This window comes from Muscardinus avellanarius, assembly GCF_963383645.1.
Source record: "Muscardinus avellanarius genome assembly, chromosome: 11".
Classification (NCBI taxonomy): Eukaryota; Metazoa; Chordata; class Mammalia; order Rodentia; family Gliridae; genus Muscardinus; species Muscardinus avellanarius.
This window is the reverse complement of record NC_137797.1, coordinates 15,632,038-15,767,319: the sequence shown is the minus strand read 5'-3', so window position 1 is coordinate 15,767,319 and position 135,282 is coordinate 15,632,038. Positions and strand designations below refer to the sequence as shown.

Below are 135,282 nucleotides of genomic sequence, written 5' to 3'. Positions count from 1 at the left end.
TCATACTTCCATCCCTTCCTCGAATCCTTTCACTACCTTGGGTACAACTCTCCTCTCTGCTACCCTCTAATCTGTTCTTCATCTGCAGATAGAATGACTTATTTATTTATTTATTTATTTATGGTTCTGGGGATGGAACCCAGAGACATTCTACCTCCAAGCCACACCCCCAGCCCTATTTTATTTTTATTTGGAAACAGGGCCTCACTAAGTTGATGAGAGTCTCACTATTTTACTGAGGCCGTTCTCCTGTCTCAGCCTCCCAAGTATTGGGATTACGAGTGTGTGCCACCATGCCTAGCTTAGAATGATTTTTCAAACATAAATTTCTTCTTTGTCACCTCTCTTCTTAAGACACTTTATTTTGGGGCCAGGCGTGGTGGCACACGCTTGTAATCCCTGCGCTTGGGAGGTGGAGACAGGAGGATCACGCAGGTTCGAAGTCAGCAGTGCTGGATTAAGAGACCCTGTTTCCAAAATTAAAAAAAAATAGGTCTGGGAGTGTGTTGGGAGCCATTAAGGCCTTCCCCTAGATTGGTGTCTCTGACTCGGCTGATTGTCCTTCACCCAGAGTCAACAAGGTTTGGGATTATGGAAAGTTCAAAAAGGTCTGAGTGATCAGGTGGTGATGACATGAGGGTACTGATTGACCTATCTGTAATATGTGTTTTTGTATTGATCTTTATTGTATTCTGGTGGTGGTACCACGAGAATGTTGATTGACCTGTAGCTGTGTATAAATACATCTGGAAAAACAAACCTGGGGTCGGCGTCGGCACAATAAAGATGAGATTGACCCAGAAGTTGCGTTGGCCAGGAGTGTCAGCGCAAAAGAAAATACTGACCCAGGCATAGTCGTCGACCCGTAGGAAATATTGACTCACGAACAGGCGTCGACCAGTAGAGATAGTAAGCTGGCGGCTCCCCCACGTTAGAATTTAACATTCTCCATCCTCATGCCTCACTTCAGAACCCGTACTCCTGCCGGCTGGCTCCGGCAGGAGTGTAGCCCGGAGGTAGACTGGTTTCCAGGAACCCTAGTACCACCAAAAAAACAAACAAACAAAAAAACCACTTCATTTTTCAGCTGGGGAAGGGGGTGGCTCACGCTTGTAATCCCAGTATTTGAGAGGCTGAGACAGGAGAATTGTGGTTCACAAACAGCCTCAGATACTTAGTGCAGTGAGACCCTGTTTCAAAATAAAGAATAAAAAATAGGACTGAAGGTGTAGCTTGGAGGTGGAATGCGCTTGAGTTCCATCCCCAGTACTGGGAAAAGAAAAAAAACCTTCATTTTCTTCTTATCACTCTTAGAATAAAGGTCAATCCCTCTCCTTTCTTTTTTTTTTTTTTTTTTTTGAGTACTGGGAAATAGGACTGGGGGTGTAGCTTGGAGGTAGAATGCACTTGAGTTCCACCCCCAGTACTGGAAAAAAACCCACAAAACTTCATTTTCTTCTTATCACTTTTAGAATAAAGGTCAATCCCTCTCCTTTCTTCCTTTCTTTTTCTCTTTTTTTTCTTTTCTTTCTTTCTTTCTTTTCTTTCTTTTTTTTTTTTTTTTTTTTTTTTTTGAGTACTGGGGATTGAACCCAAGGGCATTCTCTCTCTAAGCTATATCTCCAGTCCTTTTTGAATTTTTGAAACAGGGTCTCACTAAGTTGCTGAGGATGGCCTCACACCTGTGATCCTCCTGTCTCAGTCTTTCAAGTCCTGAGATTACAGGCATGGACCACCATGACCGGCTCAGGTCAGAACCTTTGACATGGCCAAAAAGCACCTCCTGCCCTGGTAGCCTTCCTACCGCTCCAGTGGGCTTTTCTCCTGACAGGAAGAGGTTCCTTGATGCCACTGACAAATCTCAAAGACATACTATGTTGTTTGCCAGTAAAAACCGTGACTTACACCTGAAAGGAATAATTATTTCTATTTTATTTGCCTTGATGGAAGTATTTTTCCAGTTGCTTCAGGCAGATCGTTTAGAGTAAACAGAAAGGCACAAGACTTGTCAAAAAAAAAAAAAAAGAAAAAGAAAAACAAACATGTTAGGACGACACCTTGGCTTCCAAGGGGTAGGCAGAAGGCCTGATCATAAATGTAGGGGGTTTTTGCTTCTCTTGTTTTTAAGTTGGACTTTTAAAGTAGAAGATGCCTTTAATGTGCTGGTTTGCAGAGCAGGAAATCTGATTTTCAACGAGATAACACATTCTTTGACATTAACCGGCACAGTTGGATTTTTAATGACACTTTCATCTTCAAAGCCCTCTGCCAACATGCATGGATTAATTATTCATTTTTGATTGTGTATTACAAAGACAAGTCTTCAAAGCCATCATTCTTTCTCCTTGGGGTTCGGGATCTCCACTCTTCAAATGTTGCTTTCTTGTCCTCAGGGGGGGGGGGATTACATTGTATTTTTTTTTTTAAAAGAATACAATGGAAAAATACTCTGCTATGGGAAGACGATGTTCTTATATCCTGAGTGGATTAGAAGAGGTCGGGGAGCTGTGTTTACAGGAAGCACTGTGAGAAATTACTCGCTAAAACTGCCTGTTACTGTTCAGTCTTTTGATGTTCAAAAGTAGCTTTGGGACAGAAAGCGCCCAACGACAAACAGACCTTGGAACATAATATGCAGACCTTACTATTGTTTGCTAGAGAATTTTTTTTTCTCTTGCTCCTTTTAAGAAGTGTCTAATTGGATTTTTAAAAGATTTGGGTTCTGGAGAAGAAAACCTCGCTCTTCCCCGGGGGTCCTCCTTGATTTGACACATCTTCTAACCACAAGAGAGCAGTGTTCCCTTTGATGAGCGCTTCCCTCCACCTTCCCAGAAATGAAAGAGCAAGTGTACGTTTGCAAACACTCTAAAAGCTCTTTCCATTAGACCTGGACGCCGGAAACCACAAAGGACGGCCAAGTCTGGGTTTGTCCAGGAGAGAGCTTGGCTAAACTTTCGCCCGGCCGCCAGAAGAGCTGTAGGTTCCCGGGAGGGGCGCTTCGAAGACGCAGAGCGGTGCGGACAGCAACAGAAAGGCGCCGGCGGCTCAGGAAGGTCGCTCTGCCCGGTGAGCTCACTTAGCCAGATCACCTCTGTGATCTTCTGAACAAGACCAGAGCGGGAAGCCAGGGTTTCGAGCCTGGATTAGGGAAGTCCTACACCTTTGTCAGACACCCGCGGTCCACATCTTTATAAAGAGATCGAGGGGTGCAAGGAACTTCGGAAACCATGCACCGTCTCCTTGAAGCCTGCTCGGGGACCTAGCTTCGGGACCCAGAAACTTCGCCAAGGACGGCCGACCAGCGGTGCCCGGCAGCCTGCATGGACCGGCATCTCGGCTTCTACTCCTTTCGGTCCCATCTTCTGCTCTCAGCGCGGCCACTCATCTTTGGGTGATCCGAGTCGGCTTTCCAGCTCAGGATGGAGACGCGGGAGCCGGCCGGCCTGCTGGCCCTGGCGTCCCCGCTGCGGCCCGCGCCCCCGGGCGTGCCCCCCGCGCTGCCCCGGGCCCCTCCGCGGGAGCCGTGCGGGGCGTCCCCGCTGCGCGGCGCCCTGGAGCCCGCCTTCCTGCGCCTGCGCAACGAGCGCGAGCGGCAGCGGGTGCGCTGCGTGAACGAGGGCTACGCGCGCCTCCGCGACCACCTGCCGGCCGAGCTGGCGGCGCGGCGCCTGAGCAAGGTGCAGACGCTGCGCGCCGCCGTCGGCTACATCCAGCACCTGCAGGAGCTGCTGCAGGGCCCGGCCGCCCCGCCGCGCAGGCCCGACGGCCACGGCGACGGCGAGCCCAGGCCCCCCTGCGGCCCGCCCGAGGAGGGCGCCCGCTAGCCCGCGCCGCCGCCCGCGCCTCCCCCTGGACCCGGGGAGGGGCGGGGTGAGGACTGCAGGCGGGAAGAGGAATCGGACCTGGAGGGTTCGGTCCACGATAAATGATATGATTGCTTAAGTGCCTGCAACTTAAATGTGCTTTTAAAAAAAATTCGTTTCCTATACTTCTAAAATGCAATTGCAAACTATTCTTTTCCTATACTTTTTTTTTTTTTTTTCGGTACTGGGGATGGAACCCAGGGACATTCTACCTCTGAGCTACACTCCCAGCCCTATTTTTTTTTTTAATTCTTTATTTTGAAACAGGGTCTCCTCACTGAGTTGCAAGGAGCCTCACTAAGTAGCCGAGGCTGTCCGGGAACCGCGATCCTCCTGTCTCAGCCTCCCAAATGCTGGGATTACAGCGTGTATGCCCGGCTCCTATACTTATAAAATGCAATTGCAAAACAGATTATAAAAACTTGGAGGGCAGTACAAGTTGGAATTTTTCAGTGATTGGGATATTATACACACACATATAGTATGTATGATATATATACATATATATCATACATACATATCTATCTATATCTATCCTTACCCAAAGAAGAATTTTAACACACACTATACAGTGATTCCTTAAAATGAGATGAGACATTTTCTGGCATTCCTTCCTCTGGGAATTTTTTGGTTTTGGTTTTTGGTGGTTGGTAGTGGTTTTGATTTTTTAGTCCTGGGGATTGAACCCAAGGGCATTTTGCTTCCAAAATATACCTAGCCCATTTATTTTTTATTTTGAAACAGGGTCTTGATAAAGCTTCTGAGGGTCTCTCTAAATTACCCAAGCTGGCCTGGAACCTGCGATGAGCCTCCACTCTCAGCCTCCCAAGTACTAGGATTACAGGCCTGGTCACGCTACACCTGACTTTCAGTCCCTGGACCTGTAGTGCTATTTCAATGTTTATGATTCTTAATTCTCACCCCTCCCAATTCCAGAATCATCTATCAATCTGGCTTTGATAACTTACTCTCTTTCTTTTAATGTCCTGGGGATTGAGTCCAGGGGCATTCTATCTCCAAGCTTCACACCCCCAGCCCTTTATTTGTGTTTTAATTTGAAACAGGGTCTCACTAAATTGCTGAGGCTGGCCTCAAACCTGAAATTCTCCTATGTCAGCCTCCTGGTTACTGGGATTCCAGGTGTGTGCCACTGCCCTGGCTCCTTTGAGAATTGTTTTGAAAATCGAATCGATACTGCGCTTTGGTTGATGGTGACTCCGACTCACAGCTGATAATTGAGGGCATGTTTTCCAGCGCCCACCATCTGCATGTGCTGCTGACTGTGTGAAAGGGGGAGCTAGGAAGACTTTGTCACATGCATCCTGTTTTATCAAACGGCCACTTGGAAACTTCACAGCACTTAGCAGACAATAAACAGCCTCAGTGTTAATGAGCCCTTTGGAAGAAAACTCGGATTGTATGACCACTTCTTCCCTCTCGGTTGTTTTCAATCAACCACCGCCTTATACTTCTTGCTCCATCAAAAGTTTCAAATGACACTGTGACTTTAAAATAAAAATGAAATAGACTTAGATCCTTTTGGTCATTGCCGTTTGGTATTTTGAATGGGGGAAGGATGTCAGATAAGGGAGATGGACTAAGATTGTTACACAGTCAAACTTTTTATTCTGGAGGCTTTTCAGGCATATCAAAATTATCCAGGGACTAGAGTAATTAAAAAAAGATTTAATCTTGCCAGGCGTGGTGGCGCACGCTTGTGATCCCACGCTTGGGAGGTGGAGACAGGAGGATCGCGCAGGTTCGAAGCCATCCTTGCTGGCTTACGAGACCCTGTTTCCAAATAAAAATATAAAATAGGAGCTGGGTGTGGTGGCGCACGCTTGTAATCCCAGCATTCGGGAGGCTGAGACCGGAGGATCGCGGTTCACGGACAGCCTCAGCTACTTAGTGAGGCCCTCTGCAACTCAGTGAGACCCAGTTTCAAAATAAAGAATAAAAAATAGGGCAGGAGGTGTAGCTCAGAGGTCGAATACCCTGGGTTCTACCCCCAGACCTGCAAAAAAAAAAAAAAAAAAATATATATATATATATATATATATATATATATATATTTAATCTTGGTCATTTTTTTTCTGAGAAACAATGATAAATTCAGCAGATAAATTAGATGCTTGTTAACATATGAAAATGTTTCTCTTTAAACTTGTTTTGTTTTTGTGGTGTTGGGGATTGAACCCAAGGGTATTCTACCTGTGAGCTACTATTTTATTTTTTATTTTGAAACGGGGTCTCAGTTGCCAAGGGCCTTGCTGAGGCCAGTCTCAAACCCACAATCCTCCTATCTCAGTCTCCCCACTGGGATTACAGATGTGTGCCGCCATCCCTAGCTTAAAGTTATATATTCATTCTCCCTGTCCCTCTCCCTGTCTCTCTCTCTCTCTCTCTCTCTCTCTCTCTCTCTCTCTCTCTCTCTCTCTCTCTCTCTCTCTCTCTCTCTCTCTCTCTCTGTCTTTTGAGGTACTTGGGATAGAAGGAACCCAGGGGCATTCTACCTCCGAGCTACACCCCAGCCCTATTTTTTAGTCTTTTTTTTTTTTTTTGGTGGTACTGGGGGTGGAACCCAGAGGCTTTCTACTTCCAAGCTATACTCCCAGACCCAATTTTAAATATATTATTTGGAAACAGGGTCTCACTAAGTTGCTGAGAGCCTCACTAAGTAGCTGAGGCTGGCTTCGAAACTGCGCAATCCTCCTGTCTCAGCCTCCCAAGCACGGGGATTACAAGTGTGCACCACCACACCCGGCTTAGTCTTTATTTTGAAACAGGGTGTCACTGAGTTGTGGCAGGCCTAAGTAGCTGATGCTGGTGGCAAAGCCAGATCCTCCTCTCAGCCTCCCAGTTGATGGGATTACTAGCATGCGCCACCATGCCTGGCTTCTGGATTGTTTTCTACTCAGCCTAAATGTTCTGTGTAAGGAAGCACTCAACTCTTGACACAGTTTGTAGAGTGATCTGGATGTGACTTTTTGATGCTCTTGAGAGGAAACTAATTTTCTTCCACAGAGAGCTACATAACCATGTTTGGCTGAGGTAAAGACTCTGAAACCGTTTATATCAGATGTTCTAATGAATCAACTTTCTGAAAAGTTGGGTGGATCACTGTGGAATAATGGTGTGCGGAGTCTTTTCAGTTTTCTGTTGTCTCCTCTGCCGTTGTTAAGACTGTGATATTGGTTAAAATATGGGACAAAGCAGGAAGGGGAGAGACTGCGATGGAGGGTACTGAGTGCAGGCGTGTGGGGCGGTAGGATGGTGCACAGAATAAAGCATGAGCTTCTGAGTATTCCTCCTTTCCAGTGCTGACTTGCCACTTACTTGCATGACCCTGAGCAAGTTACAGCCAGCTTCTCACCAGTGTCCTCATCCATGGGCCAGGAACACTGCTAGTTCATTCTAGAGGTAATGCTCACAAAGTGATTCCCACTTAGGAGGTATAGAAGAAATATTAGATTTTGGTCTTACTGTTAAAGAAAGTAATGAACTGGGCCTGGGAGTGCATTTAATTTAATTTAATTTTTTTTGCGGGTGTGGAACCCAGAGGCATTCGACCTCTGAGCTACACCCCCTGCCCTATTTTTTATTCTTTATTTTGAAACAGGGTCTCACTGAGTTGCAGAGGGCCTCACTAAGTAGCTGAGGCTGTCTGTGAACTGCGATCCTCCGGTCTCAGACTCCTGAATGCTGGGATTACAAGCGTGAGCCACCATGCCTGGGTGGTGCATGCTTTTTTTTTTTTTTTTTTTTTTTTTGGTGGTACTGGGGTTCCTGGAAACCCTTCTACCTCCGGGCTACACTCCCAGACCCATTTTTATATTTTTATTTGGAAACAGGGTCTCTTAAGCTTCGAACCAGTGTGATCCTCCTGTCTCCGCCTCCCAAGTGCGGGGATTACAAGCATGCGCCACCACGCCCAGCTGGTGCATGCTTTTAATCCCAGTACTTGGGAGACTGAGACAGGAGGATCGCAGATTCGAGGACAGCCTCAGAAAGTAGGGAGACTTCTATTAACCTAGTGAGACCCTGCTTCAAAATAAAAATAAAATGGGGCTAGGGTATAGTTCAGAAAGAGAATCCTGGGTTCAATCCCTAGTAACACACACACACACACACACACACACACACACACACACAGAGAAAGTAATGAAAATGGCAAGTTTGGAGGTAGGTGTGGTTGGAGGTAGGTGTGGTAGCACATGCCTGTAATCCCAGTACTTGGGAGGCTGAGACAGGAGGGTGGCAGGTTCAAGGACAGCCTCAGCAACATAGCAAGAGTTTCAGTAACCTAACAAGACCCTGTTTGAAAAACAAACAAAAATAATAAAATAAAAGGGCTGGGGTATACTTGGAGGTCGAATGCACCTGGGTTCAGTCCCTGTACCCCCCCCCCACACACACATGCGGTAGGCTGGAAGCTGGGTGTGGTGGCACACACTTGTAATCCCAGCATTCGGGAGGCTGAGGCAGGGATCATGGTTTGTAGACAGCCTCAGCTACTTAGTAAGGCCCTTTGCAACTCAGTGAGACCCTGTTTCCAAATAAAGAATAAAACAAGGGCTGGGGGTGTAGCTCAGAGGTAGAATGTCCCTGAGTTCTGTCCCCAGCACCACAAAAAATAAAAAAAATTTAAAAGTGGTAGTCTGGGATATTATAAACCAATGGGCAGGCAGGTATAAAATGAAAATAATGTACCAAGTGGGAATAGTATCAGCTTCATAGGATTGAGGATAAATTGAGTTATTCTGTGCATAAGGTTGAGACCATTGTCTGGTGCCTAGTAAATACTCTGTAATGCTATTATTGTTCTTATTAAAATAACCACTTGCCTGTAATTCCACTACTTGGGAGACTGAGCTAGGAGGATCCTGGGTTCAAGGTCAGGCTCAGCAACTTGGCAGGGCCCTCAGCAACTTAGACTGTTTCAAAATTAAAAATAGAATAAAGCTGGGCGTGGCGGTGCACGCTTGTAATCCTGGAACTTGGGAGGCTGAGGCAGGAGGATCACACAGGTTCGAAGCCAGCCTCAGCTACTTAGGCTCTCAGAAACTCAGTGAGACCCTGTTTCCAAATAAAGTATAAAATAGGTCTGGGAGTACAGCCCGGAGGTAGAAAGCCTGTGGGTTCCACACCCAATACCACCAAATAAATAAACAAACAAACAAACAAACAAACAAACAGGAGTAGGGTATAGTGATGCACACCTATCATTCCAATCCTAAAACAGGGGGAGTGCAGTATTAAGGCCAGCCTCAGCAACTTAGCATGACTCTTAGGAACTTAGCGATATCCTATTTCCAAATAAAAAAATAAAACAGGCTGGGAATATAGCTTAGAGGTGGAATGTTCTTGGGTTCAATCTCTAGCACTACACACAAAATAAATAAAAAGAATGGGGTTGTGCTTCGAAGTAGAGTGTCCCCCCCATTCAATTCCCAATACCCAAATAAAAAATAAGCAGACAAAAAACACTTGCCCAAATATAATGTGGAAACTGTAACCTGCTGGTTACTAAATCCAGTAGTTCTCAGGTCTCCTTTTCTCTGTAGCACTGAATGAAGTGTTTTACTACTTGCTCCCACTTATGACCTTACATGGTTTAATTAATTATTTTGATATTGGGAACTGAACCCAGGGTTGCGCTAACACTGAGCTACATCCCCCAACCTTTCTTATTCTTTGAGACAGGGTTTTGCTAAGTAGCACAGGCTGGTCTTGAACTCGACAATCCTCTAGTCTCAGCCTCCCCAGTAGCTAGAACTAGAGGTGTGTGTCACCATACACGGTTTATAGTGGTTTGTATATCTGTTCCCTTTCAGCCCCACCGTGCTGTGAGCCTAGAGGCTGGGACCATGTCACTAACCCCAGCACCAAAAGAGAACTTGGCTCAAGGTTGTGCTCAAAATTGCTCAATGCCTGAGGGGACCACTGAAGCAGAGATGGTTTGACGTGCTAGTGTGTCCTCACCTGGGCCTCTCCCCCTCTCCTCTCACCCCATAAACAGTTATCCCCTAAGGTTCACTCTCTCCCAGCGGCTCTTCTATCTTTATATTTGCTCTCTTGCAAATCTCCTTTGCTCTTAAATCACATGCTCCATTTAGACTCTCTTCGGACTTCCATAATGCACTTTTATGTGTGCCTAAGCATCTTCAGTTCAACATATCCAACTATAAACTCATGGCCCATTTGGAACAAATGTCCTCAGCACTTCTTGTTTTTGAGAGGGGAGCCATCCTTTCCATAATCCTGGGGCAAGCTGTAGCTTCACTGTTGATTTCTATTTCCACACTTAAAAATTCACCATATTACTGTGTCATCCAGGAAACCTTGAGTGTAAGAAAACAAAATCCAAACATGGCGTAAGCGCAAAGACTTTTCCCTCCTACCCGGGGAGTCGAAGCATCCTGATTGCAGGCAGACAAACCCAGGAGTCCACATCTCATGCCACAGGGACTCCCGACTTTTCTACCCTTCAGCTCTGCTTGTCTTCGTGTGGGCACCGGCGTCAGGTCAGAAGGCTTGGGTGGTGAGATGGTGTGGTCCAGGAACACATCATACCCTCTCAGGAACATAGGAGAAGAGGGCACCATGCTCCCGGGCAAAAGAGAACCTCCAGGATTAGCCCTTTTCTAACTGGATCATTCCTCAGCCACACCTGGAGGAAATGATGCTGAGTGTCCAGGTTTGTGTCTAGATGTGGAGCCGGCCCACCCAATCCACATACACTGAGAAAGGGGTGGGGGTTCTCTTAAGAAACACAGCTTCAGAGCTGGGAACTGTGGTGTATGCCAGTAATCCCAATACTTGGGAGGCTGAGACAGGAGGTCTTCTGCAACTTATTGGGACCTGTTTCAAAATAAAGAATACAAAATAGGGCTGGGGGTGTGGCTTGGAGGTACAATGCTCCTGGTTCAATCCCCAGCACTGCATGCACGTGTGCACACACACGCACAAATACAAAAGACCCTGTTTCAAAATAAAAATGACTAGGGGTGTAGTTCAGAGGTAGAATGCCCCTGGGTTCAACCCCCAATACTAAAAAAAAAAAAAAAAAAAGAAACATGGGTTCCATTACCAAAGGACTTATGTGGAACAGGCTGCCAGTTAAAGAGACATTGTAGTCTGAGAGATGGCAGATAAACATTTGAATAATGGAGTAGGAACTGAAAATGAGAAAGGGTATATGTATGAGTTCGCGCGCGCGTGTGTGTGTGTGTGTGTGTGTGTGTGTGTGTGTGGTTTACTGGGGATTAAACCCAGGAGCATTCTACTTTTGAGCTATATTCCCAATGTATTTTATCTTGAAACGGTCTCACTAAGCTGCACAAACTGGCCACAAACCTGCGATCCTCCTGTCTCAGCCTTCCATGTACTGGGATTACAGGTGTGCGCCACCATGCCTAGCTTGAGGGAAAGGATTTTTAAGAGGAGTTAGAATTGACAAGACCTGGACAAGGGAAGTGAAAGGCAGGAATCAAAGATGACACCACAGCCACTGATGATGGCTGAAGTTATGGGAGTGGGTGAAAATGAGCCTCAAAAGATGTGCACAAGGGCCAAGACCTAGCAGAGGGGTCATGTTTTTAGAGTATTTCAAGAAAGACTTATAGAATCAAATACCATTGAAGGCATATAAAAACTAAAACTGGCCTATCTAACTAGCAACTCTAAGCTCACTGGTAGCTTTGCCTACTAGTTTCTTTGGAACTTCACAGTTGGGATTAAGACCCAAGGATGGCATGGGGGCTAAGAGAATGAAGCTGTCGCTCTGAAGGAACCTGGCTGTGTGCAGAAGAGGGGCTGTAATTCAGGACTATTTCTCTATAGCACACATTCCTCGTGTCTATCACTTCACACTTCACCTGCTTTCATTTGCTTTCATTTGATAAACACATCTGTTCCAGTCCGGACTGGCCTATATGTTCTTGAAGGCAGAATGTAACCTCAAAAGGACCTGTCCACAAAAAGGACATTTGTTGACAAAGCAATGGCTTGGGTTCTGGAGCACAAGTCTCCTTCCTTCAGTAACTCCAGTTTTCCTCCCACTTTGGCAATGAAACTGTAGCAACATAGGAAAAACAAGCTCTCAAGTCAGCACTGAGTGAGGTTAACAATGTGCTATACAGAGCTGGAGTCTGATTTGTGGAAGATGATACAGGGCAAAAGGAGAGGCCTGTTTTACACTCGTGACCAGCGGAATGAAGTCTTTACTTCTCACATGGTGCTCAAGATCTTTGCCTGCCTCATGGAGGCCAAGCTGGGGGACCAATTCCATTCACATAAAAATTCTTTTATGCGTGTGGTACACTAATTAAAAGTTAGCTTCACACTGAAACTGGCTGGTTCTTTCACTGGATAAAAGCGGCACCAAATGGCTGAGCTAGAATAAGAAAAACAGTATTAAACTTGGGGGTCAAGAGTCTGGTTCTCTGTCATGCTATGACTAGTCGGGTACCCATGTGTAAGGTGCTGTATCTTTTTGTGGCTCTGTTCTAATCTGTAATGAGGAGGTAATATCTACCTTCCCAACCTCATTAAGTTCCAGTGAATGGCTCCATAACCCCGACCTCCATTCCTTCATAAGCAATCAAAAACATACATAAAAATGCTTGGTAAACCTCAAGGCACCAACAGTGACTTTCAACATGTGGAGATCTACAATATGCTTGGCACGGCGACTTCATTTACTGTGTGCCACGTACAACTGAAATCACCACTTACTTCTCTGTAACATGCCCCTTATCACATTATCTTCTCCTTGGAGTTATGGTGCTTCAGGTATGAGTTTTAGAGCAAGAACTTTTAAAGATTAGAATTGGAAAGAGCCGAGCGTGGTAGCCCGTTTGTAATCCCAGTACTTGGGAATGCCCTCTAGACAATGCAAATCCCCATAGCCAGGTGCTGGAGCAGATGCAAATAGGAGACAAGTAAAAATAAGGACACACTGAGCTGTGCAAGTTGTGCACCGGAATATCAATTACATATAATGTGAGGGGGCTGTGAGGGCCATCCCCCTTCCCTTATAGAATTAAGATGTTAGAATATAGAATTAAAATATAGAATTAAGTTAGAGTGATGTTAAGAGCTGTTTTGACCTTAAGACTTGTTTTGAAATGTTTTTGAAGTGTTTTTGAGAATGTGCGGATGTGGAAAATATTTTTCTTTGAAAATCATTGGCTGTACTTGTTTACCTTGTAAATCTATTGGCTGTATCTCAGTGTGAACGCCCCTTCTGCGGCTATAAATGTAAAGCCTGAAATGTGGGGTCTTGCTCTGACCACTTGCCTACGTGCTTGTGAAAGAGACCTGACCCTGGCATGCCAGATTCTGCTGCGCTGCAATAAACTCTGCCTGTGATTTGCATCCTCTGGTGAGTTCTCTGTTGTTTGGGGTGGGGGTGTCTCTCGAACCCTACCAATAAGTGTTTCAGCAACAGAGGTGATGCTTACAGGGAATTCTTAGGAACAGGACAAAAACTTTAAAATCAACATGAAGAAAAAATGTCTTAAGCAGAAAGAAAAAAGAAAAACAAAGAATTTTTTGGTTTTTTTGGGGGTAATGGGTATAGAACCTAAGGATGATCTACCACTGGGCTATACCTCTGGTCCTTTTTATTTACTTTTATTTTTACAAAATGGGATTGAACCCAGGGGCATCCTACCTCTGAGCTATAACCCCACTCATTTTATTCTTTACTTTGAAACAAGGTCTAAGTTGTGGAAGGCCTCACTGAGAGTTGGCTGAGACTGGCCATGAACTTGTGATCTTCCCATCAGCCTCCCCAATACTGGGTTATTTGATGTTTTTTTGAAGAAAGCCACTTTTTTCTAACGTACTCATAAAGTATATTACAAGAGCTGATTTAAGGAGGCCACCCAAACATTTGCCCAGCTCCAAATTCTATGCCAGGTTGGTGAACTTTTATAGTTAAGAATATCCTCCTCCACTGACATTCAGAAGGAAGCTATTAATTCTGAGGCTTAATTTATGGATTTACACATTATATATATTTCAAGCTAAAGTGATTTTTCAGAGCCGATTTTCTATTTCTTCAATTTGAGCTTGATTATAGTAATCCATTTGCAATTCTGCACTGTTTCAGCACTTCACTGAAAGGCTCCTAGAGCTTCACATCACTGGTTCTGGGGACACTCCAAACACTCTTTTTTTTAGATACTGGGGATGGAACCCTGGGGTATTCTACCTCCGAGCTACACCCCAGCCCTATTTTTTTTAACTCTTTATTTTGAAATAGGGTCTCACTGAGTTGCAGAGGGCCTCACTAAGTAGCTGAGGCTGTCTGCGAACCGTAATCCTCTCGTCCCAGCCTCCCAAATGCTGTGATTATAAGTGTGCGCCACCACACCTGGCGCTGTTTTATCTTAAAAAAGCAAGGGCCACCAGAGTGCTGCTGCTGCTGTGCCAGCTGAGCCTCCTGTAAGTGACGTCAGGCCTGGGGGCTCACTGCTACCTCCTCTACTAAGCCCCCAGGTGGCATTTCCCAGCATGCACCTGACAGCAGATCCCATGGCTGCGCCAGCTGCTGCGGTTGCCATCTGGGCCCAGACCTGGTTGCGGACGTGCAGCCACAGTGCAGACGGTGGGGCTGCTGCTGGTGCTGGCCTAGGCACAGCTCTCATCTGAGGGACCTGGCTTGCTGGAGGGACCACGCGGGAAGTATGGCTTCAGCTTCCTTGCAGCATCTTTAATTTACCTCCAGTACACAACCTCTTGGTGTCTAGAAATGCTTCCTTTTTATTTTGAAACGGAGTCTTCAGTTACTGTGCGCTGGCCTTGGATCTGAGATTCTGTTTTAGCCTCTCCTATACTGAGATCACAGGTGTGAGTCATCTGCCTGGCTTGTTTCACTAACCTGTATGTAAATTTTGAGGGTTACATGAAAGATAATTTGAAGACCAAAATGGAAGCACCTTAAGATCTTATTTGCTATTAAATCTTCATTTCCTTGCTGCTCCAAGAAATAGTCATATAATTAGAAAATCAGTGAGTATCTGGATTTTGTTCATACCTCATGGTTTTCCCAACCATCTGCTGATACCAGGAGTGATACAGCCCATCAGCAGCGTGGATGTCAGCGCGGCTGGGAATATTGCAAATGACTTTGGAGGCTTTTGCTCAGTGGTAGAGTACTTGCTTGTCAGGTGTGCACAAGGCCAGGGCTTGCTCATACCACAGCCAACAATAGAGAAAGAAAGAAAAAAAAAAAGACCAAGAGGCACACAGTACTACAGTACTAAGACTCAGCCTTCATGTCTGCAGGACGCAAACAGGGCTGCCTCTAGGGGCATTCCTACCTGCCAGCGTGCACGAGCTCTTCCCCACCTCAGGATGAGAACAGCTGGGCACTTCAGCTTCATTTGAAGATGTATTTTTAAGTAGCTTTTCCCCAAATGGGAAAATAATAACTTTAGAATAAGAAAAATAATGGTATCTTCTTTTGAACTCAAAATATTAACCATTACTTCCTATGATCATAAATAGGCTAAGTTTGCCTGAAACTTACACAGGGAAAAGTTATTAATGCAGAAAACCCCACCACATAAACCACCCTCACTTCACTGCCCTTCCTCACCTCACCAAAGAGTAACTTTCAAAGTATCTCATAAAATTCAACTTGGTATTCAAGGTGACCTACAGTATTTCCTGCACTGACATCAGCTAGTTTTGGGTGGAGACCTTGCTTTGAATTCCATTTCAAATAACAGGTCATTAGGCAAGCCCAGTTGCAGGAAGCCTGCATACACCCAAAGCTGCCTGTCTTCAGAGAGCTGCACCCTGCCAGAAGCCTGCTTCGCATCTGTTCCTCTGGCCTTCACTGGTAGATCTGCCCCCTTAAGTCATCTATACAATGGTGGCTGGTCCAGAAAGATATGAGCAGCTTATAATTATCACACTGAGACTTCTAACTTATCAAGAACTTTCAAACTCTACCATGAAAACATTTAAGTTACTGAACATTCAGAGTAAAGGAACATTACTGTTATTTTATGTCTCACATATATTTTAGAGGAAAAATACTTCCTTCCCAACAGAATCCAGAAGAGACCCCTGTGGAAGATTTGGAAAAAATATCTTAGAATGTCTCTATAGGCAAAGTGGGAGGAAAACAGAAAACAGCAACCATGTCCAATGTAAATCAATTTCAAATGCTAATTTTTCTAACCTATAGAATATTACACAAAATGTAAGCAACATATTGTAACTTTATTAGATTTTTCTATTTTACTAGCTGTTTGGACTCAACTTAGGCCTTAGTAACCTATAACAAGGTTCTTCAACAGTTCTGAGCTGTCACCATACACAATATGAAATCTGATGAGGCAGCACAAGATATCAGTAGAGAGCACCAATGTCCCAGCTGTGGGTGTTCAATGCTTCTATAACAACTCAATCACAAAGTGTAAAGATAACTCAGTTCCATGTGAGGCTTCTTTGCTGCTGCGGTGCAAAGCATTACTAAAAAAGCCTGTCAGGTCAGGCCTCATCAATGGCAGACTCCAGCAGAGGCGATGCCAGTTACCAAAACTGCCTGGTGTGTAGAAGGGCACGGGCAGCAGGCCGCGCATTCTCCTTTGGACCCTCAGTCCTAACCTCCTCGCGTGCCTGCCTCCATGTGTCAGCTAGCCTGTCTACGGCCGGTGGGTGCTCTCCAGGAAAGAAGGGTACCACAATAAAAAAAAAAAGGAGGGGGGATTGGGGCTTTGCCCAGTGCAGGGCTGCGTCGAAGACGAGTGGATGAATAAACTGACAAACTGACAAAGCGAGGGAGAAAAGAAAGCCTTCTGATTTAATAGAATGTTCTTCCTGACACCTACCGGGATTAAACAGTAAGGGAGCGGAGTCTGATGATTAAACTTGAAAGACTGAGTAAGGCAGTTTCTTAACCCCTCCCAAACCTAAAAGATTTTCCTAAAAACCTATGGGACAACCGAGGAGCACGTGTATTCATCCCTTTCCCAGGGGGGTGATGTGGCTCCTGGAAGGTTACTTTACAGCCCTGGCTCCAGGAAGCGGCAGCTGCCCTGTCAGCCTCTGACATGGGCAACTTGAGCTGCACCCAGGAACCTCTTAGGTCTCGAGTCTGATGTTTGAAGAGCATTTCAGTCTAAACTACTTGGCTGAGGGTCTGCAGTGTCCAGAGGCCCCGTTGGTCACGTGTCTATCCCTTGATAACAGCAATTGGTCTCAGTTTAATGGCCTTCTTGCTGATTCCAGCATCGTGGCAGGTGTTCACCACATCTGTAACGTTCTTATAGGACTCAGGAGCCTGCGGGGAGGAATCAAACACCATAAACTCTACTGAAAAGGGACTCTTTGTAATGAAAGAAATGTACATTAAAACAATACCGAGATTTTTTGCTGCATATTAAATTAGTGAAAATCAAAAAAATGCCAGGCGTGGTAGCACAGGCTTGTAATCCCAGCATTTGGGAGGCTGAGACAGGAGGATCGCGGTTCGCGGACATCCTCAGCTACTTAGTGAGGCCCTTTGCAGCTCAGTGAGACCCGGTTTCAAAATAAAGAATAAAAAATAGGGCAGGGGGTGTAGCTCGGAGGTCGAATGCCCCTGGGTTCCATCCCCAGACCCACAAAAAAAAAAAAAAAAAAAAAAAAAGCAAGCTCAGTACTGATTAAAGGGTAGTGAGACGAACATTCTCACTTTGTTTTATTTTGGTACTTGGGACTGAACCCAGGGGCATTCTACCTCCGAGCTACAACTTAGCAGGGTCTTGCTAGGTTATGGAGGTTCGCTTCGAACCTGAAGTTTTTCTGTCTTAGCCTCTCAAATACTGGGATTCCAGGTATGCACCACCATGCCTAACCTTGCTCTTTGTTTTATATTCTTTCAGTATTCCTAAAATTTTTTCCAAAGGGCATATATTACTTGTATAATTAAGAAAAGCAGCATATAAAAATTAAATAAAACATATACACCAATACTTGCCTAGAAGGAAAGGTACCGAACCATATGTCAGTAGTCCTATCTCTGGATAGAATTATCAGTAATATAAATTTTTTTTCTTTCTTCTTTTTTATGGTACTGGGGATTGAACTCAGGGGCATTCTACCTCTGACCTATACCCTCAGCCCTATTTTATTTTTTTATTTTGAAACAGGGTCTTTGTAAGTTACTGCATGCTGGCCTCAAACTGTGATCTCCTGTCTCAAACTCCCAAGTAACGGGATTACAGGTGTGTTTTACCAGACCGAGTTTAAATTTTCTTTATATACCTCTACAGTTGTCAATATTTCTAAAATGAACATGTATTAATAACTTTCTTCACAATAAGATAATAGCTTTCTTAAATTCCTATTAAATTCATATATATGACTAAAGCTGTAATGTGTTAGAATGTGTACACACTTAAAATTTGTTTTTCGCAGGTCTCCACCCTTCATTCCTACCCATATCCATAGTCGTATTATCAGAGCTAATCTCACACAGCCCTTTCATCTGTATTTATGTCAACACAAGGTTAGGCTGCCCAGACTGATCCCCAAACGGGCTCTTCTACTGTGTCTCCCACTCCCTTCCTTTTCTGGAACTTCCCCATTGTGGTCTCTGAACTTCTTTCAGTGAATCAAAAGTGAAAATTCCTCTTTCTCTCCTTTGTATAACTCCTTCACCTTGTTCTTACGGAAGCAAGCATCTCCCTAAGGATGTAATCTTCACCTCCAACTCTCTGAAGCAGTAGCTGTTTTCTCTCCTCTGGGCCCAGACGTGGGACAGGAGTCTGCCTTGCTACAGTGTGACTCATTCCTGACACCCCTGGAAGATTTCCAGCTCCTGCCTCACTGTCCCTCCCTCCTGCCTTTTGAAATGTGATCCCATTCTCCAGAGGGAGGATCCTTCTACCTTTGCTTCCTGGTCCCTTGACTTCTGCTCTGCATACCTCCACCATTCACTCCCAGTCACACCCAGGGGCTGCAACTCCAACACACTCTTACTTTCCAGCATTCCAGGTGGTGCTCAGTCTAGGTGTCCTGCTCCCTCCCTCCTGTCCTCCATCTGCAATAATCCTGCAACCCCTACTAGGGTCCTGAGGTCTCTTTGTGACACCCTCAATAACCTGGCTTCTCCTGCACTGTGCTGTAGCTGTGACCCTGGTTAAAGGTAAATCAACACCTATCTCATACCTGCACTTACACAGCCAAATGCAGATAAAAAACACCCAACAGCTGAGCTGGGCGTGGTGGTGCACGCCTTTAATCCCAGCATTCGGGAGGCTGAGACCGGAGGATCATGGTTTGTGGACAGCCTCAGCTACTTAGTGAGGCCCTCCACAACTTAGAGACCCTGTCTCAAAATAAAAGAATAAAAAATAGGGCAGGGGGTGTAGCTCAGAGGTCGAATGTCCCTGGGTTCCAGCTCCAGACCCGTGAAACAAACAAAAACAACAACAAATACCCAACAGCTGACTTACTCAAGTAGACTCTTTCTGAAACCCCGGCACTCGGCTCAGGGCTTCTGCCCCTGCTGTTCTCTCTGCCAGGGAAGCTTCCCTCCAGAGAGCCATGCTGCCGGTGACCTTCCCTGCAGGTCTTCACCCAGTATCACCTCACTGAAGCCTTCCCTGAGTCTGAGTGAAACAGTGCCCTCCCCACCTTCCCCACTCCAGTGTGACCTCTAAGCACTCACAGGGCCATTAACACATACACTTTACTTTATGGTAAGTTTCATGAGGAAGGGATTTACATTAGTTTGTTCATTACATGATCCCTAGCACCTCCATGTCTACTAAGTATGAGCTGAATGAGCAAAGGAAAATAAATTATGGATGCAAGCTGAACACCCACCACAGCAGATGTCAACAGTGATTACCTACGGCTGGCCAGAGTCTAGATGTCTTTGGTTTCTTCTTTGTATTTTCAACATCCTTTTCCTCCCTTGGTGCTGGGGATTAAACTTAGGGCCTTGTACATGCGAGGCAAGCACTCTATCTCTGAGCCACATCTCAGTCCTTTTCATTTTGAGACAAGGTCTCACTAAGTTGTCTAGGTTGGTTTGGAATTTTTAGTTAAGTATGTATTATTCTTAAGAACAGAAAAAAAATTGCATTTATTAGAAAGAAGGCTTTGTCATACTCTGACTTGGTAATTCTGCTTTTGAGACACTGTTCTGATGATTGAAAAGGCAGGCATGATGGCAATGCTTGTAATCCCAGAATTTTGGGAGGCAAGTTCGAAGCTACCCTGGGTGAGACACTATCTCAAAATAAAAACTAAAATGGGCTGGGAACAAAGTTCAGTGGCAGAATACCCCTGGCGTCAATCACATTTAGGAAAAAAATATGGCAATAAGAATTCTAAAAAAAGGATGCCGGGAGTGGTGGTGATGCTTATAATCACCAGCATATGGGAGGCTGAGAAAAAGGACTGAGGTTTGCAGATAGTCTCAGCTACTTAGGCCCTCTGCAACTCAGCGAGATCCTGTTTCAAAATAAAGAATAAAATATAGGGCTTGGGGTGTACCTCAGGGGTAGAATGCCCCTGGGTTCCATCCCCAGTACTGGGAAAAAAAAAAAAAAAAAAAAAAAAAAGAGCACCAAGATGACTATAGTTTTCTCTTAAATTTTTAAGAATAGTTATGTTGCTTCTAATTTAAATGTGTACATACATACACATATAATTTAAACAAAATCTTTTCTATCTGTGCATTAAACCAAACTATGTTTCTTTAATCATTTTTCTCTCCTTTTCAAATTTGGTTTCAAATTGAATAACTTGCAAAATCAAGCTTAGAATGGGTCACTTTAAAAAGCTTATCATGTAAACATTTATAAATGAACAGAAAAGATAATTTTTATGGACTTGGCTTGAAAATAATCTCCAAATGAAAGAAAATATAAAATCAAAATGAGATAAACCACAGAAGATAAACCAAAACTGAAGCCATTAAAAAAAATCCAAAAGCAATTTTCTTTCAATAATACCAAAATTTGCTATCTAGCTCTGCACAGGCATAAAGTATAAATGGATTTATGCTAAACATATGCTAAACAAAATTTCACTTACCTCTTCCATAACCAGTTTTGGTGAGGCAACACGAATTGCAATTCCCATATCTGCCAATTTGTCTAAGACATCCTGGAAGTCTAAATTACGCCGGGATTTTGCTCTAGATAACGCACGGCCCTAGAATGGTGAAGGGGCGGAGAAAGGCATAAATTCTAAGCTAAAGTGTATGGCTGACCTCAGCAATAATATAAACGCTCAGGATGATATGCCTTTTCCTTGATTGTTTTAAAATAAAAGCAAATTTAAAAAAAATCCTTTCCTCCTTATCAACCTAATATTATGTGCCTCTTAAGTCTCACCACATCCTTCTTGAAAATAAATTTCTACCAACATAAAGCATTTTGTATTCAACTATTACTGGCCATTATATTTGTGAATTACTTGTAAACAGTGCATATCATCACAAAAACTTTGTGTTCTCTGTGATCGATTTAGGACAGTTTCTTCATCTCAGCACCACTGACTTTTCAAACCGGTACCTGTGTGGGGCTGTCCTGCAATGCTACGATGTTCAGTGGCATTCTTGGCTTCTACCCTGGGAGATGCTGGTAGTGCCCTCCCTCCCCCTACCCAGTCATGGGAATCAAAAATGCCTCAGACATGCCCAGTGGCCCTAGGGACGCAGGGGGCAGAGTCAAGTGGAGAATCACTTGGTTCAATCTAGGAGTGGAAATGAAAATGATCAGAGAGAAAAAGCAGGGTTAAAATATGTTTGTGAGGGTCTGTCTTATCAGAAGGTATTCTAGACAGCTGCGATTTCCCATCCTAACATTCACTTAATACTGACTGATTAGACCAGGGACCAGCAAACTAGTTTGACCGACTACTTATTTTTGTAAATAGTTTTTATCGGAACACAGACATGCTTATTACACAGTTCTTATGCTGTTCTTACACTAGAATGGTACAGCTGAACAGATGGTACAGGGAACATAGTCCAAAAAATTACTATATGGCCCTTTCTGGTAAAAGTTAACTGATCACTGCCTTAGAAGACTAAGAGGCAATGTGTTGAGATGGGTGAGCAGACTACATGTGGACTCTGATTTGCAAGTAGGGCACGTCCACTAGATCTCGAGTAGACCTACCCAAGAAGAAGGAACAAATGAGGAAAATGGGCAGGTCTAGTGAATCGCTGAGATAAACTGTGATATAAATCTGCATCTGTTGAAGTTTCAATAAGCTCAGATAACAGAGCCGTTTCCCATACTGGGCTTTCCTTACCGCTCCATGACAGGTTGTTCCAAAGGTCTCCGTCATGCCCTGCTCAGTGCCGGTAAGGACATAACTACAGGTTCCCATGGTGCCACCAATGAGCACCGGCTGTCCAGTGAGCTGAGGATGCACACAAATCAAATGTGTTAAAAATTAGAAAAGCACAACGTGTTTATGCCTGAAATTTAATTCCCTCTTGCACTGTAGAATCGTGGGAGAAACTGGGGCCCCTGAACACACTGCTCTTACAGCTATATTAAGATATTATACTTTGATTCTTTGATAGCAGGGGAGAAGGGAGGAAGGGAGTGAAAATGTGAGCACAAGACAGATGAAATATAAGAGCAAAGCAAAATCCCAGCACAGGGAAGTGTTACTAGAACCATCCTGGGCCAGATACCAAAAGGGGAAGAGGAATGAAACAGACTGAGTTAAATTTCTATCCTGTCTTTGGGTAATCCAAAGGCCTTGATTTGTGTTCCTGGAGTACAATATATTTAATATAGCACTTTCTAGTCAGCACATGAAAAGCACAAGAGATTGGGAGAGGGAACAGCCCCAGAGAAGACTGGGAATCACTGCTTTCGTGGGTGACAGGCTATTACTATTATTCTTTTTTTAAACAACTCTTGCTTTCCTGCCTAAATGCATGAATTATTTAATAGTATTCCGATCACGACCCCATGGCTTAAAAACACAAATGAGGCTGTGTACTTGGTAATCGACAGCGATGAGCGGGTGATGCGGAGGGAAGGCGCGGGTGGAGCCCTTCCTGTGCACCAACAGGGTCCGTTCCTTTCCGTCCACCACATGCTGCTCTACTTTGGCGATATTGTGAGAAACGTCGTAGATCACATGCAGGTCCAAGTCGTCAGGGGTTGTGTTGAAGACCTTGGCGAAAGCCTGAGAGAAAAAGCTTAAGTTAACAGCAGCCAGGACCAGCTCTTCAGAACTTATCTGACCGCAGCCAGCCTGCTCCTGAAGGGAGTCAGATTTAACAGTCCAGTAAGAGCAGTATTATTAATCTTCACGTAGAGGACAGAAACTGCTTTCTAGACCACACTCCACTCTCTAAGTTCAACCTCTGCTTGAAAAGCTTCCTTGCTACTCTTGACCCCACTGTTCAGAGACGCCTCCTCCCAGCCTGCTTAGTCTCTTCGAGTGGTAATGGGGCCCAAGGAAAATTCTATACAGTAGGCTTCTCTTCTCTCATTCTCCAGGCCTGCCTGATACTCTGCTCACTTAGTTATAGACACCAAAACCTCGGACATTTCTCCAGTATTTTGAGTATTATAGAGATTTCCAAAAGCAAACCCCACAGGCCTTATTTGAATGCACCATGTTTAAACTTCATCATGAACAAGAAGAGATTTTACTGTACCTGACGGGTTAGGAAGGTCATGGAAGAGCGGTTGACCCAGGCGTAGTTGCCTGCTGCGGCCATTCCCTTTAGGTAATCCTGCCCCTCCACAGAAGAGATTCGAGCACAGGCCAACTGCCGGTCATTGACTATAATCTTGTCTCTCTTCATGGCCTTTTCCATAGCTACCAGTGCATCTGGAACAAGACAGCAGCAAGTCCTAACCAGTTAGGCTTCCTTTCAATAAAGCATGCAGCTGCCAGGCGTGGTGACGCATGCTTGTAATCCCAGCATTTGGGAGGCTGAGGCCGGAGGATCGCGGTTCGCGGACAGCCTCAGCTACTTAGTGAGGCCCTCCGCAACTCAGTGAGACCCGGTTTCAAAATAAAGAATAAAAAATAGGGCAGGGGCTGTAGCTCGGAGGTTGAATGCCCCTGGGTTCCATCCCCAGACCCGCAAAAAAAAAAAAAAAAAAAAAAAAAAAAAAAAAAAAAAAAAAAAAAGCATGCAGCTTCATCGTAGAAAGGTAGGCTACATTAAAATCCATTATACGAGAAAAAAGCATTTTCCTTTAACATGTTTCTGACTTCATCTATTTGCTCAATCAAGACACATATGCTGAGAATCTTAGAGAGAGCGGTGATGCACACTGCAGTATACACAGACAGCTCTCTAGGGACTTGTAACGAGAATGAGGTGTGCACAGGGACAGTGACAACATGGTCTTACACTCCTTTTCCCAACATGTGACGGGCTGAGAAGTAGTAAAATACGTTTTATTACTATCATGGTTTTAAAAAATAATTCTTATTGCTTTGATATAAAAAAGGATTGAAGACAAGATGCTAGATATGTATGAAAATCAAATCCATGATAAAGTACAGGATAACTCAGCAGAAAGTTAGTTCTACCTCTGAGCTACACCCCCAGCCCTGATTTATTTATTTTGAAACAGGATCTCACTAAGTTGTAGAGCACCTAACCAAGTTGCTGAGGCTGGCCCCGCGCCTGCAATCCTACAGCCTCCCGAGTACTGGGATTAGCAGTGTGCCCACCACGCCTGGCTGTCTACATACCTTTCCATGTATTTGTTAACCCTTTCACTTAACATGTAATCCACCAAAGTGACTTATTTTCTGGCTTCCTACTATCTTTTTGTTAGAAATGTCCTCTGTCATTGTCCAAAATGTCATCTCTAAAATAGTTTTATTAAACATATTATTCTTATTTTGTCTTTTTTATGATATTTTATTGATATTACTACTTTCTACCCATTTTTCTTTTTTTTTTTTTGGTGGTACTGTAAATCAAACTCAGGGGCATCCTACCTCTGAGCTACACTCCCAGGCCTATTTTATTTTATATTTTATCTTTTTTGTGGCACTGGAGATTGAACCCAGAGGCATTCTACCTCTGAGCTAAACTCCCAGCCCGATTTTATTTCTTATTTTGAAACAGGGTCTCACCAGGTTGCAGAGGGTCTTGTTAAGTTGACTGGCTTTGAACCTGCAATCCTCCTGTCTCAACTTCTCAAGTACTGGGATTACAAGTGTGTACCACCAAGCCTGGCTTTTTAATTTTGAAACAGGGTTTCACTAAGTTGTGGAAGGCCTCACTAAGTTGCTGGGCTGGCCGTGAAGCTGCAATTCTCCTGTCTCAGCCTCTCAAGTCCTGGGATTATAAGCGCATGCTAACATGCCTGGCTCATTGTTTTTTTTTCTTAAATGAATACAACCTTTCCTTCATGAGACAATTTGAGGGTGAAGTACCTGACTATTCCATCACTGAATCCACCGAAACACCTAATCTTGCAGAGTAGGTATCTAATACAGACATAAGGAATGTCTACTTCATCAGTTCCTTAGTTTAAATATTGTCTTGCTCTTTCTTGGCAAGAAGACAGTTAACTGTAGTTCCTATGACTAAACAATGATAACTGGAACTGCATTGACTGAGTGTTTACTAAGTTGTCAGACACTGATTGAAGTACATTTTTTTTTTGGGGGGTGGTACTGGGGGTGGAACCCAGGGGCTTTCCACCTCTGGGCTATACTCCCCGCCCCCTTTTAATATTTTATTTGGAAACAGGGTCTCACAAAGTTGCTGATAGCCTCACTAAGTAGCTGAGGCTGGCTTCGAACCTGTGCGATGCTCCTGTCTCAGCCTCCCAAGCGCAGGGATTACAGGCGTGCGCCACCACGCCTGGCGATTGAAGTACATTCTGTATAACTTCATTAACTTCCTATGACAATACCATACAAAATAATTATTATGCCTTTTTATTTTCCAGATGAGAAACTTAAGGCCTAATGAAGTTAATTTGTATGTGGTCACAGATTAGGAGAACTAGGATAAAAATCTATCCAGGACAGTTTCAGAGCACTTTTTAAGTCTCTATGGGATTCCCCATACAATGTACATTTTGTCTGGCACCAAGTAAAAAATTAGGTCTAGGACATACCTGTGGCTACCTGGTGGCCCAAGCCTCTGCTACCACTGTGGATCATCACACACACCTGTCCCTTGTGGTCGATGCCCATTTTCTTAGCAGCATACTCATTGAAAATCTCATCTACAACCTGGATTTCTGCATAGTGGTTGCCTGCTCCCAGGGTCCCCAACTGCAAACATAAGTATGTTTGATAAAGCAGCTTTTATTCTCATCTTAAAAAAAAACCATTTAAAAAGTAAATAGGTAAAAACAAACCAACAACAAAATAGCCTCACAATGTGTTTTATGTAACAAAAATCCTAAGCCTTAGAAGTACTTTATTCATTTAAAATAGTGTTCCACATAACAAAAATAATATAGACTAGCTCCTAAAGTTTATTATATTATTATATGCCAAAAGTATAAAAAACTCATGCCATTAAGTGGTTCATGAAACATTATTTATTTATTTATTTATTTATTTATTTATTTTTGTGGTATTAGGAATTGAACTCAAGGGCATTCTTCCTCTGAGCTGCATCCCCAGTCTTAGTTTATTTATTTTGTGTGTGGTACCAGGGGTGGAACTCAGGAATATTCTACATCTGAGCTACACTTAACATCCTATTTTTTATTTTTATTTTGAAGCAGGGTCTCACTAGGTTAATGAGAGTCTCACTACTTGCTAAGGTTGTCCTCCAACTTATGATCTTCCTGTCTCAGCCTCCCAAGTACTGGGATGATGATTATATATATATATATATATATATATATATATATATATATATATATATATTGTGTGTGTGTGTGTGTGTGTGTGTGTCTGTGTGTTACTAGGAGTGGAACCCAGGGGCTTTCTACCTCCAGGCTACACTCCCAGACCTATATTATACTTTATGTGGAAACAGGGTCTCACTACATTGCTGAGAGCCTCACTAAGTAGCTGAGGCTGGCTTCCAACTTGTGTGATCATCCTGTCTCAGCCTCCCAAGTGCTGGGATTACAAGCGTGCGCCACCACGCCCGGCTTAAGTCCTGGGATTATAAACGTGTGCCACAACAACAGTCATGGAACATTTTAAATATCATAAAGACAAAGGTCAAATTCTGGGAAGAATGTGGTAATTGCTGGTTTTCAGATGAAACCCAAGTGCAAATGGCATTTGAATATCTGTGAGTTCACAGACACCCACTGTTATCCATCATGGTCAGAATATACCCCATGACTGGAGCCAATGGATGACTTGAGAGCCTGAGAACAGCAGAGCAGGAAGACTGGAGATTGCCTGGTTTATGCTATTCTAATTTTCAAGTGAGAAAATAAGCCCCACAGAAGTCAGAGACCAGCCCAAGGTTACAGGGAATCAGTGGCAAAGCCATCACAACTAGCTATAAATTTCAAATCTCTGGTGTTATTATTAGTCTTATCTCATGTAAACCATTAACTAAGAAGTTCTCTCTTTTCATCTTAGTCAAAGTATGTACATATGTAATTTTGGCATTCTTTGTAAGCCTTTTAATCATATCCCACTTTTCTCCTATCTTCTTTTTTATTTTTGGGGGGGCACTGGGGATTCAACCCAGGTACATTCTACCTCTGAGCTACACCCCAGCCCTATTTTTAATTCTTTATTTTCAAAGAGGGTCTCACTAAGTTGTGGAGGGCCTAAGAACTTGAGGCTGGCTGAGAACCTGTGATCTTTCTGTCTAACCCTCCCAAAGTATTGGGATTACAACTGTGCGCCAACATGTCTAGCTTCTCCTATCAACTTCTAACTCATGGTATCTTGTTTTATGAATATCTGCAAACTTCTGATAGCTTTCTAAAATGACACATTAAAAACATATTTGCAAAGCTGGGTGTGGTGGTACATGATTTTAATACCAGCATTTGGGAGGCTGAGACAGGAGAATTTGAGTTTGTGGAGAGCCTCAGGTACTTAGTGAGACCCCATTTCAAAATAAAGAATAAAGTCAGGTGTGGTAGTGCTTGTAATCCCAGCATTTGGGATGCTGAGACTGGAGGATCATGGTTCGTGGACAGCCTCAGCTACTTAGTGAGGCCCTCTGCAACTCTGTTAGACCTGGTTTCAAAATAAAGAATAAAAAATAGGGCAGGGGGTGTAGTTCGGAGGTCAAATGCCCCTGGGTTCTAACCCCAGACCTGCAACACACACACACACACACACACACACACACACACACACACACACACACACACAGAATAAAAGATATCGGGCTAGGGATGTAGCTTGAAGGAAGAATGCCCTTGGGTTCAATTCCCAGTACCACAAAAGCAAAACAAAACAAAAGAAAACAAAACACCAGATCTGCATTGTTTTAAATATACTGCATAAACCCTGAGGGGATGTTTTCCTGAAAGATATACACTTCTCCTCAACACCACCACCAACAACAAAATATGAAAAACTAGCATGGTTAGTTAACTTGCAAGGCAAGTTACCTGAGGAAGGCCTCTTTTCTTGGCCCTCGCTGAGACTTTGTTGGGGTCAGCTTGCAGCATCCTCCCATACTCTTCACAGTGCTCCTTGTCTTCAGCCCAGGCATAGCCTTCTCTTAGGGACCAGTCCACTCCCATCTCCAAGGCCTCCTCCAAGTCTCTGCGTGAGTTAACAGAATGTACTAGTGATTTCACAGCAAAGGAAGATGGAAACCTAAAAAGGACCACCTCTCAAAAGGCAGAGGAACACACTAGAATTACCATCTCCTGTGTGCCAGGCTTTGTGCTGGCTACAAAGATTATGCTCAGCCACTGTACATTTTTAAAGAAAACAGTCACATAAGTCCCTGATATATGAAAATGATTAAGGCCAGCCAAATATGATGGCAGATGCTTGTAATCCCAGTACTTGGAAGGCTGAGACAGGAGGATCGTAGTTTCGCAGCCAGCCTCAGCTATTTAGTGAGGCTCTCTGCAAGTTAGTGAGACCTTGTTTCAAGATCAAGAACAGGGGGTGTAGCTTGGAGGTAGAATGCTCCCAGGGTTCCATCCCCAGTATCGCAGAAAAAGAAAAGAAAAAAAAAGATGGAGGACTTATAGTTCTACTTGATGTTTATGCTGTCCCTTGTAGCTTTCAAATCTTTCTCACCTTTGATTTGCCTCTTAGATACTGAATTTCATTAAGAGGTTATTAAGCAACCAAAAAGAATTTATAATCATCAGATATCACTATCTACCATTAATAACCTAGGAGAGATTACAGCCAAATAATGAAGGCATCCACACTTCCTCATGTAACAAAGTTTACATTTAAGAGCTATTTCCATCTTCACAAAAGCATTGTGTTTTTATTACACCCAATGAAGATGAGGGGTACTCAAATTAAACACTTAGAGGGGAGTTTAACTTTCATTCAGGGTCCAGTCCTTTTCCTAAACATGACTGGAAATATCAGAGCTTTCAATAATCTCTTTTCCAGATAACAATCCATTTCAAACATTATTATAATAAAATTTCTATAAAATATCTGCAAAGATGAAGTTTATTTATATGTTAAATGTATGCTTTTCAAAGTGAGGCTACACACGAAGTTTCATGTGAAGTCACAAAATAAGTATCTTCTGAGTATATTTATTTTAGTGTTATATATTAACTTTAGTGTTTTCATTTGTTTTTTTAGTGAGAGGGAGTTTATGACAGATAATAGCTAAAAACATTTTCTTGGTCCTGGGGACTGAGCCCATGAGTGCTCTAACACTCAGCTACACCCCCGTATCTTTTTATTTTGAGACAGCCTCTTGCTAAGTTGGCCAGGCTAACCTTGAGTTTGCAATCCTCCTACCTCAGCCTCTCAAACTGCTGGGATTACAGGTGTACTTAAAACATTTTAATGTTAGTATGTGCCCACATATTTGAAAAGATTACGAAATTCACATGGGTTTTAAAGAAACAAAAAACATGAAAAGGAAACATCTCTGACTTGTTTAAACACACAATTCTGCTACTGAAGAACTCTGAAAAGTTTAAGGTACACTGTTTTCTTAAGCTATGAAACCATGCAATAAACAACTATCTGAGAGGCAGTTACACTGTAACATTTAAATCTCTTCTTAGATAAAGAGCATATTCAGTGCCATTAGTTAGTAGGAAATTGGTAGATAAATGAGTTCACTGCCAAAAGGCAGTAGGATCCAGAATACTTCTGAAAGTCAAAGAATCTTTAGTGTGAATCTCAACACCCTTACTAAAGCTTATTTAACAATTAACGTTCTCAACCTCAGTTTCCTTTCTGATAATCAGGAATAACAGGGTTACTGCCTACATAAAATGATAAAATGCAGTGTCTTACATATAAGAAGCGCAAAAAAGAGTGCATTATTCTAGTATAAATGTTACTTTATGTCAAGGACTATTCTAATGAACATTAGTTGACTAATGTCTCTAATAAATGGGCTGGATTTCATGCTTAACGCAGCAATTCATTCTTCCTGGCATCTCCAGGTGTCCCACCGGAAGCGGAGCCGCGTGTCCCGCTTGTTTCCTGGAAGCTCGTGCTCTTACTTGGCATTCATTGGGATCACACCTTTGGACCCCACCCCGACAGGAATGTGGTCGAACATGGCCTGGGCAAGCTGCTCCTTCACAGGCTGAACATCACTTTCGTCTAAGTTGGTTCTCAGCAAGCGGACACCACAGTTGATGTCAAATCCCACACCACCTGCAAAACGCAGCAGTCAGTCAAACATTAGTAAAATCAGCTGGCCAAGCAGTTGTTACCTGTAGTTTCTCATTATTAAAATACAGTTAAAAAGTAACCCATTCTGCTAAGGATAACTACTGTAATGTAGCCATCACAATAGTTCTCTGCTGGGTAAAGGCTGATAACACTGAAATAATGGAAAATAACACAACACACCGCAGGTACTTTGTGGGCCCAGGAGGCAGCAAGGAGATGAAGACAGTGCCCCTGCCTCCCTTTCCTGACCAGTCACCGGTGGCTGATAAACTCCATGGGTCTTTTCGAATAACCAACCCTTGGTTTTGCTGATTCTTTCTACTATGCATCTTTCATATTACTATTTTTGTTCTTCATTATTTCCACCTACTTTTGGGGAGTCAAACTTGTTCTTTCTCTAACTTCTTGAGGTATTTCATCGTTCTTCTTTCCTAATTTGTGCATTTGAGGCCACATATGTTTCCTTCCAATAGTACTATGAATAGTAACTCAAAATTTTAAGACAAGTTTTTTCCCCTCCTTTTTGGTAGTGGGGATTGAGCCAAGGGACATTCTCCCTTAGAGTTACACCCCAGCCCTTATTTTTTATTTTGAAGTAGTGTCTCACTGACCTTGAACTTGTGATCCTCTAGTCTCAGCCTCCCACCTGTTTTTCAAAACCATTCCCTGCTGGGCGTGGTGGCGCACGCTTGTAATCCCAGCACTTGGGAAGCTGAGACAGGAGAATCGCACAGGTTCAAAGCCAGTGAGATTTTCCAAAGGCTATATGACATATAGTACATCTTGCAAAGATGAAACATGTACTTGTGACTCTTATGATTTAAAAATCAATTTTAATTTCTAATAAGGTAAACACTGATAAAAAGCCTTTGAAGAGCCAAGCTTGTGCACACTGTAATCTTAGTACTTGGGAGGCCTAGACAGGAGGATCATAGGTTTGAAGCCAGCCTCTGCAATTTAGTAAGGCTCTTGGCAATTTAGTGAGAAACTGTTCCCAAATAAGAAATAAAAATATAGGCCTGGGGTGTAGCTCAGAGGTAGAATGCCCCTGGGTTCAATCCCTAGTACAATAAAAAAAAAAAAAAAAAAAAGTCTCAATCATTTTAAAGAGTTGTAAAAAGGTCCTGATTACTAACCCACACTTGTAATCCCAGTACTTGGGAGGCTGAGACAGGAGGATCACAGGTTCATGTCTAGCCTCAGGTACTTAGTGAAGCCTTCTACAACTTAGTGAGACCTACTTCAAAAAAATAAAAAATAGGGCTGGAGTTGTAGCTTGGAGGTAGAATGACCCTGGGTTCCATCGCCAGCACCAAAAAAAAAAAAAAAAAAAAAAAAAAAAAGAAAGAAAGAAAAAAAGAAAAGACAAGAAAAAAAAAGTGGACTTCCGGGAAGATGGCGACCGAGAAAAGCGGGGCTTAAGAGCCCCGCTAACAACCAATCTCCATTACCACAAAACCAGCGCCTTTCATAGCCAGAAAACACCATCACCAGAAAAACAAAAAAACCACCAGGCTCCAGAGAGAAAGCGGACTTAGAACAGAGCTCAGAGCCACAGAGGAGATACACGTGCCCGAGGACGCGGCAGCAGCGCCATACTGCCGGCAGCAGCGGCAAACTCACTGGACGGCTACAGCAAGTCAAGGTGAGCCGCTGCGGAACAGCCAGGCGGGATCTTTCGGCGCAGAGAGCATTTAGAGCTCCCAGTGGCTGAGCTCAGCACACGCTGCAGGAACTCAAAGTGGAACTCAAAACCAGAGAAGAAAAAATACGCCAGCCTCACGGCCAAGGGCGTGGCAGCGGCGCCATATTGCCACCAGCGGCAGCAGCAGTGAATTCACCGAGTCCAGTACAGCTACATCTGCGTACTCAAGAACAGTGAGTCAAATTGTGGGCCACAGAGGAGAAATCCCAGTACTGTACCCCCTGGGACTTGACCCAGTGAGGGAGTGGGGGTGGCAGAGATATCACACCATAGGAGAACGTGCAACCTGGCACCCCCCATAGTTTAAAGCAGCCTCTATCGACTCCCTGGGTCGGAGACTCTGTGATACAACCCAGTAAAGGAGTAGTGGGGTCTGAGATACTACAGACTCGAGATCCAGAGCACCTTAAGTGAAGTCATAGTGACCCAAGGGAAGAACCCAGAGAAGGCACAAACCTCTGAAATCATGGGAAAGAGGAATAACACTGGGGCAATGAATGCCCACAACCCCACAACATCAGAACCTGATAAAACAGAAAATCAGAGATTTCTAGAAGATCAAATCAGGAAAATAACTATAGAAATAATAGAGGTGCTTCGAAAAGAACTCAGAGAGAGCCAAAAAGAGATAAAGGATGCAATTAATGAAGTAAAGGCCTCAATTCAAAGCACTAACAACCGATTAGACCACATGGAGAACAGAATCTCGCTCTTAGAAGATGAGCAATCCAAAAATGAACGCATAGTTTCTAATCTAGAAAAAAATATACAACAACAGGAATCTGACATTGAAGAAATATGGGCCCATCTTAAGAGAGCTAACCTAAGAATAATTGGAATAGAGGAGGGAAAAGAAAGTGAAACCAAAGGGATCAACAATCTCTTCAAGGAAGTAATAGCAGAAAATTTTCCAAACTTAGAGCAAGAGGTTGATACACAGGTCCAGGAAACTTATAGAACTCCCTTTAGACAGGATCGGAGAAGAGGATCCCCACGCCATATAATTGTCAAAATGACCAATGTGGAAGCCAAGCAGAGAATCTTAAAGGCAACAAAAACAAAGGGCCAAGTGACATTCAGAGGCAAACCAATTAGAATCACTCCAGACTTCCCAAACCAAGTCATGAGAGCCAGAAGGGCTTGGAGTAACATATTCCAAACTCTGAAAGAAAACAACTTCCAGCCAAAAATTTCCTACCCAGCAAAACTTTCTATCAAATTAGATGGAGAAATAAGAAGCTTCCATGACAAACAGAAACTGAAGGAATTTATGTCTTCAAAACCAGCGCTAGAGAAAATACTCAAAGAGATTAACTACAAAGAAGAAATAGGTAACACTCACCAGAACCAGAGAAACAAGACTTTCCATCCAACAGACAACTAAGATTAGTTATCTGTGGAGATTCATTATTTATGTTAGTCTTTTACCTATCTCTAAATTGTATTGTTTGCCTTTATTGTTGTTAATTTTTAGGATTTCTAGCTGGAATATTAATATACCTTCAGATATAGCATTTGGAAATATTTTATCCAATTCTATTAGTAACTTTTAACTCTGTTTACATTGTCTTTGGATATACAATATTTTTTTATTATTTTTTAGGGAGTTTGTATATTCTTCTGTTGCCTGTGCCATTGAAATCATATCCAAGAAATCACTGCCAATTTCAATGTTGTGAGGTTTTATGACCCAGATTTTCTTCTAAAAGTTTATAGTCTTAAGATATATATTTAGGTCTTTTATCTATTTTGAGTTAATACTTGTATGTGGGATTAGGTAAGGGTCCAATTTTATTCTTTTCCATGTAATTATTATTTTCAACAATATTTAATTAAAAGATTATTATTTCCACCACCAAATGTTCATGGAAACCTTGTCAAAAATAACTTGGCAATATAGGGAAGAATTTAGCTCTAGGCTTGTATTTAACTCCAATGGTTTATATATCTGCCTTTAGAACAGTACTACACTGTTTCAATTATTGTAGCTTTATATGGTTTGAAATCAGAAAATATATATCTTCTAGCTTTGTTCTTTTTCAAGATTGTTTTGGGTATCTAGAATCCATATTCCATATTAGGATAGATTTTTTTTCTGAAAAATAAATATATAAATATATGATAGTTTCACCTAAAAAAACAAAAAAAAAATCCTCTGGTAGAAAAGAAAGCAAAAAGAAATATTGAAATGTTATTTTTAAGTCATCAAAAGCTTGGTATCAGACAAATGAAACTGTTATGTGAGATTATCATTTTTAATTTTGGATAAATTGCTATAATACTAGATGCCAACCACTAAGCCAAGCATGGGAGGGAGGGATGGGGAGAGAATGGGTTGGGGATCGGGTGGGGGCTGACTGGGCATTGTGTGCATGTATGTCTACAAAAGTTTGTATCCCACTATGATGTATGAATACAGTGCACCAAAAAAAAAAAAAAAGATTTCATTTAAGTGTTCATTTTTAATTCAGACTCTGCTGTTACTGCTAAGGAAAGTTTTTAGTGATCGTACAACATAACCACAGCATTTGGTAGTACACAACTAGAGGTGAATTCATGCAAAGATGACAACAAGAGCACTTACTGAGTACTCATGAGGAGATCAACACTGGCCCATGTATTTTTTTTTAATTGTTTGATTCCGCAAACTTCAGAGAATACACAGATAAACCCATTATCATAATAGCCTCTGAGTGAGAAAAATCAAACTTTAATTTATGATGACTTAAAATCCTAGAACCATGTCTGAAGGCAATAGGAGAACAGTCATCAACTGGCCCATGTATTTTACACGACTCAACTATTTACTTCCTCCCTCCCTCCCTTCTTTTTTAAGGTACAAAATATTGAACCCGGGGCATTTTACCTGAGCTACACCCCAAGCCCTATTTAAATTTTTTTTTTTTTAATTTTCAAACAGTCTCACTAAATTGCAAAGGGCTTAAGTTGATGAGGCTAGCTGAGAACCTGCAATCCTCCTGTCTCAGTCTCCCCAGTACTGGGATTACAGGTGTGCCATCAAACCAGCTCATTTATTTTTTGTAATAATGCTATGGGGGTAAGTAACAATGTTAGACCTTATTTGCCTGTGAGGTAACTGAGTCACAAATGTAACAAAAACTTTTTTCTTGCCATCCTGGGATGGACTCAGGGACATTCTACTTCTGAGCTCTAACCCCAGTCATATTTTATTTTGAAACAGTCTAAGTTGCTGAGGGTCTTGCTAAGTTGATGAGGCTGGTCTCAAACCTGCAATCCACCAGGCATGGTGGTGCACACCTATAATCCCAGCTATTTAGGAAGATGAGGCAGGAGGATCACCATTTTGAAGGGCAGCGTAGAAAATTTATGAGACCCTGTCTCTAAATGAAATTAAAAGGAAGCTGGGATGTAGTTCAGTGTTAGAGCACTTGCTTAGTACGAATGAGACCCTGGGTTTAATCTCCAGTATCACAGGCAGGTGGGTGAGGGAGGGTATGAAACAAGAGAATATGATAAGACTGAGATACAACACAAGAAAAGCAGTGCTGTCGTAGAAAGGTGTGACCCACAGAGAAGCTACACACCTAAGAGCAGAGGCTGTGACCTTACCTGGGGACACCACTGCTTCAGGGTCATTCATATCAAAGGCAGCCATATTTCCAATAGCAAACCCATAGCCTGAATGGACATCGGGAAGCCCGATAGATCGCTGCAAGAGAATCAGACAGTGAAGTACTACAGACGTTTACACCTGGCATTCTCATTGCTTGATGGACTTAATACTGATTCTCAGGATGTAGACTGAAGCCTTTCCAAAAACCAGTATTTTTTTTCACTAAATCTCTACTGGTGGAAATTAGGTGTAAGAACTTCTAACAACAAAGCTAAATATAGTGTGTGTGTGTGTGTGTGTGTGGGGGGGGGAACCTGTTCATTAAGTCTCACTTTAAACTAAGGAAGCCCAGAACGGGGGGGGGGGGGGGGGGGAATCACATACTAACTTTAATTATTACTTTTTAAAGATGATGTTAATACATTGACAAGCCATGCATCAGATTAAGAGTAAATATCCAATTTATAAAGACTACTGGAGTTTAAGTAATCACAGACAAATGTAATCTATTTAGTGATATGAACCCCATATACTTATATATCTGGGGTCTACAAAAGGACCCTTTCCCAGGAAGAAAGCAGGCCAAATATAGTAAGGATATACAGAGATACCCAGACACTTAGGAGTTCTTAAATGCACAAGCTACATTCTTTTATCCCTCCCACCTCCAAGTGCAAAGCATAGTGACTGGCATAAAGAACTCAAGCACATCTGTTAAACGGATCCATTTTCACCAGGTACCTCTGGATGAATCTGAATGTTTGACTGTGTGGGGCCACTTGTACCATCCAGTTCCATCCCTCATACTGTTACTGCCCTTCTTTTCAATCATGTTCACAACAGCTAGCCCGTCTTCTCTCCATTCCTTCAGTCCTACTTAAACTTCTCTTTTTTCCATTCGTTCTCCCACTATACTCTTGCAGAGGACCATGATGAAACCTTTGACAGTATACTGATCCAAGAATAATGTTACTATGTCTTATATTTTATTTTTATTTATTTTTGTGGTACTGAGGGAACCAACCTACACCCCCAGCCCTATTTTTTATTCTTTATTTTGAAACAGGGTCTCACTGAGTTGCAAAGGACCTCACTAAGTAGCTAAGACTGTCCGCAAACCAGGATCCTTCTGTCTTAGTCTCCCAAATGCTGAGATTACAAGCGTGCCCCACCATGCCCAGCTATGTTTTATATTTTATAAGGAAATAAGAAGGCATAAAAATTATTCCAAAGGTTCTTGAATGCTTATAGGTTCTAGCCAAAGATAACTAGAAAAGAAGACACATTATCCAGACTCAAATATTTCTTTTTATTTTGCAGGTCTGGAGATGAACTCAGGGGCATTTGACCTCCACGCTACACCCCCTATTTTTTTTTTTTTTTAATTCTTTATTTTGAATCGGTCTCACTGAGTTGCAAAGGGCCTCACTAAGTAGCTGAGGCTGTCTGCGAACCACGATCCTTCAGTCTCAGCCTCCCGAATGCTGGGAGACTCAAATATTTCTTAGAATCCAAAGTCACTGCGAGATGTCCAAAGGTCACTGTCTAGATGACATCATTATTTTTTTAGGTGTGGTCACTCATCAGTCCAACAAATTTAGATAAGAGGAAACAGAAATAATTAAAGTCCTGAAGTCTGACTCACATGAATAATCCCAGGTAAGGCTGCCACATTGCCGATCTGTTTCATGGCTGGCAGAAAGCCACCAACACCTGAAAACAAAAAAATGCAGGCTTAGAAAAAAAGGACACATTTCTTTTCAGCATTAATTATATTCAAGTTTCTAGATCGCATTACATGAAGGGATAGTGGTTAAGGGCCACCAAAATAAAGCACAGACTGCTGGTTGAAAGATAAGTGGGTGGGGAGCTTCTCCAAGAAGCACATTCACAGGAAAGACAGAACTAGACTATTATAAATATGCTCAGAAGTTTGCTTGCAAATGTTGTACTGGAGATATAAGACATAACTATGATGTTAGTATAAAAAAGGTATTCTTTCAATAGCTTTGATTATAAAAAAATCAACAATGGTTTTCACCTAAGTGACAAACAATAGCAATGGGGAATAGATAAAAAAACAGTGGCTAAGTCAGGGGATGTGGAGTTCTAGTCCTGTTCACTCGTTATTTTATACAACTGAACATACCTTGGTTGAGGAGGAGGGACCTTAGCTTGCTGATCTAGGAAACAGAATGGGCTAAAGCTAGATGGTTTCTATTCTGCTATCTCTATTACAGTATTATCTTGGAGTTTTATACATCTATTTCTAAATCTTGATGCAGCCCTACAAGATAGGTGTAAGTTCCATTTTGTAGATTTCAATTCCTTTTTTTTTGTCCCCCCCCCCCCCCGGTACTGGGGATGGAACCCAGGGGCATTCTACCTCCGAGCCACACCGCTAGCCCAATTTTTTTTTCCTTTTATTTCAAAACAGGGTCTCACTGAGTTGCAAAGGGCCTCACTAAGTAGCTGAGGCTGTCCATGAACCATGATCCTCCTGTCTCAGCCTCCCAATGCTAGGATTATAAGCATGTGCCAACATACCCAGCTAATTATTTTGTATGTGTGTTTTTGTGGTACTAGAGATGGAACCCAGGGGCTTTTCTACCTCCGGAGTATACTCCCAGACCTATTTTATACTTTATTTGGAAACAGGGTCTCACTAAGTAGCTGAGGCTGGCTTTGAATCTGTGTGATATTCCTGTCTCAGCTTCCCAAGCGCGGAGATTACAAGCGTGCACCACCACGCCCGGCGACTAATTGTTTATTTTGAAACAGGGTCTCACTGAGTTGCAAAGGGCCTCACTAAGTAGCTGAGGCTGTCCGTGAACCACGATCCTCCTATCTCAGCCTCCCAAATGCTGGGATTACAAGCATGTGCCACCATGCCAGGCTCATATAAATTCTTGATAACTCCCTGACAACATTTTAAAATTATAATTACTTGAGTTACCATTTAATAAGGCCACAGGTTAGGCACCATTTGTATTGCTACAAGTGAACCTCTAATGTACTTACCACCACCTCGACAGGCATTCCTTAATTCTTCAAACATTAATTTCTCCAGAGCATCATTCACATAGAATACTCCTTCAACCTAGTACCAAAGAAAAGGAAAAACAATGTCTGAACAAATGCTCATACTAAACAGAATATACTGCATACTATACTCGTGCCCCCCCCACTTTTTTTTCTTAATTCTTTATAAAATTGCAAATTGCTTTAAACAAGAAAAAAACTTCCTATCAAGAAAAGACTAACAGATGTTCAAAGGGTCTCAGATTTTGGAGCATTTTGGATTTGGGGTTTTTGGATAGGGTCGCTCAAACAGTAAAGTCTATGCAAACTGTCCCAAATTGGAAAAACTACAAAATCTGAAATCCCTCTGTTCCAAAGCATCTAAGAGATACCCTGTGTTTTGCAATGTTTACAAGTGTGTGTGTGTGTGTATATATATATATATATATATATATATATATATATATATATATATGCTTAATGTAATTTGAGCATACACGTGTACTGAAACATCATGGATTATTCCATTAGTGTACAACTCTTATGTGTCAAAATATAAAAATGATCATGTTCTTTTCCCCAAAACTAAGAAAATGGCACTCTTTTATCAACGTGGGCTTTTTTTCCTCTAAGAGAACATGCCGATAGGGAACATTTAATAAGTTTTGATATTGACATTGGATGCCCTAACTTTACGCACGTGCATGGCACCTTAATGTTAATAACACATGCATCAAAGCCTCATTGCTATCGCTTCACATTAACGGAAGTCGGAGCACAGATGGCAATAAAGCGAGCAGCTGCTAGCCACAGCAAGCTCAGGCTGGGAAACTCGGGGCGTGGGTTCTCAGGTCTCCATCTGGGATGCATCGTCCTGGCATAGAAAGAAGTGAACTGGATATGAAGTCCTGGCTGAGCGTCTTACTAGCGGGTACAGAAGGCTGTGTCACCGATTTATCCTCTGGGTCCTTCTTTTGAGAAGTGCATATTAGAAACAACCAACCTCTGCCCTCTGCCCCGTTAATCTTGGCTGATGTGAGAATCAAAATCGTTTTATTAAAACAATAGAGTTTAGAGCGCACAAAACTTGGTTTAAGTGAAGAGCGGTCTGTGCGCATCATACAAATTACCAGATGACTCAGGAACCGAGTCGCAGTCCCGGCCACTCTACCCGCGCCGTGGAAGAGCACTGAGTCTCAGCACCCGGAACTTAACATCTCGCGGTGCAGTCTGGGCGCTCCAGTGACTGCTCTGTAAACGCCCCGCCCGACCAATCCCGAGGTTGGGGACCCAGCTACCGGAAAGTGAGGCCGGCTCGGGAAGCGCGGGAAGGGGAGATTGCAAGCCGGCCGCGGAAGGCACGGCCCGCTCCCCGCCTCACCTGCATGTTGGGCACAAAGCCCTTCTTGATCCTCCAGCAGTTTTTATTGATCTTTTCCAAGAACTGCAGCTCATCGTTATAGGTGCGACTCATGGCGGCGGCTGGAGCTCAGGACTCCGCTCGGGAGAGAAGCTGCCGCGCTGTCGGCCTCGCGGAGCCCCGTCCCGTCCCCCTCCGGCTCAGCGCGCAGGCGCGGCCGGCTCCGCAGCTGGCTACGGCGAGCGCCGAGGCTCTAAACTCTTCGCGCCGTCGCTTTCCTCTGCTTAGATTGCCCCCTAGGGTTTGCTTTAGGGGATCTCCATTAGTAGATCTCAGCTAGACTGTGGTATATTGTAGTTGTTCTTCGTTTTGGAAGTGCTTTATTTTATTTTATTTTATTTTTGGTGGTATTGGGGTTCCTGGAAGCCCTTCTACCTCCGGGCTACACTCCCAGACCTATTTTTACATTTTTATTTGGAAACAGGGTATCCTAAGCCAGCGCGCGGGGCTGGCTTCGAACCTGTGCGATCCTCCTGTCTCTGCCTCCCAAGCGCGGGGATTACAAGCGTGCGCCACCACACCCGGCTGCATTTATTTATTTATTTATTTATTTATTTATTTATTTATTTATTTTTGTACTGGAGATTGAAACCAGGGACAGTTTCAATCTACCTCTTATTACCTTTACCCCCAGCCCTTTTCTTTTTTCTCTTTTCTTTTCTTCCCTTTTCTTTTTTTCTTGGTGGTACTGGGGATGGAACCCAGGGGCATTTTACCTCAAGCCACACCCCTTGCCCTACTTTTTAGTCTTTATTCTGAAACAGGGTCTCATTAAGTTGCAGAGGGCCTCAGTAAGTAGTCGAGGCTGTTTTTGAACCTGCGATCCTCCTGTCTTAGCCTCCCAAGTTATTGAGATTACAAGCGTGCGCCACTATGCCCGGTTCATTTGTTAATTTTGAACCAGAGTCCTGCTAAATTGCTGAGGCTGGCTTCGAGCCTGTGATCCTCCTGTCTCAGCCTTCCAATTACTTGGATTACAGGTGTAAACCCCCACACCACCGGGCTTGGAAGTGGTGTGGCAGGCATGGGTGGGGGGGGTCTGGGGATTGAATCCCGGAGCATTCTACTTCTGAGATACACTCTCAGCACTACTTCATTTTTTAAATTTTGAAGCAAGGTCTTAATTGCTGAGGCTGACAGTGAACCGGTGACCCTCCAGGCTCAGCCTCTCAAGTGAGTGTATGCCACCATGCCCGGCTTGGAAGTGCTTTTGAGCAGATCCTGAAAACACCTTGAGGCTGGGTTAGGTCCATCTTCTCTAGAGAATACTTATTTTTAGAGAATACATCCCTAGACGTGAAGGGAAAATACATGTGTGCAGCTTGAGAATGAACCTGTGGCTATATGTCAAGTAACTTTTCTGCTAGAAAAGAGCACCCCATAGAACGAAACATAACAGTTTACCATTTATCTCAACAAGCGCATAGGGGCATCTATTATGGCCTGAAACTTGCTATGAAGATGAGTCACTCGCAGTCCCTAGGGATTGCCAGGGCTTCCCAGTCTATCTTTCTTTGGCGACTAAATCCTCTATGACCATGTTTTTTTTTTTTAAATTTGTTTGTTTTTTTAATCTGGAGACAGAGTCTCACTGAGTCATACAGGCTGGCCTTGAACTTGCCATCCTCCTGCCCAGCCTCCCAGATAGCTAGATGTACAGCTACTCCTGGTGCTAGGTTTATGAACATGCCTTTAAAGGCAATGCCTCTTGCTCATTGTGATAAGTGAGCTTTTTTCTTTTTTAATTTTGTGGCACTAGGGGTAGAAGCCAGGGGCTTTCCAACCTTCAGGCTATACTCCCAGACCTATTTTATATTTTATTTGGAAACAGGGGCTCACTAAGTTGCTGAGAGCCTCACTCAGTAGCTGAGGCTGGCTTAGAACCTGTGCGATCCTCCTGTCTCAGCCTCCCAAGCACTGGGGATTACAAGTGTGTGCCACCATGCCCGGCTCATAACTGAGCTTTTAAGTGATTTCAGTTGCAATGCCTCACTAAAAGAATAGCGATATTGGAATCCAGAAGACTCAGATTCAATTTCCATCTCTCTCTCTCTCTCTCTCTCTCTCTCTCTCTCTCTCTCTCTCTCTCTCTGGTACTGGGGATGGAACGCAGGGGCTTTCTACTTCCAGACTACACTCCCAGACTTATTTTTGTATTTTATTTGGAAACAGGGTCTCACTAAGTTGCTGAGAGCCTCACTAAGTAGCTGAGGCTGGCTTAGAACCTGCGGGATCCTCCTGTCTCAGCCTCTCAAGTACTGGGATTACAACTGTGAGCCACCATGCCCTCGGATTCAATTTCTGTCGGTGCCATTTTCTGGTTTTGTATGATTAACCCTTTTAACCTCTATAAATGGGATCATAATTCTTCACTGAGTGATTGTGGAGATTAAATGAAATGGCATTGAAAAAGTAACCAGCCACACAGCTTGGCTGGTGGTAAGCACTCTGTAAGAGCCTCTCCTCCAATCCCTCTCCCTATGGTGGCACACACCTGTAATCCTAGTACTTGGAAGGCTGAGATAGGAGAATCACAGGTTCAAGACCAGCTTCAGCAATTTAGGGAACCTCTTAGCAACCTAGTGAGATCGTGTTTAAAACAAAACAAAACAAAATAAAAAGGCTATGAATATAGCTTGGAGGTTAAATGACTGGAATCTGGGTTTAAATCCTAGTATCCCCACACCCCAATGTCATTATCAATTGTGAATTATCTAGGTTCAGTAATTAGCTTTGTAATTTAATTGAATTGTAGGAGTAAGCAAAATAAAACTTAAAAAATTATATAACTGTAGGCTTGCATGGACATGAAGTGACAGTAAGACCAGTCCTCAAGGGGGACGGCTCCGGGGGCCCGGGCACTGACCTCTTCAGGTGCTACCAGCAGTGTGTGCAGAAAGCAATAAAGGAGAAAGAGATTCCAATTGAAGGACTGGAGTTCATGGGCCATGGCAAAGATAAGGCTGAAAACTCTTCGTGAACTTGACTGACAATTTGAAAATGGATTCCTCAGATCAGGAAATTGAGGACTCTGGATTTTGTTAACTAAGGCTGTGAAGATAGCTGTGGGATTTGATGAGTTTAGGGGGAGGAGTTTTATTTCTTCTCCATGTTTTTCTCTCATTTTTAAAAGATGATGAACCGTCACTCTTTGATTTGAGATGATTTTTCACTTGTTCTGGCATCTCGAAGTCTTCACTGGACTAAAAGTGAACAGTTTCTTGGGATTATGGTTGCACTGCATGGTCTGGAATCAACTTTAAATATACCTTGTATGTGAATGACGATAGACTAGTCAGGATGATCAGGGATGCCTCCTTTCTTTGTTTTTGCTGCAAAGGACATCGGTACCCATACTGGGGCCACTGTTCATGAAAGTGTTGGTTAGGGTCCCTTTTTTTCTCTCAGGGGGCTAATGCTCTAAAAAGGGATCTGAGTACAACAGTTTCAATCAATGCTTGGGCATGAAGGACCAAAGTGACGCCATGACAGGCTTCAGTCAAAGCTTTAAGTATGTCTAGGTTTCCTTTTCTTAGAAGTTAAGTTTCTATAACTCATTGTCTCTTCTGGATAAACGGTAACTGTGTTAATCTGACCTTCCCCTAGACACAGCCAATCAGTGCAGAGTACCTCTGTGTCCGGAATCAGAGATAACCAAGCAAGGTCACTCTGCTCTGAGAAAAGAGACCCCCATTCAACTTGAACATTCTTGAGATAGGTACCTTGGGCTAGACCAATCAACTTAAAGGTCACCTTAGATGGCTGAAACTTTCCTGGCTATAGCCCTTTCCTATGGCACAAAAGCTAAACCAATCAGTGGCGGACAGTGGTTGCTTGGTTAAAAAACAACCAATCAATGTAATGGTCGGAAGGACGGTCTTCTTAGGGGATAAAAGCTTTGTTCTTGGGGGGCAAAGCACTCTTCCTCTGGGACCACTGCGTTGGTGTATGTGGAGAGCCCAAGCTTGAGCTTGAATACAATCCCTCATGTAATTTACATTGGACTTGGCTCCTGGTGGTCTTTGGCAGACAATGGACTGGCATAACAGGAGCAGTTTTAAAATTTTTTTTTAATTTTTAATTTTATATTTTGGTGGTACTGGGGGGTGGAACCCAGGGGCTTTCTACCTCTGGGCTATACTCCCAGACCTTTTTTATTTGGAAGCATGGTCTCACTAAGTTGCTGAGAGCCTCACTAAGTAGCTGAGGCTGGCTTTGAACCTGTGAGATCCTCCTGTCTCACCCTCAAACAAGCGTGCACCACCATGCCCGGCTGTTTGTTTTGTTTTAAGAAACCAAATCTTCTTCATGTTTTTCTCTGGTATTTTATTAAAATAAATTCAGGACAGGCGATCTCTCAAATTAAAAAAAAAAGACTGACATTGATAGAAAATGCTTTTAATTAAACACAGGGGACCGTAAAGTGAATATAAAACATTAACTTCAGTATGCAGGTAGGGGGGAAAACTCTAAAGAGCTGGAGGGATCTGCATGGATGACAGCCAATACAAATACAGCCTTCCGAGCTACTGACCAACCTGTCAGAAGCACAAGCCTGGCTCTTGTCCCCAGAATCCTATAAACACAGGCGCACAGCATGCAATCACATTCAAACACTCACCCCTCCACACATGCCCCTAGTTAGCCCTGCAGCCCAGTGGCCACACTCTAGGTCCCCGAGGTTCAAGACAGAGGACTTTCTGCCTGAGTAATTCAGCAGGGCATTACAATGCCCATGGTGCCTTGCCTGGCGCCTCTGGGTTTTCAGCAGCTGTGGGACGGAGGGCCATTTACTTCTGGGAGTGGTTGGTTCGCAGAGCATCAGGGAGCCCGCTTCCCCCTCCACAGATTTCGGATCAGGTTTAGACCTCCCCAAAGACGGAAACTCGACTGTTCCTTTGTAGACGTTTCATACTTCAGGTCAGTGGAAACTAAAAGGAGACCCTGGAAAGGACAGTGAAGACCACATCAGATTTGGGGTGTTTCTGGGTCTGCCTGAGGGGTGAAAGAAAGGTGGTTCTTTATCAGGGGCCCTCAGGCATCACGCCTTCTTCTAACTTCTGTATCCCTTCCCGAGAGCCTCAGATGTAGGAAGAGGCCATTTTCATCACTGTAAGTAGAGGGGTTTGGGTGTGAGGGATGCAGGGGGATGAGAGGGAGGGCAGGGTCAAGGCGTGTCTTCAGAAACTTATTCCTACCTCCTCCTCGAACAAAATAATGCCGAGAGAAAGGGGAAGCGGTGGTGGTGGGGGGGATTATTGGCCAGGAAACCATTCGGGAAGCGGTGGTGGTGGTGGGGATTATTGGCCAGGAAACCATTCGGGAAGCGGTGGTGGTGGTGGGGATTATTGGCCAGGAAACCATTCGGGAAGCGGTGGTGGTGGGGGGGATTATTGGCCAGGAAACCATTCTCAATAAACCCCTAAGCTCAGAGACAGATCTTGAGGGGAAGTTCTTTGTCTGGGAGAATTAGCAGAGCCAATCTGTCACCAGCCATTCTTTTTTTTCTGATTTTCCTTATCTGTAAAATGGGATTAATGACCACAGTCTTACAGTTTCCCTTGGGGAGCAAATAAAATGAAATGTATTAAAGAATATCTTCTCCTACTGTGGAGTAAAGACACTTGGCTGCTCAGTGAAATTGGACTTGGTCTGATTTTTTTTAAACTTTTCATTGTTGAGGACAAGCTTTAAGAGCTAAAAGTTTCATGTATAAAATCTCTTGGACTGGGAAAAGACAAAGCAGACCATAACAAAACAAAATGAAACAAAACAAAAAAGCAGAATAGAAGAGGCCTATTCTATCATGAAAAGACATGGGTTAATTAGGAGGAAATTCAAAATCTTACCTCAAGAACTTCAATATCCGAATTGACAAATGAGATGTTATACGGGTTGGGCAAAGGAAAGCCTTGCTGCAGTCTTGCTATAATATAGGAAAAAAATTAGTGTAAGATAAGTGGATGTGAGCACGGATATTTGGGCAAGCTTTTTAGAACAAGCAGCTTTTAACAATTTATCTCTTCATTTTTCCTGTTTGTTTTTATTTTTTTTTCTGATATGTCCCTAGCATTTGCCTGAGAGGCTGTTAATTCATCTGCGTTTAATAAAAATGCACCTTCAGCTTTATGATTTGGTCATCAGCAAATGCTGTCCATTTTCTACTTGCCCAACTTATATTTGGAAAATAACTAACTAGTGAGTCCTGAGAACATTTTGGTGTCCCATATAAAAAATATTTTAACTGATCCAAACTGGAGATTCTGCAGTTAGTGAATAACAACAGGACTGGGAGAGGCCCAAGATTGTCATTCATTAAATTTTGTTTACCTGGATAGTATTCCTTGCAGAAAAACTAAGAGATACTTCCTGGAGAAAATCGTTTAATTTTTATTAGAGTCTCTTAATTATCTTCCAAATAATTAATTTTTATTAATTAAGAGACTTAGTAAAGAGATTCTTTACTAAGGAGAGTGATTCAATGTCCTTAACTTAGCTAGAGTTAGTGCTGAATTTGCAAACAGAATTGCTAACAGGGCTTGGGCTTGAAATAATGAATTTTGCCTTCCTATCATTGATGGTATTGCTGTAAATTTCTGGCTCTAGCCTGGAATTATAATAACTGGATTTATAATAACTGGATATGGTACAGGCTTCAGGGAGGAAAATCCTAAACAATCCCCAACGTTTAGCCAATAGCAGAGTCATAATTTCTCAAGAATCCTTACTGTTGGCCAGTGGGAGGACTCCCAAGTGGAGAATGGAAGACAAAACATTCTCAAACCTCAAGACCTAAAATGAAAGAGAAAAACACATCAGTTGCTAAATCTGGGCCCTTTGAAAATCCCATGCCTGGTTTCCCAGAACTTATCAGGATAGAAGCAGTAACTAGCATTTACCCCACAAGGATAGACCAGCTCTGTGGGAAACCACATTACAAGTTTCCTAACCATTTTTCCTCTGGAGGAGGAACAATTCAGCTTCCCTTTAGGCTGGATCTTGGTGATAACAGATGCTTACGGACCACATGGTTGTAGCAAGTGTAGCAAGAACCAAGAACAAATGGATTTCCTAATTAGCAGCCTCCCCTCAATTTATTAGGAACCTCGGCCACAGGAGTTTCTTGGCGTTATGTTGTTCTGTGAAGTTAGGTGCACTGTCAGAACATCCTGTTTGTTTGTTTGTTTGTTTATTTATTTACTTATTTATTTATATTTTTGTGAGTCTGGGGATGGAACCCAGGGGCATTTAACCTCTGAGCTATACCCCCTGCCCTATTTTTTATTCTTTATTTTGAAACCAGGTCTCACTGCCAGGCGTGGTGGCACACGCTTGTATTCCCCGCACTTGGGAGACTGAGACAGGAGGATCATATGGGTTCGAAGCCAGCCTCGGCTACTTAGTGAGGCTTTCGGCAACTTAGCGAGACCCTGTTTCCAAATAAATATCTTTTAAAAAAAAAAAAGGTCTGGGAGTATAGCCTGGAGGTAAGAAGCCTCTGGGTTCCACAAAAAAAAAAAAAAAAAGAAAAAAAAAAGAAAAAAAAGAAACCAGGTGTCACTGAGTTGCAAAGGGCCTCACTAAGTAGCTGAGGCTGTCTGCGAACTGAGATCCTCCGGTCTTAGTCTCCCGAAGGCTGGGATTACAGGTGTGCGCCACCACGCCCAGTTCCTACTTATCTTTAATAAAATCTAGTGGTTGTATAGCCTAAACAAATATTGCTTCCTGGGAAGAATTGGGTGTTAAGAATAAAGGGGACCAGGCATGATGGCGCATGCTTATAATCCCAGCGGTTGGGAGACCGAGACAGGAGGATTGCACAGGTTTGAAGTCAGTCTCAGCTACTTAGTGAGGCTCTCAGAAACTTAGTGAAACCCTGTTTCCAAATCAGAAAATTTAAAAATCTGGCTGGGAGTGTAGCATAGAGGTAGAATGCCTCTGGGATCCATCCCCAATTAAAAAAAAATACTATAGAGAAGCCAGATATGATGGCACATGCCTGTAATCCCAGTACTTGGGAGGCTGAGACAGGAGAATTACAGGTTCAAAGACAGCCTTAGCAATATAGCAAGACTTTCAGAAACTTAGAAAGACCCTGTTTCAAAACAAAAACAAATAGTGCCGGGCGTGGTGACGCACACTTGTAATCCCAGTACTCGGGAGGCTAAGACAGGAGGACCGCACAGGTTTAAAGCCAGCCTCAGCTACTTTGTGAGGCTCTCAGAAACTTAGTGAGACCTTGTTTCCAAATAAAATATAAAATAGGTCTAGGAGTGTAGCCCAGAGGTAGAAAGCCCCTGGCTTCCATTTATTAAAAATAAATGAAAAGGGTTGGGGATGTAGCTCAGAGGTAGAATGTCCCTGAGGGGTAATGTATCCTGAGGGTAATGTCCTCAATACCCTCCTCCCCAAAATAATATGCTAACTATGGCATTTTGGAAAATGGCAATCATTTAATACCAGTTATTTTATAGGTTAATTTGTTTAATACTGACAATCACCCTATGAGATTATTATTATATCTTACTAGGTTGCTGAGAGCCTCACTAAAGTTTCTGAGGCTGACTCTGAGCCTGTGATCCTCCTGTCTCAGCCTCCCAAGGACTGGGATTAGACGTGTGCGTCATCACACCCGGATTCCCTATAATAATCTAATTGCATGCAATACATATTTGTTTGCACTCTTAACCATCACACATACACATCTGCATTCTCTCACACATTCCAGAACAGGATTTCCAAACAGTGGCACTGCTGCCCTTTTGGGGTGGACACTTCTTTGTTGTGGGGGCCGCCTGTGCACCGCGGGATGTTTGGCAGCCTGTTTGACCTCTGTTCCTTGGCATCCCTCTTCCCACTGCAGGTCATGATAACCAGAAAAGTCTTCAAACATTGCCAGATGTCCCTGGAGGAGCTCGGGGGTGGGGTGCATGGCCCCCAGCTAAGAATCACTGCCCTAAAACCCAAGTGCCACAAGGGTAGGCATCTTCTCTATTTTGTCTAGAACAGTACCAGGCCAAATAAGTATTTGTCCATGAATGAATAATAACACTGAGAATCAACATTTGCGTGGGGCTGAGCAGGAACTCAGCCCTTTCCCCTCCAAACATCCTCACACTGAAAAAACATCCTCACTCAACTTCTCTGTGACAGTGCCATCCAGGAAAAACTGTAGAAGTGATTTGGCCTTGAAGCCTGGGGGTGGGGTTTTCCATGTTGCTTGTTGGAGTGTCCACTCTCAAACAGGAGTTCAGCAGCCTGGAGCCCCCCATCCCCAGTCAGCCTCGAACTAATTTTAGATGGGTAGAAAGCATGTCAAGAAAGAACCCATTGTGCTCTGCTAATTTATATATGGCTTCTTCCTTTGGCATTCTGGACCTGCAATTTATCTATTTATTTTTGTGGTTCTAAGGATTGAACCCAGGGGTATTTTTTTTATCTCTGAGCTACACCACCAGCCCTATTTTATTATTTTATTTTATTTTGAAATAGAGTCTCACTAAGTTGGGGAGGGCATTGCTCAAGCTGTCTTGGAACCTGCGATCTCCTATCTCAGACTCCCAAGTACTGGAATTTCAGGCATGCACTACCAGACCTGGATAGGACCTTCCACAGAACTCTAGAGAATTATTTTATGTAGAAAGTGAAACCTTCTTGAGAATGCCTATTTTCCTAGCATGACACAACTCTCGGGGTCTCTTGAGTTCTTTTAAAAGGCTTTCTGCATACATAAAAGTATACTGGAGAGTTAATGGACTTGATAGATGAGTAGCTCTGTAAATAATTTAAAAGTTAAAACCAACAGTCATGGAGAAACCAAAGATTTGGAGACATAGATAGCGATCAATCCATTACTATATAGAATTCTCATTCTTTCCCTGTCAGGAAACCCCGAGAGCTGTGATCCCTACCTTAATATCACTGTGATTAGACTCCGGCAAATCAAGGCGGAATCTGAAAGAAAACAGAAAAAAGGTGAATGAGGGGAGATTTAAAAACAGCAACAAAAAAGAAAGTGCATTTTTTTAAGCTCAAAAGTTCACTATTTAAACAAACACAAGAACAAACTTGGAAGGTCATGGAGTTCTACTACGTCTGCTACATGTGTGCGTGCACCTGTCTATGCATATATGTATTTTTTTGTAGCGCTGGGGATTGAATCCAGGGGCATTCTACATCCGAGCTGTACTCTCAGCCCTTTCTATTTTTTAGTTTTGAAACAGGGTGTTGTTCCAGGCATGGTGGTGCGTGCATGTAATACTAGTACTTGGGAGGCTGAGATGGGAGGATTGCAGTCACAGCTGACCTCAGCAACGCAGTGAGGTTCTTTACAATTTAGTAAGACCCTGTTTCAAAATAAAAACCAAAATAGGGCTGGGGTATAGCTCAGAGGTAGAATGCTCCTGGGCTCAATCCCCAGCACCAATATATGTACACACACACACACACACACACACACACACACACCAAAATAGAAAGAAACAAGGCGTTGCTAGGTTGCTGAGCGTCTCACTAAATAGCTGACGCTGGTTTCAAACCTGTGATCCTCCTGTCTCAGCCTCCCAAGTTCTGGGATTATAAGTGCATACCTCTAGGCTCAGCTGGTTAACTCTTTTTAATCTCTTAAAATTTACCTCTTCTGAGAGTCTTTCTGTATGGAACAGATGTTCACAGAAGAGGTATTTGCTTATTATCCACCAATATCATGCTAGCATGAGTTAGATTGTGAGATAGCTTTAGACCAACACTAATCATAAACCCCAGAAAAATAGTTAAGTGTGACAAGGACCCAAGATGATGATATCTTTGGCCCAGAGACTCAAACTGATCCTAGTCAGAAGCAAGGACCAGAATCTTAAGGGCACCCTTGAAGACACAGCTGAGACATATGAGAGGATGCTTCAGCTCTTTTCTTGGGGGGGGGGGGACACCAGGGATTTAACCCAGGTGCCTTTGAGCACCTTTGAGCGACAACCCCAGCCCTATTTTAGTTTCTTATTTTGAAACAGGGTCTCACTAAGTTGCTTGACGGCTTTGCTAATGTGCTGAGGCTGTCCTCGAACCTGCAATCCTCCAGTCTCAGCCTCTCAAGTACTGGGATTACAGGTGAGCACCACCATGCTCAGCTTGACATCAGTTCTTAGTATGGGTTCTAGTTTACATATCCTGCCTTCATAATTATGAAACACTCTTGTAAGTTTCTTTTCTTTCATTATAAGCCCAAGTCATGCTTGTCCACCTCAGGACTTCCTGCTCTGAGTGAGTTTACCTAGGGTTTCCCATAAGCCCAACTATTCTTTCCCCACAGGCCAGCTGACTCTGTCAGTTTCCTAGTTCTCTAGCACACTTGCAGATTTGTTTACTGAAGGACTCTTGACACTAACTGCAGAGAAGCCAGTGGACACCTGGCCTCTAGAGGATAACAGATGAGCTCAACTCAGGCCACTAGGGGGCGCCTGACTTCAGTCTTTGGGCTTCATCTTCCATCAGGCCAGCGGAGCTTATAGAATGCCCTGGTTAGTAAGAACTAATTCTCACCGCAGAGCCGTAGAGCTGCTGGAGAGAAGAGCGCTTACATAGCCCTACCTCCCAAAGCTGTCTTGCACTGGAGATGTAATTCAGTGACACAGTACCTGCTTAGCATGAGTGAGGTGCTAGGTTCTACCCCTCCACACACACACACACACACACACACACACACACACACACACACACACTTTCTCTCTCTCTCTCTCTCTCTCTCTCACTCTCACTCTCACTCTCTCTCCCTAAAGAGTTTTAGAGCCTGGATTAAAAACCAGAACTAAAGTGAAAATTCTTAAGCATTTCAAAAGGTCATTGATGATCTGGGTCACTATAGAAGATACTGATCCCCAGCACGGCAAAAACAAGACAAATACCCGAACACCAGACCTCATATGGTCTCGTATAATTGAGTACTTCCTTCTCCTGGCTCCATGTTTTTTGTTTTGTTTTGTGGTCCTGGGGGTGGAAGCCAGGGGCTTTCTACCCCTGGGCTATACTCCCAGACATATTTTATACTTTATTTGGAAACAGGGTCTCACTAAGTTGCTGAGAGCCCCACTAAGTAGCTGAGGCTGGCTTCGAACCTGTGCGATCCTCCTGTCTCAGCCTCCCAAGCACGGGGATGACAAGCGACACCCAGCTTGGCTCCATGCTTTACATGACGGTCATAACCAACATTTCCTGAACACTTAACAAACACACGTACCAACTCACATTCTCGTGACAACCTCCAGAAGCAGGTTTTATTAGGATGCCATTTGATAGAGGAGGAAGCGGAAGCCCAGACAGCTTACGTGACTTGCCTGAGACTGCACAGCTGATAGGAGGCGGGGCTGGGATCTGAGCCCAGCTAGACTGGCTCTAAACTCTGATCTCACTGCCTGTCTAAACCCTGACTGTCTCTGATTTTTATATCTAATGTCTATGCAGCCAGCCCTGAGCGGGCTCCAGGGAGGGACTTATCCAGGCAGGTGGTGGTTAGAAAGGCCCAGGTGTGCTGGGGGTCAGTTGGAGCCCCTGTACCCTGAGGTACTCTCAGGGATGCCCCAGAGATCTCCACCCATGTCACACCTTTGCTGTATCTCTCAGACATCACCAAGGCCAGACCAGCTAATCCTGAAAGACAGCAGCTAGGGGAGCCCAGGAGTGGAGGAGCTGGCTGAGGCGCAGTGTGGGAGGCACGGCCACGGCTCCTACTGCAAAGGCCAGGGCTGCTGTCTCAGCACGCACTCAGCAACTTTACAGAGCCCTGCTCTCGGGTTGGCTGCCTTGCCCGAGTGAGGCCTGGCCCACCACCTTGCCCCTAAGTACTCCCTGCCCCAGTTGGCAGTGCTGGGTGCCGCAGGAGCCACCCGTGCACAGGGTGCATCCTGGCTGCGTTTCTACCTTCTGCAGGCATGGCTGCCTCTGTCAGTGCCTGTGTCTGCTCTGCCCCATGCCTCCAGGTCCCTGCCTCTCTTTCCTCTTGGCCCTTTCCTCTCTGTCTCCCAACAGAAAGAGATCTCACCTGTACTCACAGTTCTGTGGCTCAGGCGGTACAATCCGAGTTCTCGTCCCTTCCTCCTGGGCTGGCCTGGCCCTCAGTCTCTCCCGCCTCATCCTCCTGCTCTCGGGCTCCCATCCCCCACTTATTAGAAGTGCCACACTGGAGGTCACTGGTCATGGCTCTGGGTGTCACCAGCTTGATACCTTAGTGTAGGGCACTTATGATTTCTGGGGCCAGAAGCAATTGTTTTCTATACTGGGGATTGAACCCAGCACCTCACACATGTTAGCCAAACACTACCACTGAGCTATACTCCCAGCCTGCTACATTTATTTTGAGTCAGGATCTCACTAAGTTTCCCTGGCTGGCCTTGAGCTTGCAATCCTCCAGACTCAGCCTCCAGAGTAGCTGGGATTATGGGTGTGCACCACCATGCCTTGCTTGTAAAAAAAAAAAAATTGTGGTTTGGGGGATTGAACTCATGGGCATTTTATCTACAAGCTATGCATCTAGACCTTTTTATTTTCTTCTGAAACAAAGTCTAAGTTACAGAGAGTCTTGCTGTGTTGCCAAGGCTGTCCTTGAAACTGATCTTTCTGTCTCAGCGTCTCAAGTATTGGGATTAAAAGTAAGTTGCGGAGGGCCTCACTAAATTTTTGAGGTTGGCTTCGAACCTGCAATACTTCTGTCTCAGCCTCCCAAGTATTGGGATTATAAGCATGCGCCACCATGCCTGGTTAAAAAAGAAAAACAACTTTCTTAAAATTATATTTTACAACTTTAAGTATAAAGAAGTAGGATTGCATTTTAAAAATCATTACATTAGCTGAGCGTGGTGGTGCATGCTCCTAATCCCAGCATTTGGGAGGCTGAGACAGGAGGATCCAGGTTTGTGGCCAGCCTCAGCTACCTATTAAGGCCCTTTGGATCTCAGTGAGACCCTGTTTCAAAATAAAGAATAAAGCAAAATAAGGCTGGGGGTATAGCTTGGAGGTAGAATGTCCCTGGGTTCCATCCCCAGTACTGCAACAAACAAACAAACAAACAAAACACAAAAACAAAATAAAAGAATTAAAAAATAGGGCTGGGGGTGTAGATCAGAGGTAGAATGCCCCCAGGTTTCATCTCCAGTACTGAAAAAAAAAGCATTACTTTAAAATAAATGAAAACATTGTCATGGGTCCCATGTCCTTCTTCCATACTTCTTTTTATTTGGGCGATTCCCTCCCTCTTCCAGATGTGAAGCTATGTTACACAACTGCCAGCCACTGTGTGCACGCAGTTTGGTATTCTACTTTCACAGCGTAACCTGGTTTTCTTGCAAACATTCTCGGCGTGTCTGTGGCAATCTTCCTCACCATCAGCCCGGCTCATGGTGGTTGGCCGACTTTGCTCAGGGAGGGTTTCTCAATTCTTTTCTGTCTCTGCTTTCAGTCTTTTTATTGGTTTCCATTTCTTCCTCTCATGACTTTAGTCTCGGTCATCTGGGCTTTCTGTAAATCCTCCCCCCACCCCATGCAGTCTCATTCATAACTTTAACTATCAGATTTACAGCCCCAAAGAAAATGGACCTTGAGGATGATTCATCAAAATGGCAGTTAGCATTGCACGACCTGTGCATGGACCTGCTCACACAGACCTGCGTGTCTTCCACCAGCCCCCTCCTGTGACAGCCAGAGAGGCCAGGGGCCAAGACCCTGTTAGACTCTATGTTCCAGCCATGGCTCCCAGCATCAGGGTCCTAAGGTGCTTCGGGCAGGATCCATTCTAACTAACCTCATTATTTTGCAGGTATGAAAACCGAAGCTGAAAGAAGGTAATAGCCTTGATCATCATCACAGAGCTGATGAGAAGGGACTTGCAACTTGATTCTCCAACCCCCAAATATTCATGCTCGCTCCCCAATATCAAGCTCTGTGAATTTGATGACGAGGAGCTTTAGTTACTATGGCTGAGCATTAGAACATGCACTGAGAGAATTATCTTCACCATTATTTAGATTAATGATCCTCTAGTGGGGGTGGGGGGAGAAAAACTTCACAGTCTGATTTTAGTGAAGTCTTGACTTTGAAATGATCTGGCCCGCTGCAGGACAATTTGTTTACACAATGGTGGACTCCGCTTTTTCTTTGAAGAGTCACGTTATCTCTGGGGTCTTCTGACTCACTTGATACTAAGATTTCTAACAGTCAAATCAATTGATCTTACCTGTTCAGAGACAAGGAGCAGATCAGCTTTTGTCCCAGAATAGCCAGACCCACGCTGGTACTCGCAACCTGCAGACAGCGAAGCACTCGTGACTAAGGCGAGCAAATAGGTGCGGTGAGCCACAGACATGGTTTCCTATAGTGCGAGCATCATAAACCAAACTTTCCCTCTTATTCAAAAGATGTTGATGAGAAATGGATATAAAATCCTGTCCTTCAGGTAGGGAAACCGACAGTAAAGACTTACTGCTTGAGGGGCTCCTTTAAGTATGTTTCAGCTGCGCATGGTGATGCATGCTTGTAATCCCAGTACTTGGGAGGCTAAGAGGAGGGTCACGGGTTATCTCTCTTCTCTGTGTATGAGCATATGCACGTGGGGTTGATTTTGCTTAGATTTTTTTGTATTAGTTTCCTTCTATCAGATTGCATTTAGGCTTTATCTGATTAAGTAAATGAGTTCCACCTTGATTGTTTTATTTGAAGGGAAAAGGAAATTCAACTATCCATGCAATTGAAGTAGTGGGAAGGCACAGGAAGAAAAGATTGGAGGGAGGAAGGGAGGGAGCAAGAGAGAGAGAGGGAAAGAGAGAGAGGAGAGAGTTGGTGTGTGTTAATGTTGTGGAGGGTGAGTTTGAACCCAGGGGCATTCTACCTATAAGCTACCTCCCTATTTTTTTTTTAAACAAGGTTTCTCTAAGTTGCTGAGTCTTGCCAAGTTGCTGAGGCTGTCCTTGAATCTGCGATCCTTCTGTCTCTCCCTCCCAAATACTGGGATTACAGATGTGTGCCACCACATCAGGCTGGAGATGTATTTTACAATGTAGGGGCTGTGAGCCCTACCCTCCCATTCCTCCCCACATCCCTCCCCGGGAACTAAGGGAAAACCAGGACAAACCGCCTGCTCTTAGCTCCTGAATAAGCCTTCTTGATGTCACCTGTTCTTAGTTACCTGCTTCTAGTGGACTACAGATCCTACCTCCGACAGGTGGGTCAGGATGGTATCAGTGGATCAAGTTTGATCCAATCACCTTTCCTCACACCTCACCCTTGAACATCTCCAGACCCTCTCGTTCTCCACATGTAGCTGTCTCATGAATGAATTCTCTTCTTCAAAACCCATCATTTTGCCGGGCATGGTGGTACATGCTTGTAATCCCAGTACTTGGGAGACAGGAGAATCGCAGGTTCGCGGCCAACCTCAGCTACTTACACCCTCTGCAACTCAGACCCTATTTAAAAAAATAGGGCTGGAGCTGGGTATGGTGGCACACGCTTGTAATGCCAGCATTCTGGAGGCTGAGACCAGAGGATCGCAGTTTGCGGACAGCCTCATCTACTTAGTGAAGCCCTCTGCAACTCAGTGAGATCCGGTCTCAAAATAAAGAATAAAAAATAGGGCAGGGGGTGTAGCTCGGAGGTCGAATGCCCCGGGTTCCATCCCAAGACCCGAAAAAAAAAAAAAAAAGGTTGAGGGTATAGCTCAGAGGTAAAATGTCCCTGGGTTCCATTCCCAGTACTGCAAAAAACAAAGCAAACAAAACAAAACAAAAAAATAGGGCTGGGGGGTGGAGCTTGCATGGCAGGCAAAATGAGCCTGGCTTGGTAACACCCCCAGTCTCAACTCTGTTCTTGTTCTTAATGATGTATCACCCCCATTCCTTCAAGTACAGAGAAGCTGATAGTCAGTGACTGCCCGCAGGACCAGGACCAGGACCAGGACCCACAGGCTGCCCTCCTGCCACCCCAGACTCACAAAGTCCATGGAGACGATGGATTCCACGGTTGAGTTCTCAGTCTGGGTCAGCATCATGATGGAGGCGGGGATGTCCAGGGTGAAGTTGGCCGGCTGTAAGTGGACCGTGGGTGGCTCCATGGCCATGATCTGCAGTATGAAGGGCTGGGGCAGGATGTACATCTCTGCGATCTGGCCGTCCAGGGAAACAAGAGAGAGGGAGGAGAGAGGGAGAGTCGTCAGGAGTTGATGAAGGGAGATCATGAATGTGGTTAGCCTGTGGTAATCAAGTCTGAAATCATACAGTTAGAATAGAAAAAAGTCCTTTCATTGTCAGAATAACGGCATCACAGACATGCACACGCACACACGCACACGCACACGCACACACACACATGTGCTTGGATCAAAAGAAAAGTTAAAGAACTCACAAGTCTTCCAGAAGCACTTGTACGAAAATGAACACATTCTCACGGTGTCCAACCCAGAATACTCACCTGGGAGAGAATGCTGCCAACACCTTGGTAGTTTTGAAATAAATATTTGGAAATCTGAAATATAAATACCATCACATCACTGTATTTACCTGGATTGTCTTATTAGGGAAAATGTAGCATTCCCTATAATTTGATGAATCGTGAAGCTGTTGCACCATAAAATGATCATTTTATAGTCCAACCACAGGAGAAGCAAAGTTACTTGCCAGAGGTGATACAGGAAGGTCTGTTCCATTTGAGCAAGCCCTTATTAGCTTTGGAAACACTGTGTGTATCACATCTGAACACTGTGTGGAGATGTTCCGTAGGCATTAGCACTACATCTTGTGTTACTGACCTCTTTTTCAGAGGTGACAGAGATGGGATGCTTTAATCATTTACCTCCATGGATGAACAGTCTTTGAGTCTGAAGCTATTAGTGTCTGACTCCCTGCACTGTGAAGTGGTGGGTACTGCCATGCTTACCATGGTCAATATGAGATATCTCACCACTTTTATAATTAAGGTGTATGGAGAGAGACAATTTTAAAAAGATGCTTGATAAAAGGTGCTGGTTGACTTGTTGGAGAGAGTGGAGGCACAGGGTAAAGAGAATCTGCTCTAGAATGATCACTGAACATAATACATTAGCTGTACTTATCATCAAAGGAAAACCTTATGTTGGCACAACACAAGACATAACCATGACGATGATTAGCAGGAGGTATACAGGACTTACTCTGTACTGGGCATTGGTCTGGGTACTTTATATGCAAAATCCTTTTTCCTCTGGGGAATTTAATCCAGGGGTGCTTTATCACTGAGCTATATCCAAGCCGTTTTTATTTTCTAAATTAAGACAAGGTCTTGCTAAGTAGCCTAGGATGGCTTTGAACTGGAAAACTTCCAGCCTTAGCCTTCTGAATTGCCAGGATTATATGCATGTGCCACCAAGCCTGTAGTGTGTCTGTCTGTCTGTCTGTCTGTCTGTCTATCTATCTATCTATCTATCTATCTATCTATCTATCTAATCTTTTAATGCCCATAACAACTCTGAGTGTAGAACTCTTCTTATCCCCTTTTCCAAATGAGGAAACTCTAGCACAGAGAAGTTAGGTAAGTTGAAATGACTATGGGTCATCAGCCATAATCGGTGGAGGGAGGTCTTAGCTTTGATTAAGATCAGTTGAGAACTGAGCCAGATATCATAAACAGACTGAAATGAGGGGAATTGGAAATGCAACAACTTCACAAGCACTAATGACGTGCATTCCACAATTACATCTTTCATGGTCCTGCTAGAAGTGAGAGCCTAAAAAGGGCCAGGAATCAATACTACCAGGGCTATGACATAAGATTCCCATAATGAGATTCTTGTGTGAGTGTGATTGTGTGTGTGTGTGTGTGTGTGCGTGTGTGTGTGTGTGTGTGTGTGTGGTACTGGGGATTGAGTCCAGTGGTGTCTACATCTAAGCCACACCCCTAGCCCTATTTTATTTCATTTTTAAATTTTGAAACGGGGTCTCACTAAGTTTCGGAAGGTCTAAGTTGCTGAGGCTGGTCTTGAAACTGTGATTGGTCCTCCTGTCCCAGCCTCCCGACTACTGTGATTACAGGTGTGCACCACCACTCATGGCTCCATAATGGGATTCTTATCATAAGGCTAAATGATGGCACCTGTTGTCACCGTCCACAAACTCCACTCACCTCCTTGGTGGAGAGTGTGACGTGGAAAGCTCCAGCCAGGAAATGGGCAAAGGACGCAGATTTAAAAAAATACTCAGAGATGCCGATGTAGAGCATGGAATCACTGCGCTCTGGGAGGGTGAAAGGCACAGGCAAAAAGGGGGGGTCGGCGAGGTTTTCCAGTGGGTAGAACACGCCCTGCGGGGAAGCAGAGAGAAAGACCAGGTGTCAGGCGAAACCTCGACTGTGTAGGACTGGGAAGGTTGGCCCTCTCAAGTCAGAATAAGGAGAATCCCAGAAACCCAGTCAGGATATGGAAATGATAAAGCGTCTGTCTCCCTGGCCAGTGACTGTTTCTAAGCTCCAGTGTATCTGGGCTCTTGAACATGTCTGTCCAACCCAGGAGATGGTCCTGACTTACTTTTCTCAAATGACAGAATGAGGTGCAGGTAGCTAGAGGGGCCACTTCTGAACTGTCCCTGCAGTGCCATCAGAGACGTCAAATCTGTGACCTTTAAAGTCCATGCCTGCTGAATAGCTGGGGAGTTCAAGAAACACTCAAAAGAGCCCAGGACTCTGAATGGCTTCAAGCTTATCTTAGAGGCATTCCTATGCCGTGCTCCTTAGCTATCAGGTATCATTACAAAATGCTGTCTTGAACAACACTGACCTGATTTGAAAGACTGATTGAATGAAATGCATTTTAACAGACAATGGTATTGGCTGGCTCCCAGGGTTCCTCCCTCTTCTCCGCTTCCTGCCTGGCCACGCACTTCCTGAGAAGGAAGGCTGAGATGGCAGATGAGCTTGCCAAGGCTCAGGTCTCTGACCCTGGTGGCAACCGTCTTCAGGAAGATCATCCGTAAGGAAATACCAGCCAAAATTATTTTTGAGGATGACTGGTGTCTTGCTCTCTATAGCATTTTCCCTCAAGTGCCGACACATTTTCTGGTGATACCCAAGAAACATATATCCCAGATTTTTGCAGCAGCAGAAGATGGTAGTGAAACTTTTCCTGGACATTTGATGATGTCAAGAAGTCTACGGCTGACCTAAGCCTGAAGGGGGGTTATTAAATGGTGGTGACTTAAGGTACAGATGAGGGACTGTCTGCCTACCAGGCTCATCTCCATGTTCTTGGAGGTCAGCAGGTGAATTGGCTTTCTGGTGAAGCATGTTTTGGGGATAACATTCCCATTTCTAAGCAATGATTAAAATTTCAGTTTATAATATGTTAAATAGCATGCTCACTTATTTTGGTATATGGAGGTATAGAAGAAATAATTTAAAAATGTCTATATCATAAAAGATATGATTGCATGGTTAAAAAACAGACAATGGTATTAACCTTGGCACAACATTACACATTAACACAATGATCATTTTTCCAGGGTCAATGACCACCATTTCCATGTGTTTAAGGCCCTGACAGAGGTCAGCAGCCCTCAGTTAAATCCACTAATCTGAGAGCTAGCAATAGAAGTGCCAGTATGTACAATCTTCTGATGTGTTCAGGCCAATTTATATAAACACAGGCTGCTTTACTTGCAGGCTCTTGGCCTCAAACCTACTCCCAGAGTCAAAGGCATCTTGAGACTTCCCAAGAAGAAGGAAGTATTTCTGTATTGTGCAATATAGGCAATCAGTTGCCCATTGAGAAATCATGAGAGAGAGAGAGAGAGAGAGAGAGAGAGAGAGAGAGAATCTGTGTTCTACTACTGAGCTACATTCCCAGTCCAAAAAATTGAAATGGTCTCGTTAAGTTATAGCGTGCTGGCCTTGAACCTGCAAGCCTCTTGTCTCTGTCTTCCAAGGACTGGGATTATCGGAGTGCACCACCATGCTCAACTTCAAGAGTCTTTTAAAAAGGTATAAATGGGAGGGAGTTGCTAGAAAGAAAATCACGTTATTTGTTGAGCATGTGTGTATACTTCCTTCTACACATAATCTTTTTTCTCCAAATACTGGCTCTTGACAGCTGGATGAGGATTTCGAGAATGATAAAGTTACCTTCAAATTCAGGTCCAGGTAATTCTCGGTAATTTCTGGAGGGCCGGTTAGGGAACAATCCAGCACAGTATAGTTGTTAATCTTGGTTAAAACTAAATGACCCATGAAGCAAAAAGAAAAGTTATATTCACTAAAAGCATAATACAACATATGAATAATGTCTAATCAGAGCAATATTTAAAATTTTCATTTAAAATACTAATCTCCCCTTTTCATAACTAATGCATGTTTACTTTTGAAAATTCAGGCAAAGTAGATAAGTCAAAGAGAAAAGTAAAAATCTTTCTTAATCATGTTACCTTAATAGAAAAATCAATAAAAATTTGGTGCATACCTTTATAGGCATGAACCTGTATGTACACACACACACACACACACACACACACACACACACACATCAGATAGTTATATTTCTAAAAGAAAACTAGCACAAAGGTTCTTATTAATATTAAGCGATATATGTATACACACATACATAACTGAGAGACTTTCAAGTTCAAAGTTATAGATTTCTATGTAGAGCTTCTTCATTTCTTTTTTACAATGAACATATACTATTGTGGCAATTATAAGTACCTTTTAAAAAAGATATTTTGAGAGAGAAAGTAAAATGCTTTAGAGAGGCCAAAGACATTCTCAAGCACAGTGCCATTAATTTAATTACATTTTGCATTAGCATTTTCAGAATAAAGCAGAAGGTAAAGGGATCAGGGGGCAGAGGTGGGTGGAGTTCTTGGGAAGAAAGATGGCAAAGTCTGAGATGAGTTATTGGCACAGTACTTGATTTCTGACTTGGCCTGGGGAGAGCTGTTTCCTTGACCACCGCTACCTGCTGTGGGATATGAAGACTTCCTCCCCATTCCACAGGAAGATACCTGAGCATCACAGGTATCTTCTTGCATATCATGTTTGGTTTATCCCCAAGAGAGACACGAGGAGCAAGAAGAGATGGAGTGGCTTGCTAAGATAAGGGGATGGTATAATATGAGGCCACGACATTTTTTTGTAATGTGTTCAGGTGTCCAATCTAAATGGATCCCCTTCACCAGTTGGTGAGAGAAGAGGACAGTCATCTTTTTACAGGTGAGGGGATTGAGGTTCAGCCTGCCCAAGGCAAGTGAGGACATGGGAATCCTTCACTAGTTTTTTCCAGACTACATCTTCTATCTCTTTGTCTATATTCTTCATCCATCTGCATCCACTCCTCAATTCACAGCCCCTCCACCCCACTGGCCATTACCTTTGATGCCTTCACCAACTCAATATTTATTAATCTGGTATGGGTTGGGCACTGTGCCTGATACTGGGGCCACACAGATGAGTCAATGTTCCTGCTCCCAAGGAGCTCATAGTCCAGGGACCAGGAGACAGGCATGTGATCAGGAAATTATAATACAATATAGTAAGAGCAGATCTGAAACAAAGTCAGTGGTCCTAAAAACCTGTTCTTACAGCCTTCCCTGTCTGAGTAAAGGCTAATTTCCTTTTTCCAGATTCCCAGTTGCTTGGGGTACAAGACCTACAGTCACCGCTGACTGCTCTCATGACTCACATCTGATCTGTTGGCAAATGTCTACCCATGAGGTCTACCCAGAAACTGAACATGTCATTATCTCTTTGCCACCTCACTCTAGGCCAGATGCCATCATTTCTACTCTGTTCCGTGGTGTCTCTGCTTCTACCTTTGTGCCCCTTTTCTTTTTGCTTATTGTTGGCCATAAAAGCCAGAGACATCTCCCCAAAATGTCAGGTTATAATCAGGCCTTGCTCAAACTCTCCAGAGACTTCTCATCTACTAACAGGCGGACTTTGCCCCCAGAGCTCTGAAAATCTAAGCATTCCCCTTCCTTGTCTCTGACCTCATCTCCTGCCACTTTCCCCACACTGCCTCTGCTCCGAGCATGGCCTCCTGACTTTTCCTCCAACACCCTTGGCACATTTCTGCCTCAGGGACTTTGAGTGCATGACAACTATCTTCAGGCATGCTACCTGGCATCTTCTTCATGCATGCTATGGTGTGAATGTCCCTCCAAAACTCATGTTATTTAATTGCCAACATACTGGTACTGAGAGGTGAGACTTTTTTTGTGTGTGGTACTGGAGATTGAATCCAGGGGCATTCTACCTCTGAGCTACACCTCCAGTCCCATTTTTTCTTCTTTATTTTGAAACAGCATCTCACTAAGTAGTTGAGGCTGGCCTCAAACGGTGATCCTCTTGTCTCAGCCTAGTGCTAGGATTACAAGCATTCTCCACCAGAGGTGAGACCTTGAAGAGGTGATTAGGTCAGCGGCACCACTCTTACGAGTGGATTAGTGCCCTCATCAGTGGGCTAGGTGAAAAATTCTGGTCCCTTTCCTCTTTTTGTCTCACAGGCACACACCTGCCCTTCTGCCATGTTATGACTCAGCTTGAAGTACCCCTGCCAGATGCAGCTCCTCTGGCGTGGATTTCCCAGTCTCCGGAACCGTGAGATGCATACAGCTCTATGGCCTATAACCTACTGAGTCTGTGGTATTGGGTTACAGCAGCAGAAATATGGGCAAAACCAGTCCAGATCTGGGGTTGGTCCCTCCCTCTTCCCTTCAGGTTCTTCCAGTAAGGTCACTGCTTAATGGTGCCTTTCCTGGCTGCACTATCTGAAAGGAAAACCCCTCCCTAATTCCTCCCTGCTTTGTTATTCTTCTTACCATCTATCACTGCCATAACAGAGACTTGACTGCTTATCTGGCTTGCTGTCTGTCTCTTCGTACTGGTCCCTACTACTACATCCTCAGCACCAAGACCAGCGTCCAGCTGGTTTCAAGTGCTCAGCACACCATCAGCGAACAAAAGGATGGAGTGCCAACAGAGAGATACATGTACAGTGTCACATAAACACAGAGCAGATGTCATTGTATGGGGTGTAGGTTGTCAGGCAAGATTTCTTAGAAGAGACCATACCTGAGCTGAGTCTTAAAGAGGACTGAACAGGGCAAGGGAAGGTGGAGGCTACTGAGTGGAAAGGACCACAACCTGCAGGGATCAGCAGAGTGCGGGTGCAGAAATAGCCGCCCTATACATATTTATGAAAAGAGTTGAGGGGGCAAGGGAGGAAGCTCCTCCAGGCATGGGCCGCCTGCGCAAAGGCAGGGCATGGGGGGCAGTAGGAGCAGTTTGCTTGCGGAGGCAGAGGAAGGTGCATGATGAAGCAGAGAGAGGTACACCGAACCAAAGTCCAGCGATAACCTGGTCAAGGTTGGTGTCCATCATTCCTAAGAGGATGGACTTGGTGCCAAAGCTCGGATTAGAGCTCATGAGGATTTAACTTGGGGGCCAGCATCTCAGTCCCCGTGGATGAATTTGGTGCCAAAGCTCGGATTAGAGCTCATGAGGGTTTGACTCGGGGACTGGCATCTCCATTCCTGCCAAGCTCCCTGCTCCTCCTGCAGTAAAGCTGCTGAGCAGCTGAGGAGCTCCATGCCTAGGGTGAGTCCCTTCACCAAGTCCTGGTACTTTATTGTGCAGGGTGGAAGGAAGGCAGAGGGAAGAGCGGGCACTCTGCGGCCTGGAGAAACAGACCCGGGAGCAGCAGCGGTATATGAAGGTGGGATGAGGGTCACCCCACGCCCGGATCCGAGACTCACCCTCCAGTGCGCTGAGGTTGACATTTAGTGCTTCCACCTCGTTTGTGATGACGGGACAGAGCTAGCCACCCAAGACATTAAAGAAAAAAGCACGTTATTATATTGAAACCAAGCCCTCTGTTTCAGAGACACCATCCCTTTAGTCACTATGATTTTCCCCTATATTAGCTGACACCCATGGGTTGGAGACCTGAACACGTATACCACATGTCACTAAATGCTGGCTAAACTTCCTAGCAACCGGGACCACACCCACTCAGCCCGTAACAGAGCGAGCTGTTGGCTTTTCTCCTGTGGCATGTTGGGGCATGGGTCCCCATGCGTGCCTCTGTGGTCAAACCCGAGGAACCTGCAGCTGGAGCAACCGTGTCTTTCCTCACTGCAGGCACCGCCCACCTTGGCATCACCTCCAGAGGCGGTTCCTGCCCTGCACTGAAGGGCTATGACTGGAGATTTTTGCTTTCCCCAGGGCTAGTTGGAAATCCCTGAGGTCAGAGACCTGTTTAGGAACCTGTTTTCTCCCTTTTAAACATTTACTTATTTATTTCTTTATTTTTTGTGGTACTGGGGATTGAACCCAGAGGCATTCTACCTCCAAGCTACACCTCCAGCCCTGTTTTATTCTTTATTTTGAAACAAGGTCTCACTAAGTTGCTGAGGCTGGCTGTGAACCTTTGATCCTCCCTGTTTCAGCCTCCCAAATACTGGGATTACAAGTGCATATTACCACGCTTGGCTTAACATTAAATTTAAACAAAACAAACAAACGAAACAGTTTTTCACTAAATTGCTGAGGCTGTCTCAGCCTCCCAAGTACTGGGTGTGTGTACCACCACACTCAGCAGTTTCTCCTTTTTTGCATTGGATTAACTCAGGTCCTCTATCATCTATCTATCTATCTATCTATCTATCATCTATCTATCTATCTAACATCTATCTATCTATCTATGGTATTGGGAATTGAACTCAAAGGCATTCTACTTCCGAGCTACACCCCCGGCCCTATTTTATTTCTATTTTTAAACAGTGTCTTGCTAGGTTGATAGGAGTCTCACTACTTGCTGAGGCTGTCCTTGAACTTGTGATCCTTCTGTCTCAGCCTCCCAAGGACTGGGATAACAAGTGTGCACCACCTCGCCCGGCTATCCTGGGTCTCTTAGAGCATGACAGAGGGTCAAGCCTGGGTATGCTCCCTGGTTTGCTATGCATGACAGCTGTAGCAGAGACTCAGGAGCCTGGCTCCAGAGCCGAATCACTTGCAAGTCACTCTGACTTCAGTTCTTTTGTCTGCATCATGGGATGAGAATTATATGGACCTCATCAAGTTGCAAATAGAAATTGAAGTGACCTACGTGAAAAGGCCCAAGTGTTCAGTTTGTTGCCTTGATTTCATTTGATCCTCACTGTGGCCCTGAGGGGCAAACACTGCTTCCCCTACTTACAGATGGGAAAGCCAAAGGGCCGAGAGGTTCAGCGAGCTGCCAGGGAGACAGCGCTCAGATATGAAGTCTGGTCCCACAGCTAGACAGCTGTGTTCTGAGCCTTCTATCTTTTAGTGGCTTAGAGAGAACCATTGATGCAAAACATCTATTCTTTCTTTCCTTCTTTCTTTCTCTCTCTTTCTCTCTCTCTCTTTCTCTCTCTCTCTTTTTGGTGGTACTGGAGGTGGAACCCAGAGGCTTTCTACCTCTGGGCTATACTCCAGACCTATTTTATATTTTATTTGGAAACAGGGTCTCACTAAGTTGATGAAAGCCTCACTAAGTAGCTGAGGCTGGCTTTGAACCTGCACGATCCTCCTGTCTCTGTCTCCCAAGCGCGGGGATGACAAGCGTGTGCCACCACGCCCGGCAACATTTATTATTTCTAAGCCACATGCAAACTCTGAGAAACTTCACATTTGACTGCTATGACATAAGTCACCCTTCACTGGGCTCCTGTCAGAGACTAAAGGACCACATCCCGTTTTTAACAGGGGACAACCAAGTGTGGGGTGCTTGAGGGTGACAGCGATTTCTCAATCCTCCAGGGTGCACGCTCACCTGTCAGGTAGGGATGGAAGAAGGCCAGGAAGCTCCAGAAGCCCCTGGCTGGCTCTGCAGCCTCTTTGGGCAAACTTTTGGGTGTTTTGGAGGGTTGATTTCCTTGCTGACTTTCTTTAACCACCTACTGTTTGCTAAGCGCAGACCTGGGCACTGGGGAGAGGAGGGAGCCGCACCCCACCATCCTTGTACTTCATTTTCGGCCCTCATCGCTGTCCTTGTCTCCCCCAAAACATGAAAAAAGGTTCAGGGAAGGTTTGATGAGGATTGTAAAAGAAGGTGCACAGCCAATTCCATCGTTCCCGTTCTCAGGCACTGACTCCCAAGACTCAGGATACGCACGGCTTTGGAAGGTATCTTCACTCATCCTGTTCTCTTAACTTATCCTACTTCATGGCAATATTTTTTCTTCTCCATTCCGTACCTATCCAAATCACACCTATATGTCAAGGCCCATTTCAGCTAGCTTGAGGCCCCCATCCTTTAAATATCTCCCTAGACATTTCCAGGACCTATTTCTTTGATTTTTTTTCCATTTTTTTTGAACCCCATCAGCTCAATCCAATCATTTCATAATTATTTACTTTATTCAAGTTCTCATTCAATTATTGTTTCACAAGTCTGACTTTGGATTTTCTTTGTTTTGTTCTTGGGGATTGAACACAGGCATAATCTATCTCTCAGCTATACCCCTAGCCCTTTTTATTTTAAAACAGGGTCTCATTAAGTCACCTGAAGCTGGCCTTGAACCTGCACTCCTCCTGTGCCAGCCTCCCAAGTACTGGGGTTACAGCTGTGTGCCACCACGCCCAGTTCTTACTGCTGTCATTTTTTTTGTTCGTGGGACTAGGGATGGAACCCAGGGGCATTCTACCTCCGAGCTACACCTCCAGCCCGATTTTTTATTCTTTATTTTGAAACAGGGTCTCACTGAGTTGCAAAGGGCCTCACTAAGTGGCTGAGGCTGTTCTAGAACCATGATCCTCCTGCCTCAGCCTCTCAAATGCTGGGATTACGAGCGTGCATCACCACGCCAGGTTTACTGCTGCCATTTCACTGTAGTTAACCTTTAAAGACTTACCAATCCATTTAACTTCTTTAAAATGGGTTTTTGCAGGGGCTCAGCAAAAGAGTTATACAGTACACTAGGAAAAGAAAAAGAAAAAGAAAAAAAGAACCAGTGTCAAACTTGCTGCGGGTGCTGCCTGAGAATCCAGCCCCAGAGCCGCCTTTTCCCACCAGGGTGTTCTCCCTCACCTGAGTTCTCCAGCAAACGAGACGTGGGCATGGCTGACTTGGGCACTGCAGTCTTGGAGCTGCAGAAGTGGGTGGCCAAACTCATTTCTGGTGAGAATAATGATACCAGCAAAGTAGATTCCAGAGAGAAACAGATCAACTGCTCCTGAGTCTTGGCTGTTCAGACAAAAAGTGCAAGGTTACAGCTTGCTAGAGGTGGAGATGAATCTTGTTTCTAAAATGTGTTGGCTATGGGGGAGTGTGCCATTTGCCTACAATCTACAAGACTGGAGTTCTTGAGATGGGGAAAAGGCATACAGCAGGCACTCCATGAATGTCTGCAGAATGATCTAGTGAATGAATGGATGTGTTATTCTGGAACAGCAACCATGGGGGGACGTAAACATCACACCTAGCACACCTTTAATTCAACCCTTCCTCTCTGTGTGCGGGTACAAAGGTCTTTTGGTTGGTGAAAGAGGGGCTCAGGTTGACTACTGTGCTCCAACCTCCATGTGAGGTGGAAAGCTCTACATCTCATCAACTGCCCTTGCAGATGGGGGAAGGCCCACTGAACAGCTGGCTGGAGATCACACAGTGTTTTGTTAGGGAATCTAAGATGACCTTGGACAGTCAGAGGTCTCCAGTTCTTAGAAAATCTTAAATGATATTTGATCAGTTTCTCTGCTTTTAGAAACTGCTTTTTTAGCAGTTTCTCTGCTTTCAATTTACAACTCTTTCCCCCGTGTAGGGACTTGCTGATTTAAATTCCACCCAGAAAAAAACAAAAACAAAAACAAACACTCTTGAGAAAGACTGTTACTAATAAGAGAAAAAAGCTTAATATTGAAAATAGTGATGAATCAGCAGAGTGTGGTGGTGTAGGCCCATAATCCCAGTACTTGGGAGGCTGAGGCAGGAGAATCACAGGTTCAAGACAAGTCTCAGCCATTTAGCAAGATCCCATTTCAAAATTAAAAAATAAAAAGAGCTGTGGAGCAGAGCCGGGCATCGTAGCACACTTAATCCCAGTGCTGAGACAGGAGGATTGCATAGATTCAAAGCCAGCCTCAGCTACTGAGTGAGGCTTTCAGCAACTTAGTGAGACCCTGTTTCCAAATAAAGTATAAAATAGGTCTAGGGCTATAACCCGGAGGTAGAAAAGCCCCTAGGTTTCACCCCAAATACCACACACACACACACACACACACACACACACACACACGGGCTGTGGAGTATAGCTCCAAGGTAAAATGCCCCTGGGCTCAATCCTTAGTACTTTGCCCAATAGTATTGAATTTATACAGTTTTCATTTTTGCTCCATTTCTTCCCAGAACAGTAGCAAACATTCACTGAAATACTCACAAAAGTGGAGACCAGATATGCCAGTTTGTGCTGATGTTGGCTGTGGCGTGGTTGGTCAGTATTTGGATTCCTACCCCGGGCACGAAGGCTAGTGAAGTGTTTGGGAACGAGAAGGCATTGATTTTTATGCTGTAAAACAAGAAACAGGAGAGTTGGGGCAGCTCTTCTGCAAGTCTCTAAGTCAAGCAGAATTGGAAACGTGGTTGCAGAATTCCCAGCTTGGCAAGTAGATCCCTCTTGAGCACCCAGTCTGGGCACTCCCTCTTGTTTTCCCTTCTATCCAGCAGGAAGAGGGGCAGTAGACGCATTCAGAATTAAATTTGTAAATAATCAAGTAATCTACTTCTTTAGAGACAAAAACAGATACCACATTACCATCATCATTTTGCCTTATTTCGGACAGAACAGCTATTTTCATGGGGGGCTGTTGTATATTTGTAGGACATTTGGCACATGTGTCTGTAGTGTCTTCCCCCACCAGTCACTGAGACTACCCAAACCGTGCCTTCTGTAGGTGGTTGAAACGCTGTTGCGAGGGTTGGTTTCCTGTAGGATACTCTGGGCCGAGGAACAGATCACCCTAGGTGCCATGGGGCGCTGGGTTGCTTGTGGCCTATGGCAGTCGATGGCCACATCATGATGACATGTTGTGATGGACACGAGTTGAAGGACTCCTGCCAGCCAGGGGCTGGGTAAGCACTGGACATGCAAAGCTCATTTTAACCCTCGCTCTAATCCTAGGAGGCAGTTGCTGTTTTTGCAACCCACAGTTCAGAGATGAGAAGATAAAAGTGGCTGAAGTCACGTGTAAGTGGTAGAACCAGACCTAGAGCCCTCCTCAGTCTGGCTTCAGACTGCTCTTAGCCACTTCATGGATTGTGCAAAGAGCACTCTACTTGGAGCCAAGTTCTGTAGTAGCTGTATGGCCTCGGCAAGGCACTTAACCGCTTTCCGTCACTCACTCAAGAAGCGCTGCTCACAGGTGAGTTGGAAAGACAAAGTGGGTTCATGAGAGTATAAACTGCTGCACAGGACAAACGCTGTGTGATGAACTTAGATAGGAAAATTCTAAAACAGAAGTGTGAAAACAGGAGAGATCGTGGTTTTTTGAGATGTCATTTCTTATGCATCCTTTCCTACCTATTCTCTTTTTTGCAGAACTGGGGATTGAACTCTGGGCCTTGTGCATGCTTAGCAAGTGCTTTACCACTAAGCTACACACCCAGCCCTGTCTCCTACCTATTCTCTATCATATATCCTGAGTTCTGCTATGGGAAGAGAATGGCAGGGATTCATTTAATATAACGTGAAAATATTTTAATTGTAATGCATATTGGCTTAACCAATTTATTATAATTATAATTAGCTTTGTAAATATATATTTAATGTCTACCTCTCCCATTAAGCATTTAGGGCAGGAGATATATCTATGATGTTCACTGCAATATCTTTTATGCCTGGAACGGAGCCTGGTCTGTAGTAGGTGTTCGAATACGCTGGTTGAATGGCTGACAGTATACAGACTAGGGTATATTCATCAGAGCTTCCCTTGATCACCATCTCTCCTTCCCCATAAAGAAAACCCCTTTTTAATGGAATGTTATCACTGAGAGCAAGGAAATGATTACTTCACAGAGTTGGAGTAGCAGGGCATTTTCATTAAAAAAGCATTGGGCAAAGTGTCACAGTCACAGAGAACTTTTTATAAAAGTTTAACTCTCCCCTCACCTTTAATATTGAACTCAAGATTGTCAGAGACAGCTTCTCCCTGTACTGTCTTTGGGATGTTGTTGGCAACCATGGAGGAGACTGACAGTGGCAGTCTGAACATCCATTCTCTTTGTTTCCCTAAATATCTCCAAATTTGTTAGTAAAGGCAACGTTATCTGGTTGGAAAACTATTTTTCCATTCTCCCTTGCTAATAAGTCTACTGCTATGGTGTGGATTTAGAATAGCCCTCATGAAAATAAGGCAGCAATGTTGGAATCCAGGCTTGGTTGTTAAGGAGGGCTGCAGCCTTGGGGATCATATATGGTCCCTCCTCCTTTTTCTCTATCTTTTCTTCCAGCCTCTATAGGTGAGAGTAAAGCCTTATGTTCCCCCTTTCTCTACTTCCTGCCACCAGGCCCTGAGATCTGTGGTCCCTAGCCTCATATAGACCGAACCCAAGAATCCCCAAAGAAACCCTGAGCAAACAAGTCTTCCTTCCTCTAAAGCACATGGTCAAGACTTTGGAATATAGCAGCAAGAGTGTTAAGACATCTATCCACTGTTTTTAGGAGGACTCTAATTAGAGCAGAATTTCAGAAAAAGCTCTTTTTTGTGTGTGGTACTAAGGATTGAACTTAGGGGCATTCTTCCTCTCAGCTATACCTCCAGCCCTATTTTTTTATTCCTTATTTTGAAACAGCATCTCACTAACTTGCAGAGGGGCTCACTAAGTAGCTGAAGTAACCCATGATCCTCCTGTCTCAGCCTCCCAAGTACCTGGATTCCAGGCATGAGCCATCACGCCCGGCTGGCTCAGTTTGGAGAAGCTCTTTTACCCTTGCCTCTTCCTCCCTCCAGCTGCATGAAACATAAATTTGATGGCTGAAACTTTAGTGACCCTGTTAGGTCATGAGGGAAACTTGAGAATAGAAGCCAAAGCTAAGGATGGTAGAACAGAAAAAGGAAAGGAGGCTGGATTTTGATGAATCAAGATTTCTTGGATGTAAGGCCAAGTGCTCTTCTCTTTTACTTACTTGGTAAAATTGTAGTTCACGTAAGTAATTTCCAGAAATTCGATAGTCTCAGCACCTTGTAAATCTGGAATGTTCTTTTCCTTTATAATTTTATCAATCATCTCCATCCCGCCTTGAACAGCTGTGAAAGAAATGAGGAAGTATATGTTGACCGTAATGAAGATGACAATGATCTAATTAACCATACAAATGAAATTTATGGAGTAAGATATGCTCGTAGATAGAAAACAGCAAGCAGGCGTGGTGGCGCATGCCTGTAACTCCCCAGTACTTGGGAGGCTGAGACAGGAGGATTTCAGGCTCATAGCCAGCTTCAGCTACTTAGTGAGTCCCTCTGCAACTTAGTGAGATTTTGTTTCAAAATAAAGAATAAAAAATAGGGCTGCAGGTATAGCATAGTGGTAGAATTCCCCTAGGTTCAATCCTTAGTAAAAAACCAAACCAAACTGGGCGTGGTGGCGCACACTTGTAATTCCCGTGTTTGGGAGGCGGAGACAGGAGGATCCCGCAGGTTCGAAGCCAGCTGCCCTGGCTTAAGAGAACCTGTTTCCAAATAAAAATATAAAATAGGTCTGGGAGTATAGCCCAGAAAAGAGTTCCGTCCCCAGTACCACCAAACAAAACAAAACAAACAAAACAAAAACAGCAGCCCTACAGAGTGGGTATTGTTTCTGCTTTGCAGATAGAAACACTGCTCCTCAGAGAAGATAAAGAACTTGGTCAAGAACATAGAGCTAACATCATGAGAAATTTTCATCACATGGCCAGAGCTAAAGAGTTACATCAATGGACAGCATGGCGGAAAAAGTGTAAATTACTCTTCAAAGGATGCTACTGTTATCATCATGCATATTTTGCAGATGAAGAAACTTGCTCTGTGAAGGTTAATTCTTGCCCAAACCATACAGCTAAGAACAAGGGAAGTTAGGAGACAAATCTGAAGTTTGCCTTTAGGATCTGTGTGTTAGAGCCAATTTCTGAGCTATTTCACATTATTCTTTTTCCAGATAATGATGATGATGATGATGATGATGATGAGATTTGATGATGATAATTATTATTATTATTATTATTATTATTATTATTATTATTATTTTGGCTGGGGATGGAACCCAGAGGCAGTGTACCTCCAAGCTACACCCAAGCCCTATTTTTTAGTCTTTATAATTTTTGAAACAGGGTCTCACTGAGTTGCAAAGGGCCTCACTAAGTAGCTGAGGCTCTCAGCAAACTGTGGTCTTCCAGTCTCCACCTCCCAAATGCTGGAATTCCAAGCATGCACCACAGGACCAGCATGATGATGATGATGATGATGATGATGATGATGATTGTACTGGGAACTGAACTCAGGAGATACTTTCTGAGCTAGACCCTAAGCCCTATTTCGTTTTTTATTTTGAAACAGGATCTTACTAAGCTACCCTGCATTGGCCTTGAACTTGTGATCCTCCTGTCTCAGCCTCCCAGGTACTTCAGATTCTTCAACTGATATATTATTGGTCCAAGAGCCATGGTCCATAAGTAACTCTTGGACTATTTATAATTCTAATAAAATAATATGACTGGGTGGTATGTGCACACATGTCTCCTTTTTTCAGGGGAAGGGATTCACATTTTTACCAGAATCCACAGGCTCCTAAGTCACAGGAAAGGTCAATATTCATGGCTTTTGTCTTATCTTAAAAAGTTCATTAACTCTTAATATGAAAGCACCCCGGAACATACTTTTCTCAACTTATGGGAGATAAGAGCACCTTCCCCCATTAAGGATCTTGACAAAAAAACTTTCATAGTTAATAGAGAATGGCCTTTAAATTTTAACCTCAGCTAGGCATGGTGGTGCACGCTTATAATACCAGCATTCGGGAGGCTGAGACAGGAGAATCATGGTTCACGGTCAGCCTCAGTTTCTTAGTGAGGCCCTTTGCAACTCAGTGAGACCCTGTTTCAACATAAAGAATAAAAAATAGGGCTGTCAGTGTAGCTCAGAGGTAGAATGTCCCTGGGTTTCATCCCCAGTACCACAAAAAAAATTTTTTTTAAAGGAAATTTTGCCTTCATCTCCAACACTGCAGTTTGAATTTATTTACAGGTATTCTATCCTTGTTAGAGCTAGAGAACAGATTTTATCCTCTAAAATGCAATGAAAAATATTACAATATAGGAGCTGGGCATGGTGTTGTAGGCTTGCAATCCCATTACTAGGGAGGCTGAGATAGGAGGATTGCAGCTTCATGGCCAAGCTCAGCAACTACGTGAGACCTTGCTTCAAAAACAAAACATAAGCCGGCGTGGTGGCGCACGCTTGTAATCCCCGCGCTTGGGAGGCGGAGACAGGAGGATCACGCAGGTTCGAAGCCAGCTGTGCTGGCGTAAGAGACCCTGTTTCAAAAATATAAAATAGGTTTGGGAGTGTAGCCCGGAGGTAGAAGAGCCTCCAGGAACCCCAGTACCACAAAAAAAAAAAAACCATAAAAAAGAAAAAAAGACTGGAGGTGTAGCTTAGAGGTAGAATACCATGGGGCTCAGTCCTCAGTACCACCCCCCAAATATTGTAATATAGGTACATAAAGATAGAATAAAAATTGTGAAGATAAGAACCAAAGGTAATATCAGAGAGTTTAGGTTTGAATTCTAATATTGTCACTTATTGGTTGTGTGACAAGTTATATAACTCTTCATCCCTTACTTTCCAAGGGACATTTGTAACTATGGAAATGACTGTTCACACATAGTAGCCAAGATTTGCTGAGCATTTGCTGCCACCAGGACCTGTTCTAAGCACTTTAGATATGTTGATTCTTTTATTTCCCACAACTCCATGAGTGGGCACTACTACTGCTATCTCCATTTTAACAAATATCCTGCGGGTGCTACTAATGATAGGAATTATAAAAAATTATTTTTAAAAACATGGAAAGGATATGGAGCACTCTTGAAATCCTAATACTTGGGAGGCTGAGAAAGGAGGATCGCAGGTGAAAGACCAGCCTCAGCAACTTAGAGATAGTTTTGGCAACCTTGAGAGACCCTGCTTCAAAAAAAAAAATTAAATGGGCTGGGGGTATAGTTTGGAGTTGATTGTCCCCTGGGTTCAGTCCCCTGTATCCCCCACACAAAACAAAAAAACTGCCATGGGGGCATGAAAAATTGATAAAAAAATAAAAATAGTTAATTTGTGTGCAGTGCTGATATGTGCCAGGACTGTCTATATTCTAAGCATATTCTCTTCTTTAATTCTCAAAGCAATCCAATGACAGCTATCATCTTGACAGTTTCTCAGAGGAGACAGGTGAGGTTCAGCAGAGTTCACTAACTTGCTCATGAGCCCAAAGCCAGTGAAGTTCATTTTCTAGGGCTTGGAGGAGTGGGGAGCAGAGCTCCTAGCATAGGTTTTAAGATCAGGCAAAACAGATTTGTCCTGGTTAGGATCTGGAGTGTCCCCCAAAGGCTCATGTGTTCCCATGCAGCAGTGTGCCGAGGTGGCGCTCTTGGGAAGGGTCTGTGTCACGAGGGCTCTGACTTCAGCCCTGGGGTAAGCCATAGCTGGTTTCATACCCTAATGGGATATGGGGGGGTGGTGGAAACTTTAGGAGGTGGGGCTTAGTTGGAGGAAGAGGGCCAGTGGGGGTGTGTCTTTGAGGCCCCTTCCCCTGATTCCTCTTTTTCTCTGCCTCTTGGCCACCTTGAAGCCAGTAGCTTTGCTTTGCCATGTGCTCCGCATGATGTCTGTCCTTGCCACAGGCCCAGGTACGAGGTCCACATGCCCACAGACCAGAACCCCTGAAATCACGAGCCAAGACAAATCTTTCTTCCTCTGAGTTGGCTTTCTCAGGAGTAGCTTTTTCTGACTAATGCAAGACTCGAGTTCAAATCTTATCTTGGCTCCGTACTGGTGTGTGACTCAGGGAATTTCAAATCTTCCCTCTATAAAAGGACAACAGCTTTTTCATAAGGTTGTTACTGGAATTAAATCAACATAAGGCACACAGAGCAGATTCATGGGCTGGGTGCTAGAGCACATGCCTATAATCCCAGTTCTTGGGAGACTGAGACAGGAGGATCACAGGTTTGAATGACTATCCTCAGAAACTTAGTGAGACCCTGGGAAACTTAATGAGAGTGTTTCAGAGTAAACAATAAAATATAGGGCTGTGGATGTAGATAAGAGGTAGAATGCCCCAAGGTTCAATCCCTAGTACTACCCAAAAGAAAAAAAAAAGCAAGGAGGGTGGAGAATGAATTGGGAGAAAGAGAATTGGGAGAGATCTGTCAACCTACATACAGCTAATCTCAGGAACAATTTTACAGGAGAAAAATAGGTCCATATACTTTGATTTTGCAGCCATTTTCTTCAGCACTGCCCCCACTTCAACTTAGCCCCCCAATCACATTCTAATGGTTTTCTTCCTAGTGTTTATAAGCACCCTCTAAACTAGGAACTCAGTCTTTCAAAGTCTTAGAATCCTTTGCATATCTAAGAAATAGGATGGATCCTCTCTCAGAAAATATATGCTCATATCCACATTAAAGTTTGACTTTGGAGGATCCTGAGCCCCTCTGAAGTAAAGCCCTTTCTGAGGCTCTAAAGAGCTATTTTATCTCAAATTTTCTTTCCTTTATCCTATTATGCATTTTGATTTGAGATGCTCCTTGTATGTGTATGGGAAAGAGAGTGAGAAGCCCACTGTGCTTGGATTTGCTCTCTAACACTCTCTTCTGCACCATCTTAGTGACCTCTGCTTCAGGGACTGGATGGCCCCACAGTAGAGCTTGTTGCAGCCACGAGTTGGCCAAATCCTGAGCTTCTGGGGTGGGTCATAGACTCCCTCTAGGGAGCAACAGCCTGGCTTCTGATCTCATCCAACTCACCATAGTCCAGGGCTCGCTGAGTTATCCTTGCCTTGATTCCAGGGTAAACGGTCTGAGAGGATGAGATGCAGAGATTCCACAGGAGGAAGCACCCCCAGAGGAGTGAGACCATCTTTGTTCGCATCTGCAATTAACCGACATTTATGGTTCCTTTATTATTCTTGACTTCCTTATTGGTCAAGCCCATTCAGCATTTCTAGGCTTTCTTGTGTTCACTGACCACTTTCAGAGCTCCATTCATCCAGCCATGCCTCCATCCACGCACTGACAATCAAGGTCTTCACTCAGTGACTAGGTATCACACACATCAGAGTGTGTTTTAGATGCTAAGGATGGACTTGTGGCCCCTGAGCTCCACATGTTTCCCCCGGAGTAGGAAGTGAGTCAGAAGTTTATGTGAGTGTGAACACTCACCCACACCTACAGACACAAGTATAGCACAATGCAGTGAAATACAATACGATACAATACAATATAATACAATACAATACAATAACTTTGCAGTAAATGCAGTGATTGGAATACATTCTCGAATGATTCTGGAGAGGTGGGGCTGGAGATTCTCGGCAGTTTTAAACAAGTTGGTAGATTAAAATGATGGCCTTGGTGGCTACAGGCCATCACATCTGCTTAAAAGACCCTTTCTGACACCCCTTTGCCTACAGGACTGAGGATCTTAGCTTGGCAACCAAGATTTTTCACAATTAGCTCCAACTTCTTTTTTGTGTGTGGTACTGGGAATGGAACCCAGGGTCTTTCTACCTCCGGGCTATACTCCCAGACCTATTTTATATTTTATTTGGAAACAGGGTCTCACTAAGTTGCTGAGAGCCTCACTAAGTAGCTGAGGCTAGCTTTGAACCTGCGCGATCCTCCTGTCTCAGCCTCCCAAGCGCTGGGATTACAAGCGTGCGCCACCACGCCCGGCTTAGCTCCAACTTCTTCGTCAACATCCCTCTTCTTCTAAGTGGTAATATTCCAAGATGGCCACTCTGAGCTCTTTGCTGCTGTTGGATTCGCCATATCTCTCAACTCTTCCAATATAAATACACATGCATGGGTGCATTCTCTCTCTGTCTGTCTCTTCCCCTCCCTTTAGGCGATGCACCCACCTTCTGCCTGCTGAATGCATCCTCCAGGGCCAGCTCCAGTGTCCTCCTCTGTGATAATGCCCTCCCCATGCCATTTCACACGGGGCTCATCACACTCTCCTTTGAGCTTCTGCCACATCACACAATGTGCGCACATACACTGGACACCTGACACTGTCTGCTTGCTGGCGAGTCTCATCCCCTCTCCACCACCCCCTGGCTCAAGCCAATAGCACCTCACATGGATGCTTGTGACAGCCTCCTTTCCAGTCTCTGTGCTTCAGTCTTTGCCCTTTCTGGCTATTCTCTACAGCATACCCAATGTGGGCCTTTTATTTTATTTTTTTGGGGGGTGGCACAGTGACAATATTTTTATTTTTAATTACTTTCATTGGTGCATTATAGTCTCATATCATAACATAAATTATAGTAATAGTGACATATATGCACACAGTACTTTGGAGCCCTTACCCCCCTCTTTACTCCCCCTCCCTATACAGAGTATTGATATCGACACTGGTATTCTTAGATATGTACATACTGCCATGTAAGTCAATTCCATCACTGATCCTCCCTCTCCCACCTCCCCTTCTCCACTCCCAAGACCCCCTGAAGTTTCACCTCTATTATTTGAAGTTCCTCCCGTATCCTGATTACTCCCTGGCTTCCACATATGAGAGAAAACAAAGGACCCTCCACTTCCTGTGGCTGGGTAATTGCACTTAACATAATGTTCTCCAGGTTCATCCATTTTCCTGCATATGAAACACTTTCATTCTTCTTTATTGCTGAGTAGAACTCCATGGTATGTATGCATGTGTATATATACACACACACCATGAAAAATGTATATATATGTAGCCCACTATTTTGTAATCCATTCATCTGTTGATGGACACCTAGGTTGGTTCCATCATTTGGCTATTGTGAATTCTGCTGCTATGAGCATGGGCATGCATATTTTACTATAAACACTCTGATTTTAGTCCCTTTGGAAAGATACCTAGGAGTGGTATAGCTGGACAATGTGGGCATTTTAGATCATGTCAGATCATGCCACACCTCTGCCCCTCACCATTAAAGCCCTGCAGTGCTTCCAAGTCTTCCTCTGTGTAGGAGGAGCCCAAGCCCTTCCACTTGCAACACGGCTCTCCCTGCCCTACGCCTTTACTTCTTCATCGACTTCCTTTCTAACCAACCTGGAGAGTCTGGCCCAGCCTCCCTGGCTAGCTGGGTCTGTCCTGAAGCCTCTAAGGAGCTTGTCTCTCCTTTGAGCTTTCTCCCTCTTCCTGATGCAGTTTCCTCCCATAACACATGTCTAGGTCTTTCGCTTTCTTCAGGAATATCTCGAGTCAACTTGGGAAATCTTTCCTAACCATGCTATACAAAACAAAGACTTCCACCGCACAAACTTGAGCTAAGAATCACTGGGCCATTCCTCTTAATTTTTCTTCAAAGAACTTATCATCTAGCATAGCATATAATTTCAAATTTGTCCATTGCTTGTTTCCTTTATTGGAATTCTCAGGCCTCACAGGGAAGGATTTCATCACTTCAGCACCTTGAACAGCGACCAGCACACAGTAGGGGATGGTAATACTGAATAATAATTGTCTCCTTTGTGAGGATGTGAATTGGGTCTCAGGTGCCTTATGGGTTTCTCGGGTCAGTCTTTGACTTTAGTATGAATTGCTCTGTATTGTGGTGGTCCTCTTACTTGTAATGGAGTATGTTTTATTTTAAAACTCCAGAGTCTCGTGAAATGGCTGGCTCAGAGTAGACACACACAAATATCTTGTTTAAATAAATATCCTTGGCTGGGCGAGGTGGTGCACTTGGGAGGCTGAGACAGGAGGATAGCACAGGTTCGAAGCCAGCCTCAGCAACTTAGTGAGGCCCTCAGCAACTTAGTGAGACCCTGTTTCCAAATACAATATAAAATAGGTCTGGGAGTGTAGCCCAGAGGTAGAAGACCCCTGGGTTCCATTTTTAGTAACACACACACACACATGAAATAAACATCCGCTCTAAGGAGAAGAATCACATCTTATTCACTGTTCTACTACCTGTGCTTGGCGTATATAAGTAATCAATCTATGCTAGTTGAATCAATGCCATCCCATGGATTAATGCCACTTTTTTTTTCCTGGATGAAGCACAGGTGCCAACAGCAACAGTGATGTAGATTTCTTTTGGTGACAGCCAAATGAGTAATATATTTGCAAGGCTCTTTTCCAGTTCCAGGAGTTTACAATCCAGCTGATCTATTGCTGCTGCAGTCACACATGCCAAAGCCCACGGGCGATAGGTCCCACTGAGTCAACACACAAACATGAAACAGATCTAGAAGGTAAACTTGTGGGGGTGGACAAGGAAGAGGAAGCTGTGAGAGCCATGTGTTGAGACAGAGTGTGGCCTGGTGGTCAGGCAAAGATTAGGACAGGGACTAGGATCTGGGAGCAGCCTGGGTGAAGGGGAAGAGTCATGGGAGTGGTGTGTGGGGGCACCTGGCCAAAGGAAGTGAGACATTTGGTCAAGTGGGTTGTGTGGGCTTAAAGGTGAGGCCATGCAGGCGGAATGGGAAGAATGTACAAATTCTAGAGAATTTGCCTGGAAAGGATAGAAATATCTGACCAGGGAAGGAAGTGTCGGGCAAGACTACTGCTAGATTTTCTTGGGCCTTTGGGCGAAATGGGAAAGGGTTTCTGTTTGAAGAGATGCCAGCCTATCCACACAAAATGGGGCTAGGGGAAAGCATTTTAGGAAAAGTCAACACCAGTGCCTTGGTGGGGGGGGCAAGGGCTTCCCCTCTTAGCTCCTCGGGTATGCATTTTGTCTAGTGCACAAACCATCCGACTTAACAGTGGACCTGTGCTCAGGTTAGTAAATGCTCATGTGGATATTTTAAGAGAGAGCTATGAGGCTCAGAGTTAGGGTCTTGCCTGCCTGCATAAATTCATTTTCAGGTCTAAGACAGCTGTTCCATTAACTTGCTCACACCTGTTACCTGGTCTCCCAGGAGCCTCCTCTGTGTGTCTGCCACCCATCAGACTGAATTCTTGGTCCCTAAGCATCTGCTGTGCCTTCCACCCAGGGCTGGTGCATATGCTGCGCCCTCTACCTAGACCTTTTTTTTTTTTTTTTAATCGGTGCATTGTAGTCATACATCTTAATAGGGTACAAGACGATAGAGGCATGCATGCTCACATCACTCATTTAGCCCTTCCCACTTCCCACCCCATTCCCTCCTTCCTCCTCCCGTGTTTGGCTTAGTGATTGACTTTGATATGTTTGTGGTATACATCATGCACATTCGGGAATTTCCCTCCTCCTCCCTCCCATCCCCTTCAGTTAGGTCACCTTATTTACTCATGTATGGTTTCTCCTTCTTCGTCTAGAGTTCCTCCTATGACCTTTTTTTCTCCCTAGTTTCTACATATTAGGGAGAGTACCCAATTTTTTACTTCTTGTGACTAATAGTGTTCTCCAGTTATATCCATTTCCTCGCAAATGACATAATTGTGCTCTTCTTTATGGCTGAGTAAAATCCTATTGTGTACATATCCCATAGTTTTGTAATCCATTGGCTGGTTCCATAGTTTGACAATGTTGGATTGTGCAGCTATGAACATAGATACGGAAGCATTAGTTTGGTAGTTTGGTTTCCATTCTTTTTTTTTTTTTTTTGGTGTTACTGGGGGTGGAACCCAGAGTATTTCTACCTCTGAGCTATACTCCCAGACCTATTTGCTATTTTATTTGGAAACAGGGTCTCACTAAGTTGCTGAGAGCCTCACTAAGTAGCTGAGGCTAGCTTCAAACCTGTGCAATCCTCCTATCTCAGCCTCCCAAGCACTGGGATTACAAGTGTGCGCCACCACACCTGGCTTTGGTTTCCATTCTTTTTTTCTTTTTTCTTTTTGGTGGTATGGGGTTTCTGGAAGCCCTTCTACCTCCAGGCTACATTCCCAGACCTATTTTATATATTTTTTTTATTTGGAAACAGGGTCTCTTAAACCAGCGCGGCTGACTACGAACCTGCGCGATCCTCCTGTCTCTGCCTCCCAAGCGCGGGGATTACAAGCGTGCGCCACCACGCCCGGCTGGTTTCCATTCTTTTGAGTAGATACTCAGAAGTGGTAATGCTAGATCACATGGTAGGTTTATTTTCATTTTTCTGAGGATCCTTCATACTGTTTTCCAAACTGGTTGCACTAATTTGCAATTCCACCAACAATGTACAGTGTTCTCTGTATATTCTACAGATTAGTCCTCTATCGAAGGACTAGTCAACAAAAATTTTATCCTATTTTGTTGGCTCTTTGTTGAAGTTCTTGACAGTTTCTTTTTTCTGTACAGAAGCTCTTCTGTTTAATGCAACCCCAGGTATTGACCCTCCTTTTAATTTCTTGTGCCTTTGGGGTCTTGTTGAGAAAGTTTTTTTTAAAGCTGTGCCTATGTGTTGAAGTGCTGGACCTATGCCCTCTTCAAGCAGCTGCAAGGTCTCTTGTTTGATTTCCAAGTTTTTCATCCATCTTGAATTGACTCTTGTGCAGAGTGAGAAAGTGGGGTGTATTTCCACTTTTCTGCATATGATTAACCAGTTTTGCCAACACCATTGAAGAGGCTTTTTTTTTTTTCCAGTGTATGCTTTTGGCCTCTTTGTAAAAAATCAATTGGCTGTAAATGTGTGGATTTGTTTCTGAGTCTTCTATTCTGCTTCATTGGTCTATGTGTCTGTTTTTGTGACAATACCACACTGCTTTTCTGACTATGGCTTTGTAGTGTAGTTTTAAGTCAGGTATTGTGATGCCTTCTGCATGGTTCTTGTTGCTGATAACTTTTAACTATTCTGAGTTTTTTGTTGTTCCAAATGAATTAATCTTCCTTCTTTCCTTCTGTTTTTATTTCCTTTCTCTCTCTCTCTCTCTTTCCCTCTCTTTCTTTTTTTTTGGTACTGGAGATTCAACACAGAAGCATTCTACTGAGATACACATTCATTCATTCATCCATTCATCCATCCATTCATCCATTCATTCATTTATTTGTGGTGTCAGGGATTGAACCCAGGGACATTCTACCTCTGAGCTACACCCCCAGCTATTTTATTTTTCATTTGCAAACAGGGTTTCATGCAGTTATTGAGAGCTGAGGCTGAAAGTGAAATTTCTCATGAAATTGCTGAGGCTGGCTTCGAACCTGCGAACCTCCCTTCTCAGCCCCCCCAAGTACTGGGATTACTGGTCTGCACCACCATGCCTGGCTCCTATTTTATTTTGAAACATGGCCTCCCTGAGTTGCTGAGGGTCTCACTAAATTTCCGAGGCTGGCCTTGAACCCGTGATCCTCCTGTCTTAGCTTCCCAAGTACTAGGATTACAGGCATGCAGCACTGTGCCTGGGTTTGTACATTTTTAAGGTCCATTTTAAATGCGATATTCTTTCTGAAGCCATTTCTTTTTTTTTTTTTTTTTGGGTCTGGGGATGGAACCCAGGGGCATTCGACCTCCGAGCTACACCCCCTGCCCTATTTTTTATTCTTTATTTTGAAACCGGGTCTCACTGAGTTGCAGAGGGCCTCTCTAAGTAGCTGAGGCTGTCCGCGAACCACGATCCTCCAGGTCTCAGCCTCCCGAATGCTGGGATTACAAGCGTGCGCCACCACGCCCGGCGTTCTGAAGCCATTTCTGACTTCCCTGAGCTCATCTTGCTAATCTCATTTATTCCGGAACCCTTCCTCTATCTGTATATATATTCACACATGTATATTGACTTTCTTACTTATGGTCTACGGCTCCATCGACTGCCAGCACACCAGGGCAGAGGCTCCATCTGGCTTGGAGGCTCTAGATCTGGCTTCGTGCCTGGACGCTGTGGGAGACTGATAAGTGTTGGTGGAATGCATCCATGAATTAAAAGGAGGAAGAGACTTTGCTTTATTCTACACCGTACTGTAACTCTTTGCAGAGGTGATTAACAGAGCGTTCATGCACTAGAAGAACACAGGTGCCCTACAGAATGGATGTTGGGCATCCGACATCTGAGCAGGGTCCAGGAGGTTGGGTGCTAGATCACAGCAAGAAGAAGGGAAGTCCTGGAGGAGTGGTCAGGGGAGCTGGGACTCTGGTGGGAAGAGAGGGGACTCAGAGTAGCAGCTCTTTACTATCAGACTAAAGCCTGGCATGCTGGTACATATGCTGGTACATGCCTGTAATCCCAGTACTCGAGAGGCTAAGATAGGTGGATCATAGGTTTGAGGACAGCCTCAGAAACTTAATGAGGCCCTCAGAAACTTAATGAGAGCCTGTTTCCAAATAAAAATAAAATAGGGCAGAGGGTAGAGCTCACAGATAGAATGCTCCTGCATCCTATCCCCAGTAACAAAACAGACATACAGACAGACACACACCTATCAGATTATGAAATATTTTAATAGTTTACATTAGTATAGCCTTATGCATTTAGTGCAATGTTTTATCCCTGCAGAGTTGCCTTGGGTTCTACAGAGCAATCTATGGAAAGGCCCCGAGGCACAGTGCTGGTGGCAGGGTTGGAGAGAGGTCCTTGAGGATGGTCAGGGCGCAGAGGACCATAAGGGAAGCACAGAGGAGCAAGACAGTGGGTGACTGGGGTTTGGAGGAAATGTAGGGAGTGGGATACAGAAGCCTGATGCTTTCCACCTCTGGGCAAGCAGGGCGATGCTAGCAATATCCCTTGCCCAGATTGGAGGCAGGTTCAGCAGCCTGTGGGGAGGGGGAGGTCCAGGGGTCCTGAAGAGGAGGTTAGGCTGGGGTGATGGGAGTGAGGGGGCATTCTGGGGCTCAGGTAGTGGCTGCTCCCCTAATGTGTATGGGCGTCTTTCCACATTTTGACAAGTGGTGAGGTCATGTGGATGTTTGATCATGTTAGTATCACTTCAGGAAAAGAATTGCAAGTGGGAGTGCCATGCTGAGGCAGGCACCAGAGGGGTTTTTGTTAAAGAGCAGAACATCTTCATAGCAGAGGAGAGTAATGGGAAAAGATGTTGGACCAAACAGTCCCACTGTTTGGGACTCACTACACTGGATGTAAGCCAAGGGAAGGACTGCAGTAAACACTTGCTGAATGGCTTATGAGATCCTGGTTAACTAAGACAGGTTCTAGGAAAGGTTGGAAAGAGAAAACTCACATCTACACACACACACACACACTCATGTCCACAGTGGAGAAGCACAAAACACCAAAGTAGAGATACTGCTTAGGAGTGGAATCGCAACCAAAACAATAAATTTGCTTTTCTTTCCCATTTAAAATACCCACAAAGTAGCTATTATTTTATCTTACCCCCATTTTCAACAGGGGGTCATGGAGACTTACAGAGTGCAAATGACTCTTTCAAGATCCCAAGGTACCTGGGAATTCAATCTTGTCCTTCTGGCTTCTAATTTGAGCGTTTATGAATTGTTTTTTTATTGAATGACTTCATAACTGCTAGGCTTTTCATTGTCATGTGGGAATTTTAAATAGGAATTTCGTGACATCATCTTTAATGCAGAAGAATCCAATAAAAGATCTGAAAGTGTCTAAACCTCAAAGCACTACCTTGCTTATATTTTCTTGGACGAAAATAGTTTTAAAGACTCTTCTGGCAGCAAAACCTGTTTTCTTTCCTTGGCTAAGGGAAGTTTTGAAAAGTGGTCTACTTTGATGGAGATCTAGGAATCCAAAATTGTAGATAGGAAAATACATCTTTCCTTTAGAAATTTTATGAGTAACAAAATTACGGGGCAGCAAGGGATGGACTGGAGGTAACTTTCAGTTGGACTGTTTGGTTAGGATGATAATTTATAGGCAGGGGAGAAAAGGAACCTTGTCAAGCAAGGTTATGACTCTGAAAGGTTAAGTAATTGGGCTGACAAGTAGGGACAGGGTGAGTTGCTTATCCAAAGGATCCAAGATGACTTAGAAGCCCTCCGAGCAGGCTACCTGTTCTGTTGTTTCTAAGGAATTTCTTCTTTCTAAGAGTCAAAGTCTATTATGTTTCCATGCCAACATAAAAACAGAATAGCACTCCTGTATTAAATGGCTCTTGCTTGAGCCATCCCAAGGGCCAGGAATTAGAAAACACTGGCACAACCGAGAAAATTCCTGAGGCTCACAGCTCGTTACCTGTGTTGTTCACTGGAGAGGGCTTTGACAGATCTGGAAAGACCGATTAAGAGAGTGATGGATGAGTGACATGTAGCCTTCAAAACAGAGGCACACGCTGAAAAATGAAGTCCAGCAGGTTTAAAGGAGTTTGCGCCATCAGAATATCCCAACATATCGGTTAAGACGAAATGTATGCCGAAGTCTAAATCCACATCTGTGGGACATGGGCAGAACTGGAGAGCATTTCAAGGGATTCAGCCCTTACATCTGACTGTACAGCAACATCTCAAAAGTCCTGTAAAGTCTCTTCTCCCTGAACACCAAGCTTAGCACCAACAAGCTCAAAAATTCAGGCAAATGGGAGGGTAGCTTTGCTCTGGCAGGATCTGGGTCACTGATGTGGTTTCAGATCCGATTCCAAAGCCCAGAGCTCATCGTAGCTCCTTAATCCTAAGTACCCGATTGGGAGACGAGATGGGTTCTCCACCACCATGCTGGGTTCCCCTCTCAAATGGAGGTCAAAATAGGTCCAGACCACCGAACAACCCTCTTATCATTGCTCTTCGATGCCAAACTAAATATGTAGTCCAGACCCACTCTCTTCTTTCTTGGGACTGTCCACTCTTCACTACCTCTTGCCTAGGAAGCCACCACCCGGGCAGCAGTGACATCAGACTAACAAGTAAAACATGAAAAAACCTAGGCAGACAATAGTGGGAGCTCAGGCTTCCTAACAGCTGACTAAGGTGCCCGACCAGCTCGAGAGAGAGAGAGAGAGAGAGAGAGAGAGAGAGAGAGAGAGAGAGAAAGAGAGAGAGAGCCCTCTTCAGAGAGCGTGTGCTGTCACACACCTGAAGCTGCTTCGTGATTCTTACCTGGAGCAGAGGACGCATCCGCAGCCGGGGAGCACCTTCAGCTCCTGTCTTTGAAGCCGATGTTCTCCACCTCACGCCTTGAACTCAGCTGCCGAAACGCCAAGATAATTAAGTCTGAATCATCACAGTGGCAGACCTTTAAGTGCCTCTTTCCACATGTGGTACATGATTGCTTCACTGCAATTACCCAATGGCATGAATGAACACTACGACGAACAGACAGTCCTACCTATACAATAATTACCTCTCCAGAGCGTGTGTGCACACACATGCACACACACACACACACGCATGTGCACACATGCCACACTTGTGAAGTCATTTTCACTACTTTACCAGAATGATTATGCCAAGACTTCCAATATACTGATAAAGGTGTCATTAAATTTTATTGAACTGATGTCCCTGGATCAAGCTATGCCTGAAGCTAGCATAACTCCTGGACTTTTCACTTATGTGAAGCAATAAATATTCTTTTTATTTTTTTGCTAAATTTATTTTTTAATTGAATTGGAAGAGGAGGAGAAATTTTTCTTTCTAGGATAAGAAGCCCATCTCTCTGAAGTGTGTGACCCCATGATTGCTGAGAGTACCTTTTGGACTTTTGGTGGGTGCTCAGATTCAGTCTGAAGGCATGTGACTTGATAACCAGGCTGACATAGTACCTTTGGTGTCCAGGGCAGGACCACAAACGGCATTTCTAAGTATTGGCTTCTTTTTCAGAATGTTATTAATGACTTCCTGTCCCAGCATTCTTTGGCATAAATTGAATGGCTCCATCAACTCTGTGTTACTTGACATCTTTAGATTTTAAACCCTGTCCTGACTCCATCCCCCCTGTTTTGTTTAGTTGATGAGTTTTAGATCACTGGGGACACGGTTGCATAAAGTGTTTCTGTTCTTCTCTACAAATTTCTGGGCAGGACAGGGTGACTAACTGTCCTGGCTGTCTCGGGACGTAGGACGTTCAGTACTAAAACCAGGCAGTTCTGGGAAAATCACGATGTGTAGCCCCCTAGTAAGAACAACAAGGACATCTACTTATGTTGTCCATACTTGTGCCAGATATTCAGGCTTCTCATTTAAAGTACTTTGAGTTATGCCAGGCGTGGTGGCGCACGCTTGTAATCCCAGCATTCTGGAGGCTGAGACAGGAGGATCGCGGTTTGCGGACAGCCTCAGCTACTTACTGAGGCCCTTTGCAACTCAATGAGACCCGGTTTCAAAATAAAGAATAAAAAATAGGGCTGGGAGTATAGCTTGGAGGCCAAATGCCCCTGGTTCCATCCCCAGAAACATTGATAATGTATGAGAATGTGCTATAAGAGCAGTAAAGTGCTGTAAAATTTTATTTGTATGTAGCCAAATCACTGTGTGAGCCTACACAGTGTTCTCATGGAATCATTTATTGTCAGTCATCACAGATCAATTAATTAATTCAATCAACCCATATTTATTTATTTATTTACTTATTTATTTTTGGTGCTGGGGATGGAACCCAGGGTCATTGTACCTCCGAGATATACCCCCAGCCTTTATTTTTTATTCCTTCTTTCTTTCTTTTTTGGGTTACTGGGGCTGGAACCCAGGGGAATTCTACCTCTGAGTAACATCCCCAGCCCTATTTTTTATTCTTCATTTTGTTTATTTCTTTATTTATTTAGTGGTACTGGGGATGGAACCCAGGGGGGCCTGCTACCTCCGGGCTATACTCCCAGACCTATTTTACATTTTATTTGGAAACAAGGTCTCTTAAACCAGCTGAGGCTGGCTTTGAACCTGCATGATCCTCCTGTCTTAGCCTCCCAAGCTCGGGGATTACAAGCGTGTGCCACCACGCCCGGCTTATTCTTCATTTTGAAACAGTCCTCGCTGAGTTGCAAAGGGCCTCACTAAGTAGCTGAGGCTGCCTGCGAACCGCGATCCTCCTGTCTCAGCCTCCCAAATGCTGGGATTGCATGTGTGCGCCACCATGCCCGGCTAACAAATATTTATTGAAGGACTAATATATGCAAGTCCTCTTTAGCAAAGACAGGATCTCTGTGTATGTGGAGTTTATATTCTAGCAGATGGAGACAAAATGAACACGCAAACCACAAAGTAAACGGACATGTGTGGGTTTCAGTGTGCTGTGCTACAGTGTGGATCTTGAACACCCTCAAAGGCACATTTGTTAAAGGGCTGGTCCCCTCACGGCAGTGTTGAGAGGTGGTGAAACCTTTGAGGAGTAGAGCCTAGAGGGAGGTCCTTGGTCACTGGGCAGTGCCTTTGAAGTCTGTGGGACACCAGCTCCTTTCTTTTCTTTCTTTTTCTTTGTAGTACTAGGGATTGAACCCAGGGGCATTCTACACCCCCAGCCTAATTTTATTTTTTATTTGGAAACAGGGTCTTACTAAATTGCTGAGGGCCTCACTGAGTTGCTGAGGCTGGTCTCGAGCCTGCAATCCTCCTGTCTCAGTTTTCTAAGTACTGAGATTGTAAGTGCACACCTCCAGCCCAGGATCCCCCTCCCATTTTTTTTCCAGTACTGGGGATGAAACCCAGGGGTATTCTACCTCTGAGCCACACCCAAGCCCTATTTTTTTATCCTTTATTTTGAAACAAGGTCTCACTAAGTTGCAGAAGGCCTCCTTAAGTACTTGAGGCTGTCCACGAACCTCGATCCTCCTGTCTCAGCCTTCTAAATGCTGGAATTACAAAAGTGTGCACCACCACGCCCGGCTCAGGCTCGCTTTCTATCTTTTGCTTCCCAGCTGTGAGTTGAGTAGTTTGGCTCCACCACAAGTTCCAACCATGATGTGCCACCTCACCATAGACCCAAAGTCAGCCTATCATGGACTGAAACCTCTAAAACTGAGAGGCAAAACAAACCTTTTCACTTTACAGGTTAATTATCTCAGGTATTTTGTTATAGCAATGGAAAGCTGACTATTGTGAAGGAAATAAGGGAATGTAGTTAGTAGGGTGGTGCTTTGTAATTAGTAGGGTAATGCAACTCGGAGATGTGGGCTTCCTTTGATAGGATGGTCCAGAAAATCTTCTCTGAGGAGGTCATATTTGAACTGAGATCTGGCCACTAGAAGCCAGGCAGGCAAAACATTGAAGGGAAAACGTGGAGGGAGTCGAAAGGGAGGATGGTATATCTGGAAGATAGTAAGGGTGGGAACAATGGTATAGATATTGAGAAGGTGATGCCAGGTGGGTAGCTGGCATGGGGGGGTCACTGAGAGGATGAACTTCCAAGTCATCTTCCAGAAATGATGGAGATCGTCAGAGGTAGTTTCCCATGGTATATGCTCATAGAGGTATGGGAGGTAATTTCAAGCCCGACACAGATAAGAATTTGAAATTGTACTATGGTTATTCTCTCCCCTTCCTTCCTCACTTCCTCCATTCATTTTCCTTCCTTCCATCCATCCTTCCTTCCTTCCTTCCTTCCTTCCTGGGGATTGAACCCAGGAGCATGCTACCTTTGAGCTACTGTCCCCAGCCCTATTCCTTATTTGAAAACAGGGTCTTGTTTAGTTGCCGAGAGCCTTGGTAAGCTGCTGAGGCTATCCTCAAACCTGCAACCCTCTCTTCTCAGCCTCCCAAGTACTGGGATTACAGGTGTGCATCACTGCACCCCACCACTGTGGTTATTTTTAGTGCATTAGAAAAAATACAGAAGCAGACATGAAAGATGAATGACATCACATACCAAGCAGAAAAAGATTCATAAAATACCTCTAATATTTATGACTTTTCCTCAGTATCTTCCTTGGATGGCAACACTAGTTTCTCCTCTCTCATTCTCTCTTTCTCCCCCCCCTTTTTTTTTTGGTGGTACTGGGGTTCCTGGAAACCTTTCTACCTCTGGGCTACACTCCCAGACCTATTTTCTTATACTTTTTTATCTGGAAACAGGGGCGCTTAAGCCAGTGCGGTTGGTTTCGAACCTGCGCAATCCTCCTGTCTCCGCTCCCAAGTGCGGGATTACAAGTGTGCGCCACCACGCCGGGCTCTTTCTCCCTTTTTAAGATGTGTGTAAAGTTCAATTTTTATTGTCATGCCCTCAGTCACCTCTCAATGTCCATGGGGAACTGGTTTCAGCCCCACCCCCCCTGTAGGTATTAAAATCTATAGATCCTCCAGCCCTTTGTGTCAAATGGTGTAGTATTTCATTTAATTTATGTAATCCTTCCATATGCTTTAAACCAACACTAGACTACATAGACAATGCAAATGCCATGTAAATAGTTGCTACTATATTGTTTAGGAAACGATGACAATAAAAAAAGTCTGTACATGTTCAGTACTGATGTAATTTTTTCTGAAAATTTTGATCCGACATTGGTTGAACCAATGAATGTGTAACTCATGGATATTCGAGAGCCATCTGTATTTATTCTTTACAGTTACCTTCTATTTAAAAATTTATGAAAAACTTCTTTGTATCACATCCCCATTTTGAACAAATTTATATACATTTTAAGAAATGGGTTGTCTGCAGGGAAAATAGTATCGCTCATGTGGAACACAGAATAAATTTTGAAAAAGGGGCTCTAAGAATCGAAGTTTAGGAAACAAAGGTCTGAGAGAAGAGTGTGTTTGCTTTATTTCCTTTGGAAAGGGTTCTAGAAGTCAGTTTTCCTTTCTGTTCAAGAAATCATTTGGGGCCCGGTGTGGTGGGGCATGCCTATAATCCCAGTACTTGGGAGGCAGAGGCAGGAGGATCCCAGGTTTGAGGCCAGCTTCAGCAACTTAGTGAGACCTGTTTAAAATAAAAAATTAAAAAATTAAGCCGGGCGTGGTGGCGCACACTTGTAATCCCAGCATTCGGGAGGCTGAGACCGGAAGATCGCGGTTCGCGGACAGCCTCAGCAGCTATATAGTGAGGCCTTCCATAACTTAGTGAGACCCGGTTTCAAAATAAAGAATAAAAAATAGGGCAGGGGTGTAGCTCGGAGGTCGAATGCCCCTGGGTTCCATCCCCAGACCCGCAAAAAAAAAAAAAAAAAAAAAAATTAAAAAGCTCTGGGGGAATAGCAGGGAGGTAGATTGCCCCTGGGTTCAATCCCCAGTACCACCACCAACAAAAAATCATTTTACTGCAAGTTCCCCCAATTTCATCATTAGAAACAACAAAAGCGGGCAGCACTCTGTCCAGTTTCGTTGTTTGTGTTAGGTCCCCATATTTGGCTGAGGATTTGCTGGGAACTCGGCGTCTTCAGCCTACCTTTGATGACAATCTGTAACGCGAGATCAGTTATTTTGCTTAAACGGTGGGTAAGGCATTAGTCTTTGCAGATCGAGGGACACCTGTAATTAAAGCTCTGAAAGAAAAGTCATAATTAACTAGGCAGAAATAAGTGCTCGTTAAAGAAAAGACGTCAAAATAGAGTGTGAAGGCCGGGCGTGGTGGCACACGCGTGTGATCCCCGCGCTTGGGGGGCAGAGACAGGAGGATCCCGCAGGTTCGAAGCCAGCGGCGCGCGCTGGCTTAGGAGACCCTGTTTCCAAATAAAAATGTAAAAATAGGTCTGGGAGTGTAGCCCGGAGGTAGAAGCGCTTCCAGGAACCCCAGTACCACCAAAAACAAAAAAAAAAAAAACAAAAAAAATACAAAAAAAAATACAAAAACAAAACAACAACAACAAAAAAAACCGAGTGTGAAGGCAGTGAGCATCGCTAGTTCCTGGTTTCCTGAATGTGTGGGTTATTCCCATATAGAAAGAAGCTGTCTGCATAGCAGAGTTATATTGAGCTTGGAAGACAAATTATAGTATTTTTGTGAGATATAAAAATAGGAGGAATGGGATTGTGTGTGTATGGGGGTCTGATGGGGCAATTTTGGAGCAAAAGCCACGTTGACGTCTGATCCTCTCAACAGTAGAATTAATGATATCTGGATAAAAGAAAATCCTGAGAATGAATAGAAGAGGTAGAGAAAAAATGAGTGTTCATTTGCCCATTGAGCATGTTGTCAGCATTCATATATATATATATATATATATATATATATATTTTTTTTTTTTTTTTTTTTTTGGTGGTTCTGGGGTTCCTGGAAGCCCTTCTACCTCCGGGCTACACTCCCAGACCTATTTTTACATTTTTTATTTGGAAACAGGGTCTCCTAAGCCAGCACACGCGGCTGGCTTCGAACCTGCGCGATCCTCCTGTCTCTGCCTCCCAAGCGCGGGGATTACAAGCGTGCGCCACCACGCCCGGCTATCCATTCATATATTAACTCACCAAGTCCCTGCCAAGACTGTGAGGAACCAGTACCATCTCTATTTCATAGGAGAAGAAACCGAGATGTTTAACAACTTTGCCTAGGCTTGGGCATTATGGCTAGGATTCAGGACCTGGCTGTTGTGCCTCCCAGAGTCCTCCCCTTTAGCCACAATGTTATACTGACTTTTAAAGAAGGTCACTAAAGGGCAATCTATAGCTCAAGGTTCGTAGGTGGCGGGGGAGAGAGAAGGATGTTGTTGCTAGGTAACCCATCTGGTTTTCCCAGCAGCTAATTGAGCCTGTCTGCATAGCACAGATTTATGTTTTAAATTACTAGTTTATTCCTAACCAGAGGGAGCTGCCTGGAATTCGTTTGGCTCCTGAGACAGCTGAGCATCCCTATACTCTGGCAGAAGCACCCTGCTACCTTGCAGTAGCTTCTCCTCCCTTCCTTGCTGTATCCCAGGCCATGATCCTGCTGTCTGTGCGATGACCCTTCTGGGTGGGTACCAATGATGGACTCACAAAGAGGCCTCTCCTGACAGTCTTGTTTTGGAACATCTCACAGTAGCAACTACCTCTTGTGGTATGTGTGTGTGTGTGTGGGGGGGGGGTACTGGGGTGGAACCCAGAGGCTTTCTACCTCTGGGCTATACTCCCAGACCTATTTTATACTTTATTTGGAAACAGGGTCTCACTAAGTTTCTGAGAGCCTCACTAAGTAGTTGAGGCTGGCTTCGAACCTGTGTGATCCTCCTGTCTCTGCCTCCCAAGCGCTGGGATTACAAGCGTGTGCCACCACGCCCGGCTCCCTCTTGGTTTTTGAAAAATAAACTTACTAATCCCAGTTCCTTCCATGACTCTCAGTTACCTAAAAAGGAGTCATGATTTATTATTGCAGTTCAAAACAAATGTAAAGTCATGCTAAAATTTAAATGCACCTATGAGCCGAGCGTGGTGGCGCACGCTTATAATCCTAGCGCTTGGGAGGCTGAGACAGGAGGATCACACAGGTTCAAAGCCAGCCTCAGCAACTTAGTAAAGCTCTCAGCAACTTAGTGAGACCCTGTTTCCAAATAAAATATAAAATAGGTCTGGGAGTATAGCCCGGAGGTAGAAAGCCTCTGGGTTCCACCCCCACGTACCCCCCCCCCCAACACTCACCTATGTATGCCTGTTTCGAGACATGGAGGATGCTGTGACACCAGACAGATAAAATAGTGTGATATTATCTGAAAACGCTGGCAATCACTGGTGTACGCCCAATTCAAGTAGAAAAGGGCCTCTCTGCTTTGGCCCTATTGGCATTTGGGGCAACACAATTCTAGGATGTAGGAGGCTTCTGTGAGTATTGTGGAATGCTCTGCAGCTTCACTGTGTCTCAGCATCACTCCCTCCCATCCTACTTGTGCCAAAATGTCTACAGACCATGTTAAATGTTCTCCCGGCAGGCAAAGTCATTGCATCTAAGAGCCTCAGAAATGAAGAACAGCCATGCGCTGCGTGACATTTTGGTCCATGATAAATGATTATAGGATGGAAGTTCCATCAAATGATAGTAGAGCCGAGAGGTTCTTATTTTCTAGTTATGTGGTAGCCATTGTAACATTGTAGACTGAATCCGCGTGGCACACACTGGAACGTGTGCCAACAGAACTGTGGCAATGCTGGTGTAAACAGATCTATTGCACTGCCAGGCATAGGAACGTTTAGTGCATACAATGATGAACCAAACCCAGAATGATGAATGTACTCCTTCCACCCATAAAAAGTTTGCCACGTAACAGTAACACCAGCAGGGCCCTCATCCTTCTTGAGCTTACTTCATCTCTTGGTTGTATAAAAAGACCCTGCTGAGTGATTCACCGGCACCATCTAGGTTTGTGTAAGTCTACACAGTCATGGCCACATGGCCACAAACTCCGCTAACGACGCAGGGCTCTGAATGTGTCCCCGTCGTTAGGCAACACACGGGTGCACTGTACTGTTTTATTTAGGGCTATTGTAGAAAGCAGCATTGTTCCTGAGGGCCAGATGCTAGCATTCCTAATTTCATTTTTCTTATCTACCTACTAAATATGTGAGTAACTTCTTGTGGTAAAGATTCAAATAGTACTAGTTTCCGCATCGAACTGAAAATCCGCGAGCATATCTCATTCTTGTCATCCTGTCTCTTTCCTGTCTCCCTGTAGTTTGTTTTCCGAGAACCACATTTTATTTACTTACCTCAGTAGGTTCCAGATGTCTTTCTTTGGTCCCTGGAGAGATTTTTTAGCTATTCCAACAACTTCTGGAGATTCTTTTTCCAATTTGTCTGACTGTTCATTTTTGTGATTGTGTGAGTGGTATTGGGGATTGAACCCAGGGACATTCAACCCCCAACCCTATTTTATTATTTCATCTCTTGGTTGCATAAAAAGACCCTGCTGAGTGATTCACCGGCACCATCTAGGTTTGTGTAAGTCCACTCAGTCATGTCCACATGGCCACAGACTCCGCTAACGACGCAGGGCTCTGAATGTGTCCCCGTCGTTAGGCAACACACGGGTGTACTGTACTGTTTTATTTAGGGTTATTACTGTTTTATTTTGAAACAGGGTCGCACTAAGTTGCAGAGGGCCTTGCAAGTTGCGGAGGCTGGCCACGAACCTGCAATCCTCCTGTCTCAGCCTTCCAAGTACTGGTTTACAAGAGTGATCCACCATGCTCAGATGTTCACATTTTTTTTTTTAAGGCTGATGACAATTTTTCACCGAGCACAGCTACCTCAATGTCTTTAAAAATGTATTTAAAAAAACACACACACACAAGACCACAAGGTAAAGACAGTAAGTAGTTCCTAAATATGGTTTTCCTACAAAATCAATACCACCTAGGAATAATTGAGAGATGTAAATTCTCAAGTCCCTTTCTAGGCCTGCTACACTTGGACCCAGAAATCTGTTTCATTATTTATTTATTTTTGGAGCACTGGGCATTGAACTCAGGGCCTTACACATGTTAGGTAAGTTGTCTCCTGCTCAGCTACATTCCCAGCCCACTCTGTGTCTTACAAGCTTCTCAGGGGATTCTGGTACATCTCCAAATGTAAGAGTGTAGATTAAAACTCAAGAACATGGAAACAGAATTGGGTTGGTAAGACAGCATTCCCACCTAAGGCCAATGTGGCTTTCCCTGGTAGAGACAGAATGAGGATTTTATTTTTCCACATATATTAGGAACTCAGAGATAAGCATTAATATTTATTTATTTATTCACTTATTACATTACTAGGGGTCAAACCCAGAGACTTGTACATGGTAGGAAAGTGCTCTACCACTGAGCTACATCCCCAGCTCCCTTTTTAATTTTATTTTGAGACAGAGTCTCACTATGTTATCTAGGCTGATTTTCTTTTTTTTTCTTTTTTTTTGTGGTACATAGGATGGAATCCAGAGGCATTTTATCTCTGGGCTATACTCCACCCCTATTTGATTTTTTGTTTGGAAACAGGAGCTCATTAAGTTGACAAGCTCATTAGGTTGACCTCACAACTTGCTGAGGGTGTTCTTGAACCTACGATTCTCCTGTCTCAGCCTCCCAAGTGTTGAGATTACAGGCATGCACCACCATGCCTGGCTTAGGCTGCCTTTCAAACTGGCGATCCTCCTGCTTCAGCCTCCCGAGTAGCTGGGGTGACAGGCACAAGCCACCACTCCAGCCTTTTTATGTTATTTGAAATCTTGCTGACCCGATCCTCACGTTAGTGGTGGGTACTGAGGGTTGTTGAGGATGGATAAGTACTGCCTTTTCCATTTGAAAAACTCAAAATGTAGGATTAAACAAAGGCTGGAGAATTAATAATTATACTGTGACATGACAGGTGAGGTTGAAGAGTATGCATTCAATTCCATTGGAGCAAAAGGAAGGAACAACACGCTCTGCTTAGAAGAAAAGATTTTCTAGGTAGAAGGTTTTGCATGTGCAAAACCAGAGGCATGCAAGCAAAATGATCTGGTTGGGAGGATGAAATCAGAAAGGAGGAGGTATTTGGGAGTCATGCAGTTTGAGTAGCCTGTAGGTATAGGTCATCAGGCAGGTTAAAAAAAAGTGGTTTCCAGCTAGATTATGAAAGGGTTATGTTAGGCACCGATAATTTGGATAATATCTAGAAAATTAAAGGAACAACAACAAAACAAAAACCCAACCAAAAGGTGGAAGAAAGACCCCCCCCAACCCTGAACATGCACCTCACAAAGAAGATAAACAGACGACAGACATGACAAGATGCTCAACGTTGTTTGTCAAATTAAATCAACAGGGCACCGCTACACATCTATTGGAATGGCTAAACAAGAAGAAACCAAATCAGACAGTACGAACTGACGGTGAGGGTGCAGAGCAGCGGGACTTGTCATTCACTCATTGCTGGTGGGGATGCAAAATGGTTGGTCATGTTGGAAAAGAGTTTGGCAGTTTCTTAAAAAAACTAAGTAGCCGGGTGTGGTGGCACACACCTGTAATCCCAGTATTTGGGAAGCTGAGACAGGAGGGTTGTGCAGGTTCGAAGCCAGCCTCAGCTACTTAGTGAGGCTCTCAATAACTTAGACCCCGTTCCCAAATAAAATATAAAAAAATAGGTCTGGGAGTGTAGCCTGGAGGCAGAAAGTCCTGGTTCCATCCCTAGTACCACCATCACCACAACAAAAAAACAAACATAGTCCTACCATATGGCCCAGAAAGAGTATACGTATTGATTTAAAAAATTTACCCAGCTGGGCATGGTGGCGCATACTTGTAATCCCTGCGCTTGGGAGGCTGAGACAAGAGGATTGCACAGGCTCGAAGTCAGCCTCAGCTACTTAGTGAGGCTCTCAGCAACTTAGTGAAACCCTGTTTCCAAATAAAATATACAATAGGTCTGGGAATATAGCTCGGAGGTAGAAAGCCTCTGGGTTCTACCCCCAGTACCACCAAAACAAAACACAAAAACAAAAAACAAACAAACAAAACCTTGCCCAACTGATTTAAAACTTAGGCCCAGATAAAGCAAGGCATGGTGGCGCACACTTGTAATCCCAGCATTTGAGAGGTAGAGACCGGAGGATCGCGGTTCGTGGACAACCTCAGCTACTTAGTGAGGTCCTTCGCAACTCAGTGAGACCCTGTTTCAAAAATAAAAGACTAAAAAATAGGGCTGGGGATGTAGCTTGGAGGTGCAATGCCCCTGGGTTCCATTCTCAGTATCACACACACACACACACACACACACACACACACACACATAAAGAAAAAGAAAAAAAAAAAGAAAAAGAAAACTTAGGCCTGCATAAAAACCTGTACATAAATGTGTATAGAAGTTTTATTCATAATTTCCCCAAGCTAACGGCAACCAAGAATGGTCTTTAATAAATTAATGGAGAGGTAAGAATGAGCTATGAAGTTGTGAAGACAGGAATAGATAGAGCCAGGTGTGGTGCATCCCTCTGTAGTCCCAGCTACTTGGGAGGCTGAGGCAGGAAGACCACTTGAGCCTGGTCAAGGTGAGGTCAGCCTGGGCAAACATAGTAAGATCCTGTCTCAAAAACAAAACAAAGCAAAATGTGATTAATCTTAAATGCACATTGCTACCGATAGAAGTTGGTCATGAAGACAGAAAACCACACTCTGTTTGATTTCAGTGATAGGACATTTTGGAAAAGATAAAACAAAAACTGTTAAAGGGATCAGTGATTGCCAGGAGGTGGGGTGTGGTGGTGGAGACGCTGAAGCACAGGGGAATTTTTGTTGTTGTTGTTTTTTGGGGAGGTGAAAGTATTCTATTTGATTCTGTAATGGTGAACACATGATATTAAGCAACTGTAAAAACTTGGTAGTTTACAGCTCTAAGAGTAAACCTTAATTTATACAAATAAAAAACCCTTCTAGGAAACTGAGGGATCCAGAATGAAATATGGAACATAACAAAATATCTAAATGTATCGTAAATTTTTTTTTTTTTTGGTACTGGGCATTGAATCCAGGGATATTCTACTTCCAAGCTATACCCCAATCCCCCTTTTATTTTTGTGGTGCTGGAGTTTGAATCCAGGGGCATTCAGCCCTATATTTTATTCTTTATTTTGAAACAGGGTCTCACTAAATGCTGAGGGCCTCAATAAGTAGCTGGGGCTGGCCATGAACCTGGATGCTCCTGTCTCAGCCTCCCAAGTATTAGAATTACAAGCGTGCTCCACCACGCCCAGCTATTATAAATGTTCCCAGCTATTATAAATGTTTTAAGCATCGTAACTGAAAGGTATGGGGGAGGGAGTAAATTTGAGAATAAACTGAGTATGAAAGATTAAAGGCCACAGGAACTATAGATAAAATCTCTACTTAGCTGATAATGTTGTTTCCCAGAGGCATATGGGTTAGCAATCCTGAAACCACTAGAGATGTACACCGGAACTAAGCAATTAACTAAATGGATGGAGGATGGTTGTAGCCAGGCTCCCATAGTTGAATTGGGAGGTTACAGATAAGCAAGGGAGGAGGCCATGACTCAGGGAGCTGTGGATTGGAGTAGGATACATCAGAAAGATCTCACGCTTACTTAATATAGACACAGATGGTGACAAATACAAATAGTATATTCATTATAGAAATAGTATTGTTCTGTCGGCTAAGCAGGTTTAGAAGGGCACCTCGGTAGAAATAAATACACTTAGCACCCAGGTCTTGGTTTCTAATACCATTCTCCAATAAAACGAAGTAAGTAGGGCTCCTTGGAAAAAAATGATCGATTCTAAGATTGGGGTGGGAAATACACAAAATCATCCTGGAGTGTCTTCCAGTGCCAGAAAGTAAGACAATGTTTGAAATAGAAGAGAACAAAATAAAGGAACGAGCAGAAATTCACAGTGATGGTAAATGAAGACAATGGAAGGATCTCCCAATGGCCGGGGCTAAGCAACAGCAAAATGGATCAGTTGGATGATAGTGAAAAATGTAAAATAAGTATCTAAGCTGGGCGAGGTGGTGCCTGTTGTAATGCTTTTACTGGGGAGGCTGAGATAGGAAGATTACAAGTTTGAGGACAGCCTCAGTATGTAGTGAGACTCTCATCAACCTAATGAGACCCTATTTCAAAATAAAAATAAAATAAGCATAGGGTGAACTTGAAGGTAGAATGCCCCTGGGTTCAATCTCCAGCATCACCAAATAAAAATTTAAAACTCTAAAAATTGATATTGATATAAATAAATAAAGAAGGAAAGAATACACAAATGTCCCATGCAGAAGAAACCCAAATTGTTTATGTTGACACTTCACCCCTGAAAGGTGAAGCACAGCTCCTACTCTTAAAGGGTAGGCAGGAAGTAGTTACTTTATGTATTTATTTCAAAGGGCACAATATAAAAAAGAATAGCCAGCCGGGCATGGTGGTGCACGGTTGTAATCCCCGCGTTTGGGAGGCGGAGACAGGAGGATTGCGCAGGTTCCGAGCCAGCCATGCTGGCTTAAGAGACCCTGTTTCCACATAAAAAATTATAAAATATGTCTGGAAGTGTAGCCCGTAGGTAGAAGGGCTTCCAGGAACCCTAGTACCACCAAAAAGTATATATATAAATAAATAAATAAAAGAATAGCCAGGTGTGGTGGCACACACCTGTAATCCCAGTACTTGGGAGGCTGAAACAGGAGGATCACAGGTTGGAGGCCTCAGCAATTTAGCGACACCCTGAACAACTTAGGGAGACCTCTGTTTAAAAAAAAAAAAGTAGCAGGGCGTGGTGGCGCACGCTTGTAATCCCCATGCTTGGGAGGCGGAGACAGGAGGGTCTCGCAGGTTCGAAGCCAGCCTCGCTGGCTTAAGAGACCCTGTTTCAAAATAAAAATATATTAAAAAAATAGGTCTGGGAGTGTAGCCCGGAGGTAGAAGGGTTTCCAGGAACCCCAGTACCACACACACACACACAAAAGGTAGAAGGTAGAAGGAGGCACACGCTTGTAATCCCAGCATTTGAGAAGCTGAGACAGGAGGATCGCGGTTCACAGACAGCCTCAGCTACTTAGTGAGGCCCTTTGCAACTCAGTGAGACCCTGTTTCAAAATAAAGAATAAAAAAATAGGGCTGAGGGTGGAGCTCGGAGGTACAATTCCCCTGGGTTCCATTCCCAAGACCGCAAAAAGTAAGGAAATAAAAAAAAATAAATAAATCTGGGTGTGTAGCTCAGAAAAAGAACACTCCTGGGTTTAATATCCGGTACCATTAAAACAAAAGAAAAGAAAATGGAGAATAAAAGAGAAACCCCACCGTGAGGAAGGCAAGTGATCAGGTTGTGCTAGAGCAATGACTCAGAGTGAGCACCACTGATAGGACGCGATGACAAAGGCGTGGACCGCAGCGGTCTTCCTCTCGGGACACATTCCCCCGGCCTAACAACATGATAAGCATCAGAGGGCCATTTTACAAACTACCTGACGAATACTCCTCAAAACAGTCTCAAAACAGGAAATTTTGGAGACAAGAATCACAACTAACAAGACCCGAGGGAACCTGACCAGTGGATGTAACGTGTCCTGGACGGGATCCTGGAACCAGAAAAGGACCTTAGCGGGGAACACACACGCGCTCACCGGACCCCACCAGCAAAGCCAAGGAAACCCAAGTGGAGCACGGACTTCAACAAAAAATAGATCAGTATTGATGCTTTCATGGAGACTCCTCTGTTGCTAGGGAAAACTGGGTATGTGGTATATGGGGCCTTTCTGCAACACAACTGTAAACCTAAGACTTTCCCAGTTAGAAGCTTATTAAAGAAAACACTTAAAGGGAACCAATGAATGAATTTCCACAGGGAATTAGAATTCCTATTAAAGAATACTAATTCTTTTTTATTTTAAAATAATTTTACTGGTACATTGTAATTATCCATCAAGGTGAGATTCAAAGCCCTACATTTATATACCCCACATAACTCGGGGTGATCCCCTCTGAATACTCCTCTGCCTCCACCGCCTCCCTCCCCATACAAGTTAGTGAGATTAATACCAATACCTTCATATATGGTGTACTAGTATTGGGAAGAGGTTTTAAAATGTATTTAATGTATCAGTATTGGAAAAGATTTCCAATTTTAAAAATATATCTTTTATACTAAGAAAGCCAGGGCTAGCAGAAAAGAGGAACTTGTAATTTACATTTCTAAAGAAAAGGAAAAAAAGCTGTAGCCAGAGATGGGAGGAAATCCCAGATCCTGAAGGAACAATTTCACACATCTTGGGGGAAACAAAAGGTGTTCAGAGGCGGGGCTGCCCCCCCTTTCCGGGGCAAATCTGCCTGGAGACAGCAGAGCCGGGGCTAGGGATACTGGGCTAGCATATGTACAGATCAAAGGACCTGCCACGGACTTGGGCGGGATAAAAACACTTAGTAAACTGGAGTTTGGTGGTATTTTTCATTTGAATTCCCCCCTGTGCCCATCTCTCTCGGGCACAGGGCTGTGACTATCTCTGTATTTCTATCTTTTAATAAGCTTCTTTAAATCTTCAGCAACTGTCCAAGCTATGTATATTTATTCTTAGCTTAGGACAAGAATCCACGGCTTTTTTTTTTTCTGTTTTTGGTCATTTTGGGTTTTGTTATGGGTTGGGGGTAAGTGTGTCCGGGACCCTCGCAGGGGTTCCCGGGGAACAGTTTTCCCAAACGATATTCTCCCAATCCATAACATATGGCAATAACATTATTTGAGCTGTTTCCTTCCTTCCTCCCTCCACCCTGTGGTACTGGGGATTGAACTCTACCTATACTCTCAGCCTTATTTTTAGTTTTTAATTTTGAAACGAAGTCTCACTATGTTGTAGAGGGCCTTGTAAAGTTGCAGAGGCTGTCCACGAACCTGCAACCCTCCTGTCTCAGCCTCCCAAGTACCGCGATTACAGGCTTGCACCACCACACCCAGCTGCTCTTTCCTCCCTTTATCACCCTTTCCCCTCCTCGCCTCCCTCTCCCAATCCCCTTCCACTGTTCTATGGGTCTCTCTTCCCATTTACCTGAAGTCTGTGTTTTCTATTTTCTCTCTGGCTTCCCGGTATGAGAGATAGCACACAACCGTTGACTTTCTGAGACTGGCTATCTCATTTATCATAATATTATCTAGTGGAAATGGCCCATTTAAAAAAAAAAGAAATTTAAATCTCCGAACTCTTTGAAAGTTTCAGTGCCCATTGCTTTAGTTACTAAATAGGTGATTCCTACAAAAACAACAACAACAAAAAAGTTCTCATGGGGGTGGGGAGAGGAGGGAACAGCTGAGAGAAGGGTGTGTAATATTTCCTTGGACCTTTGGGGTTTTGAAGGACTCTCCTGTAGACTATCTTAAGTCTTGCCAGTGCTTGGGGACTCTGTGGCTCCCTCCCAGGATCCTCCCACACTCCCATGGTTGGGCTACTTCTGCTGTAACCATCAGGAGTTACACCCTTTTGGGCAAAGGCTTACAATGAGGATCACAGGTGTATTAGTTTCCTATCGTTGTCCCAACAAATTGTCATGCAATAATGTTTTAAAACAAAACAAGAATGTATTATCTCACCAGATCAGTACCTCACAGCTGTCTGATATACTTAGTTTCATTACTATTTTTCTTTTTGGTATTGGAGATTGAACCTAAGGGCATTCCACCTCTCAGCTACAGCCCCAGCTCTTTTTTATTTTTTAAAATTTATTTATTTATTTATTTATTTATTTATTTATTTATTTATTTATTTTTGGTGGTACTGGGGTTCCTGGAAGCCCTTCTACCTCCGGGCTACACTCCCCACTCCCAGACCTATTTTATATTTTTTAATTTGGAAACAGGGTCTCTTAAGCCAGCGAGGCTGGCTCCGAACTCCCAGGCGCGGGGATTACAAGTGTACGCCACCACGCCTGGCGCATTTTAAAAAAATTTAAAACAGGGTTTTGCTGAGTTGTTGAGGGTCTTGTGAGGCAATTGCTGAGGCTGGTCTGGAACTTGTGATTCTCCTGTCTCAGCCTCCCAGCTACTGGGGTTTCAGGCTTATGCCCCTATCCCTAGCTCTGTTACCATTTTTGTAGGTGATAACTTATGCAGGTGTACAGAGCACTCAGGGGCAGACTGGCCTTCAAAGATGGTCACCATACTGGCCTTGCACTGCTTTCTCCAAGGGCACCATTCCAGAGAAAAATAAATCTTTATGTTGTTTAGGTCACTATTCTACGGGATCCTATAACAACTGAAACTATAGCCTAAGTAACATGACTCCCAACACAGACATGTCCCATATTATCTCTACATCTGCAGTGTCTTCCCTGCCCACACATTGTTCCCACCCCCTGGCCATTCCACTCATTTCTTCTTCCAGTTGTCAAAGAGCCTCCTATCCTAGCTGGTCCAGAGTTCTCAAGGTGACTCTGCCTCCCAGGAGACATTGGTAGTGCTATGATACAGCTTTAGTTCTTAGAGCTGGGGAGCGAGAAGGCTCTACCAGAATTTTGTGAATAAAAACTAGAGCTGCTTCTCAACACCCTACAATGTACAGACCAGTCCCTCTGGTCTAATCTACCACACGCTACCAGTGATATATTTGTATTTCTGGTCTAAATAGGCGCCGAGTGATGTACAGGTTCATGGCTTCTTACCACCTCTTGAATAGCCTTCCCTATACTTGGGGTGAATTCTAAAATGATGAGACCTGGCTCCCCAAGAAAGGGGTTCAGACTCCAATTCCCAGTCCCCTTTGTAGCCAGGACTCAGGCGTGGGATCCGGACTCGCCCAGTTAGCTGTGCCTCTGTGAGCCTTTGATTTGGCAGTGGGGTTAGAAAACAGGCGCTCTGGGAAGTTTGGCATCCTGTTGGTGCAGAAGGCTGCAAAAAGCATATAGCGTTTGATGGTAGCAGAGGTGGTGGCAGTCATGCCCGGTGGTTCCTGGCAGTGGCGATAGCCATCCCTCCAGTGTGGGCTGGGGCGGCAGCAACAATCCCAATCATGGTTAGTTTCCTCATCAGGCCAGTTCTTCAGCATGGTCTGAGGTTCATTCTCAGAAGCTTAGCCTGGGGCCACTTCTCTAGCCCTCCCTAGAATTCATGGGGCATCCTTTCAAATGCACCCCTTGTCTAGGTGACTGCCCAGAGTCAGCTTCTATTAAGAATTAAGAATCCTTGATAATAAAGACTCCTCCTTTACTACTCCCCACTGGCTTCCCATGCATTCCTAGCAGGCATCCTAAACCCTTTATTTACCCTAAAGCGTGTGTGTGTGTGTGTGTGTGTGTGTGTGTGTGTGTGTGTGTGGTATTGGGGTGGAACCCAGGGGCTTTTCTACCTCCGGGCTATACTCCCAAACCTTTTTTTTTTATACTTTATTTAGAAACAGTCTCACTAAGTTGCTGAAAGCCTAAGTAGCCGAGGCTGCCTTCGAGCCTGTATGATCCTCCAGTTTCAGCCTCCCAAGCGCTGGGAGCACAATCATGTGCCACCATGCCCCGCTTACCCCAAGGCTCTTCTTTATTGGGTTGCCACTCACTTTGGTCACAGAATCGCTTGATTCTGCCATCCTTCTCAGCTTGCTTTCTTTCTTTCTTTCTTTCTTTCTTTCTTTCTTTCTTTCTTCCTTCCTTCCTTTCTTTCTTTCTTTCTTTCTTTTTCTTTCATACTGGGGATTGAACCCAGGGGCATTCATCCTCCGAGTTACACTCCGAGCCCTACAGCCTTTATTTTATTTTTATTTGGAAACAGGGCCTCACTAGTTTGATGAGAGTCTCACTACTTGTGGAAGCTGTCCTCAAACCTGTGATCCTCCTGTCTCTGCCTCTCAAATACTGGAATTACAAGCATGCACCACCACACCCAGCTCGAACCCATATTTCTTGCTACTAAATAATCCGACTGAGCCGGGCATGGTGGCTCACACTTGTAGTCCCAGGGAGACGGAGACCAGAAGATCGTGGTTTGTGGACAGCCTCAGCTACTTAGTGAGGCCCTCTGCAACTTAGTGAGACCCTGTTTAAAAAAAAAAAAAAAGAATAAAAAATAGGGCAGGGGGTGTAGCTCAGAGGTCGAATACCCCTAGGTACCATCCCCACTCCCAAATAATCCGATTGGCAGAGCATCCCTCTTCTATGGACCCTAATGCCTAGGCCTGTCCTTATCTGTATCATTAAGGAGCCACTCTTTACTCTGTATGGTGAGTTGCTCCACTTTACTGAAAACTGTAGGCTCAGGACTCCAGGACTCAGTACATTATCTGTCACCTTAGGAGTGAGGCACAGGATGTGGACAAGTGCTGCCACCTAGTGGGAGAAACGTTTTTGGGTGCTACCTCCAGCCCTTTTTATTCTTTTAATTTTGAAACATGGTCTAAATTGCTGAGGCTGTGCCCAAACCTGTGATCCTCCTATCTCAGCCTCCCAAGTACTGGGGTTACAGGCATACACCACCCGGGATGGCTTGGCAGAAACTTTACTCAACTCTTTCATGAAGACTTGGACGATGGTTATCATAGAGATACTCTCTTGGGCATCTAAGTTGACCCTCACTGGAAGCCAGTCTTTGGAATGGCCCCCAATGACTCCATCGATTGCTATTGATGCCTTTGGCTTGACCCTCCCACACTGAGGGCCTGGTTTGAGACTAACAGAATACTTAAGGGAACAGCACGTGACTTCTGAGGCTGGGTCATAAAAGACCCTGTGGCTTTTGTCTTGGTCTCTCTCTAGGGAAGCCAGCTGCCATGTTCCTGGAGCACTCAAACAGCCCCCTGGGGAGGTCCATGTGGTGAAAACCCCGAGGCCTCTTCCCAAGTCAACCCTCCCAGCAGAGTCCTCTTCAGATGGCTGCAGCCCTTGTCTGTTTCTCTTTTATAGGCTTTTTTTTTTCTTTTTCCTTTTGGGTACTGGGGATGGAACCTAGGGGCATTCTACTTCAGTGCTACACCCAGTCCTATTTTTTTATTCTTTATTTTGAAAGACAGGGTCTCACTGAGTTGCAAAGGGCCTAAGTAGCTGATGCTGTCTACGAACCGTGATCCTCCTGTCTCAGCCTCTCAAATGCTGGGGTTACAAGAGTGCACCACTATGCTCGGCTTTTAATTTAATTTAATTAATTAAATTCTTTGGGGGTGTACTGGGGGTGGAACCCAGAGGCTTTCTACCTCTGGGCTATACTCCCAGACCTATTTTATATTTATTTGGAAACAGGTTCTCACTAAGTTGCTGAGAGCCTCACTAAGTAGCTGAGGCTGGCTTCGAACCTGTGCGATCCTCCTGTCTCAGCCTCCCAAGTGCGGGGATTACAAGCATGCACCACCAAGCCCGGCTTATGCTTGGCTTGGCTCAAGCTCGGCTTTTAAAATAAACTTTTATCGGTGCATTATACATCATAATGAGGTATAGAGCGATAGGAACACACAGTCACACAATATTTGCTGTATTTCCCCACTGCTCTCACCACACACCCTCCTTTTCCCCGTACGGGTTATTGAGGTTGGAGTGGCTAATTTCTTATAGGTACAAGTCCATCACGACAGTAATCACACGTGAGACCCCTGAGTCAAGACCCACTCAGCCACTTTATGATCTGTAGAACCTGTGGGATAACAAATGGTTGTTGCTTTAAACTAGTGAGCGTTGGGGGTGACTGTTAGCAACAGATGGCGAATACACGGTCTATCATAAAGTACACTACCAAGCAGTTACATTTTATTGCAACAGGAGACTAACGGAGCTGGGCTCAGCCTCAGGCTTTTCAGAACAGCGCCACGGGAGCAATGGGGCAAGGGCTCGGTTCCCGGGGAGAGGCGACAGTCTGCAGCATCCCTCCAGGTAGGTGTCAACATGCCTCCAGGAACACCTAGGAACCTGCTCAACCACAGCGGCGCAAGCGCGGGGAACGCAGGCCGGGTGACAGCCTCGGCGCCTGCGCAGTGTGCTCCATGTCTCAGGCACTGCTGTTGCGCGGCCGCTTCGGCGCCTGCGCAGTGTGCTCCGCGCCCCAGGCAGCGCTGTCGCGCGCCGAGCCATAGATCGGCAGGCTCCAGGGGGCGCTCTTAAGAGTGGCGCAGTGCTGGGCTTCAAGAGTCGCGGCCCGTGCCGGTTGCACCCCAGCGCCCCTTCAGCAGCCCGCGGGGGGAGGGGGGTCGCCGCCACCGCCATGAAGCTGCGGGTGCGGCTTCAGAAGCGGACCCAGGTGCTGGAGATGCCCGCGGCGGAGCCGACCCTGGGGCAGCTGCGTGCGCACCTGAGCCAGGCCCTGCTGCCCTCCTGGGGGTACAGGTAGGCGGTGCCCGCGGGAGGCGGGCGCGGCCCGGGACCCGGCGGTCACGTGAGGGCTGCTCTCGGGGCGTCGCGGCGCCCGGGGCCGTGACTGTGACGCGCGGGCGCCGGCGGGCGCTGGGACCATGGCCGGGCCTCCGCGCGGGGGTGAGTAGCCCCGGGAGGGCGCGGGCTGCGCCTGACTTGTCAGCGCGAGTTGGATCCCGGAGCTGGGTTTGCCCGAAGCCTTTCCACTCTCTCTTTAGCTTAGCCGACCCTAGCCATAGGTGTTTCCCGGGCAAAGTTGGGAAAGCCATATACTCTAAAGTTGAAAAGCCACGCATCGAGGCCACCTAGGATGTGTCCCGTCGCTTGAAGGCGACAGTAATTTTAGACTGTGTTGGTGTGCCTGTGCCCGGGACCGCAGCGAGCACTTTGACTTTCTCTCTGCAAAGTTTTAGGAAGTTGAGCGTGTGTAGGAGCATTTCTGATAATTGGATTTTCCTAGGGGAGGTAGTTTTTTTTTCCCCCCTCCTAAAACCAAGTAAACATTGGCATTAGGCTGGCCCTGCAGAGCTTTTAGTTTGGAGGCAGTGAGAAAAAAGATCGAATTCTGTTATTTATGGCGCTGAAGATAAAGCTGTTTTGTTTCCCCATAAGATATTTTTTGGAACTTAACTTGGGAGTAGAGGGACAATATGTGCGTGCCCCTCTTCACATACTGAGCTAGTAGATTTTTAAATGTGCTAAGAAAAAAATATGAGGGGCATTAGGCGAATTTCTCAAAAGAAAACCTTTCTGTTCATTGGCATCCTTTATAACAATTTTACACATTTTCACTTTATTTTTCAGGAATTTAGTAAAATGAGGCCATATTATGGGAACTTGTTCTTTAAGTCTTACAATTAAAGCATCATTAGGTTAAAAGTGAGCCTGTTTTCTACAAATTAAAAAAGATGAGGTACTATCATAAATTCTTTTAAACATTATAGAAAGTGACATACTTTCTGTTATTGCTGATGTTAAGCCCTCAGACTTTTACAGGTTGGTATTATTACCCACCATACATTTTTTTTTTTTTTTTGGTGGTACTGGGGTTCCTGGAAGCCCTTCTACCTCCGGGCTACGCTCCCAGACCTATTTTATATTTTTGAAACAGGGTCTCTTATGCCAGCGCGGCTGGCTTCGAACCTGCGCGATCCTCCTGTCTCCGCCTCCCAAGCGCGGGGATTACAAGCGTGCGCCACCACGCCCGGCTACCCACCATACATTTTTGAAACTGTGTAGATGTACATGTGTATTTTATTGTTTTTTAAGCAGGAGATCTCAAAAGGCTGTGAAACCCAGTATGCTGTTCTTGAGTCCAAATAAGTTTCAGTTTTGTTTTTAAAGTTGAGGCTGGTTAACTGGCAGGAATTTAAGCCTCAGCTTGTGAAAGTAAAGTGTCTGCTGAGCAAGTAGATCAAGGATTGCTATGAAATACAGATTTTTTTTTTTAAAGACTAGAGTTTCATTTTCTGGTAAAGTTGAACCCCTCCCCCCTTTCCAGAAAACAGATTCTTGGAGAACTATGTATGGCTTTACAAATAGCTCTCCCCTCCTAGAATAAGAAGGAGAGCTGACATTAAACCAACTGTTCCTTATCTTTTCTACAACTAGACATTTGAATGTCCATTGTTCGGAGTATTGCTTAAAAAATACAACCTTTTCCTCTGATGAAATGATCTTTAAACACATTGTTCATTTGAAGTGGTTTTTCTTTCTCTGCCCAGATAGGGATGATGTTTTCTTGGTCATCTGGCAGATTTTCAACTTTATGTTTATCAAAACATTTTTAAAAAGGAGAGCCACTCCTAATGAGCAGGAATTGTTTCTACTTCAGTAATCTATCAAAGATGCTTAAATTGGTAAACAATATATGTGTGAAAGAAAAGTTCTTTTGGAGGACTTCTTAGCAAGTAGAATTATAAGAAAAAGTATGCAGGACATGATTTTCAAAGGAATTCATCTTTTGTTAGCCCCCTAAACATGAGTCAAATTAGCATCATTGAGTGTAAATGTCTTATAAAATGTTTTACAAGGGTCTGTTAATTATTCCTCACCAATAGGCAATGCTGTTCTCTCCAGGTCAAACACTCTATTGTGCAGAATGGATTGGAGTTTGTTGCTTCATGCTTATTTGAGCTCTTGTTTAGCAGTGGGTTTTTTTTTTGTTTGTTTGTTTGTGTTATTGTCGATATAAAAGGCGTCAAACTGATCATCTCTCTGGGCATGGTGTTGCACACCTGGAATCCTAGTATTTGGGAGACTGAGACAGGAGCATCACAGGTTTGAGACCAGCCTCAGCATCTTAGACTCTCAGCAACCTACTGAGACCTGTTTGCAAACAAAAAATAAAAAGGTCTAGAGGATAGCTTGGGGCTAGAATGCCCCCGTATTCAATTATAGTACCACCAAAAAACCAAACAAATAAACAAACATAAACTGACCATCTCTACAAGGTGAACTAGTACTTGTCATCAGTAGGAGGGATGGGTTTGTTCTCATCTAACTTTTTGTGATTATGAATATTCACTTAGGATATGGATCCAGTGTTTTGGAACCAGTGTGAGCAAATTACCCTGTAAGGACATTGACTCGGCAGCCCTTATTTCACCCTCATCTTAATATTCCCAACTAATGTTTGGTGGTTGCATTTATTTCACAAGTACTTTAATTTGGCAAGTACTGGAGGTACAGTTTCAAACTTGACACCCAAGATCTCTCGTCTTCTGAAAGTAGTGCTAGCTGCGTGGAAGACAGAAGCCAGGCTAGTAAATATGGTGTGTTCGAGTGCTGGTGTTACAACCAGAATAAATCTTGAGAACGGAGCAGAGAGTGCTGGAAGCAGGCGGAAGGAAAGGCCTTTCTGAAGAGGTGATACTTGAGCTGAGACCGTAGTGATGAGGAGGAGTCAGTCATCGAGGAAGAGCAAGTGCAGAGGCCGGAAGGCTGCATGGGGCTCACCGCTTCAGTGGGTGGTGGGGAAGCTCCAGTGAACTGAGCGTGCTGAGGGAGAGGACGCCTGGCACTAGGTGCCCGGGAGAAGTGGGACGGTTGAATGTTGGTCCAGAGGCCACGAGAAGGATTTGGTTCCAGGTTCTGACCCCACTGGGGGCTTTTAAGCAGAAGAACTATATGATCTAATTTATATTTTAGAGTATTTCATTGAATTAGTTGCTACCTATTGTAAGATACATTACTTAATGAAGCACTAAGAAATGTGAATTAAACTGATATGTGGTGGATTTTAAGAAGCATCTCAATTTTAAATGTGTCAAAATGTAAACATGTATGTATCTTAGAATTGATGAAAACATTTATTTCAAACTAAAGTTTTAATCATTGGAACTCTGTAACCTAGCTGGGCATGGTGGTACCTGCCTGTAATCCCAGTACTTGGGAGGTTGAGACAGGAGAATTGCAGGTTTGAGGCCAGCCTCAGCAGCTTAGTGAGGTCATCAGTAGTTTAGCAAGAACCTGTTTCAAATAAAAAACAAAATACTGGGGCTGTAACTTGGAGGTAGAATGCTTTGGGATTCAACCCCCGGTAAAAAAAAATACAAAGAAATCTGAAACATATGCATTTGATAATAAGAACAAGTAATCCCCCCCCCATTACTTAGTTCTTCTAGAGTCATGCCATGTACTGTATTTGTATTTGTATTCCAAGTGTATTATTTAGGGTAATGGTAGTAGGTAGCTCTTACTGTCCTTATCCATCTTTCTTGGCAGTTCTGATACCCGATTTGCAATTACATTGAACAACAAGGATGCCCTCACTGGAGATGAAGAGACGTTGGCTTCGTATGGGATTGTTTCTGGGGACTTGATTTGTGTGATTCTTGAAGATGCCATGCCAGCACCTAACTTACCTTCATCCACAGATTCAGAGCATTCCTTACTCCAGGATAATGACCAACCCTCTTTGGCCACCAGCTCCAGTCAGGCCAGCGTACCAGATGAAAAACTGGATGATCCAGCCCAGGGACAGGCCGCCCAATCTGATGCCCAGAATGATGACAGTATGGTGGGTATTAAAGACAAAGATAGGAAAGAAAGTAGTTCATACGTCATATTGCCTCGGCAGCTGTTCTAGCCAGGATGATTCATCAATTGATTGCTTTCTTTTTAAATGCCAATATTGGGCAGGCATTCTGAAATACCCAGTTCTTACCTAGTTAATTTGTTCAGGTACCCCTTCAGATCAATTATTCTTTGGCTTTTTTTGTCTCTAAGTTTATGATTGCCAGTTTTTCTTCTCTAAAGGTATGTGTGTGTGTGTATATGTGTGTGTTTGTATTCCACTGAGTGCCTAATGCTTTGCTGGACATTTATGCCTGAAACTTAAAATTGTTATCACAGACTCATAGATCCAACATGAATTTGTAAATAATGCAGTTGATAATTCTCTTTCAAAACCAGCTTCCCTCTCTGTCCTGTAGTGGCACTGTTTCCCCAGGCCGCTTAACTCCTTATGCCCCAACCTGTGACAAGCCTTGTCCAGTTCCTTCTCCTCCAGGTTCCTGTCTCTGTTCTTCAGTGGCTCCTCAGGTTTGTCTTCTGCCTGTGTTTTCCATTCTGTTGTTCCTTCCTATGTTGTTCCTCTGCTTCTCGCGACTCCCTATCAGATGTGCCCATAGATTTGCAGCTGAAAAAGACCCATCTCTAGTGCCACCCTGTTGTTTCATGGAAGAGAATGGCAGCTGTCCTCCTGTCCCTAGTTTTCAAGGCTTTCTCAAAAGTTGCCCATCCACCTTCCCTCCTGTAAGCTGTCATCTCCATCAGGACAGACTCCTTGTCCTTTCCCCTTCCACTTGCGTGCGGCGTGTGGAAGCACGGAACCTGGCGGCCACTCCTGTGGCCCTGCTCTTGCTTTTCACCCTGGCTGGGTATTCTGCCCACCTTCCGAGGCCCTGGCCAACCACAGCCCAATCGTTTTCCTTGTATTGATTATCCTTATTGCCTTGTAAATACCTATTATTTATTACCCTGCCTTTTAGTTTCTTTATGGGTGGACAGTTTGTTTTAATACTAATACATGTACCATTCTTGTTAATTGTGTGTGTGTGTGTGTGTGTGTGTGTGTGTGTGTGTACTGTGTACACATAGCATCTCAATATTTTTTGTAGGACTTCAGTGTTAGTGAATATAAGTATTAATAGCGCACCTATCATGGCATTAAATATAGGTATTAAAAATACTTAACAGGTTGATAAGTTGTGAATATCATCTGACCAGATGTACGGATTTTAATTTACTTTAGAAGTTATCGTATCTCTTTTGTTTTTGCTTTATGGAGGTGATCTGGGGAATGAATAAGGATATTTGGCTATATACTTAAATTACATTTCTGACTTGCTGGTACACTCATTCAGAGATAACTTTGGTAGAAGGGCCCCATTTCCTTCTGTGTACTTTTAAAAAACTATCCAATTTTATAGTATATGTGATAGTCAACTAGTTTTCCTTTGGAAAATTTTGAGTTATTAATGTTTTCTGAAGGTAAGAACTTTAGTTCTAAAAGCATATTATTTTATATTCTAAAGTTTGCATATGATGACTGTAAAATTTTAGCATGGAAACTCAGCTTGATGCCTTCAGTCCTTGAAACATCTGCTAATTAAATATAGAAGGGAGCATTAGAAAAGGATCTGCCGAGACTGGGTGTGGTGTCACACGCCTGTCATCCCAGTACTTGGGAGGCTGGGACAGGTTTGAGGCTAGTGTGTCAGAACTTAGTGAGACCCTGCTCCCAAATATGAAAAGGGGTGGGGGTGAGCTCAGTAGTAGAATGCCTCTGTGCTCAATTCCCAGTGTCTACCCCCCACACAAAGGAAGGATTGCTAATTCAATGTGGAAGGGAGCATTAAAAAAGGAAAATTAAATAGGTAAAAAATGTTGGGTAAAACCTAAAACCAGATATAGTGAATTTTATTCTTGTAATTAAAAATGAATTAATTTATCACTGTATTTGTGAACCTGTTGTCTTTAATGAGAAGTAGAAATAACCAGTATTAGACCCAAGTATTAGCTCCAGTGCATTTTAATCTCTTGTTCCAGAGGCTCGCAAGTGACCTACGGCAAGACCATCTGTTTAGAGAGGTGGCACTCAGTGTGTTCTCATTTCCACACATGGGAAGAATATGATTAATACTCATATCAGAGTGGCCCAGACAATGGCAGGAGTTCTTGTGGAATTAGGAGTAGAATTTGATAAGCCCACCAGGGGTTTGGTATCTCACCAGGGGTTTGGTATCTCTCACACACGCAGTTATCAGCTCAGTGCAACCCTTTTAAAATGTTTTCAAATATATTCTGTTTTCATGCTACTTATAGGTAGTAGATGACTGAAAGGCATAATGGTAAAGAAGCAAAGCTCTTATATTTCATAATTTAGCTCCATGGTAAGTGGGATTTTGACATACTAGTCTCTGTCAAAAAAAATCATGGAAATGGTTTTGTGCCAGTCTTCCTTTTTAGATAGTGTGAATTATCATTGGCCTCTGGGTTTTAACAAATGAATTTGGATCTTTTTGTAGCCATTACAGCTTAGATCCTCGAAGATTCTGGGAGGAATGTTCTTGTCTCTGGCTCCCTTCTACTCCTCCAGTCTTTCACTCATATTGTGTAATTTTAATTTCCTTTTACTTTTTAATGGAAATGCAAACTTAAAAAGAAGAATTATGTGCTTTTCATTAACAGTTGAGCACCAGCGTTGGACAAAATTAATATAGTAGTTTAATTTTATTGTCTAACTTGTAAAAGCCTTGAGCTGTGGGAGTCTGGGGATCTAGGTTTGTTTCAAATTTTTTTTAGCTGGCTACCTTGATTTAATCTCTCTAAATTATAATTATAGTACCTATAAAAGACTGCATTGCCTGATTGATAAGATTATTGTAAGGCACAAATGAGTGAACACTTTGAAAACAAAAAAATGACATTGTAAGATGTTATCCTTCAGCCTTTGCCCAGCGTACACTTATTGAATCTGTATTGTATGCCAGGTTCTGCACTAGGGGAACAAAATGAGTGACTTGTAGTCTGTTCCCCGGTAATCAGTCCCGGAAGGATGCAGGTGTGTAATCAGAAATGTGCAGTGCTGTGTGGTAAAGTGTAAGAAGGCCTTGCGGGCAGAGGTGGTCTGTAGCATCTTTGCTGAAGAGGTGGTAGAACTGCAGTGGGTCAGAGGGATCATCAGAAACAGGTGCCATCAGGGATGAAGGGCCTTGCATATCAAGGAGTGTAGGAGTTAGGCAGCATGTCCTCTCTGGGATGTTGAGCACTGAGGAAGGAGGACCATTGTCTTGGTGAGATGTTACATATACATTACTATTTTATTTTTTTATTTTGCGGGTCTGGGGATGGAACCCAGGGGCATTTGACCTCCGAGCTACACCCCCTGCCCTATTTTTTATTCTTTATTTTGAGACAGGGTCTCACTAAGTTGCGGAGGGCCACACTAAGTAGCTGAGGATGTCCGCAAACTGTGATCCTCTGGTCTCAGCCTCCCGAATGCTGGGATTACAAGCGGGCGCCACCACGCCTGGCTTTAACATTACTATTAATTAATATTTTTAGACTTCTCAGAGATTTTATAATACTTTTTTTTTTGTGTGGTACTGGGGGTGGAACCCAGGGGCTTTTCTACCTCCGGGCTATACTCCCAGACCTATTTTATATTTTATTTGGAAACAGGGTCTCACTAGGTTGCTGAGAGCCTCACTAAGTAGCTGAGGCTGGCTTCGAACCTGTGCGATCCTCCTGTCTCAGCCTCCCAAGCGCGGGGATTACAATCATGTGCTTTACTATTTTTTTTATGAATATAGAGGGTGAGGTTAGGTGGCATTTTTCACACTTACTTGATTGTGCACCAACTTTTCCCCTAAGAACATCTTGGGCACAGTCTGAGGCACAGTTGCGGGAGCCTCTGTGGGGAAATAGTGGTAAGTTTTAAACTGGGCCATAGGACGTGCCTGGATTCTTAATTGCCAAGCAGCCGGCAGTAGTGGGTAGAGTGGACTGGAAGACACGAAGGTGGAGGCAGGGAGGCTGTTGCGGGGAATCAGGAGACAGGTGGTGAGCGTTTGAAGTTGAGAGTTAACAGTGGAGTAGAAGGGGCAGCTTTTAAAAGACGCATTCAGGAATGAGTTTCAGTGGAGCTTTGAAGCCTGGAGTGGGGTTTAGTAGGTAGAGGGAGGACCTAAGGATGATTTCCAGGTTTTTGACATTGTAGCTGGAACAAATGGACTCAACATGGAAGGTAGTCTGGAGGCTTGTTTGCTTATAAGGGCCATCTTAAAGTGTCTTCTGTTTCTAAACCCAGTGATGTGCTTTGGCTCTGAGCACTGACCTCAGTTCACTTTAGGATCTAAGATATACTGTGTAAAAATAAGTATTTTTAATGAATTCATTTTTTTGTGGTTGTTGTTTTGTCCTTTTCAGTCAGAGCCTAGTCAAAATTTTGAAGCTGAGTCAGTCCAGGAGGTTGTGGATATGGAAGAGGGCTCGGGCTTCTATCTCTGGGAGCCCATGCTCTGCAGTGAGGCGGCAGATGGGCAGGTGCCGCATTCTCTGGAGACCCTGTACCAGTCTGCTGACTGTTCTAACGCCAGTGACGCCTTGATAGTGTTGGTGCATCTCCTCATGCTGGAGTCGGGCTACATGCCTCAGGTAGGTCTTACACAGACCAGGTACCCCGTGTGGGCACAAGCTTTCCCCTGGGGCATGGGCACGTAAGTAAATATCACCAGGGTGTTGTAGTGTCCCAGGTTTCTTTATTTAATGTGGCTGGATATTGAGAATAAAGTCCCCAGCAGGTAATGCACTATGGTAGTCATTCAGTAAATGTGCTCTGCCCTCTTTTCCTTCTTTTTTTTTTCTTCTTCATTTCCTTTCTTGGCATTTAATAGTATAGAGATAATGGTAATTGTAGTTAAGCATAAAGTGGGTCCATGTGTGTGGGTTGGGTGTGGCTGGCTCACTGGCTTATTTTTTACATTAATGGCTTTATGAAGTACCCGTAATTTAATAAGATTTGGTGAGGAAGAGGCCCTCACTCTTACGCTGTGGTGGCTGTCTTCATCCGTTGCTCCCAGTATGTGTTTGCTAAGCCTCTGTCCCACTCTCAGCCTGCTCACAGGTGTGGGCGATACCTGCTTTCAGGCTGCCCACATGGAGAGTGGCAGAGATAGAGGAGCATGTAAACCATTGCCTGGTTGGTTACTTTCTAAGAGAGACTTATATGTATACGATATCAGTGATCACAGAGGAGAAATACGTAGCGCAGAACTTCTCAGATTTTATTGTGTTTTATTAGAATCTATTTGCTTAGTTTTGACTTAGTAAGTCTAGGATGGAACCTGAGTTGCTTCCATTCTCCTGCACAACAACATCAGCACTGGGCCACGTGATGGCTTACAAAGATAGTGTCATTCACAGACGCTCACACACCTGCGGCATGTAGTGTACTGGGCCGGGAATTAGGATGTACAAACATTGAACTACTCCCTGTCCTCAAGTCCATAAGTAGATGAGAGAGACACATGGAAAGGCAGTTAGAATATATACATAACAAACTGCCACATAACAGAATAGAAGTGAGCAACTGCAGAAATATGGACAGAGGTGCCGGGCGTGGTGGCGACTGCCACATAACAGAATAGAAGTGAGCAACTGCAGAAATATGGACAGAGGTGCCGGGCGTGGTGGCGCACGCTTGTAATCCCCGTGCTTGGGAGGCGGAGACAGGAGGATTGCGCAGGTTCGAAGCCAGCCGCGCTGGCTTAGGAGACCCTGTTTCCAAAAATAAAAGAGATCTGGGAGTGTAGCCCGGAGGTAGAAGGGCTTCCAGGAACCCCAGTACTACCAAAAAAAAAAAAAAAATAAAAAAAAAATAAACAAAGAAATATGGACAGAGTATTATTAGGGAATGGAAGAAGAATGACTAGTTTTTGAAAAAGGCTTTACAAAGAAGGGATCTTGGATATAACTTTGCTAGGAGAGGCAGTGTCTGAAGAAATGAAGCCTTATTTCTATGATGTTATTTTACCTGTTCTAATATTTTGATAGAAAAATATTACAGGATGTCCATTAATAACCACATTAGTGATGTGACATGTTTTAGGAAGGGGGCTGTCTGGAATGCTTACTTTTTAATCAAGGTAAGGGCCTTTTTTGTTTTAATTTATTTGAGAGTAGCTACTTTCCTTACTGTTTGTTTCCTTTTTATCTCCTCTTCAGGGGACCGAAGCCAAGGCAGTGTCCATGCCAGAGAAGTGGCGGTCTGGTGGCGTGTACAAGCTGCAGTACACGCACCCTCTCTGCGAGGGTGGCTCCGCTGCGCTCACCTGTGTGCCTCTGGGAAACCTAATCATTGTGAATGGTAAGTGGACAGTGCAGTCGTGGCGCTGGTTTATGAACTCAGCACATCGTTTATGTATGTTATGCTTCTTTTCAGGCATTTTATAGCCACTTCAGTGATTGGCTATCATGATGCAGTTGTGAGTCTTTCTCAACATTATTTAATTCCTGGACCACTGAATATTATTATACATGTCTGAAACATTACAGAACGTGTGGGTGATGTTTCGGCTAGTGGCTTCTACTCTTGGGTTTTTGATGTCTTTTGTAATATTTTACTCCGGGAGGAGTTGAGATAATAGGAGTGAAAGTCTTATTATGTATGAACTCTTTGAAGAATTTTTTTCTTTTTTTTAGGACTCTCTACAGATGTCTTTATTTTGTGTGTATGTGTGTGGAGGGGGGACCTGGGGTTTGAACCCAGGAACATAGTACCTCTGAGCTACATCCCAGCCCTACTTTATTTTTATTTTGAAATGCTCTCACAGGTTGATGAGTCTTACTACTTGCTGAGGCTGTCTTCAAATCTATGATCCTCTTGTCTCAGCCTCCCAAGTACTGGGATTACAAGCATGTGTCACCATGCCTGGCTTACATATATATATATATATATATATATATATATATATTTTTTTTTTTTTTTTTTTCCCAGTATTGGGGATGGAACCCAGGGGCATTCTACTTCTGAGTGACATCCCCAGCCTTATTTTTTATTCTTTATTTTGAAACAGGGTCTCACTGAGTTGCAGAGGGCCTCACTAAGTAGCTGAGGCTGTCTTCAAACCATGATCCTCCTGTCTCAGCCTCCCAAATGCTGGGATTACAGGCATTGCACCACCACGTCCACCTTGGATTTACCCTTTTAGATATTTAAGGTAGCGTGGTAAGATTGGAATGACTATTTTTGTGTGTTTTCTATGTTTGAAAAATATTTCTTCGGCTAAGATTTATTTTGAAAGCTACTGACTTACATTATCTTGATCTAGGTCTAGGTCCCCTCTTATGCAATTTTTACTATTTCCTTTTAATCACTAGATTCTTTGAAATGTCATTTAAAAGTCTCAACGTTACAGCTTTAGCAGCTTTGGTGGTATTCCACATTTGTTAGTATGTGACTGTGTAATGGCATTAGGACCTAGCAGTCTCTTAACAATTCTACTTAGCATACGGCTCATTCTTTATACTTAGCATATGTAGCATATTCTAGCATGCAGAGTACCAATGGTTTCTGTCCTTAATTTAGTTGTCCTGCTGCATCACATCATAACCTGCAAATAGTACATGTGAAGTTGTGATTTTTGCCTCATTTTCTTATAAACGTCCTCTGTCCACAGAAGGTCCTGTGATTTCTTCTCACGTTTCGTCCCTTCGCTCATCTTGGCAGCCGGCCACCCCAGGCTGGATTCTTTGCGAAGGAACAGTGTGTCCTTTGGACTTTCCTTCACCCAGGGCCCCTGCGTGGTGCACGTGTGCGTGAGCACGTCACTAGCTCTTTTAGGGAAGGAGATGAAGTGTGCCTTTGTGTATACGATTAAAATTGAACCCTCTGGTGATGTCAAGAATATTGGCCCTCTGGGTCTAGAGAGTGAGGGTGCTGTGAAAACTAGCAGGGTTCTTTTAATGAATAAGAATAGACCCATTGCCAAGGGTTAAATTGAAAAAAAAAATCTTTTTAGTTACTGCATAGAAATAATGGTCTCATTGTGTTTAGTTGCCTCTGTTAACCTTGCTGCATCTCTCTCAGTTACTGTTAAGCTGCTCTTAGTGGTGCTTAGTGGACTGTATGTAAAGATGCTAACTAGTTTTTAAAGGTAGAGTTGGACAGTGGTTTTACTTCACGGCAAGTTTACACTTTTGACCTTGCTGTGAGGAAAAGAAATAGGCATAGAGCAATTTGTTTTGCATAATGTGTCCCTAGTACATTGTGGGCAAGGAAATGCTGCCTGTCCTAAAGAAGGAAGGCAATTGATGAAGAAGTGACAGTTCTTTTTAATCACCATTCTTTCTTATTTACAGCTACACTAAAACTCAACAGTGAGATTAAAAGTGTGAAAAGACTGCAGCTGCTGCCAGCATCCTTTATTTGCACAGAGGATCCAGGTGATATAACCATGACTTAACTTTGGGATGAAGCTTTGACAAGTTCACTTTTTAAGAAATCAGAAAGATAGTGGGGAGTGGTGACACACACTTGCAATCCCAGTACTTGGGGGCCTGAGACAGGAGGATGGCAGGTTCACAGCCAGCCTCAGCAACTTAGTGAGGCCCTCTGCAACTTAGTGAGACCCTGTTTCAAAGAATAAAATAAAGTAAAATGAAATAGGGCTGGGGATGTAGCTCAGAAGTAGAATGCCTCTAGATTCAGTCCCCGCTGCTACACACAAACACACAGGAGTGTGTACACACATATGCACACTCTCCAGCCAGAAAGATAGTGTTCAAAAGACTGAACATTTCTAAACGAAGTTGAAGCAAATTCAAGACAGTGCTATTTCTTTAAGATTGCAGAGGTTGTGACTATGATCTGAAGTGTTGGTTTCTTTCCTGTTAGAGTTTTAGTGATGAATTATAATCCTTCTGTTATAAGCTAACATTTGCATGCAATTCACCACATTCTGATGCTAAGTTGCAGTTTCTGTATTAACTTTTTGAGAACCATCCAGCATTGTATTTAACCACTATGGGAAAGATGTGTTTCATGGAAATAATTTTAAAATGTTTGTTTTAAGGCTGGGCGTGGTGGCGCATGCTTGTAATCCTTGTGCTTGGGAGGCGGAGACAGGAGGATCACGCAGGTTCGAAGTCAGCCACGCGCGCTGGCTTAGGAGACCCTGTTTCCAAAATAAAAATGTAAAAATAGGTCAGGGAGTGTAGCCTGGAGGTAGAAGGGCTTCCAGGAACCCCAGTACCACCCCCCCCAAAAAAAATTTTGTTTTATATGTATTTGGTGGTGTTGGGGATTAAACCCAGGGGCATTCTACCTATGAGATATACCCTTAGCCCTATTTTATTTTATTTTATTTTTTAACTTGGAAGCAGGGTCTTGCTAAGTTGCTGAGGCTCTGGCTTTGAACCTGTGATCCTTCTGTCTTGGCCTCACAAGTACTGGGATTATAGGTGTGTAACATCTTGCCTGCCTGATATAAATTTGATTGCTATTTGCAGATTACGATTTATCAAATTTGCATTCTAAGCATAGTTTGTTTATATTCAAAATTACTAATAGGTGCAAAAAAGGTTTTTCTTTTTATTGTTTTTTTAGCTAAACCAAAACTGTGAGAGGCAGACAGGTGGTTGGAAGAGAAGACTGGTGGTAGACAGGGGGCCTAACATCTTTTAAGTATTTGCTTTTTGCTAGGCATGTGCCTTTACATGTGTTATTCCATTTAATCCTCACAGGAAACTGAGGAGGACATGAGCCAGATGGGCATGTCGGGTACAGTGGGGAGACAGCGTTTATAGCAGTGTCTCTTAGGGAAGGCTGGCCAGAGTTAGGTGGTTGCTTTGAAGTCTAGGTAGTGGTTCCCAAATTTATTGGCTTACCTCTTTACAGAAAAGAAATTACTTAGCATCTCTCCCGCCGTGGGTGCCTCCACCTCTCTTCTTTTTATTCAGCACCCTTATTGCAACTACTTCCCTCCCAGATTGGCTCAGTGCTCCCGCCATGGGGGTGCTGGTGGAATTGCCTACTTTGTCTATGATAGATGCTTTTTTTTTGTTTGTGGGGGAGAGCAGAGAGGCTGACTTATGTAAAACTGATGGGAAAAGAAGACATTAGAATATTTATAATGCTTAGATATAGAGTCAGAACCTGAGTATTAGTTGAATCAAACACTTGCTATCAGACAGACTAGTACTAATTGGTCTTTTTTGTTTTTTAATATCACTAACCTAAAGAGATTTTTAGATGCTTCTTTTTCTTTCTCTTAATTGCTCTCTCCTATGAAACTTTTAAGACCACATATATATTGTATACTTATATACTGTGGCTCTTTGGAGGGTCACAAACCAGTGTAACACCTGGGATGATTTTTGCCCTCCAGAAACCAGTTTTTGCCCCCTGACTATGTTTCCCCCTGTTAAGGATGCATGGACTAGATGATAAATCTGTATATATGTTTTTTCATTAGGATTGGAAAAACCTGGAAGTTTCTTGGCAGTAGCACTATGTTCCTCTCCATACTAGGGAGGAATTTGGTGGAAGAAATACTCTATACTATGCAGCAGTTTTTTATGCCTATATTAACAGATAACAGGTCTAGAGGAGATTAAATAGCTTCAGGGTCATAGGCCTAATAAATGAAGGACTTTAGAATTGGAACAGATATGTCTGACCCCCAGGCTTTTCAAAACAACTTCTAAAGGGTTCTGGCTCAAATTCCTGCTCTTTATCCTATTTCTCTTAAATAGAAGCAAGGAAAAGGAGATAGAAAGTCCCTTTGTATAAGCTTGTGCACTATTTTTTTTTAAAGTGTTTTAGCAAAATGCTTCTATGTGGGGAAAGGATAGGCTGTTCATTCGGCAAGTCATTTTGATGACTTTACTGTGGCTTATAGTATAGACCTAGTGCTGTTCACCAAATGCTGTTGTCGAGCCTTCTAAGTTTCTAATTACTTGTATGAGAGGTTGCTGAAAGAAAACAGTTTAAAGAAAATGAGGTCTTGACATCAGATTTCAAATCAAGACTGCAGGTTCACACATCGAAGATTTAGAGCTTAGCTTGCAGATCCCTTTCCTTGTTCTTAAGAATCATGTTATAATGAGCATGCTGCTATAGCGAAATAAATATAGACGGAATGGGGAAGGAGCAGGCATGAAGTATGGATGTACTGCATGCTGTGCGTGGGCCTTTGCATTTCAACAGCTGGTGTAGTGGTGTCTCCTTCAAACACAAGGATTACAGGGGTGTGTACACTTGGTAAGTAGTAAAACTGAAGTGGGAACCTTGCGTGAAATTTAGTAGTGTTTCCACTCTTTAATGTGCTTGTGGATCACGTGGTGATCTTACTGAATCTGGCTCATAGGGTTGTGCTGGGGCCCGGGATTCATTGGTCCCTAACAGTGCCCAGGTGATGTCAACTCTGCTGATCCCTGGGCCACACACCGTGAGTTGCAGAGTAGTGACACACGTAGGTTTGTATCATTCCTGCCCTACCGCTCACTCTGAGGTGTGGGCAGGCTTGATATACTTGTCCTATTTTTAAAATGGAGATAATACATCTGTCTCTCAGGGGAGAATTGCTGATGTGAGAGATGGATCAAAAAGTGCTTGACACTTGGTGCTACATAGTCATCATGAGATAAGTACTGTTGCTTGACAAGGATCTAAGCTCTGTAAGGGAGGTTCCTGCTGTATGCCCAGTGCCCAGAAGAAATTGGCGGGTAGTCAGTAAATATTTGCCACTTGCACGAATCTCTTAGGACAGTTTTTTCTATAGTTGTAGCCTATGAACTCTGTAGTTCGGCCCAGCTCTATTAATTTGATGTCATGGATTTCTTAGCTTTACATCTAATATTCAGAGTCATCAGGCATGCATTCTACCTCTTCCTCTACTCAGGACTTTGGTTTATGTCGGTCTGTTTAGGAATATTTGGGAATATTTGCCACTTTTGATTTGGTCTGGCAGAAGTAGAAGACAGACATCATCATTTGATAAGTTTTTTACTAGAAAATGCCTTTTTTTGTATTTTGATTTTTAATTTCTAAAAAACTCTAGGGGAAAATGCAGCCACGGTGTATAAAGATCTTCAGAAGCTCTCCCGCCTCTTCAAAGACCAGCTGGTGTACCCTCTTCTGGCTTTCACCAGACAAGGTAAGAAGTGAAATCAGTCACAAGCTGACTGGCTGGAAAGGAGAGGCAGGGGACTCTGCTTGGTGACTCTGATACCTGACTCCTCTCCTTTCTTCTCCTGCTGGCATCCTCTTTTAAGACTAGTCTTCAATGTCAGTTTCTTAAGACTTCTTTGGTACATATTTTCATAGCATTTTGTATATATCTTTATTATAATCTTTTTGTAGTATATTATAATTGTTGGTGTATTTCCACGTGAGACTGTGATTAAAGGTATGGAATATGTCTCACTTTTATTCTCGTGGTTTAACACAAAGTCTGGCCCATAGTAGGTGTTCAGTAAGCACACAAATAGCGGGGTATGGTAGTGTATTTGAGAGGCTGAGACAGGAGGATCGCAGGTTCGCGGCCAGCCTCAGCTACTTAGTGAGGTCCTCTGCAATTTAGTGAGATCCTGTTTCAAAATAAAGAATAAAAAATAAGGCTGGGTGTAGCTCGGAGGTAGAATGCCCCTGGGTTCCATCCTCAGTGCTGCCATAAAACAAGGGCAAGGGCAGCTCTTTTTAAATGGGAAAACTGGATGCTTTTTACTCGGTGATGCCCGACTGTCTCTTCTCTCTTAGCACTGAACCTTCCAGATGTATTTGGGTTGGTGGTCCTCCCGCTGGAGCTGAAGCTGCGAATCTTCCGACTCTTGGATGTCCGCTCTGTCCTGGCTCTGTCTGCGGTTTGTCGTGACCTCCTCATTGCTTCAAACGACCCGCTGCTCTGGAGGTGTCTATACCTGCGGGATTTTCGAGGTGATTTTCGTAATGACATGTTAACTTAAGAAAAAAATTTTTTTTTTTTTTGGCAGGGCCTGGAGGCATACACCTGTTATCTTAGTAATTGGGAGGTGAGATAGGAGGCTCACAAGTTTGAAGCCAGCAACTTCATGAAGTCTTCAGCAACTTACTGAGACCCTGTTTCTAAATTAAAATAGGGCAGGAATGTAGGGCCGGGGTAGAATACCTCTAGGCTCAATTCCCAAGAAAACACACACACACACACACACACACACACACACACACACACACACACGGGATCTTTCTTACTGTGGTTTTCTTTTCTTTCTTTCTTTTTTTTTTTTAGTTGCAAATGATAAGAGCCTTAAAGAGATCCTAAGCTTCATAAACCTTTGCCTGTGTCTCAGAGACTCTTTCCACAATTTCTTTGTGTTCTCTGCAACGCAAGTAACCCATTAGACTAAGTATGTTATTTCAGGACAGAAAAATGGAAGACAGACTTATTTTCTAGCCACTCTTTGGAGACCATCTCAGTATCTGACCTAGGAAAGGTGGCTTGTGCCTTTCTAAGCGCCTTCCTCAGTGGACACCGTGTGTGCTGAGAGTGCTCACCCGTGGCGTGCTAGCGCGTGTTGTTTACAGATGGGCACATTGTGGTGACCCGGTGATCATTTTGGCAGTGATGAGGACCGTGGACCTTGTGCACCAGGATTTCCAGGTCAAGGCCAGAAGCCCGACTGTGCTGCTGCTTTCCTGCCACTGCCATTTTACTACAGATCAGTGTTTCTCAAATTGACCCTAGGATGGGCCATGAAATCAATGAACTGGGTTTTTTTTTTTACAAAACAAAACAAAAACAACAAAAACCCACAATAAAACATTATTTATTTTATAAATAGTATCTCTTTATAAAGTAGAAGCAAACTATCTTAATTATTTTTATGTGGGTTAGGGTTGCAGTCTAAAATATTTCTTATATATTTCACATCAGAAAAAGCTCAAATGATATTTTGTACTTTGTTAACATACCATTGTGGCAAATGTAAAACCTGGTGGGCTATCTCCCTTCTTAAATAGAATATAATATGGAGTCATCTGGATGGTTAAAAATTTGTTTTTTCTTTTAGAACTTCAACATGTGAGAGATATAAATGAACTAGTTTGTTCCTTTTCCTCCTCTTCTGATTGGCAAGGTCTTGTTTACTTACTCCCCTGAATTCAGAATTTAAAATGTTACTTTGTCATAATTGTTAGCAAGTAGGTGTCATTTCTAAGAATTAAAAAAAAGTCAAAAAGAAAGGACAAGATGGGCGTGGTGGCCCACGCATGTAATCCCAGCATTCTCCTGAATGAGACTGGGGGATCACGGTTCTCGGACAGCCTCAGCTACTTAGTGAGGCCCTGTGCAACTCAGTGAGATCTGGTTTCAAAATAAAGAATAAAAAATGGGTCAGGGGGTGTAGCTTGGAGGTTGAATGCCCCTGGGTTCCATCCCCAGCCTGCAAAAAAAAAAAAAAAAAGAAAAAGACAGAGTGACCAACATACTTGGAACAAGTGACAAAAAAAGCAGGCTACAATATAAATACTTATAAAAGGAACGCATACTTTTTGCCTGTCTATTTGGGTTTACAGCTCCATCAGTCCCTTATCTCTAGACTGTGGTGTGAAAGCTTGTTCTGAGTTCCCCTGTAGATACAGCTGCAGAGTCAGCATTTATATTAATTTTACTCCATGCTATTGCAGTAACTTGTAGAAAAGACAGTATCATTTTTAGATTGTTCTTCCTTCATTTCTCAAATTTAAATAAGAACATTAAAATACTTGGTTATGGTCATATTCCTGATAGTTAGAACATGTTTGGGAGGAAATAATCTAACCCAATTATAGAAGAAAAGCCTGAGTTGGCTTCCCCTGCGGTAAAGAATATGGGTTCTCACAGGAAGGCTTGGGGCTGTCACTCAGTTTGGTGTAAGTTGAGACACAGGGTTAGAAGCAGCTGGCACACCTGGATGAAGCTGGGGAGAAGATACAGTGTGTGACAGTCGATGGAGGGGAGCGCAGCCACGCGCCCTCCAAGTCCCTTAGGGATCACTGTTTAATTACCACATAGCACTGCACGTTGATGGCCATCCTGAACCATGGAGGAAGGGTTTGAATTAGATCCGAGGAAGTAATGATACAGTGTGTGCTAGACAAATGCCTCATGTTTCTTTTTATGCTTAACGTGTAAGCTTTACTTTTTTTAGGTAAAAGAACTCATTGTTCAGTGCTGGATGAATGAAGTGTTTTTAATTCCTTATTTTTTGTTTTACCTTTTTAGATGGTACTGTCAGAGCTCGAGACACAGATTGGAAAGACGTGGGTATTTTTAAATATCAAGGCTAATAATGGTCACGATACAGAAATAACTAGTGAATTAATGCATTAAGGACATATTTTCACTTTTATATGTAATCTGATTTTATTAACTATTGCTAAATTCCAGTAAGTGAGAGTGTTTTCAACTTTTACTTTACATGTAATTCTTATTTTCCTATAGTTACACAGGGAAGAAATCTTAACATAATGGTTGCTTTTCAAATTTTTGTAAAATATTCTTCCTTACTCTTTTAGAGCCAAAAAAATTGAGTTATTGTGCTGGAATTGTCTTAAACTGTTCAGCTGATCAGCATAGTACACTGTGAAAAGAATAAGCGATGTTATTTTCAGGTGGCTACTGTTAAGGATGGAGGACTAGAGAAGAGTAAAGTGCGGTGAAAATCTTCAGAGATGTACAAAACACACAGTACTGTTCTTCAGAATTGTTCCATCCTCTAAAATAGGCACCTAATTTGTGATATTTACGTTTTTTTAATATTTAAAACTGAGATCCATTGAGGACCTTATTTAGGTGAAAAAAAAAATGAATCTAAGTGCTGCCTTCTCTCCTTTAGTACCTTAACTTTATATTTTAAGGCATGACATTTTTAACAGATACGTAAATTTTCCACTCTCAAAAAAGGCTAACCTCTGCCTGGTATCAGCTTGGGAGCTCTGGGTAGCAGTGTTAAAAGGCAGAGCCACTGGTTATCCCGCCTTTGGATTCACTGTTACCGCAGATTGGCACAAGTGCTCAGTTGTGTTGTGGTTAAAGAATGGAATTCACTTGGCGCTGCATTCGGAGCTGCTTGTCTATTTGTGCAGATGGAAACGGGCCAAAGCTCTCTTCTGTGGAGAGCTTCTGTGTGCCTAGACAGTGTGGGGAGGGAAAGTGTAGCTAGAGTGTAATGAAAGCAAATTAGAACTGTAGGGAAACATGCAATAATTTACCGTATCTGTTCTTTTTTTTTTTTTTTTTTAAATTTTCTACAGCTCTACAAGAAGAGGCACAAACAAAGAAAAGAAGCTCAGCGAGTGCGGCACGCGATGTTCCTGCCGTCATCCTCCCACCCCATCCCGACCTATCCCAGCCCCAGGCCCTGGCCTCCCAGCACGCTCCTTCCTCCGGGGATTATTGGTGGTGCATACGATGTAAGGCCAATGTTTCCCTATGTTGGGGACCCAATCCGTTCACTCATCCCGGGGTCTGAGGAGGCACGCAGCCAGTTCCCTCCACTCAGACCTCGCTTTGATCCGATTGGCCCACTTCCAGAACCTGAGCCCTTCCTGCCAGGGCGAGGTGGCCCCAATGACAGATTTCCCCTCAGACCCAGCCGGGGCCGGTCAGCTGACAGCCGGCCATCATTTATGTGATTGATTTGTGATCTCACTCTGGAGCTGGATTTGGTTTTACTTATATTAGTTTTTAAAGTTGCCGTCTCCTCGGAGTGCTGTTCTCTAGTATTATCTTCCGATTGTCCTGGTGAGTGTTGTACTGCCAGGATCCTGCAGACGCGTTCAGCTGCAGGGTGGTGTCACTCAGAAGTCACTGTCACAGGTGGACCTTGGTGGTAGTTGGCTACTACTGATTTCCCTGCTCTGGAGTCCTCTCTAGAACAGATCTTTGTTATATTGATAATGTTCTGTATCAGATTAAAAACAAGTGTAGGTACATGGTGGTCTTGTCTTTATTACAGAAACATATGTAATAAATATTCAAAACAGATCCACAATGTCATTTTTAAAAATTATCAGAGAACCTACAGTGTGTAGACAGGTTATTACTGCAGGGAGGTTTTTTTTTTCTTTCTTTTCTTTTTTTTTTTTTAGTGATGTTCTTTAAACAAAAGTTCAATTTATAAAAATCAACAAAAACAGAGCTAGTTTAGTTGAACATGAGGTGGTCCACCTCCTCCCTCTCTCTGCAGGTCTTTTAAATTCTGGGGTAGGACTTCCTGGGCTTGTTTGGAAACTGAAGGGTTATAGGAGCTCTTGTGACTGGCTTGTTCTGGAGTGAGGCTGTTAGGATATCTCCCCCCTTATTCATAATCTTAAGTAGTGACATCTTTTTAAGAACAAAGTTCTGCTTTGAGTGCTACTCAGCTCCTTGCTCTTCAAAGATTTGAAGAACATTTTAAGACTTTACACAAAATTCAAGATTTATTTTGTCTACAAGAAAAAGGTCAAACACAAGTGACTTATACAAACAGCTATAGAAACATGCTATAGTACAGAAACTGAAACACAATACAGGAATTAAACATGATTAGCATCTGCAGAAGTTATTTAGGAGTATTGCCAATGTCTTCCTGCTTTTTAAAAAATCTTTTGCATATAAGGAAATGGCTTGGAATGTTATGTGCTGCAAGAATATTATAAGTCTTATATACAAGTGAATTTTTTTTTGCTACACATGTACATTTGAGTCTTTTTTTCCATCACAGTGAAGAAAATCCATTCCATATGATTTTCTAGAGGCCTTGTCACCTTTAGTAACTTAAAGTATAGGTAGAGGATGGGGCTGTTGACATTTTGTAATATCTGAGGTACAGAACAACCTTTTTAAGAGCCAATGTCCATTCGATGGCTTTGGGGGGTGGTTAAAAGGGTCACCCTGAAACTTTGATGGTCCAAATATATTCTAGCTCTCCAATACATCTTTGTGGCCCTGTAATGTTAAGTTGCACTGTATGTGTTCGTGTGTGCATGCACACACGTGTGTGTGTGCACACAACAAAGAAGTGGGTGTGGGCGACAGTCACGACTGTAAGCACCACGTTTCCAGGATGCAGTCCATTTCAGTAGTTCCCCAGAGGACCCAATGGTGCTGGTGTCTGTAGATACAGGTGCCACTTGCCAACCTCACCTCATACTAACTGGCAGATGTTATAAGTCTCTCTTAGTTTAGGATATTGACTGTGTCCCCTAAACCTAAGCTTGCACACCTTGCACAATAGTTTATTACAGATTCTTATAACAATCCTCAAAGATTTTCTTCTTGACTAGTACCTAGATTTAGAGTCAGAAGCTTGTAAAATCCTACATTCTTGTCACTAAACTGAGACTTGGCTGGTATAGAATGAGATAAATCATGGGTTGGCGGCAGCTGCCTATTCACAGCAGGGTTTTCTGATGTGGCCACAACGTAATGAAAGCAAGAGAACTGAGGGTGCCACGGCAAGCATTTGATTAAGGTTCGCTTCTGCATCGTTGGCTTTTAGCCTAAATTCTTTTCTATGGCCCCTTACTTTCCCCTTTGTTTACATGAGCAGGGGCATGCTCCCCATCCCCTACTCCTATTTATAATTGAGAAAACCAGGTTGGCATGGCTGATAATCCAGTCATGGGAAATATCCTCTCTTTCCAACTTACATTTTTTGTGATTTGTGTGAACTGTCGAGGTGTAACCCCTCCGGGTCTTGCTTAGTTCTTTGCAATTGCTGGCGGCGCTGGTTCACTTAGTATCTCTTTCACTTACCTGCTCTGATGAGCTGAATATTTCTCCCTTGGTTCTCTAGACTCAGGGCCCTGCTACAAGGCCTGCTCCACGGGCCTGGGCAGGCCCCTGTTCTCTGCTGTGCTGTAGCATGGAAAATGCCGCTTTGGGTAGATGCCACTTGATTGTAGAAGACGTGGAGTGGGCCAGATTATTGTGACAAACTGTGTAAGTCATACAAAGATGTAGCTGACTAATGCCAGTGTCTTTCCTGGGATTCCCCAATAGGTGGTAGCACTTGTTTCTCCTATCCCAAAGCAAAACTGGCAAAATGTTAATGCAGTGGCAAGTCTGCTCTAGACTCTGTGGAAGACACTGAGAGCAGACACTTAAGAAAGTTTGGAAGGTGATACTAAAATTAGGAAGACCAACTGATAAAAACTAATGAATAGTATTTGGGATATTAAAGGATTAAAACACACACACACACACACACACACACACACACACACACACACACACGGAAGAATGTTTCGTTTTAAATTGGTTTCCCTTAAAGAAATGCCTCCCTAATCCTAAGAAGCATTGCCCAGCTCTTTCCCCCTTGGCCCACCCGTCTAAATGTCGCCGTCTCATTGCTCTGGCTGCACGTTTTGTCTGTGGAAACAGGGAGCCTTTGTGTCCTTTCCACACCACGCTTGATAAATGGACCGATTTAGTTTGCTTGTCACCCAGCCTTCTAATCTCTCTCCAGCCAAGCCCCAAGCGCCACCTCCTATTAGAGTCTACATATTAATTAGACCGAAACCCTTAATTAAATCCGCGGCCACTTAGGGGTCTCAGGTAGCTTTTGATGCTTGTCAGTGTAGTTGGTAACCAGCCAGCCTGCGCCAGGGTAAACAAACACGCGAGGCACCTGTGAATGGGCTAGCAATGAACTCGTCCTCCCAGAAAATGGAGTTGTCACTTGTGTCTATGGGGCTGGTGTAACTAACCTGCTTCCTTTCACCAATTCTAAACACATGAAACAGAATGAGCCACCAAGCTCTTTCAGTGATGTTGAATAAAACATAAGAGATGGGTCTGTTCTGGGCCCCGGGAGGGGCACGGTCCTGAAAGAACACTGTGCCTCCAGGATGCCTGGGGCCAGGGTTGGGTTTGGAAAGTGCTGTTTTGGGTTGTGGTGAAGGGTCTGTACGGCTTCTAGAAGGTTACCCTCCTGTCCTCGGTCCCGGGCCCTTGCTGTCCATACCCCGTTGGTATTGTCCCTGCTGCCGCCTCTGACCTCTGCTGACCATGGCAGCCCGTGACCCCCAGGAGCGTGCTCATCAGGAGGTGGTCTCATGGTCTCTCTCTGGGGCTCCCCTTTTCAGACTCAGTTGAGAAGAGGACTTTTTTGAGGTTAAAAAACTGCTATTGATTTTTTTCCGGCTTTTCTGTTACATTTTACTAATCTCTTGGTTGGTTTGGGTCTCTTTCAGGCAAGAGACTTCCATACATTAATATGTATAGGAAAGCAGCCTTTTTCTTCAGTCTTAGTACTTTGTTGACATTTTGCTAACTGCATAGTTTTCTAGGAGGGACCATCTAAAACGTGTCCTGAACACCTGGGGTGTGCCGAGTGGAACGCCTTGCTTGTGTGGCCCACGCACGAGACACCACATCAGCTTGCTTCCCCTTAACGCCTTTCACAGGAGATGCATGCTTAGTGGTAGGATGCTTTCCTAGCATGTGTAAGGCCCGGGGTTCAGTCCCCAGAGCCATGAACAACAACAACAACAACAACAACAACAACAACAACAACAACAACAACAACAACAACAACGGCAGATGAGAAGTTCCAGGAGGAACTTGAAGTTCCCTTTCATGGGGTTACTGTATTATGGTGAAAGCTCATCACCCTGAAGGGAAGGGAGAACTAATTGCCCTGTCTGCTGGGACTGAACATTAGGAAGGAAGAGTAATGAAGAGAGAACAGGGAATGAATGGAAGAGGAAGCGTATGCACATCCCAGTGTCCTGGGAAAGACCGCTTTCCGTTAACCAACAGTACGATTGTATCATGCTGGTGGGGAGGGGGCGGGAGACCTGCAGAAGAGACCTGACCTCTGGCTGGTCAGGTGCCCTCTGGGGCTCTCTTAAATCCCTGTCCCTGCACAAAGTGAATGGGTCATTGTTGTATTTCAGCGTCAACAAGTCAGTGCGGAGGGAAAGTGCTAGCCTTTCTTTGGGTCAAAGTTGTAAAACAAAGCAAAAAACAACAAATGTAACCTTTCAGAATCTATAAACAGTGACTCCCCTTCCCTTTCTTTTTGCCCTTTCTCATATCTAAATGTCACAGTTATTAAAGGTTAAGTTTTCGGAAAGAATGTGTACTAGCCTTTGGGAGAAAACAGTCCATTTTGGGGATCTTATGGTTTCCATGAGACTGATACATTCTTGGCTTCTACGTTCTTTTACAGACCAATGATAAATTAACCAAGTCTGTTGACTATAAACCAGTGTTATATCACAGATGTAGATATATCTGTGCATGGTTATAAAAAATTAGGATGCCTGGCCTGATGTGGGTGTTTGTGCTCCTATAGTTGGGAGTATTAGGGAGAGATCATTTGAACGCTGTAATGTTAGTAGGGACAAGAGACAGACTATAGAGAGGAGGGAAAATTTAGGCCAATTGGCCATCGTGTAAGGAGCCACGAGTTTTGCTCCTTGAAGGAGCAGCTCCCCAGATGCACTGGTGATTGAAACTGAAATGTGTCCACACCGGAACTGCTGCTCACGGAGCGGCCTTCGCACGGTGCAGCCCAGGGCCGCGGGCGTCACCTCAACAGGTGAGAGTGCTCAGGGAGGCTGACCTGGTGCAGGTTCCGAGCCCCTGACCAGAGTTCTCACTCTGGTCTGAAAGGAGGCTTCCTTTGCTTCCCAGCTGCCTCTGCACAAGGCCATGGCTCACATTTTGAAATGCTTTGTCCAGTCTATAACCTCTTAGACCACTTAGCTGTGTGCTCGGAGCTGTGTTTTACGACTGAGAATTTGGGTGAGACTGTTGAAGAGTGACTTTGCCACAGTGTTTACTGTGTTCTTAGTCTCCTAAAGCACGTAGGCTCTGTGGTGCTACGTTCTTCCCTACAAGTTTTCTCTTATCCTTCTATTCAGAATGTAGCTCATTGTTAGTTCTTTGAAAGATTTACCCATGGGTAATGGAGCTCTCCTCTCCCCACCCCCAATTTTAAAGTGAAAGAAATCAAACTAAATTCTCTATCTCTGCTTGTGTCATATAATAGATTCCTGGGGCAGAGCCTTTTGATCCTTCTCCTAGAGCAACCTCAGCTGCTACCGCCAAGAGAGAAGGGAAGTCCCAGGCCCTTCAAACCTGTGAGCTGTACTCTGATTTCTCAACATTCGACTCAACACAAATAACCCTGATTTCTCAAGGCCACATGGGGACGCAGTCTGTTATTGAAGCAGGTTGTCAGAGACCCCTAGAAAGGGAACTATGAACTAAAAATTAGGTCACAGGATATTAGGATGTACCTGTGTCATTTCCCAGTGATTATCTAGACCTGGTGTGTATGTGGTGTGTGTATGTATGTT

General features: G+C 43.8%; 4 protein-coding genes and 1 pseudogene across 6 annotated transcripts; 3 read left to right on the top strand and 2 right to left on the bottom strand.

Moving 5' to 3' along the window:
• Positions 1 to 3,419: 3,419 nt before the first annotated feature.
• ASCL4 (achaete-scute family bHLH transcription factor 4) lies at positions 3,420 to 3,824 on the top strand (the record flags this gene model as incomplete). Its single annotated transcript, XM_080704803.1, has 1 exon — positions 3,420 to 3,824. The coding sequence occupies one exon, from the start codon at positions 3,420 to 3,422 to the stop codon at positions 3,822 to 3,824; it is 405 nt and encodes a 134-aa protein (XP_080560929.1).
• Positions 3,825 to 17,058: 13,234 nt separating this feature from the next.
• Positions 17,059 to 40,415, bottom strand: RTCB (RNA 2',3'-cyclic phosphate and 5'-OH ligase; the record flags this gene model as incomplete). The annotated part of the gene is made up of 10 exons (XM_080704802.1): positions 17,059 to 17,166; positions 22,848 to 23,036; positions 23,515 to 23,690; positions 25,955 to 26,114; positions 28,388 to 28,544; positions 30,446 to 30,602; positions 35,917 to 36,016; positions 37,566 to 37,633; positions 38,070 to 38,103; positions 40,323 to 40,415. The coding sequence occupies 10 exons, from the start codon at positions 40,413 to 40,415 to the stop codon at positions 17,059 to 17,061; spliced, it is 1,242 nt and encodes a 413-aa protein (XP_080560928.1).
• Positions 40,416 to 45,182: 4,767 nt separating this feature from the next.
• On the bottom strand, positions 45,183 to 77,495 carry BPIFC (BPI fold containing family C; the record flags this gene model as incomplete). The annotated part of the gene is made up of 15 exons (XM_080706453.1): positions 45,183 to 45,305; positions 46,211 to 46,287; positions 47,090 to 47,153; positions 50,273 to 50,315; positions 55,582 to 55,649; positions 57,334 to 57,504; positions 57,810 to 57,863; positions 59,496 to 59,672; positions 61,485 to 61,576; positions 65,111 to 65,171; positions 68,234 to 68,297; positions 68,410 to 68,565; positions 69,755 to 69,883; positions 72,500 to 72,620; positions 77,372 to 77,495. 15 exons carry the CDS (start codon positions 77,493 to 77,495, stop codon positions 45,183 to 45,185), a joined length of 1,524 nt encoding a protein of 507 aa, XP_080562579.1.
• Positions 60,269 to 60,685, top strand: LOC308270290 (adenosine 5'-monophosphoramidase HINT1-like; annotated as a pseudogene). Its single transcript has one exon. The product of its transcript is annotated as an adenosine 5'-monophosphoramidase HINT1-like (transcript).
• Positions 77,496 to 108,813: 31,318 nt separating the features above from the next.
• On the top strand, positions 108,814 to 129,624 carry FBXO7 (F-box protein 7; the record flags this gene model as incomplete). Of its 2 annotated transcripts, none has more annotated exons than XM_080705620.1 (9): positions 108,814 to 108,935; positions 112,689 to 112,983; positions 117,399 to 117,626; positions 119,196 to 119,337; positions 121,332 to 121,415; positions 125,033 to 125,128; positions 125,731 to 125,907; positions 128,213 to 128,250; positions 129,244 to 129,624. In XM_080705620.1, the coding sequence occupies 9 exons, from the start codon at positions 108,814 to 108,816 to the stop codon at positions 129,622 to 129,624; spliced, it is 1,563 nt and encodes a 520-aa protein (XP_080561746.1). The 2 variants fall into 2 exon arrangements, with proteins under 2 accessions (XP_080561746.1, XP_080561747.1); XM_080705621.1 differs by having other exon boundaries at positions 112,689 to 112,987; positions 117,403 to 117,626.
• Between the last annotated feature and the right edge of the window lie 5,658 nt (positions 129,625 to 135,282).